The sequence below is a fragment of the Ixodes scapularis genome, unplaced genomic scaffold (genome assembly GCF_016920785.2).
Source record: "Ixodes scapularis isolate PalLabHiFi unplaced genomic scaffold, ASM1692078v2 PGA_scaffold1__304_contigs__length_218370807, whole genome shotgun sequence".
NCBI classification, from domain to species: Eukaryota; Metazoa; Arthropoda; class Arachnida; order Ixodida; family Ixodidae; genus Ixodes; species Ixodes scapularis.
Genome location: NW_024609846.1, coordinates 174,172,137 through 174,316,315, shown reverse-complemented (window position 1 = coordinate 174,316,315; position 144,179 = coordinate 174,172,137). Strand labels below are relative to the sequence as shown.

The window sequence follows — 144,179 nt, the reverse complement described above, 5'->3', positions numbered from 1 at the left end:
TAAACAGTACCGAAATAAATTGACAAAGAAGCTGCGATCTGCGCGGACAGAATACCACTCCTCTGCTTTAAGCGATAAAAACAATCGCCCATGACGTGTTATGGTCCAGACTAAACGAACTATTAAATCGTGGTTCTCCGCATGCTCCTATCTCGAAACTACGAGAGAATGGAAGGGAATTGTCTGGAGCCGAATTAGCTGACGCTTTTAATGATTTCTTCGCAAACCTGACTACAGGTGGTAACTCGTCGGCTGCTCTCGAATATGTGAGCATTCGAAATGACAAATCAATGTTTCTACAACCGGTGTCCGCGCCTGAGGTGATATCAGTAATCAAAAGTCTAAATAATAGCAGTAGTTGTGATATTGATGGTCTCCAGATACGGCCTGTAAGCATGTAGCTGATATAATCGCGCCTATCCTCACTGATATATTTAACACCTGTTTAGAGACAGCTGTCTTCCCATCAAATATGCAAAAAGCAAAAATTACAGTACTTTACAAAAAGGGAGATAAAAATGACCTGGGAAATTATAGGCCAATTTCCATCCTGCCAGTTTTATCAAAGGTATTTGAAAAAAACTTTTGCACTCGAGACTTTCGGGATTCATTGATAAGTATAACTTGTTGACGCCACACCAATTCGGCTTTTGTAAAAACAGATCAAGTGAACTAGCATTACTTGAACAAAAAGAATATATACTCACACAATTTGAAAACAAAGCCATCGTTCTTGGTGTATTTGTAGATTTTTCAAAGGCTTTTGACTTAGTAAATCATGACATTTTGCTTGAAAAGCTGAACTGCTACGGTATCCGAGTACGGGTTTTATGGCTTCTAAAATCTTATTTATCTAATCGAAAACAGGTTGTCCAGATTAACAATATGCGCTCAAAGGCGCAACCAGTACTTTGTGGTATGCCACAGGGCAGCATATTAGGGCTACTACTCTTCAACGTTTATCTTAACGATATTGTAAATATTAGCCCCACAGACAAATTTATAGTATATGCGGATGACACTAGCATATTTTTATTTGGCTGTGACATTCATGAACTTATTGATCGATGTAATAATACCATGAAAAGATTTGAGAACTGGTCGGCAGCTAATGCTATACAAGTAAATGAAAGAAAAACAAAGGCGGTTATATTCAGACCCAAAAACAAGCCCGTTCCTACACATCCAGAAATCTTCCTTAATTCACGTCGTATAGAAGAGGTAGGTAATTTCAGGTGTCTCGGTATCATATTTTCCGCCGACATGCTATGGGACGCTCATGTAAACTACTTGTTAACAAAAATAGCGCAGATTACTGGCATAATTGGACGCATTCGATACCTCTTTCCCGCACACGTTAAATTACTTCTTTATAATTCACTGTTTTACTCACACTTAAACTATTGTCAACTAGTGTGGGGGACAACTACATCTTCAAACCTACAGTGTATTCATTTATAACAAAAGAAATATGTTCGCCCCATCTATAACGCCCCTTATGGAACACCAAGTTCAATTTTCTTTCGTTGTTCTCGCGTTATCAGGGCACACAACCTATACAGATATCGTTTGAGTGCTCGCCATAAATTAGAAACACAAAGAAATATAACTAATATACGCAATCTTTCTCAACTGCAAATAAAAACCCCTAGTTTCTGTACAAGACACAAAGAGAGTTGGGTAGTCCCTACAACTCGACTAAACTCCGGAAAAGAATGTCTCCGTTATCTTTTACCATCCCTTTTAAACAACAATCACCACGTTCACTTTGATCTGTACACTTGCAGATATATAGTAAACTTCGCGGAATGTACGAAGCAAAAAAACACACATATGTATGTCTGTGTGTATGTGTGTATATATATGTGCGTCTATGGTTATGTGTATGTACGTGTGTATAATGTGTGTGTGTTTGTATGCATGTGCATGTGTATGTGCATATATATATATGTGTGTTTATATATGGTGTATGTATGCATGTATATATATGTATATCGGGTGTTTCTGCGAAGACTTTCAAAAATCCTAAAAATTAAAGCGTCAAAAAAAGAAAAAACTTTCTTCGGGAACAAACTACCAGCCACGGCGGACGTCAGGAATTGCCAAAAACAGTAATTAGCCAAATAATTAATTAAAATTTGTTAATTAACTTTTTAATTAGGGGAAATAGACATATGATTCTAATTAGAAAGTTGCTGAACGTTATCGAAAACCACTAAATCAGTCATTTTCAAAAAGACTTTCGGCGCGTGAGAAGCGTAGTATTGTACTAAAGTTACCACTCGTGGAGCAGGTACAAGGCTGGGGCGAGATAAGAGACGGAAAAATCGCGCGGGCGCCTTATCGCAACCGCTAGCTTTGTACCTGCTCAAAGAGCGGTAACTTTAGTGCACTACTACGCTTCTCACGCGCTCAAAGTCTTTCTGAAAACGACTGATTTAGTGGTTTTCAATAACGCTCAGCAACTTTCTAATTGAAACTATATGTCTATTTCCCCTAATTAAAAAGTTAATTAACAAATTTTAATTAATTAGCTGGCTAATTAGTATGTTTTTGGCAATCCCTGACGTCCGCCGTGGCTTGTAGTTTGTTCCCGAAGACAATTTCTTCTTCTTTCAAGCGCCCTAATTTTTAGGATTTCTGAAAGTCTTCGCAAAAACACCCGGTATATATATATATATATATATATATATATATATATATTGTGTTGAAGCATCTGAGAATATTTGGATAGTTTTCCCTTGTGTACAACTTCCCGATTTCTTTTATAGGCCAGTGTTATTCTTTTTTGATGTATTGCTGATAGTTGTCTGTTGTTCATTGTTATGATGAAAGTACCTTGTATTATTATATAATTTCTTGTGTTCTTTTAAATTTCTTTCTCGCCACTGTATGTACCTGAGGGGGGCTGAGGACCAGTCAAGCTGCTTGGACAGCTTTTTTCCTCAATGACCCACCATGCTTATACATGGTAAATAAAGCTATTATTATTATTATTATCGCGTCATTGGCCCCTCTGGCGTGTTCCTACATTTAGAACAAATTTCGGCACTCAGAGCTACCGCTACCAATTACCGTTATTGTTAAACTTGCTTTTTTTCTCGCGACGTTGAGAGATACTTTGTAAACAATCGTACCATACAAGAAATTTTGTAATATAAAATCATTATTTACTTTTCTGAAAGATCTAAATTTGTATATTTAGGTGTGTTTATATATTTTGTTGCGTGATTGTTAAATACTGTTTTTTTATTCATGTCAGTACCGCTGCAGCCTTGTATTAGGGCGCTGGGACCCGTCAAGCTGCAAACCTGCAGTTTTCTTTCAGTGCCCTTGTCACGAATGTATTTTTTTTTTTGGCAGAAAATAAACTGATTTTATTTGCTCCGCCGAGGAAAGCCCTACCCGGGCCAGGCCCTCATCATGAGTCTCAAGACCTGCATTCAGTCCAAACCCAGCTGCGCCGCAAATACCCTTCTCGGATTTGCATGGGAACTTCCTTAGTTATCCAAACCTGACGGCACGACATCCCACTGAGGGGCAGACCTGCATTCAGCAGAATTCCTACCCGGCGTTCGACAGAAGGCTAACACGACCTATCTCGATCTCAAGGCAGCTGCTGAAGAGCAACTGGCAGCAAGGTACCCTCGGCACCTTCACATATACACAGACGAATCTATGAACAGGGTTCGGAAAAGCAGCGCGGCAGCCTTTCACATCCCTGCCTTACAAAGGGACTCGAGTGCCCGCACTACCCACATGGTCATACTCGACAGCCCAACTTATGGCGATAAAGGGAAACCCTGACTGGGACGCAGTCCTTGCCTCCACAGCCAATCGTTGTCATGACGGACTCCCGTGAACGCATTCGGCGTATACACAAGCCTGGCTCATGCCCCACTACATACGAGGTGGGACGGGCAGCCCGCCATCTCGAACATAGCCTCACGTGCTCACGACCTCACTCCTACGCTCGGTGGACCTTTTGATCCCAAACGCTATCAGCAATTTTTGAATAACCGGAGACAAGGGACGAAAAATGGGACAAAACACGGAAGGTTTTGTGTCTTGTCCCCCTTTTCGTACGTCGTCTCCGGTTTTTCAAAAACGTGTAACATAACAAGCTCGGCTGTCTACTCACTCTGTCTTCAAGCTATCAGCAAACCGCCTGGGCCTTCTTCTCTGATTTCATTCTCTGGGGCGGCTCAAAGCGATCACCTTGCCTGACTCTTCAGGGGTTAAGAATGTCCGACGCGACGCTGCTCCTTTGACTCGGGACAGGGAGCGCATACACCGGGAGGCTCCTCCACCGGTTTGAACATAGGGACACTCCTCTCTGCCAATGGTGTTCGGCCACCGAGGACGATGCCCATATAGTTTGGGGGCGCCCTCTAAACAATCGCGTTTCTTTCCGCCCTGTCCTTAGAGCACATCAGACCAACGGCAGCATAGGACGTGGTTTGCCCTGAAGGTCCCAGGCATAGAAGACGGATAATACAGTCCCTCCTACTGCGTTTCCTATAAGAGACTGGCCTCGCCAAGCACCTATGACGTCCCATCCTGTTCTTGCGCTAAGTCCCATCAGTCCACCCCTGGCTCGCCGTCACGCTGATTGAAACATGAACGCTACTGGCTTCTTTTGCCCCCTGAGTTACCCTAAACCTTATTGTTTTTCCCCTCCTTTCGCCCAGGTCGGACGAACGCTTGCACCTTCGGCAAAGCTAACACTGCCCTCCCCACCTCACGACCCCCCCCCCCCCCCCCCCCCACCGCCTCCCCCGTAGAAGTCAGTCACGCAATAGCGGTTGAAACCGCTATTGCGTGAAACCGACATTGCGTGAAACCGACATCGACACCTGCGAGAAAAGTTCGTCTTTTTTTGTTTTTTTGTTTTTTTTTCTCGCAAGCACGTTTAATTAAACGATGAGTTATTTTCGTTAACCCTTGTTCTCTCGCCAATCATTAGGGTTCAAAATGCCTAAGAATTCGGGATCTTATAAACAGGCTATTTTTTGCCGTAACAAGCTCAATAATTTACAGAAAAGGTCCTACAAATACGCGGTCCTAATCTTGCGGGCCCTGAGAAAATACACAAAACCCAACAAGAAGAAATAATGAAAATTACTTCAGCGCGAAACACATGTACGACGAAACCGTCCGATCCGACGTGCGGACTGCCGGAATGACCTTGAGGGGAGAGGGTTTTCGTAGCATCGGAGAGCGTTGAAAACACTCGCCTCCGACCGTCGTATTGCGCGGTCGGACGTCGGATCGGACGGTTTCGTCGTACATGTGTTTCGCGCTACCATGGAAGTATTGTGTTCGTTGAGAAAAAAGGCTAACTTCTTTTGACACAATTTCGTCTTATTAAACGACCAGTTTCTTTCGTTATCCAATTTTTCCTCGCCACTCATTCGTTACCTCTTTGTTGGGTCCAACGGGTGAAAAAATTTAGGCTATTTTAAACACGATAATTTTTTCCCGTAACAGGCTCAAACGTTTAGAGAGAAACTCCATCAATACGAGCTTATAGTCTCGCGGGCCCTATGGAAAAATACAGAACATCCAGCAACGAGAAATAATTAAAATAACTTCATTTATCATGTAAGTATTCTGTTAGAACTCTTCAAACAGCTTGACAAAGCAAGTGGGTGTGGATGCCGACTACAGACATCCGGGTTTGCTTGCGTGTGCAACGTTACATCAAGCAAGATAAGAACAATGCAGTTGCAATAAAACGTAAACAAGGACCTAAACAAAATTGAAGGTGAGGCCGACAGACGAAAACATTGGCTGCAGAAACCCCTATTGTTTATTTGTTTACGAATTCTAATAGCATTCGTCGTAAGACTTACCACGCCTCGAACATGCGGACCTTTGACGCCTGGGAGGACGTCTAAGCCAAGCTGCTTAGGAAGAGCAGCTTTAATTGCTGCACCCTTATCGCCTTTATTTGCGTATTTGTTACGCAGCTGCCAAAAATCGAAATCTGAAACAATGCTAAGAAAGACGCAAACTTCTTCGGAAGGCGCAAATTAATTTACGGCTGTTTGACCTGAGCCTTAATCCTTCTACGACTTTTATCGAACTTTTTAACGAAATTTTATACTTGTTTGGTGTTCCTGCAGTATGGGCTGCACGTTTTAGGGTCCGCCTAATTTATTTATGGTTGCGAAAGCAGATCATTGATGATAACGTAGGATGTTTCAGCATCAAATGTGGTATATAAAAACAACCATAAATCCAAATGTGTATAATTCAATATAAACAGCAAGAGCAGGACACACTCCAGTTTTTTTTTTTTTTTTTTCAGTGTCATAGGAAAACGAGAATACTTAGTGATTGAGTGAATAGAAGGAAGATGAGGGAAAGATGGAGACGTTTTCCATGGACCAGTTGTCCTCGCTGGCCACTCTGTATTGGAGTAGAGGAACAGGAATTTAAACAAGAAAAAGAAAAGGATGAAAAAAAAAAAAAACTGAAAGCATGTCGGCGACGACGAGTGCAGCGTCATGAGAATACAAGAGTTCGAATTTCACTTCTGGACACTCTTGGAGGGCTGGTGTTCAAAGCCGTCAATTGAGTCCAGAACCCCTTGGAGCCTTCGCAGCATTGGCATTAAAAAAAAATCAAGTTGCTGCGTCACAACCACTGACACATTGACACTTCTTACTCAGCAGCCAAGAACGGAAACACAAAGCAACTTACAAGCCTTTAGCGCAACCCCTATATTGTGGGAATTTCACCGACTTGCTTTTGATGAACACTAAAGTAAAAGCAATATTGCGAGCACCGGGAATCTAGGGCTCTTCGAGAAGCCGTACGTCACGTCCGAAGTTTGTCGCTTATGCACCCTGTCACGTATTTTCGCCTGGCTGCATTCACGAATCCGTTGCATAAAGCGAACAAAATGCCGCTACATGGGCAGCGCGCACAAGATTTTCACCATTGAAAGCTCATATCTTACACTCTTAAATCATTCAAGTTGTTGTACCGTACGTGTGTTGAAGATGGTGTGCCTCAATGTCTTTCCCTTTAGGCTGAATATATTGTTTGTTCTACCCGAGGCCTACATAAGCGTGTTCACGGGTAAAATCCAGGGAAATAAATGCGTCAAGAAAGTGAGGGAGGGGAGAATAGGAGTGCAACGCGGCGATGTCAAAATGCCGAGCATGGTTGGAATGATTAATGGATAGACGTATAAGTGGCTGCTCTTCTCTACACTTCACTCGTCGAACCCCAAAGGACTTAATTTTGATTTTTTCAAAGATGCATTGCGATGCTACTTCAGATTTCGCAGATTGCCCATTCTTGTCATTGATGTAGAAAAGTATGAAGTGTCTAGCGTTAAGTTCGACGTAACCCAAGTTACGTCCAAATCTCCGCCTTCCTTAGGTTCACGAGGGAGAGAGAGGAGGGCGGGGGGGGGGGGGGGGGGGGAGGAGGGTTAGGTATACGCGTTTCAGTGCTCCGTCCGGACGTAACGCTGGCCACAGCGAAAAAATATAAACCCAGAAAAAACTGTGAGTGCGCAGGCGAGCTGGTGGGAGTTAATCACGATGTAGAATAGCCGAGACTGGTAAAAGCTGGAAAACTTGGTCGAAGAAAAAAAAACGGAAAAAGGACCTCCTAAGACCTAAGGTGCGTTACGTTGCACTTTCACGAATCAAATCAAAAGATGAACGTAAAACTGAAGATAAAACTTGAATGAGGCGAACTTGTGACTAACATATAAAGGGTGACACCAGTCACAAGGCAAAGCAAATAGATGACTGATATAGATTTACGGAGAATAAATACGAACACTGCCAATATATTACAGGAATAAAAAAGCGCGATACATTTTAAAGCCGCCATTAAGCACGCTGCCATCAGAATCTCAGCGAGCTGGCTGTTTGGGAAACAAACTGGGGGGATCGGTGGCCGAGTGGTCTAGCGCACACCAGCTCGGAGCACGTGGAGCGAAAGCTCGCGCTGCAGAACCCAGGGATCCTGGGTTCGAGCCCCACCCCTGCCCGTTTCGATCTGGATGAGCATCGTACCGGCGTGCGGTCGTGTATCACTACTGCGTGATGCACGTTAAAGACCCCAGGCTAGCGGCTGTACCGCACTGGCTAAATTGCTCATCTACAGCTGGGAGACTCGTCGCCCCTGTGAGGCAGACCAAGTTCTAGGCTGTATAAACACACACACAACCCGATTTGTTTTGGGAAACAAACTTCTGCCACGATGTCATGTTCGTATTCAAGGTTACTTGTTTGTGCTGCCACTTCTTCCGCCGTGTTCCTTTGTTGCGTTTTCAGTCGTAACAGTGGGTTTGTAAGTGCACCTTAGCGATCATGCACGAAGATTTTTGACTTCCTTGTAGGGCCGAAGGCGGCATTGAATGGCGCAACAGTTCAGTCCGTTCCTACTCAGCGCGAGCTTACGATTAGCATTGCACACCACCAAGATTGTAGTTCTTCTTAGAATATACCCGTGGGCTTCTGAGGATCCTGAGTTCATCGCGGATAGCTTGCTTTTCGGACGCCAACCTGATTTATGAATATGTTTTGACCTTTCCTACATATGTTTGCTATAGACGAAGCAAAGCAGTAAAACAGTCACGGTATCTTACCCGACTGATCGGAACTGCTCTTGCGACTAAGCCAGTCGCACTCTTTGTGTTGCCGCGGTACGCCCTCTATGTCACAGGGGAGGCATGCAGCTGATAACAAGTGTTCCCATCATGCTCGAGCTGGTAGTTTCGGATTTGCCGTAAACCCCTGTAACAAAGCTGTGAGATAAAATTTCTACAAAACCAAAGAAGACATCTAAAAAAATTACCCCTCTCAATTCAAGCATACTTTCTTTACTAAAAACATTCGTAGCCCTAAAATTGAGAAAATGTACCGGAGTTACTTTTTAAAGAGAATGGTAGAACGCGTCATGCGTCGGTGGCGGAAACACGACTGCCCCGAAGCAGCGCGGTACCGCTGCTCTTACACACGCGGTACGTTCAAGAATGTTCTCAACCAAAGCACACGTGTGCAGATGAAAGTTGCTTCAAACTTTTCAGTACATTAATAAACGAAAATTGTTACAGCTTCAAACATTCAACCAAACGCTTAAAAATGCGGTATCTTCTCAGGAATATCGTGAGTGAAAACAAAATTTTTGACGACGAGGATGTCGTCAAGGACGGCGTCTAGGACGTACTCAAGGGCTACCTCAAGGACGAAGTCTAGGACGGCATCGAGAATGGCGTCTATATTGGCCTCTTGAACGACGTCACGAACGTCGTCCAGAACCACATCCAAGACGATCTGTAGGACGACCTCAATGACGACGTCAGGAACGACTTCCCAGGAGACGACAATATAGATGACGTCTAGGACAACATCTAGGGCAATATCTAGGACAATATCAAAGACAATTTTTAGGACGACGTCGAGGACGACTACAAGGACGTCAGGTCACGTCAGCTTAAGCTCCCGGCGCTTACGAGCTTACGCGATCGACACGTACGCGACCGCCGCTTACGCGAACGAAGCTCACGCGCCCGACGCTTAACAGCTTACACGACCGGCCGGCACTTCAGCCAAAGGCGCTTCAGCCGAGGGCGGTTGAGCTGCAGGCGCTTCAGCCACCGGAGCTTCCACGACATACCTATTCTTCAGCAACGAGCGCTTCAGCCACCATCGCTTCAGGCATGAGCACTTGAGGTGCAGGCGTTTTTTGACTTATTATTTAACCCAAAAAACAAGAGTGTTACCTTTACTTGTGATATTGCTTTAAATTGAACTAAAGTAATGTTTTCACTAGCTTTAAGACCCTTTGTGTTGTATTGACGGATCAAGTGCGATAGGACGATCATATTAATTATAATTTGCTTAAACTATTGCGTGTCGTTGGCTGTGTGTATCGACACGGCAATTTTATGCCAACAAGTGTCAAACTTTTAATCTATAACTGTTTAATATTTTCTCATATAAACTGCTGCCACCTAGTTTGGGGTATTAGTACAAGTACAAACTTACAAAAACTACTTTTTTTGCAGCAAAAAATCCTAGGAAACCTTTCCAATGTCCCATACGAACCACCAAGTGAACCCTTATTTAAAACTTTAAAATTGATGAATGTTAACAGTATATATATATATAAATATCGTTTTTGTTTGTGCTATTAATTTGATGTACAAATATATCTTAATCTGATTGATCTGGCTTCTCTTTCTCCAAAAGTGCCAACTTACCGTACTCGAAGTTCGGAAAATTGGAAGATACCTAATATTAGAACGACCTATGCTGAGCAAACGTTATCTATAGGCTTCCAAGCTTACCAAATGTTCTTATCTTCAAGAATATTGATCCTATTAAGTCATCAAGAAAAGATATTCGAGAATTTTTTCTAGTGTGTTTTTTTGTAGTAGTTTCCAGAGATTTGAGCTGTCTATTACTTGCTGCTTTCTGTGTATGTATCCTCGCAATGTATCTATGTATCATGTGTTACGTAGATACATCGTTACATAGAACTTTCAATGTATACATGTAACATCTATTAATACAAAAAAAACGTGAATATTGCTGCCTGAACACTTTTGAATAACATCGTGGCTTGTGTATTTTTTCTTGTTTCACTGCTGTTTTGTGCAAGAGGGGGGTTGGGGAGTCGACAAGCTGTATGATGTAGATTTTTTCCTCGGTCTCCCTCCATCATTTGTTTGATGGAAAAATAAAAATGATTATTATTACCTGATCTACAGCGTATAACAGATCTCAAATGGTGAAGCTTAACGGTCAAACAAGTGATCAAATTAAAATGAAGTTTGGTGTTCCACAATGATCGACACTGGGTCCTTTACTCTTTAACATATAGAATAATGACCTAGGTCACATGAAGCTCAAATCGAATTTATTTCAATACGCAGATGACACTGCATTACTATTAGCGCACGAACAGTACAATTTCGCTGCTCCTATATTTCAAAACAATACAGTACAATTAATGAGCTGGTTAACAAACAATTGTATTTTTATCAAACACAACAAAACTAAACTCATGTGTTTACGAAATCCTCATAAACACGTTTCGTTCGATGTTCTCTTATTCCTAAATAATCAACATTCTGACCAGTGTGACTCCCGAAAAATGGATACTGTTAAAAGAACACCCTACCTTGCTTTGCATTTCGACCAAAAAGTTTTATGAAGTAATCACATTGATGCTATCACACAAAAATTTCCGGTAGTTTCTGCATATCTATATAGACTTAAAAGCGGATGTAACGTCAATCTGAGACGTGCATTGTACCTATCATTGGGGGAATCTGTAATACCTTACGGAATCACTATGTGTGGAACATGTCCTAAATCAAAACAATAACATTTTATAGTCGCATAATTAGATGTGTTAACAATACAGTATTTGGGCCAAACCTCAACTGAATAAGACCAAGGAAAAAAAGAATGCAATCTGACTATTATCATTTGAAAATGTTTTTAAATTTATTGTTTTAACCTGCCATTATTTTTAATATAAATCTAAGAAATACCCAACGGGATAGAAACACTCTGGTACACAGAAGCCTATGCAATTCAAAAAAAAAAATATATATACATAAAAACTACAGGAAAAAAACAGAGAAACAACTAAGTTCCGGCATTATTAAATAGCATGCGTAAAGACATCCTAAGCCTGTCATCTAAGAGGCGGATGTATAAAAAAATAAGAGGTGTTTTCGTCGAACTGAAATGCTGAACAATGAGGTATTGCGTAAAAGCTTCAGTGTTTTCCATCGAGTTTCGCTTTACACGTGTGGATTCTTGCCATTATGTGTTTATATTCGCAATGCTTTTTTTTGTAGCGCTTGAATGATTGCTATTGTCGAATGGGGTGTTACTCAACAAGTGAATTTTTTAGTTGTGCATAAATTTTGTTGTTGAGTGTGTTATTCTGAATGTTTCTTTCATGTTTTACATAAATTTAGCCATCATTTGCGTCTACAGTATGAAAATGCCTGTTTTGCCATGTCCCGCATACAAGCGTACCTACGCCTAAGCGGGCAGGATTGTATGAGAGCTTTTTCTCTAATAAAATAAACTTAACTTAAGCGAAGCCTCGTGGTTCTCGAACCAGTGCCTCGCGGTACCCTCCAGCAGAAAGTAGGGGTTCTGCGTGTACTGCTCAGCAGTCCATTCATTGCGGCGTGCCGTGAGCTCATGGTGCTGGATCCAGTCCTCGGCGTCCTCGTTCATCTCGCCATGGAAGGGCGCAGGCCCACGACGAGTAACTGGCAGGTAGACGGAGGGCGCGGTCGAAGCCGGCGGCGACATCGTCTTGTTCTTCTTGGGCTTGGAAGGGCGTTTCCCGCACCTCCACCAGAAATGTCACGAATGACAGGAGCAGAAGCGGCAAAAATCCCGTTTCAAACTGGAAGTTTAATTGGGCGAACTTGTGCCAATGAAATGAAGAACGAGCTTCGAGACAGCAGAAAAGCGGGCGGCGATCTGGCGGCGTAACAGCAAGCCAGAGCAAGACTGGCTCGACAAGATCACGCGCAGCTCCTTATCTAGTGTGAGCCGGCATCTCGAAAATTCGGCCTAGTGGGTTCGAGCGTCGAGCATATGAGGTGAGAATGAACTGGCACTTCCGAGAACAAAATGTGAGACGAAATAACAAAAGTTACGTTCCGAGTAAGGATAAACACGAATCTTCTAAAAGTCCGTCCCCGCAGGTGGCACCTGTGAAGGCAGGTGTTTGGAGAGTGGCGTCTCCACGGACCCTGAGCTCCGCAGGGGGCGCTTGCACCTTAGGTGCTAGGTGCTTGGTGAGTAGTGTCACCACGGACCCCAGCCACGTGGGCCACTATACCCGCACGCAGGGGGCACCTACTTTAGTAGGTGCTGGGTGAGTGGCGTCACTACGAACCCCGAGCCATTTGGGTTCGCCCACCCACGTCTGGCTGTGCGTGGCGTACCCGTGTCCGGGGAAAAGGGGACCCTGGTAGTTGAGTTAAGCCTGGGGTATGTCTGGACGCTTCGGGGCCCCCCGGGCGAGGCAATATACCGCTTCGACCCCTGCTTCTCGTAGACGGGTATCCTGGCTTGGCCCGACCAGGATGATTCAGTCGGTCGCCTCTCTACCCTCTTCTTCCTTCTTTCACTTTTCCTCCCCTCTCTTTCTCTTTTCTTCTACCCTCTCTTCCTTCATTTTTCAGCTTCTTAGGCGGCAAGGGCCATTCTTGAGTGGAAACAGGTCCTGTTCCTGCAGCCCCACTAGGGCATAGTGCCCAGGCAGCAATGATAGAGTAATTGTGTCAGCCAAGCCCATCTTGCTATGGCACATTATCTACCCCTTCGTTGGGCTCCGTGGTGGGTGGCGCACCCGGGCACTGAATCTTTCTCCTATTTATTTGGGTTCTCAAGCAAAAGAACATTTTGATCGGGCACCGAAAAGGGTCCGCACCGAAGCACTACGCATAGAAAAACCAACTTACACATTTTCAAAGTTCCCCAAGCTGCTTGTCATGCACTCTGAGGATGAAAAACCCCTTGGCAAGTTGTTCCCTTTCCTCATCTCAAAAGTTCTCGAAGGAGTTATTGGGAAGAACTACAATGCAAAACAGATGGCATCTGGTGATCTCTTAGTGAAGATACACAGTAAGCAACAAAGTGATTCACTATTAGCACTAAACTGCGTGACTGATTACAAAGTCACTGTCACACCTCATAGAACACTTAATACAATTTAAGGGGTGATCTCAGAAGACGACCTGCTCGAGAGTACAGAAACCGAAGTAGTTGAGGGCCTTTCTACACAGGGAGTAATTGCTGCTCGGCGTATTACCCTTCGCCGCGATGGTGTTGAACGCAGCACCAAACACATCATCCTAACATTTGAGTCAACCACACTTCCTGAAGTCGTGAAGGGAGGGTATCTCCAGTGCCACGTCCGCCCCTATGTGCCAAACCCTCAGCGGTGTTTTAAGTGCCAGCGGTTTGGCCATGGGTCACGGAACTGTCGAGGAAGTGACACTTGTGCCAAGTGTTCTAGCGAGGAGCACGTGGCTGATGTGTGCGAGAATGAGCCCCACTGTGCTAACTGTAGCGCTAAGCACCCAGCGTACTCCCGATCTTGCTCATTATATAAACAAGTAAAAGAAATCCTCACCTTTAAGGTTGCCAAAAATATTTCATACGCTGATGCAAAGAAGCGCTTCGCCTTTGTTTCCAAAGGCTCTTATCCCGAGGCCGTACGCAGGGGACCGGTAAGGCCAATGGTTTCGACTGGAACGCAGACGTCTGCGGACGATCTGCGCCTCCCGTTGTGGACTCCTTCGTCCTCGGGAACGTCGCCAGTGGCACCGCTTCCGAATCGTAAGGTGGATGCTGCCTCCTCAGCATCCACTTCAGGGCAGGGGCTGATCCCCCTGCTCCACCTGCCACTTCGACCCCCCAGCGCCGAGGGCTACCCCCTCGCACCTCTGCTCCCCAGAGGAAGCCTAGGGAGCCGCCGAAGCAGTCGACCTCCAAGGGTCAGCTGCCGGTGTCAACAGACGAGCCCATGGACGAAAGTGGGCCCAGGGCCGAGGAGGATGCTCCCCTCTCAGGATCAGAGTCCTCTATTTCTGTCGCCAGTGAGCCCACTCGGAGGCAGAAAGACCCTCCTCAAAAACAGAGCACGCCACGTGTAAAGATAGATTTCAAACCTTAAAATCTCCCTTTTAAATCGCTTTTCGTATATATACATTTTTCCTCTCTAGATGCCAAAGTATAGTATCATGCAGTAGAATTGTCGCGGCCTTTTTTCTAATACTGATGACATAAATTTTTTTCTCGATGAGCTTCGACCTGTGGCCATATGTCTGCAGGAGACTCATCTTAGGGACACGCATGCCAAAGTTTCACGCCGCCATCAAGTTTTCAGAAAGGACCGTGCATCATCAAGCAACTCGTCTGGTGGAGTGGCTGTTGTTGCCCAGAGCGGTCTAGCCTGTGCTCGAGTTCCTCTCACGACCTCGCTGGAGGTAGTGGCAGTCCGTGTTCTTCTTGACCACTTTATTACACTGGTTTCAATCTACCTACCACCAAATATTTCATTGCATCTACAGGGCCTTCAAGGACTCGTTTGCCAGTTTCCCCAATTTTTTTTAATTTAAGGAGTTTTTAATGCTCACCACCCCATGTGGTGCAGTGCCCGTCAAGACTCCCGTGGTGGGGTCATTGAACGATTTTTGTTATCATCTGGCCTTTGCCTTTTAAATGGAAGTGATCTAACTGTTTTAGTGCATCTCATAATACTTTCACCTCCATAGATTCGTCCCTTTCATCATCATCCTTACTTGCATGCTTTTTATGGAAGGTTTTAGACAATCCCTTTGGAAGTGACCATTTTCCTGTGATTTTAGAGAGTATGGCATCGCTCCCTTCTCTTCGAACCAGCATCCCCAGGTGGAAGTTGGATGAGGCGGACTGGGCTTTTTTTTTGCGTTGGAACCGGTACTTGACTCTGCCGAATTTTTATCTTTGTCGCTTGAGAATGCAACGTTGTACATTACTGACCGAATCATAAATGCAGCATCTATTTCTACTCCACAAACATCGGAAAATCTTCCGAAGCGGTGCAAGCCTTGGTGGACCAAGGAGTGTACTGCCACACGTAGGTCTCAGAACAGTTTGTGTCGATACCCAAATACTAGGAACAAGATCGATAAAAAAAAAAGTAAAGCAAAGGCTCGGTGGACAAGGAGGCAAGCCAAGAGGAGTTGGTGGATGAAGTACGTTTCCAAAGTAAACAGTTTTGTTACTTCAAAAGAGGTTTGGGGCCGGGTGAGAAAAATGCTGGGCAATTATCTTTCTTTCAGGATACCTGTTTTACCCTCAGCTGTGCCAACATTAAAGGGCCAGGCAAATTGTCTTGCAAATTATTTTCAAGAAGTTTCTAGTTCATCCAGTTACACTGCCATATTTCAGAAATTCAGGGCTGTAGCGGAAAAGCAGCCAATTGGTATGTCTGGATCAGATGCTCTAGAATATAATCAGCCTTACACACTGTGTTAAATTGAGGTGGCCCTTTCAACAAAAAAGGAATCTGCACCTGGACCTGACAGAATTAAATATGAAATGTTGCGGCACTTGTCCCATGAATCCCTAGGACATACGTTGACTTTTTTAAACCATTTGTGGGCAGCTTCTGTTTTTCCTTAGTGCTGAAAACGTGCGCATATAATTCCCTTGCTGAAACCTGTGTGAGGTAACTCACCTCTCGTATCGGTTTGGCCGACACGAGGGAAGAGGAAGAAGTGAATAAAGGGCTTTTTGCGTGCCTGACTCCATGTTGAAAGCTTGCCCTTTTCCCACATCGAACATGGTGTCAGAAGTGGGATCGGAATACTACCTGTTTTAACCCGTCAGGTCGCGAAGCAACCGGCTCCTCTTCAGACGCCGAAGCGACCGCTAAAGCAGCTGCTACGTGCAATATCTCGGGTCAAGCTCAAGGTACGAAATCGGACACCAGGTACGCCATGGCATCGTTCCAGATAGATCCGCCTGAGCATTTTTCCTTCGCCACTCCTAATGAAAGGCCCTCATGGAAGAAACGTTTTCTTCGGTACCGCACAGCCTCTGGATTGCAAGATGCAGCCGAAGAAAGACAAGTTGACACGCTCGTCTATTTGATGGGCACTCAAGCAGAAGATATCTTCAACACTTTCAAGCTAAGTACAGAAAACGCCAAGAAGTTCGATGTCGTGCTAGCCCACTACGAAGCCTACTTTTTTCCAAAACACAACATAATCTATGAAAGAGCACGATTCAACACCCGAACTCAAGGGGAGAGTGAATCAGTGGAGGAATTTTCAACGGTCCTGCACACGTTAGCCGACACGTGCAACTTCGGCGAACTCAGAGAACTAATCAGAGACCGCTTGGTAGTAGGCCTGCAGGACAAGAAAGTTTCAGAAAAACTACAGTTGGACTCTTCGTTAGACTTGATAAAGGCGCTCATGATCGCCCGTCAACGTGAAACAGTCCGAATACAACAGAAAGAGCTACGTCCCACAGAAAGCCCAGAGTCAGTACACCAGGTTCGCACTAGCAGATCATTTACAGTGCCACAAAAGGCTGCGGGCGTTTGGGATAGGACTTTGTCAAAACGTCACCAGCATGACGCCAAAAATCCAGAACGATCCTGCACCTGGTGCGGACACGCAACACACTCTCGGGCAAGTTGTCCAGCAAAATACGCGGTGTGCAGAGGTTGTGGAAAAAGAGGACACTTTATGACAGTTTGTCGGTCGACGTCTTCTCTCAGAAATGTCACCAAGCAAGAAGAAGGATTTTTCTCAAAAGGACATTTGATGACGGCCTCAGGTCCAGCTACCCAAACAAGAAACGACGGTCAAGAGCCAGGATTCCTCGGCACAACGTCAAACACCCAAACTTCAAAGTGGGAACTAATGATACTGGTTGAGAACCACCCAGTACTTTTCAAGGTAGACACCGGGGCAGACGAAACAGTAGTCCCCGAAGGCCTTTTGTAGGAGTCTCTTCAAAGACCCTACACTAAACCCGCCGAGGCGCGAGCTTCAGGGGCCCGACGGAAGACGACTTCACGTCTTGGGCGTCGTAAACCTGAACCTTTCATTCAAAAACTACATGAACGAAGAGGAAGTTTACGTCCTCCGAGGCCTCAAAACACCGCTTCTTGGAAGGCCAGCTATAGAAAAGCTCAAGGTTCTCCCAGAGATTTGCCAGGTGCGGAGCCTCTGCCCCGAGGAGGACTTTCCCTGTCTTTTTGAAGGGCTCGGCACTATGAAAGGAGACTACGAGATAAAGCTAGCACCTGATGCAACGGCCTTTGCCTTGACATCGCCTCGCAGGGTGCCCCTGCCTCTTTTTAACAAGACAAAGATGGAGCTGGAGAGGATGCAATAACTCGGAGTAATTTCACCAGTGACAGAACCAGTGGCGTGGTGTGCACCGATGGTAGTGGTTCCTAAGCCCTCAAGAGCCATACGTATCTGCGTTGACTTTACGCAACTGAACAAGTACGTCCAGAGGGAATGGCATCCGATTCCATCTGTAGAACACACATTGGGAATGCTCCAGAAAGCAACCGTTTTCTCGAAGATTGACGCCAACTCAGGGTTTTGGCAAATACCTTTAAGCGAGGACAGTAAAACCCCGACGACCTTTATAACACCTTTTGGCAGGTTCTGTTTTAACAGGCTGCCGTTTGGAATTTCTTCGGCTCCAGAACATTTTCAAACGAGGATGGCCGATGTTCTTTTAGGACTAGAAGGAGTTGCATGCCATATGGACGACGTCCTAATCTGGGGGTCCACACAAGATCAACACGATGGTCGTCTAAGAACAGTACTGGAGCGTCTCACTCAAGCTGGGATCACGCTAAACAAATAGAAATGTCTCTTCAGCGTTACGAAGATTTCCTTTTTAGGACACCTGATCGAGAACAATCTGGTTCGTCCGGATCCAGCAAAGCTGTGTGCTATTCTGCAGATGCCAAGTCCCACATCAAAAAAGGAGTTACGCCGCATCATGGGAATGGCTACGTATCTTGCACGTTTTGTCCCCAATGGTGCACAGGTCTTGGAACCACTGTCATCGATGTTAAGCACAAAACATGAATTTGTGTGGAACCAACCCCAACAGCTTGCATTTGACCAGTGGAAAGCTATGCTTTCTTCATACCCAGTTTTGGGTATCTACGATCCCATGAAAGAAACCGTTGTAAGTGCAGACGCATCAGCATACGGACCAGGTGCTGTCTTGCGCCAGAAGGAGGGACAACGGTTCAAGGTAATTGCCTACGCGTCAAGGCTTATGACAGAGACCGAACGTCGATATGCACAAATAGAAAAAGAAGGCTTATCACTCGTGTGGGCCAGTGAAAAGTTTCGAGACTACCTCGTAAGAAGAGTCTTCACTCTCGAAACTGATCACAAGCCTCTCATCTCACTTTTTGGGTCCAAAGCACTCGATGACTTGACACCAAGGTTACAAAGAATGCGCATGCGACTCATGCGTTTCACGTATGCCATCGTCTATGTCCCCGGCAAGGATCTAACGGCAGCCGACGCTCTGTCAAGGTCTCCTATTTCACAATCGGAGCCTTTCGACCTCGAAAATGAGATCGATGGCTACATCAAACACGTCGTCTCCTCTATGCCGCTGACATCATACAGTGTTCAGCAGGTCGCCAGTGAACAACAGAAAGACGGAGTATGCGCGCGGCTTCGTCAACTCATTCTAACAAGGTGGCCAAGAAGAAGAGATCTCGAGCAGGAGCTCAAACCCTATTGGGAAGATAAAGACAACATCTCACTCGTTGACGACGTAATAGTTCGTACCTCTAGAGTGATAATCCCTGAGAAAATGCGCGACACCGTCCTTCGCCAACTTCATGAAGGTCATTTCGGGATAGACAAATGCAAAGGACGAGCAAGAGATTCTGTTTGGTGGCCTGGAATTGACTCTGATATTGAGCGGCTCATCAAAAACTGTCACGTATGCCTCAAACAGGGTGTCAACCGCAAAATGCCTCTTCTGCAAACAGAATTCCCACAGCGTCCATGGGAAAGAATAGCGATGGATTTGTTCTTCTGGGACGGAGCCTGGTGGCTAATCATAACTGACTATTTTTCACGGTACCCAGAACTGGTCCGCCTTGGTGGTCTCTCATCGGGAACTGTGATCACCCATTGCAAGTCTATTTTTGCAAGGCATGGGATACCGGACGTGGTGGTGTCCGACAACGGACCCCAGTTCGCTAATCGCGAATTTGATGAATTCGCAAAGGATTATGGTTTTCGTCACATCACTTCCAGTCCAAGGTACCCTCAAAGCAATGGAATGGCAGAAGCCGCGGTCAAAATAATAAAGTCGTCTCTGAAGAAAACAGAAGACCCGTACAAGACCCTACTCACTTATAGAACGAGTCCATTGAAAAATGGATACAGTCGGGCGGAACGTCTGATGGGCAGGAGGTTACGAACAAATCTACCAGTCTCGTCTAGCCGCCTCGTTCCCTGCCTTCCAGATCTCAACAACGTAAAAAAATTTGAAATGTCTCAGCGACGAAAACAAAAAGAAGACTTCGACCGCCGGCATGGCGTCCGAGACTTAGTCGACTTGGACGAGGGAACTGACGTGTGGGTAGTCGACCTGCAACGACAAGGAGTCGTCCAAAACAGTGCAAATGAACCCAGATCATACTGGATCGACACTGACGCCGGAGACTCTATCCGCAGAAACAGAACACATCTGATTCCCTTACCCAGTCAGGCTTCTGGATCAGAGCTACAGGTACCCGAGAATGTGCAAGAAGACGGTGCTGATTCACCAGAGGCTGGGCCTCATTGCGCCGATGGCGGCCACGCTCACACAAAAAGTGGAAGATGTGTTCGAGCACCAAAGAGGTATCAAGAACAATGAACGAGGGAGGTGTGACTTAGAGGGAGAAAGGTGTGAGTGTTTGTTGTGAGACTTAGGAGGGGAGATGTGTGATTGGTTGTTGGTGTGAGACTTAGTAGGGGAGATGTGTGAGGTAATTCCCCTCTCGTATCGGTTTGGCCGACACGAGGGAAGAGGAAGAAGTGAATAAAGGGCTTTTTGCGTGCCTGACTCCATGTTGAAAGCTTGCCCTTTTTCCACATCGAACAAAACCCGGTAGATTCTTCACTGCCTACAAGTTATCGTCCCATTGCGCTGACCAGTTGTCTCGGGAAAACGTACGAGAGGCTGATAAATAGGCGACTAGTGCACTTTTTGGAGACAGAAAAAATTTTAGATACGAATCATTGTGGATTTAGAATGGTTCGCTCATCCTAAGATCATATTGTTCGCCTGGAAACTTCCATACGTGAAGCTTTTGTACATCGACAGCACTGTGTTGGTATTCTTCGACCTAGAGAAGGCTTACGACACTACTTGGCGTTATGGGATTCTCAAGGACTTGCACATATATGGCATCCGTGGCCGAATGTTGCGTTGCGTACAAGATTTTCTTACTAACGGAACTTTTCAGGCTAGGTTTGGCTCCACACTCTCTGATGTTTTTCTTCAAGAATATGGGGTACCCCAAAGGGGTGTATCGAGCGTTACTCTGTTTCCAGTGAAGATAAACAGCCTGGCTGCAGCGATACCACCATCTGTCTCCTATTCGTTATATGTAGACGATGTGCAGATTTCCTTTTCTTCCTGCAACCTCTCGAGTTGCGAGCGCCAACTGCAGGTCTCTAAAAATAAAACGAGTAAATGGGTCGATAAAAATGGGTTTAGATTTTCTCCTGAAAAGAGAGTATGCGTGCCCTTTTCACTGTGCAGTGGCCTCTCACTCAAGCCCAGTTTACAACGCAATAATATATCTGTACCTGTAAAGCAAGAGCACAAATTTTTAGGAGTTGTTTTTGACAAGAAACTTACGTTTTGGCCCATATAGAAAAACCAATATCCTCAAAGTACGTTCCCGCATGTCTTGGGGGTCTGACAGGCGATGTCTCATCCGATTATACAATGCCCTGGTTCGTTTCCGTCTGGACTAGGGTAGAATTGTGTGTGGATCAGCACGGGAATTTGTTTTAAAAATGCTAGATCCTATCCATCATCTTGACCTTCGACTTGCTACAGGAGCTTTTCGGACTTCGCCTATAATGAGCTTGTATGCAGATGCTTATCAAATTTCTTTAGGAAAAAAGAGACAATATCTTACCTTTTGTTATGAATACAAAGTTAAATCTGACCCTGGACATCCCGCCTTTAGCTGTGTACAGACTTCTTCTCTTTTACGACGTTTTGAAAACAGGCCAAGCATTGCGCGACCATTAAGCTTTCGGCTTCAAAGTATTTCAACCTCCCTGCAGCTTACAATCCCTGAGAACAGCATGATTACAAGGGTCGAGAGCATTCCTCCCTGGAGTGTAGTAAAAGTTTCATGCGACTGGTCTCTGGACAAATTTCATAAGAAATCAGTCGAACCTCTTGTGACTGAGCAGGAGTTTTTAGCATTGCTGGAGAAATATCAAGATTACCTACAATTTTATACCGATGGTGCCAAAACCTCATCCTACGTAGGTTCGGCAGTGTTTTCACCACAGTACAAGAAAGCAAGACGTATCGATAGCATTGAAAGTATTTTTACTGCTGAGCTTTAAGGTATAATGATGGCCCCTGAACATGTCTTAGAGAATCCTGTGATGAAAGCTATTTTGTTTGTTGACTCTCACAGTGCCCTGCTCTCAGTTTGCTCTCTTACCGACACCAAAAACTGGCTTCCACAACAAGTGCGACTATAGATGCACCGTGCTTTCCAACTTGGACTCAATATTAAACTCTGCTGGGTACCGAGCCATGTAGGAATTATCGGTAATGAAGGGGCAGATAAGCTAGCCGCCTCTATCAAGGATAACATTAACATATCCCTTAAATTGCCATATGAAGATTTTAAGCCAGCTTTCAGAAGAGCAATTAATAAGGTATGGCAGTCAGAATGGGAAAGGAAAATTAACAATAAACTACACGTTATCAAACCTTGTTTGGAGGTGTGGGAGAGTTCGCATCACAAGAATCGTTTCCATGAAGTGTTGATGTCCCGATTGAGGATTGGCCACTCGAGCTCGACATATCTGCATTTGCTTTGTGGTGAAGATGCTCCACAGTGTGAGCACTGCGGCAAAGTAGTGACTGTATTACACATCTTGTGGAATTGCAGGCACCTACATGAACAGCGACGGGCATGTTTTCCAGAACGTTTTAGATATCATCTCCCGTTTCTCCTTGCCTTCCTTCTCGGTGATCAACCTCTTGTTCCTTTTCGGCGCGTTTTAGAATTTCTTAAAGTAACCTGCTAAATACACCAGTTGTAACTTTTATTCATAAAATATATCACTCCCATTGTAGATATTTTAAAATGTTGTAGATTATGGTCAGTGTGTAATCTTAAAATTCATCGACATAGTAATTTTTTATACCCAGAACTCATATTTATGTGATGCACGGCTCATGTTCATAGTCTTATTAGATCATCAGCTACTATACCTTTGTTTCTTCATCTTTGTTTCTGCAATAGTTTATGCACTTGGCGCGTTTTGGCCCTGGTAGCTCTCGCGCCATAAAACTCAAATCAATCAATCAACAATAAAAGTCCCCCGCGCGCGGCAATATTACTTAAGGCGCATTCCCACCGGCGACGTGAGCAGTCGCGCGATGCGACTAGATCGCATCGCAAAAAAAAGTTAGATGGTCACACCGGCGTGCGCGATGAGCGAGTCCAACGCCTTCGTTGGCGAGTCGTTTCTCAAAAACTCTCGCTCCGAACGCCGTTGATTGGCTCAGCCGCTCCGCGACTAGATCGCATCGCAAAAAAGTCGGGTCGAGTAGCGACTGCTCAAATCGCGTCGCTTTTTGCCCGCGATGGTCGCTTTTGCGATGAGAGTTATGGCGCGACTAGATCGCATCGCCGGTGAAAACGCGCCTTTAGTGTTTAGGTCTTTTACTGCGCCTTTCTGGCTAATATATTTTAACCGGTGAAAAGCATAAAACAGTTTGCCTGCTGCGGCAGAGTGAAGTTTTTTTTTTATATATAATTCTCGCTGCTGCAGATTAAGATTGGGAAATTGCGTGTCAATGGTACCATTTTTAACTAATATTTATTGTAATTTTAATAACTAGAGAACAAACTGCCGCACGCGTATTATACCTGCCCACTTTGTGCAAGTTCAACAGGCGAATGTCTTAAATTTGGCTGTCTTGAACACTCAGAAATCCTTACGAATAATGTGACGAGGTTAATCGTTACACCAATGTACTACTTCTTGTTTTAGAATTACTTCAAGGGGAATAGAAATATATTTCTCTCAAACAACTAGAAAACCTCAAACAATAAGAAAGAAAGCGGCAGAATAAAAAAATAAGCTAACATAATAATTGGGTTGTGTGTATGTTTAATTCAGACATGTACAAATTACAAAAACAAATGTAGTTAAGTTAATGAGTATCGACGCCAAAAGTAATTGGACTAGAGTAGAAATTACGCATTTGCAATAGTAATTGAGTAAACTACTAACTACTCTAAAAATGTGGCGAGTTACTTTCAAGTTACTTTCGAAGTTACCTTTTATATTTTTGAGCTAACAAAATGAACAACAGTTTTGATCCGTGAAAAACCTTGCGAGCCTAAAATAAATGCAGTCAATTTATGGCTTGCGTTTTTACCAAAATTGTTTATTCGCTCGCAGAGGCTATTGAGTTTCAAAGTTGTTATCGGAGAGGTTTCTCCTTTTCGCCCTAAGGATATCCACAGCCAAGCTAAAAAGACATTCCACCGACGCGCTGGTTGGAAAGGCAGCGTTGAAATTCATAAACAGGGTGTGCAGGGTCGGGTAAGCGGGTGTCGGCATCTGCGGTGTCCATGACGGAACATGTACGAGAGCAAGCGTCGTCGCTCGTGCAGTTACAGCTGATAGCGGTAAAGTGCTCCCATGAACGGATTATCCGTGTCTGCGTTTGTGCGCGGGGGAGCCAGGCTTTGTAAGGGAGTATGCGATGACGACGAGGCGACCATGGGAACAGGCGTCCAGCTGCGAGGTCATTCCAGTGGCGCTTCCCGAGGAACCTCCAAACCGCTTGAGGCAGGACTCACTATAGGCAGACAATATGAAAACGACAACCCTCAGAGTGTCCCCGTCTTTCACGGTTGCAGCTCGAGGCACGCCGCCTGCGTGCATTGCCGGATTAGGTCAATACCCGACCAAGGCTTCTTAAAGGCCGGCCCGCAAGCAGAGAGAAGGAACCCGATCCTCACTTTCCTTCTCGCCACTGTGAAAGGGAGAAATCGCCTCTCGTTTCCTCCTCGCCATTTTCCAATTTTTTAATTTTTTCTTTTTACCGGCTGCCTGTTTTTTTTGTTTTTTTTTTTCTATTTTTGACAAGTTTGGGGTGGAGGAAATGAAAGCTTCAAGGATTTGAAAAGATTATCCAGAAGCCAGCCGACACACCTGCGACAAGGAGCTGAACCAACCGAGTAGCTGTTTTGAGCGAGCTTGGCACTTGCTCTTCCCAACGAGTTGCATTGGCTCTTTTTTAGCATTGGTTTGGAGGACTCTTCTTGCTGTTGTGAGAGCACAAATACCTTGTTCTCCTCAAAGAAGTAGTCATTGAAGTATCAATTTTAATATAAATATCTGATTTGGCATCTTTCGTTGTTTAGGCGGATTCATGGCGACAACGGGAAGTACGAGCGGCGTTTTCTGTATATCAGGGATGGCGCTCCATAGACCAGTGGTTCTGAATCATTATGGTTCGTAAACCGGCACAGGTGACGGGGGATCCCATCCGTAGTGGGTCTAGCACTTTTCGGTTTAGAGCGTTCTGCTGTAGGGCATTTCGGTGCGGACTTTTTGGTGAACAGACATTTCAGTGTACGGACTTTTTGCTGCAAAGACTTTTCGGTGTGGGAGATTTCGGTGCGCGGATATTTTGGTGCACGGACATTTTGATGCATGGACATTCGACGCCATGGTTTCCTCGCCGGTATCTCTTTTCCAACGTACGCAGACGCGCTTCACATCGTGTTTCCGCGTTGAGTTGATAGATATAGTGTCCTCTACAAGGTTTTGGCTTTATTATTGGTCCTGCGTGTAGGAAAGGACCCAAACAGCAAGACGTTTGAAGTTGTTTGTGTATTCAGAACAATTTTGAATATCTTCAAATGCGCCTCCTCCGCGTAATCGCACAGCTCCGATTTTTAATAATAAATTGTGATGACCGCGCACAACAAAAAAAAAACAATGTAATTATCATTTGTAACTCATTAGGGAATAAAGTAGGCATGTGCGGGTACAAAAGAAGTGTAGTAAAATCAAATATCGATTTGAATCAAGTAAACAAGCCGAATTTAGTGAATGCTAAATCTATGTTATTTGGTATCAAATGTTTGCTCATTCTCGTATGAAAAAAAAAAGTGACCACAGATCATACACAGCGTATGATCTGTGGTCAACGTCGCCTTCCATGCCGTAATGATGTCGCCGGACGTAAAGAACTGCCTTATATAGGGCGATTTTGTTTTCAACGACTAGACATTTGTTCTTAAAAAAAGACGTCAGAGTTACGCAATTGCGGTTTGTGTCTTATCTGTAGTCATCAAAAACACCAAATCTTTCATTTTTAAAGAAATGTAGTGCACGTGAAGTGGTTCACGGCGTCCTAAAAAGCCTAATTTAGACGCGAATCGTGTTACCGCAATGTTTTCGGCCGCCGCACTCCTCGCTCCTTCTACAGTGGCGTTGTCACAGCGATGCGCATGCTTTGTCGCTTTGGCTTCATGGCGTTGGGCTGTGCCACGCGGAGATGGAGGCCCCATAAAATCAGAACTATATTTTCGCGCCCAAATTAGGAGGACGCCGTATCAGGACGCCGTATAATAGTGTGCGCGCGTTACATCTTTTTAAGATTGGACGGTTTGGTGGCTTGCGATTATGGCCAACAACACGATGCCGTTTTCTTTTCCGATTAAATGGTTAATTAGCGAATTTTAGGCAATCGGTCGGTTTTAGTTGCGTTCTTTCTTGAATCTAATCCTCGCCTGGCCGTATAGCTCACCTACACAAACCGCAATGGCGCTAATTTTCACTGGACAATTTGGTGGCTTTTGATTATGCCCAACAACTTTAAAAATCAACTATCCCGTTTTCTTTTATAATCAAAAAGTTAATTAACAAATGTTAGGTAATCAGTCGGTTTTTGTTGCGTTCTTTCTTGAACCAAATCTTCGCCTGGCCGTATAGCTGACATCCACAAAACGTTAATTTGCACGTTTTTTCTAATATCTAGTGGGTGAAAAATGATAAACAAAAAAACGACAAAAAAAAAACAACAACAGCATTGTATATAAAACACTGACATAAATAAAGCGTGAGGCACGCGTCTTGTATGCATCTCTTGTTTTATTTTTTTTCTGACCTATAAAAGCAAATCCCGGGACATTCGAAATTGAGTTTATGATGGGGCGGGCGCTTTATCACGGGGTATTTTGAAATGTTTCATAAGCCTTATTACTAGTCAGAAGGAAGCCACGCGAGCCGTATCACGTTGCGAACAGCTAATTCTGGTGTTTCTCAAGAAGCTCTCGAACTTTCCCATTGATATTTAGGTTCTTAATACATTTAAAAAAGTTTAATACTTAGTCCTAAACATTTAATTTATTAGGCACAATTAAAAATACTGCAACTCTCGCAAGACGTGTGCCCCAAACATAGAGTTGGTTTCATTGGCGTAAAGTATCTGCGCTCTAATTTCGCGTTACAAAGATTTGTAAGCGACTTTCATTTTTATGCTTGGTCTTTAAAGATTCGTGAAAAGCATCTGTGACCTTATCTGTCAAGCCGCGTACGCGGACAGCGCGGCCTCCTCGGCAAGTTGTTCCCTCATCGAAGACGACAATGAATAAAAGGTACAATCAAAATCTTAATGCCTGAAGAACGCGCAAGTTTAAAATAATTCTAAGTGTGCCAGTTGATTTTATTTCTACTATATTCAAATTTCAACACTCGTCGTAGGCAGCTTGGAAGGGAGCACTGCATGCACTCTTGGCACAGACCAGTGTCCAGTCAACGGTCCTACACACAAACACGCATCACCATCCGACCTGTTTGAAAAATAAATAATTTCCAGTATTTTTGGTAGAAAAGGCGAATTTTCTACTGAGCGTGATATTTTGTGGAGCCAAAAGTCCTGTAGCCGAGATCGGTAGTTCATAGCTTCAGGAAGACGAAGAACGACGGATGCATTATTTCCCGCGGAAGTACTGTTTTGACATTGAATTTCACATAAAATTATATTTGCACAAATTGGTGGCACGATACCGAACTTCCTTGATTACTTTTAGAGACAACATAACCAAGCATAATCTACAGATATTGCAGAATTTATTTTAATTGGCGTACAGCGCGGAAGACAAGAATGGACATAAAGAACACAATAGAGCTCTGCATTTCTACTGCATTTCTTTCTGTACGTGTGGACAGTTTGTCCGCATGACTATATTCAAAAATTGGCAAATCGTTTAAGCCTACCCCTTTTTATAGTTTTTTTTTCATAGATTAATTAGGAATTGTGGCGAATCCCGGCTGGGTTCGGGTAAAGATCTCGTACGTGTTCAAGGACACGTTTCGGCATGATTTCCCACTGTGTGACGACGTTGAGCTGGCCGCTGTTCCGCTTCTTTTCTAAGTAGGCGGGGAACGCCAGACGCCTAAATTAGCCAAGCAGCCCCAAAACTTGCGGTAGTACACCTTCCGAACTCCTGGCTTTTTTTTTTTAGATGATCGCTGGCCTTCGCCCACCATGACAGAGCCCCGAACAATTATGATGCAAGGGCTGCAGAGGCTATCTGGGCATTCCATATCTTAATCACCGGACAAATGGGAACAGAAGAGAATAAAAACTTCGTAATACCTGCTGTCTTTTAATAAATGGCATAATATGCTACTATTGCTAGTTGCACTATATTTACGCGAAGAAAATTGTGATTTTGAGGTTCAATCTCCGTGTTCCCGTTCTCTTTGTTGATACGGAAGACATTTGTCGGCTGTCCAGTTTTCAGTTACATTTGTTGACAGAAACTAAATGCACGTTTGGCAACGAAGATTTTTTTTTTTTTTCAAAAATTGAAGATACATGAAATATACCATAAACCGTTTCACTTTTCATGGAAGTTTGTTTTTACTCTTATTAGTAGCTTCAACGAGGCGGCCGTCACTCTAGAAAATACCTGTAGTACGAACCTATATATTATGCCCCAGAAATGATCAGACTGCGTCCCTCTGACTGCAATATATTTGACTTGTAATTACTGGTAATTATTACTTTGTACAAAAACCAAAAAAAAAAAACACAATAGGGATACAATTACTCTTCTGTGTGCCGTTGTTAGAACGACCAATTTTCAACTCTCTGTGTAGAGCTCAAAGTTCAGATAAAAATACCCATCTTTTTTCTTCTGCTATGAAGTTCAAGTTCCGTCCACTCGAGATAAATATGCGCTGTTGTAGCGTATGTGGGCGCATGCGGAAGTATCTGAATGTAAAAGAACTTGTTTTTGGGTCGTTGGTGTTGACTATCTGAGTGCGTTTTAGAGCTGCACAAAACAAGTAAAAAAAAAGAAGAAAAGCGAGCCAGCCCGAACCCTTCCGAGCTCATATACAGCCTGCCTAACTAATCCCTGATGTTTGGGATTGAAGCAGAGAACCTTGAAGGGTTACAGAGATTTTGTCGGGGGGCCGGTAAGCCCATTAGCACTCGTGCGAGAAGGCCGGAAAAAGCGAGGAGGGAAATTGAGGAGGAAAGGGGAGGAGGAAAAAAAGAAAAGAGGGGGAATCTTCTGCCACGCTGAAGAAAATTTTGAGCGCCCGCCTTTAAGCATCTCATTCTGCGTTCGTGCGCGCCGGTATTATGTTTTGGCTGCTCGTCGCCACCTTGGCCCAAGGACGCCTGTGATGCAGTTTCTATGGCTGCCGAGTATAAGTACGTGGGAACGGAATGTGAGGGGGGCCCTTGTTCCGGAAATGCCACTTTATCTGCCGGTGTCTCATTCATTTGTGCGCTCAAAATTTTGTGATGTGCAAAATTAGCACGATATTTCGAAAGTAGTTAGTAATTTGAGTAGAAGTTACCTGAAAAACGTAGTTCAATCAAACTACTAATTACCGAAATAAAGTTGTAATTGCAAGTTAACAAGTTACTCGTAAAAGTAGTTAAACTACAGTAGTGTGAGTAGCGTAGTTGAACTACGTCCAAGTCTCATGTTGGTCTGCCTCAAAGGGGCGACGAGTCTCCCAGCTTTAGATGAGCAATTTAGCCAGTGCGGCACAGCCGCTAGCCTGGGGTCTTTAGCGTGCATGACGCAGTAGTGATACAAGACCGCACGCCGGTACAATGCTCATCCAGATCGAAACGGGCAAAGGTGGGGCTCGAACCAGCTAACATATTCAAGCCGGAAACAGCATTTGTGTTGTCGTTGCCGGCGTCTCCCACTTGCGGAAGCCGCGCCTCTACACAGTGATGCGAGATGGGATGGTTATTTTGTATCTTAAAAATACAGTAAATTACCACACTCGAAATTTATGGAAATATAAAAATATCCGAGCATTACCATACTGAAAATGTCTCTCTGCTGTGATCGCCAGCCTCTTTTAAACATCAGCCTACTCCACTCTGCTCCACAGCCCCACCACCGGCTATTTAAAACAAATTTAAACTTTGTTTCATTATCCATTATCTGTATTTACACGGGCTTCGAAACAAATCGCAAATATATTTTGCCCAAGAACTCCCAACTTCTCTGTTGACTCGGTTGCGATAACGTTTAAAAGTGACAAGTTTTTCATTCTCTTGTGTTTACACAAATGTGTAATAAAGTGCAATGTTTTATACGATTTTTGGCTAGTAATTTTTTAATAGTGTATGGTTTACGGGGTTTCTTTTACGCCCTTGACGATCTATTTAAAAAAAAACCTTCATAAGGTTTTTGAATATTTTTTTAAAGAATAAGTTAAGCGCATTGTTTGCGTCTCTTTCTTGAAGGACATCGCTCTAGTCGGTGTAGTATACTTGACGTCTAAAATCACTCCGGCCAGCTATCTGGCGTATTGTTTTGCAATTTTAGTAATGTCTGTTCTTTATCGGTTTGTACAATAAGTTTCTTGGTGCAAAAGAAAATACCAAAGTGATCACTTATAGTTATAGCAGTAATCATAACACCAGATTTAGCTTGTAACGCATCAAAACTCGTAATGCACATATTAAGTAAAGTATTACATTCGGTTGTGATTCTAAAGGAAGATCACTGGTCTTAGAGCTATAATTCTTATTTACTGGACAAAGTTGATGAAACTATATGCGACTTTGTTCAGTTTTTTGTACTAATTTCAAATATCTTATTATGTTTTAATAACCAGACTATTTACTAAAACAATTAAAAAATATAATTCTTTAGGAACCAACAATAGGGAGAAAACTGTGTAACCAAATTATCGCAAACTTCTGAGCAATTGTGCTGCATACGTGACGCGTAGGCAACACAATTTGTCAAAGATCAAAGGTCACGGCTTCAGTGCCTTTCACGGAAACCCAAGGAACTACTCTAACATCGTTATAAATGTACTCCAAACATAGGACTATGTACTGCAAAACATAAGGAATCCAACGTAGGAAGTAATCGTCAGGCTTGATTATTGTTACTGATTCTAAAATACTTTAACATTAAGTGTTCATTATGTTGCTATCGCGGAAAAAAGGAAAAGAGATTACAAGTATTACCAGGCGCAAACTGCAAAATCATTTTCCTTTATCACCTGCTTTGCATTCTTACCTACATGTTGCAAAAACAAATAAAGTTATAATTTCTGCAAAAAACAGTTGCATTCTACCACCATTTTACTAGAAACTTTGATGCATATTGTGCCCGCATGAATATTATGAATGGATGTTACGGTTCTAATATTGATCTATGAAATTACGAACCTGGCAGAGCAGAAGAAAAAATTTATAGGTTTAGAAAATGCCACCTTCAAGCTCCCCCCCTCCCCCCGCGAAGGAGACATTCCTTTATGTGGAACTTATTGAATGACAAGCATTTGTCATCGTGCTGTAGCTGCATGCATGCTTTGTTTTATTGTGACGCCCATCTCAGACTGGGCAGGCCATAAGCTGGTTGGTGGCAAGTGTAATTTTTTAATTTAATTTCTGATGCACTGCAGACGATAGTTGGTCCAAGCAGGAGGGCTAAAAAGTACACAAGTACGAAACAAAATAAGAGATAAACACAGTTGACACTTTTCAAAATCATGTAGAAATACCCAGTGTTACATCACTAATACACTCAAAAGCAAATGCGATTTGTCACTGTACCACGACAGTGACTAGTTTAAAAAAAATGAAGAAGCAAGACGCACAGTCAAAAGCAAGAGCAGAGTAAACAGGCAGAAAATAAAAGGAACATCACAAAAACTCAAAAATATCCTTAGATTAGTGTTCAATTATGACATGAACATTTACAATGATACGCTCACCGTTGAGGGCAACCTAAAACGATGACATGGCTGAAAAACAAAATCCATAGAAGATTTTAAAGTTCGTTATCTAGCAATGAGGAGAAATTTGTAGATGAAATAAGATCACAAGGAAGATAGTTTCAATTATCGATTGTTAGGTTGAAGAGGAGTATTTAAGTAAACTGGTTTGTGCAAGGAAGGATATCAAAAATTGCTGATGATGGCGTCTAGTGCATCTTTAAGAAGTAGTTGTAGATAGGTTTTAAATCAAGAAATAACTTTTGGTTTTAAAAATAATGCAGAAAGCTTAGACAAGCTATTTTACACATCTATTGTTCTTTTACACGAGCAAGGCATTTTGGTGATCTTGGTACGCTCTACTTTAGTGATAAACATTTTATTAGGGATTGTTCCAATATTGAACAGTTGTGCACGTATCGAATCAAATCAACCCAATTACCACAAAGTGGGTTGGAAAAAGGGGGGGGGGGGGGCAACGGGGGTCCCACTTGGGCAGCCTACCTGGGCAGCCTCGTGGTACCCACAAGGGGCAACTTGGACAGCTCACATGAACTCCCCTCGTGGGGTCCCCGACTGGGTCTACTTGTGCAGTCCACAATGGCCCTCCTCAGGGGTCCGCAGACGGGTTAGGTGGGCAGTCCACATGGTCCCCTCTCGTGGGGCCCACAGTGGTCCTACATGGACAGCTCACTTAAGGGCACCTCTGGAACCTGATTTCGTTCGGCGTAAATAAATAAATTCCTTTCGATGGGGGTATTGCAGTGCATACCTAATTGAGCATGCGTCACTTTCCCCTTTGGGTATCTAAACTGTACGAAATAGAACAAAAACAACGGTGCACATTTTGATATAATATCCTTTAGGACAGGTAATCGGGATGCAAACCCATCTTAACCGTCTACAGACACGCAATTTTAGAACACATACGACATTCTGACTAGCGTGTTTTGAATTCACACTAAAATTCAATACACCTCATAAACAATTACTCCCCACGTAAAACGGCCGTTTCAACATGCATGCTGAGTAGCAAGTCATTTATAATGTTTAGCAAGCCTAAAATTTCCTCAATCTTAAAATTACAATCTCCGGTAATTTGGTGATAAATTAGGCCGATCTCCTACGTTAAATCTCCAGAACGTGCAGTAAATATTCGCGTTATAAGCGGAAATTGTCGTTTTGGGAGTTGTATAGGTAGTTCTAATTGGGCATACCCGCGCTTTTCCACCTTGGAGCCCACATCTATGCTAACCGTGAACCCCTATAGCCGACGTGTGACTGAAGGGGGCATTGTACGGGCGGCCTAAGTTGGGCATGTCCACGCTTTTGCAATGTGGATGCCCCATTATTGCTGTCTTCGGCCGTGCGAGGCCGAGTAATGGCCCACCGTGGCTTAACTTAGGCAGCCCAAGTTGGGCACGTCCACTTTTTGCCACCGTGGAGCACGCACCATTCCTAACGTGGCCCGCGCAAAGGCTAGGTGGGACTCACGGTGTCTTTACATGTGCAGCCCAAGTCGGCCATGCCCATGCTTTGTCAATGTTCACACCGTTGCTAACTCGGTCCCCGCAGAGCCAAGGTGGGGCCCACGGGAGTTTTACATGGGTAGCCCAAGTCGGGGCATGCCCATGATTTTCCATCGAGGAGCCCGCGCACCATTGTTAACATGGCTCACGCACAGCCGAGGTGGGACCCACAGGGCTTTTAGTTATCCAGCCGAAATCGGGCATGCCCGCGCGTTGTCATCGCGGAGCCCAAATTATTGCTAATTTGACCTCTGTACAGCTGAAATGAGACACACAGGGGTTGGACTTAGGCAGGCCAAGTCGTCCATCCTTTAGCTTCGCCACTGTGGAGCCAAAACCAACGCTAACGAGACCCAAGCAGAGGCTAGGTTGGGCGCACGGAAGTTTTACATTGGAAGCGCAAGTTTGGCATGCCCATGCTTTGCCACCTGGAGGCCACACCGTTGATAAGTTGGCGCCCGCTGAGCTTAGGTAGGACCCATGGGTTTTCTATATGGGTAGCCCAAGTAGGTCATGCCCACGATTTTCCAGCCTGAATCCCCTATGTTCGCAAACTTGGGCCCCTCAAAGACGAGGTGGAAACAGCGGGCCTTTTACAGAGGCAGCCCATCTCTGTCATGCCCACGCTGAAGATCTGCCGGATTCACGCTATCAGGAACGTATTTTCTTGTTCAATGGTATCTGGGCCTCATCTGAATTTCTAGCGGTTTGGCGATGGGCATGAGTGGTCCGCCCATTGAAGAGCGGCAAACTCGCAGGTACTTGCAGATTAACCGGCCCCTGTCCCTCGAGTAATACGTTTCCAAGCTCTTCGAGCGGCTGGTACACGCCCTCTTGAACTATGATTGGGCTCCGGTCTCGTCTCTCCTCTACAGTGGGGGCGTTCTTTGATATCTAGGCCGCGTTCGGCAATGTGGAACTGGCATGAGTCCAAGCCCAACTAACCTCCTGGGGTATCCCTGAAAGAGTTCAGGGCTTCCTCGAGGGTTTCTTTTCGAATCGTTCGATCGAAGTAAGACTGAGCTGCGCACTCAACAAATCAAGTCGCGTGAATCACGGTCTACCCCAGGGCAGCGTCCTGTCCCCTCTACTTTTAAACATCGCCAGTGCAGGTCTCGCAGCCGCTATTCACGACACAAGTATTCCAGTCGAAATCTCCCTGTACGCGCATAACTTGTGCATCTGGGTTCCTGGCTTGCGACATCCGAGCCTAAGGGTAATTATGCAATCTGTCATAGACAAAATCAAGGCTTTCCTCAAGGGCCAGGGTCTTTCGATTTCCGTCCTAAGTGTGCAGCCATTGTCTTCCCAGGAAAGAATCGCCAGTTGCGGGAAATTAAGCTCCAACTGGACTTTTAGCCCCTGCGCCTTGTATCAATGCAACGCTTTCTCAGCATTGCACTTGATAATCGCTGCAAGGGGCGTCACCAGGTAAAGGACGTCAAGGCTTCCACCATCTCTTCCCAGAACGCTGTGCGATGGGTTGGAGGACAGAACTGGGGCAACTCTCCCCGAGCCATGCTGACCCTTCACTCTTCATTGGTGGCGAATCGATTCCTGTGCATTTTACTTTACATGCACGTTCTTCCCAACCAGGCTGAAAGGCTCGAACGGCTTCATCGTGCAGGCCTACGAACCTCACTAGGCGTTCTCAGGAGCGCAAGGAACGAGAGGGTGTAGGAGGAGGCCTAGTCGCTGCCTTTGCATGTTCAAGCCTCCCGTCGCCTTGTGCTACAGATCTATTGTTTCTCGTATACGTGAATAATATAGTAAGCATCAAAAATTCCACTAAATTTTTTATGCACACAGATGATACTAGCATATTTTTTCTACATCCATAGAAGGCCCACCTACTTCTATAACAAACGTTTTCCCATGTAAATTATAAAAAGAAATGGATAAAGGTTAACTCTATTATTCTTAATGCCGCTAAAACTAATGCAGTTCTATTTCTATGACCAAGGTCATATGCTCAAATATCACGCGAATTGTATTTTGGGTCATGCACAATAGAATGTTTGTACCAATAAGATTCTCGGTGTTATGTTTTCTAGTCATGTCATAGAATAATCACGTAACACACATTCATAAAAAAACTTTGTAAAGTTGACGGGATTATGAATAAATACAGCATATACTCCCAGTAAACATCAAAAGATTCATTTACAATTCATTTTTTTAATTCCGTAATGTGCTATTCCCATTTAATATAGGGAACAACTGCTAAGTGCAAATTAGACAAATTGCGTCTTTTACAGAAAAAGGCTGTTGGAATAATTAAACATGTACCCCTTGATTATCACTCTTTCTCATTTTGAAAAACATAAAATCATTGATATATATAATATGTATTTCTCCAGATTGATTTTAAATTACCAGCAGTGTGTAAGAAAATTATTAACAATCTTAGACCTCGCTAAACCAGAAAAAAAAGCGAGTCCATTTACCCAACGCGTCATAGGCCTCTCTGGCGTGTTTCTACATTTAGAACGAATTTCGGCACTCAGAGATACCACTACCAATTACCGATATTGTGAAACTTGCTTTTTTTCTCGCGCTCTAAAATTGTGTAATAGGGTGTATTTATATTTTTTGTGTGTGATTGCTATATAATGTTTTTTTATTCGTGTCAGTACCGCTGCAGCCTTGTATTAGGGCGGTGAGACGCGTCAAGCTGCAAACATAGTTTTTTTTCAGTGCCCTCGTCCCGAATGCATTTCTGTGGCAGAAAATAAACTGATTTAATTTGATCCGCCTTGGAAAGCCCTACCCGGGCCAGGCCCTGATCATGAGTCTCAGGACCTTCATTCAGTCCAGATCCAGCGTCGCCGCAAATACCCTTCTCAGAGTTGCATGGGAACTTCCTTAGTTATCCAAACCTGACGGCACGACATCCCACTGGGAGGCAGGCCTGCATTCAGCAGAATTCCTACCCGGCGTTCGACAGAAGGCCAACACGCCCTCTCTGGTTCTCAAGGCAGCTGCTGAAGAACAACTGGCAGCAAAGTACCCTCGGCACCTTCACATATACACAGACGAATCTATGAACAGGGTTCAGAAAAGCAGCGCGGCAGCCTTTCACATCCCTGCCTTACAAAGGGACTGGAGTGCCCGCAACACCCACATGGTCGTCCTCGACCGTCGAACTTATGCCTATAAAGGAAAACCCTGACTGCGACGCAGTCCTTGCCTCCACAACCAGTCGTTGTCATGACGAACTCCCGCGGAAGCATTCGGTGTATACACAAGCCTGGTCCATTCCCCACTACATACGAGGTGAAAGGGACAGCCCGCCATCTCGAACATTGCCTCACGTGCTCACGACCTCGCTCCTACGCTCGGCGTGCCTTTTGATCCTAGACCCTATCAGCAATTTTTGAATAGCCGGAGACAAGGGACGAAAAAGGGGACAAAACACGAAACGTTTTGTGTCTTGTCCCCTTTTTGTCCGTCGTCTCCGGTTTTTCAGAAACGTGTAACATGAACCAGCTCGTTTGCCTACTCACTCTCTCTTCAAGCTATCAGCAAGCAGTCCGGGCCTTCTTCTCTGATTTCTTTCTCTGGGGCGGCTCAAAGCGGCCACCTTGCCTGACTCTGGGGTTAAAAATGTCCGACGCGACGCTGCTCCTTTGACTCGGGACAGGGAGCGCACACTCGGGGAGGCTCCTCCACCGGTTTGAACATAGGGACACTCCTCTCTGCCAGTGGTGTTCGGCCACCGAGGACGAGGCCCATGTAGTTTGAGGGCGCCCTCTAAACAATGGCGTTTCTTTCCGCCCTGCCCTTACAGCACATCAGACCAACGGCAGCATCGGACGTGGTTTACCCTGAAGGTCCCAGGCATACAACACGAATAATACAGTCCCTCCTACTGCGTACCTTCTAAGAGACTGGCCTCGTCAAGCACCTATGACGTCCCATCCTGTTCTTCCGATAAGTCCCATCAGTCGAGCCATGGCTCGCCGTCTCGCTGACTGGAACATGAATGCTACTGGCTTCTTTTGCCCCCTGAGTTAACCTAAACCTTATTGTTTTTCACCTCCCATCGCCCAGGTCTGACGAACGCTCGCACCTTCGGCAAAGCTAACACTGCCCTCCCCACCTCACGACCCTCCCACCCCCCCCTCCCTAGAAATCAGTAACGCAATAGCGGTCGAACCCCCTGTGTCACCGACATTGACGCCGGCGACGAAAGTCTTTTTTTTCTTTGTTTTTGTCCAAGCACGCTTTATTAAACGATTAGTTATTTTCGTTAACCTTTGTTTTCTCGCCAATCAGTAGTTGCCACCCTTCGTTTGTAGAGTCCAAAATGTCTAAGACTTCTGGATCTTCTAAACAGGCTAATGTTTGCCCTTAACAAGATCAATCATATAGAGGAAAATTCCTACAAACACGCGGTCGTAATCTCGCGGGCCCTGAGAAAACACACAACACCCACCAAAAAGAAATAATGAAAATTGCTGGAAGTATTGTGATCGTTGAGTAAAAAGGCTAACTTCTTTTGACACAATTTCGTCTTATTAAACGACCAGTTTCTTTCGTTATCCAATTTTTCCTCGCCACTCATTCGTTACCTCTTTGTTGGGTCCAACGGGTGAAAAAATTTAGGCTATTTTAAACACGATAATTTTTTCCCGTAACAGGCTCACACGTTTAGAGAGAAACTCCATCAATACGAGCTTATAGTCTCGCGGGCCCTATGGAAAAATGCAGAACATCCAGCAACGAGAAATAATTAAAATAACTTCATTTATCATGTAAGTATTCTGTTAGAACTCTTCAAACAGCTTGACAAAGCAAGTGGGTGTGGATGCCGACTACAGACATCCGGGTTTGCTTGCGTGTGCAACGTTACATCAAGCAAGATAAGAACAATGCAGTTGCAATAAAACGTAAACAAGGACCAAAACAAAACTGAAGGTGAGGCCGGCAGACGAAAACATTGGCTGCAGAAACCACTATTGTTTATTTGTTTACGAATTCTAATAGCATTCGTCGTAAGACTTACCACGCCTCGAACATGCGAACCTTTGACGCCTAGGAGGAAGTCAAAGCCAAGCTGCTTCGGAAGAGCAGCTTTAGTTGCTGCACCCTTATCGCCTTTATTTGCTTATTTGTTATGCAGCTGCCAAAAATCGAAATCTGAAACAATGCTAAGAAAGACGCAAACTTCTTCGGAAGGCGCAAATTCATTTACGGCTGTTTGACCTGAGCCTTAATCCTTCTACGACTTTTATCGAACTTCTTAACGAAATTTTATACTTGTTTGGTGTTCCTGCAGTATGGGCTGCACGTTTTAGGGTCCGCCTAATTTATTTATGGTTGCGAAAGCAGATCATTGATGATAACGTAGTATGGTATAGCCTCAAATCTAGTATATAACAACAACCATAAATCCAAATGTGAATTGTTCAAAATAAACAGCAAGAGCAGGAACCGCTCCAGAGTTTTTTTTTTTTTTTTTTTCAGTGTCATAGGAAAACGCCAATACTTAGTGATCGAGTGATTGAAAGGAAGATGATGGAAAAATGGAGACGTTTGCCTGGACCAGTTGTCCTCGCGGGCTACTCCCTATTGGAATAGAGGAACATGAATTTAAACAAGAAAAAAAAAAAAGGACGAAAAAAAAATTGAAAGCATGTCGGCGACGACGACTGCAGCATCATGAGAATACGAGAGTTCGAATTTCACCTATGGACACTTTTGGAGGAATGGTGTTCAAAGCCGTCAAGTGAGTCCAGAATTTCTGAGAAACCCATTATTGCCTTGGCAGCATTGGCATTCGAAAAAAAAAAAAAAACTAAGTTGCTGCGTCACAATCACTGACACATCGATACTTCTTACTTAGTAGCGAAGAACGAAAACACAAGGCAACTTACAAGCCTTTAGCGCAACCCCTATATTGTGGGATTTTCACCGACTTGCTTTTGATGAACACTAAAGTAAAAGCAATATTGCGAGCACCGGGAATCTAGGGCTCTTCGAGTAGCCGTACGTCACGTCGGAAGTTTGTCGTGTATGTGCCTGGCCACGTATTTTCGCATGGCTGCATTCACGAATCCGTTGGATAAAGCGAACAAAATGCCGCTACACGGGCAGCGCGCACAAGATTTTCGCATTGAAGGCTCAAAAGCTTACACTCCTAAATCATTCTAGTTGTTGTACTGTACGTGTGTTCAAGATGGTGTGCCTCAATGTCTTTCCCTTTAGGCTGATTATGATATTTGTTTTGCCCCAGGCCTGCATAAACATGGTCACAGGAAAACTACAGGGAAATAAATGCGCCTAGAAACTGGGGAGGGGAGAATAGGAGAGCAACGCGGGGATGTCAAAATGCCGAGCTCTGGTTCGAATGATTAATGGATAGACGTATAACTGGCTGCTCTTCTCTCCACTTCACTGGTCGAACGCCAACGGACATAATTTCTATGTTTTCAAAGATGCATTGCGACGCTACTTCAGATTTCGCACATGGCCCGGCCATTCTTGTCATTCACGTAAAATGGTATAAACCAAGACCTAAGGTGCTTTACGTTACACTGCCACGAATAAAATCGAAATGTGAATCGAAAACTAAAAATAAAGCTTTAATGGGTCGAACTTGTGCCTTACACCTAAAGGGTGACTCCGGTCGAAATTCAAAGCAAAATAAATGACTGACATTAATTTATGGAGGCAAAATCCGAGCACTGCCGAAATATTCCACTAATGCCTAATCCTAATAACTAAAGCCGCCATTAAACATGCTACCGTAGGCATTTTAGCGACCTGCCGAACTTGTGCCGACCTTCTGGTAACTGTAGCCCCAAGCCGAGTGTTAAAGATAGGAGTGAGGTTCTTGAACTAAAAGAACCACAGGGCGCTCGATGGGTACTTCCAGTAGTCTTAGTCGAAGCTCAAGCGCTCGCTGGCCGAGACGCCGGCAGTTCCATTGGAGAACCCTTATCATGCTATTGTACGGAGAGGCTGAAGTGTGATCTGGCCTGAGTCAGGATCGACTGGTGTTTCTTGTTTTCCTCTTGCTGTGTCGTGAGGGCCGCGTTGACCCTGTCCGGCTCAGCCTTCATGAAGTTGAACTTGTTGCGTAGTTCTTGAATTTCGGCCGTCGCGTTTGATGGCAGTTACGGCATTGTGCCTCGCTTCGCTTTGTTGATCCACAAGGAGCCGCTTAGGGAGATCGGGACTGTCTGACCTGACCTCGGCTTCGGCTTGTTTTTGCTTCAGCTGCTGCTGGTGCTGCCGCTGTTGAAGCAATTGCTGTTGTTTCTGGAGTTTGTGCTGCTCTCGGTAGCTATTAACTTCCTCTCCCATCGTTTTGGTGATCCCTTTCCACGTCGGACATTGGCGGTTCGTTCCAAGATGGCCCTTGTTCTTGCACCCTAGGGAAAAAGAAGTAGAGTCTGGGCACGCAGGTTCCTGCGTAGGGCCGGCGGTGCTGGGTTTTGAGCTTCGCAACGCGGGCACACGGAATCGTTGGGGCAGATGTCGCCTTTGTGGCCGGTGCGGTGGCAGTTGCCGCATGTAACCTCTTTTGGCTTGAAGGGGAACACTCGCATATACCCTTTCTTGTAAAGCACGTATCTCGGTAGTTTTTCACCGTCAAAGGTGAGGATTGAAGTGCTCGATTTCCCAAGCCGACGAGCCGCGACTACGTGGATCTTCTCGCACTCAATCTTGGTATTGAGCGTGTCGTCTTGAGGGTCCGCTTAAAGGGGGCAGAAATTGTAGATACCACCCTTGCTGTAAGTCGGGCCATAGGTTATGAACACCTTGACGGAAATTTTCTGTTCCTCTATGGTGACCACCGTAACCTTCTCAAGTGATTCGGCCAAGTTTTTCGAGTGCATGCGGACCGAGCTGGTGTTGGCCTTTTCGATGAGGTGCATGAAGAATGTAGCGGCTATTTGTGTGCCTTGAAGATGTATCTTCAGTTTTGGTAGGAGCGGCTTGCCTGACGCGAGTACAAAACCAGGCAGATTTTGTACTCGTAATTCGGGGTTTTGGCTCTTGAAGGTTCTTGAAGTTGAGCGGAATCTCGGCGGAGACACTTCCTTTTTCTCTTGTCTCATGGCTGTCTTCCATTCGTCTTCTTTCTATTCGGTAGGGTTCGCCAGAGCGCCACTTCCCGACTCTGCGTTCTTAAAGGGTGACGTTCTGCTTTTCGCAGCCGGCGCGGCGACGCTATAGCCCTTCGTTTCTCTGTTCTGTTTCGGGGAATCCGTCGCCATCTTGGCTTCGATTTCTTTTTCAATTGCCTTTTTCGCGGCCCGCTCTTTTTTTTTTTTTTTTGGGGGGGGGGGGGGGGCACGATATTATGCGAGTTTCCGAAGTTATTTCTCGGAATTTTAGTCAGATATTCCTTCGATATACTCCAGAGGATCGCTTCAAAGCTTTCTCATCAGCGCCTGGCTAGTTTAGAGTTGGTTGTGCGGACTCACCAAAAACAAAGTATTCTGGTACTTGAAGCGTCGGGGGCATGAGAATTGAAGTCATGCCCGCCAATTTACTCGTCTGAATCTCCGCGGCAGCGGCGGTGAGCCCGTCTTGACCGTCTTGACAACCGGCGTTCATGTCCATCTCTTCATATTGCCATGGGTTGGGCGAACAAACGCTGGAAGTGCCGCTCACCTCATTCAGGTTCTCCGGGGCTGGCTTCCCGACAATTCCCGTTAAGTTTAAAACTGGACCAGGTAGCCCTGAACGTTTCTTGGGCCGAGCATATCGGGAACGCCAAAAAGCACATCCGTTCTTGTCGGCTGCTTCTTCGATCTTGTTCTCGGTAGTTTCAGATTCGTCAAAAAACCCTGAAACAAAACTTTCGAGACAAAATATTTCCAAAACTAAAGAAAGCGTCTCAAACAATTACACCTTTTAATTCAGGTGCACTTCTTTCACTAGAAACATTACTAACCCCAAAATCGAGGAAATGCACGGGAATTACCCTTTGAGAGGATGGTAGAACGAGTCTTGCGCCGGCGGCGGAATCACGACTGCCCCGAAGCAGCGCGCTACCGCTGCTCTAACACACGCGGTATGTTCAGAAATGTTCTCGACCAGAGAACACGTGGGCAGCCGAAAGTTTGTTGGAACTGTCCGGAACATTAAGAAAAGAAAGTTGCTGCAGATTTGTTCATTCGACCAAACGCTATAAAATGGGGTAGTTTTTCAAGAACATAGTGAAGACAAAATCTTTTGACGTCGAGGATGACGTTTAGGACGGCGCATAGGATATCTTCAAGGACGACCTCAAGGACAAAATCTAGGACGAGGTTGACGACGGGTTCAAAATGGACGTCTCAAGGGGTGTCCAAACAGGACACTACAAAACGCACGATTCCGCCAAATCGTGAAAATTGAAGCGGGCTTGAAGCGGGCAAGTCCGCTTCAATTTTCACGATTTGTCGGAGCCGTGCGTTTTGTAGTGTCCTGTTTGGACACCCCTTTAGCGGACGTCACGAACGGCGTCTAGAAGCCGCTCTACGACCATCTCTAGGGCGACCTCAAGGACGACGTCAGGGATAACTTCCTAAAAGACGACGTCTAGGACAACATCTAGGACGATCTCTAGGACGATATTAAGGACAACCTTTAGGGCGACGTCGAGCACGACGTCAAAGACGTCAGGTCACGTCAGCTTCGGCCACAGGCGCTTATGAACTTTCGGGGCCAGCGCTTGCGTGACCGCCGCTTACGCGACTGACGCTTAACAGCTTACACGGCCGGCGCTTCAGCTAAGGGCGCTTGAGCCGCGCACGCTTCATCAACTGGCACTACAACCCCATAATCTTCAGTCATGAGCGCTTCAGCCACCATCGCTTCAGCCACGAGCACTTCAGTCACGGGCGTTTCGTGACTTATTTCGCGATCTACACTGTTAGCAAAAATAACACGCCCAGACGTGTAAACCGTTGTCCCTAGCGGTAGTGTCAAAACGTGTTCGTTTTACTCATAGCTATATGTGTTATTTCTCTACACACGACGTGCCGTGTAAACTTAACACGCTACACCGTGTCTGATGCGAAAAATAGGGACTCTAACCAAAAGTTTAATAAACATTTATCCGACGTTTCGGGACCAGTTCGGTCCCTTGTTCATGGGTGAGTGACGAAAAGAATAGAACACGTGTCGCCTAAGTGCACGTACGGATGTAGGGGGCTTTGCTCACGTCACGCAGTGCCGAGTCGTAGCTGCTGGGCAGGGAGCCCGAAGAACGATTCACGTTCCCCTTTGTGTGCTGGATAAACCAGGCCTCAACGAAGAGCCGCTTTCGCCAATTCTTCTCCAAGGCCAGCACGGTGCTTCCCTCGAAGTCGACAGTGTGGCCGGCTGCTTCTGCGTGCTCCGCGAGGGCGCTCACCTCCACATCCTTCTTCCGGGCATCATATTTGCGGCGCGCGTAAGCCTCTCTGCGAAGTTCTTACTTTCGCCAACGTATGAGGCCGGGTAACCCTTGCATGGTATGCGGTAGACCAAGCCTTGGGCCCTTTCTTGGGGGCCCGATCGTTCGGGAGGCGGAGGCGTTGACCGATTGTTGACACGGGCTTATGAGTCACCGCAATCCCGTAGCGACCGAGGACGCGGGAAAGGGTCTCGGTGGTGCGGCTAATGTAGGGGACACAGACGCGATCGGAAGGGGGACTGCTGCGCCCTAGGGGTGGATGCCTTGATTTCTCGAGTATCTGAACAATAAACCGTTTAGGGCAGCCGTTCTTGCGGAGATCCGATGTAACGACCTTGATTTCCTCTTGGAAACTCTTCTTTCTGGAGCAGGTGGCGAAGGCGCGCCTGAAGAGTGCAGAGGCCTCCGACGCTTTATGACATCGGGGGTGGTGGGAATCGAACCCCAGGTATCTGCCAGTATGAGTTGGCTTCCTGTAAACAGAGAAGCGTAGCCCACTGCCACTCCTGGTTACCAGTACATCCAGAAAGGGAAGGGAATCTTTGTCTTCACGTTCGACCGTGAATTGTAGTGACTCATCCACCGAGTTCAGGTGCTTTAGAAGGCGATCCACCTCGCTGGTTTTAACGACGCAGAAACAGTCGTCCACGTAACGCTTCATGTCTACTCCTAAGCAGGCAGAGGGCTGCCGAACGTTTACCTTCTACACCGTGTCTGCTTTCCGCGAAACACGGTTTGAGCGTGTTCCTTATGAAACATGGCGGCCAGCAGCCGAGAACAGGCGAGAGACGAGCCCAGCGAGCCACGCGCCATTCAGCCGAATCGAAAGCACACAAGACGGGTTTGTTCTCCTTCGATGTCTTATACACAGTAAACAGTCTCCAAGCGGCGGACGTAGCACGTGCAAAGGTACGTACGAGCGTGCGTCGTCCGTAGCTACGACGGACTCCGGAGCCGCTACACAGAAATATGAGTGCCGAACTCACATAGATAAATAACTCGAGCAAACTATTTGCGAGATATCTAGCAGCATATATATATATATATATATATATATATATATATATATATATATATATATATATATATATATATATATATATATATATATATATATATATTTATCAGTGTGTCGAACCGAAAAAAATACGGGTTCGGTTACGGTTCAGGTTCAGGTAAATTAATTTTGTTCCGGTTCAGTTCCGGTTCGATTAATTCGATCCGCGAACCGGTTCGCGAACCGGTTCGGGGCGCTGAACCGGTTCGCGAACCGGTTCGAAAATAATAAATGACAAATTGCAACATCAAAATAAATTACAAATAAAACATCTGAAATCAGCACATGCGAAACCGGATACATCGTAGTGTAAGGCTCAGGGATTTCTACCAGGAATGGTTTCTTTATGTGCACTCAAAGGTTACCTTACCGACGTTTACGCATTCGGACTTCATCTAATTGGGTCCGACGCATTAGCTGTAAAATCCGCGACCTCCTTACAAACCTACTTACAAGTAGAACTCCCTAACTATCCCGCCACCTCGGCGTGTAAGCAATTGAAGGAACAGTGGGGAGAAAATACAGCTTTCTTTATTTGAACTAGCCTTCGGTAACTCAAATTAGACCCTTAAAGAAGTTTTCATTAAACAAGATACGGAATATGAAAAACACTTCACCGAACGCAACGCCAGAAGGACGTAATAGTATAAATTATAAAATAAAAGAGTTCGCTGTCTCACAAATATGTTAGCTTCTAAGTGCCTATACGAAACCGGATGCATTATTATCAAACTCCTCAGCCTTTTCTTTTCTCATTCCGATGGAACCAAGCTTCAAGAACTCGCGTGTTCTAGAAACGTGTTATGAAATGAGCACACAGCAGCATTTAGGATTTACCAGATTGTAAGAAAACGAAATCCCGTGACGCGATTTTTTTTTTTTTTTTTACACAACCTTCCAATTCTTTTTCTTCCGTGCAAGCCGCGACCAGCGCTACACTGGTTCCTATGTCAAGATTCATGGATGCAGCGTTTGTCAAGATTCATGGATGCAGCGTTTATATTCCTAAGACTGAGTGGAGAAGAAAAATATGTAAGCGAGGTTGTGTGTCAGTTGACGGCACTTAAACAACAAATGGCATTGATAGCACATTCATTGTCAACAGCGCGTGGCCGAACCGTTTTGACATGAGCAGGTAACCGTTATTTTTTTTCCGGTTCAGTTCCGGTTCGGGTTCATCGCGATAACAATATAACGGTTCGGGTTCGGGTTCAGTTCCGGAAAAAATACCGGTTCGGTTCCGGTTTTCGGTTTGGTTCGGTTCCGGTTCGACACCCTGATATATATAACGAATCTAACGTTAATACGCTGCGAACGATCACTAGACAGCAACCCTACATACATCGAAGACAACACGAGTAACACGTATTAGACAGCACCGACATGTACACAAACACAACAAGCGACACTACGCCCGACACTTACTATTCGACATTCATTTCTCCCCACGGCGGAGATGAGCTTGACATGTGCGGGTGAGCTCTTTGGTACTGACCGTTACAGATTTATAGATGACCCAAAACACGGCGCAATAGACAGCCGTGCGTTAGAACTCTTTGCATTTAGAAAGTCTGGAGGCAAAATCTATAACGTTAGTCCGTTGCGACAAATAACGATGTATTAACAATAAATCTTAAACCGGTAATGAATCTTAAACCGGCAATAAATCTTAAACCGGTTTGTTATTTTCTTTCATGACCAGTGTTATGAGCACTCCGACTAGCTTGAATCAGATAGAAAACCAAATTATTGGCATTTTGTCATTACGTGTACAGTAATGAATGGAAATGATCCTTGCGCAAAACATTTTTTATATATTTTTGTGAAGTACATCCGCCCAACACTTCACTTCCGCTAGTTGCAGTACGGGAGCAGACGCCTTCACTTTTGGGGCGTTTTGATGCAGTTTGTTGTCGTATGTCGTGTCGGTGTCGAGTGGAGCGGCCGGGCTTGGGAGTTTTTGACCGGTGTTATTCGTGATCACTGGTGTGGCGCTGATGCGTCGTTTTTTCTACTGCCACCACCCCGAACATTGAAGATTCACGGGCCTGTAGCACTGCATTATGCTGAATCGCGAGCTCCTTCTCTGTTGACGTCGTTTTCCTGGTACCACTCGTGGATACTGGAAGCGTTTAAACAGTGTGCACCGCCTCCCCTACATCCCCGGTGACGTACTCGACCTGTTGAAACTTATTGCTTCCGTCATTTTGGAGTGCGCAAGGCAGTTATCTCGTTGCTCTGGTTTCGGTTATAAAAGCAAGGCAAAACGCTGGACATTTTCCACACTTTGACACCGGATAACTGGATGAACGAGGATTTACATTTAGTTCAGAGGTCACTCCCGCCGCTTCCTCACCGTTGAGCAGCAGGATCAGCTGGCGACAAGCCGCGGATGAAAGGCTTGACCATGAACAGCCCAAGTGCACTCGGTGCCGATGCGGGCGATGTGGGTTTCTCTCAACCGGGAGGCCAGCACCAACCGTGACCGTTCCAGCTCTTCGTCATGACAGGGTGTTGCGGAGAGCAGGGTAAAATACAACTACACGGACCACTGAAGCAAACGCACTGCTATCGTAAATCTTAACTTGTGATTGTGGCTTTGTAGATCATCTTATTCGTTTTGCTGGAGAGACGCATACGACGGTGATAACAAGATCGCTCGCATATTCCACATACGTCGCAAAAGCATTTACCCAGTCCCCTTGCGAAAAGCGCGAAACACGGAATCCGCACCGTCCTAAGCTCCCCTGTCTTTTATCTGCTATAGAGCAGTTTGTACCTGCTAGTAGGTATGCCTACGGAAACTGAAACTAGGGCAGTGCCAGAGAAAAATAGACAAAAGTTGGGAAAGCTTGCTCACTCTCTCCGATTTCTCAACTCTCAAGTGATATTACCATGATAAATGCACCAACGCCTCTTCCCAAAATAAAGAAAAAGCTCTACGTTCACTACGTAAAAAATTGTCTCAGTTCATGCATCTGTGGACAGGTGGTTGGCTTGAAATAGTAGGATGTCTCACGCAGTGAAGTTCAACACATATTCGAAAGCGTTGCCGCTGCACCCGTAATATTGCACGGCTCAAGGATACGTCATCAGCCGACGTGAACGTGACCCGCTGCTCAAGTGATCCGAAATCCAGGAAGGAGGCCAAACGTGGCCTCGCGGTGCCGACCCAGACTTCGTGCACCTGCGACACTTCTCGAGCGCGCTGTTTCTCGGAGTGCTCGCATTTGTGCCGGACATATCCGGTCGCAGTCCACGAGGTCTCTGTTTGGATGATGCTAGGCGAGACTTGAGGTTGCAATCCATCCGTCGGTGGCGGAGGGTCGGCAGAAAGGACCTACACAACTGGAATGCCACCGTATCGTTTTTTCAACAGTAAACAATAAGACATGTGTTCCAGGACACTTCAGGTTGTCCATGACTCTCGAAAATTCCAAACGACACTGCGTGGAATATCTTCAACGAGCTAACCTACAACGAAATTACGTATTGTCCTTTTATACAGCAGCGTGGTAAATTTTCATGTTTAAGGCAAACACTTACTGATAAAGAATACCAGTTTATTCCACCGTGAAGTCATGTGATCAATGTTGACAGGGGCATTCTTATTGGACAGGGACGTTGTGACGTTTTGATGGGATTTAGGGTGGCATCAAATTTATTTAGAGATCGAAGTCTTTTCGCATCCCTCGTCAGAAAGACAGGATGTCATGGAAGGCACCGTGGTCAGTCCTTGATGGAACGTTGTTTTGAGCCCATTGAAGACTCCTCACCTTCAAGCCTTCAAAGCAAAGTGCCAAGCCTACAGGAAAGTAATTTCGGGATCAATAACTTCCAGTTCAAACTTCAAGCTTCATCTCAGTTAGCGTCTCAAACAAACTTGAAAAACGTATTGCAGTATCAGTATTTCTGTATTTGTATTTCTGCCCTTCCTAAAATGTACACACTAAACATTTTCACGCCCTTATTGGTGTAAATGGCATGGGTCACAACTCATCCCCTTATTGGTGTACAAAAACGCCCTAGAAAAATGGTGTTATATCTCACACCCTCAAAAACCGGTGTAATCCCTTACACCCTACACATAAAGGAGTGATTCTGCTCTACACCTATTTATTAGGGTGTGATGGCAGCAGTACACCCTACCAAAAACGTGTACTGCAGCTAGAAGAGCCTGGTGGGTAAACCCCGAGACTAGTGACAAAAAAATTGGGAAAACACAATACTGTCTCAAAATGTCTTGAGACGTGTTGTGTTGTCCCGATTTTTTGTCCTAGTCTTGGGTTTTTTTCACCATGATCCTTCACCAGCTCGCCTGCGCAGTAACTCTCACTTCATTCAGCTACAAGAAGTTATACTAAATGTGTAACACAGCACTTCATCAAAAAGTATTTACGGAGAAATGATTGCTAACAAATTGAAACATGTGGAACACTTTATTTTTTGAATCCAAAAAAAACGTGCATGGACCTCATCTTCTTCTTTCGCGAATTCGCGAGAAACCCATGTCAAACCTCAAATGCTGGCATTTGTGACCTAGTGTTAAGTTTTTGTGACAAAGCTACAAAATTCTTAGAGGCTTAAAATAAATACAAAACTTGAAAGTATAAAACAGAGAGGACGAGGACGAGAACAGGACATCTTTCAAAGATGTCCTGTTCTCGTCTCTCTTTGAAAGATGAAAGATGTCCTGTTCTCGTCCTCGTCCTCTCTGTTTTATACTTTCAAGTTTTGTATCTATTAACCAACACGCTCGTTTTCAATTGTAGCTTAAAATAAATGCACTCAAACTTTAAATAAGGCTTTCCTTCGCCTAAACCTACTTTAAAGCTTTCTAGCTCTGCTGACGTAGGCAAAACTCGACAGGCTGGCAGAGACGGAACGACCGGGAGTTGATTGAGGCGTAAGCAGCAGTTCATGCATGTAAACAGTAAAATGGTCTATTGAGACGGAAGCAGGACTACTACCAGAAGCATGCTTGCAGAGTACTTACAAATAAAACACCGATCTCATGTAATCCGTGATAGTTGCATAATCCGGTTCGGGCACCACAGAAAAATTCGCAAACACAACGTCCAGGATGAAGGCGGTTGCTCACATTCAACGGAACTCTCGCCGTCGCCGATGAGCAGCTCTCTGTCGTGATAGATGCACAATCCGACTAGGGCAGCACAAAACTACGCAAACACAATGTCGAGGATAAAGGCGGTCGATCACAATCAACGGAAGTCTCACGAGCGCCGACGAGCAGTTAGTTCTTTGTCGAAACGCGTCCAACAAACACAGCACAATAATTCTATGGACTCCGACGAAATTCACAAATATTACCAAAAAATTAGTATGAACGTATTCCGGCCGTTCGAGACGAAAAACCACGGCTGCGACTGCAACGCACGAAAAACAGAAGAACACTGACTCGCTCACAGCCACACGAAGACACAAAAGAGGGTGTGGAGGCTTATCAGAAAACGAGGTCAAAGAGGGGTGGACAAAGCAGCTAATCTCCCTCTGCGGCTTTGTATAAGCCACCTGGGCTGCCCAAGGAGGGTCGCAAAATGGGACACGTCAGGACTTGCTTCACGCAGTGGCGTGCGTGCTCTGATGCCGACCGCGAAATCACGAAATAAATAACACAAAACAAATTCGAACGCATGAAACAAGAGATGCAATTTCACCCGTACGAAAAAAGAAAAAAAAAAGGAAAAAAAAGCGTCGGGAGGCTAGATATTTTGGTGTCAACTAAGGATCGCGTACTATAGCCGGGGTGTCATAAATTCGGCACTTTCGATTGTCTTGCGGAATTGTTTCGTTAGAACTACACACAAAAATAAAATCTCAGTGAAGGTGCTATAAGTAGTGCGAGGGCCAGTCAGGTGAGTTTGTAATACACGAAATGAGGGCGCCACGGCCCATAGTTTGTTCAGTGGTTCAGCGCAGGAGGTCTTTCTCTGGTTAAAAGTAAGCAGATTCCGTTTTGCTTCATCTTATTTTTCTTTTCTTTTTTAACGTCGGAATTTAGGCGGTTCAGAAATAGACATACCTCGCCGGCATAGGCCATTCATGCGGGAATCTTGACGCTAAACCAAAAACGGCATCGCCTACGGTATGTCAGGATGGCGTCGCCGCGACCCATCCTTTTTTTTCACAGATATTGGCGTGACCAAAATGCTAACGGCGCAATTTTTCATATTTGATCCTATATCGGCGCAATGCTGTGTGCTGTTTGGGTTGTATATTGACACGTCTTCGTTAATCTTTTGCGAGTGGAGATGTTTTGTTTTTAAATCGAAGTTGAACTGATGAAACTGACGCACACGCGACACGTAATTTTCGCCTCGTGTCGGACGGTGAGTTCGATCGGAGTTGCAAAAACTATACTCCATCATTTCCTAACCATACGCGACTTCGTGTAGCGATTAATTATACTGGATGTTTATACCGCCGTACATCAGCAACAGTTTCAGCAAAGAAATAAGCATTAACGGATATGAAATCATGGGTGTATTAGACTGGCATCACCATAACGCCCCTTTCACACCGTGTTAATACCGGGCGTACAATTCGCCCATACACCCTTTTTACACGATTTGAGACGCCATCGCAATAAGCGAGGTCGTAAAAAGGGTGTGGAAGGGATGAAAAACATCAGCACACCCTTTTTACACCCATCGATATTCAAATATCGGGTAAATGAAGTGTAAGAAGGGTGTTTTTCCTAACTTACACACTTTTTACACGATTATGGGTGTTATAATGTTTAGTGTGTATTCCTGTATTTGTACTTGCAAATACTTTGTGCCTCTATTCAAAATGTATTTCCGATACGTATCGTGATACATTTTACAGATATATATTAGGATCAGCATTTATGCTACTATTTGAATGTGTCCCATTATTTGTATTTCCAAATACATTTTTGAGGATTTCTGCCCAACCCTAAATCAGTTCAGCACCAAATATGATGACGTTCTCTCGACGCTAAAAACGGACGAAAACACAATGAGGCAGTAGAGAAAGAAATCAGAAGACCTGGAAACGAGGCTAGATTAAAATGCCCATGAGATGATCGAGCTCAGAAGTGCACTAAGCGAAGCGGAAACGCACTCTCGTCGAAAAAAAAAAATTGAGATTCACGACATAAAGCAGCAACGACAGGAAGATGTAATGAAGGTTGTTCAGGACCTTGCATCAAAGCTTGAGCTTCCGGTTCTCGCTCCCGAACAAATCGAGGCCGTGCACAGGCTGAAGGCCAATGAAAGAAAAGATCCCTCCGATCCTGGTTATGTTTACGGAGAGCGCGAGCAGGGACTTGTGGAAAGATGAAAGGACAACACTCAGAACTGAAGGAGTATTCATTAACGAGATCTTTAATAGAGATTTTCGGGGGCTGTTTTGGGACACAAAAGATGTGGCAAAAAAGTAGTTAAAATTTGTTTGGATGCGCAGCGGTAAGGTATATGTAAGGCGAAGATGAGGAGCTTCTATTCGAATTGAGAATGCAAGAGATTTGAACAAGAGTCGTTGAAGTTGAAAGCTTATTTCACTCATTCTTAGATTGGGATGTTTTTACCCAACATACAACAGTAGAGAACGAAAGTTATGCATGAACATTGCTATATATTAATATTAGAGGTCTGCAAATACACTGGAATCAGTTGAACGAATATTTGTTAGACAGGTTGAGCAGGCTGCATGTTCTAATATTAACTGAAGTAAACGTCGATGAAGATGCCTGTCAGGATCAAGTTAAATCATTTTAGTCCTCATTACTTGTGCCGCGCAAAACGAAGAAGTAGAGGTCTGTTGGTGTTTGTCCCGGACGACTGGGTGTCACAGCGCGCGGAGACCACATGTATTACTGCAGAAGTGGTAACAGTCTCAATATACCGGCAAAAGGAGTCGTTTACAGTGTGCACTCCGTACAGACCGCCCACCAATACCATAGTTCTTTTTTGCGACTAATTGAGTTCTTTCTTGAAAAAACAAATTAATAACCCTCTACTATTTTTAGTGGCTGACTTCAACATAGACGTTAAAAATCTGTTTATATGTGTGTCATCTCAGCCCAAGTAGCACAACACGCCGGGTTGGGGACGGGGCGGTATTGGCCTGCCAGGATAACGATACCGGCCAGTACCGGAAACGCCCCAAGGGGCGACATCGGCCGGGCCCAATGCCGGAATCCGGCCAGTACCGGGACCTTATTGGGAAACCGGGATGCCGGGAATACGGGATGTTCCCAGCGAGCTCCCGACACAGATCCCCGGCATGGAACCGGTGGTACGGTAGGAAACCATCAGTGTGCCAGCGTGATTCCGCGTCAGAGCCAGTCCAATTGCGGATTAGTCCCAGCGTAAAAACAGATCAGTGCCAGCGTAATTGCGGGTCAGTGCCTGCGAAATTGCGGATCAGCACCAGCGTATGCGTCATTCAGTGTACCCAGCATAGAACCAGCAGAATGCTAGCTGTGTCAGGCTTTAAAGCCCAGGAATGACGTCCTACTGCATTTTTGAACAGCCAACTTCTCAGTAGATCAAATTGACTTAAACGTGGAAATGCTAAATTTCTCAGTCCAAACCATTTTATTGGTTTTCATATCTTTTATAGGTGCTGACCGTTTTTAACATGTTTTTCGGACTTGAACTGAAAAGCCGGTTTAGTATTTGTGCAATTTTAAGAAACAATTATGTGTGAACAATTGACTTTCTCCATGTATACAGTATACTCATGGCAATTACTGTATACTCGTTGAGACGACATGTCCCATTCATCTGTCGCCCAGATGCATATTGTGGGTAGTACAAGAAGGGAACATACAAAATGTTTTTTACCGTGACATTCTTTATTGTGACTCGTGCATCCATAGCAGCTAGCTCCTCAGCCAGTGTCCCTCATCGTCAAAGGCGGTTGGAACCACCAGTGGAGTGTCCGTCTTTTTAACTCTATTGCCCTTGCCCGCCTCCCTGGCCGTCAGCCACTTCTGCACCGCGTCCACGCTGCACGAGTGCGACTTTGTATGGCACCTGTAAAGAGAATTGTCAGATCACACAGATTAGTTGAGGGATAGGGGAAGCCAATATCTCGCATATTAGCTACATACAAGGTGCTGTTCAAACACTGCAGTTTGCGAGCGTTTCCTTTGTGTAAATATGGGTCCCTCACCTAGCCTGCAATTCAAAGGTGACAGAAAGAGAGCACCACAGAGGTGGAGATTGTGGGTTTGGCTAACACGCTAAGGTGCAGATTCTACGGAGGCATATGGCTATTTCACGCAACATCCTATTAATCTGAAATGGGGGGCGAGACGGGGTGGGGTGCAGAGATGAGTGGCTAAAAAAAGAGCAAAACTTCCCCAACTGACACTCTACAGACAAAGGCCTCTAAATGGTCGTCATTAGATTTTCAACCTGGAAACTAACAGGATAACATAACAAGACCAACAAAAACCTTTTTTCACAGTTCCTTCAAAACGCTGCTTTTCAGTATGAAGGTTCCGAGAATGCTAACACAGGAGATATTCATAATAGAGAATGCAAGTCAAATTTAAAAAAAAACAAAAAAAAACGACAGGAACTGACGACTCCAATTTTGCATATTGCAAGACTTAACGGGAAACTGAAGCTGTTCTGTATTTGAGGAAGAACACCAAAATCATCTTGATATGGCCTCCAGGATCACGAATATCGAGTTTATTTTTTCAATCTGGTGCATGGAGGCTGCAGAAATTAATTTCTAAAGTACAGCTGAAGCCCCTCCTTCCCGGGGCGTGACGTCATGCTGGGAGTTTTCGGAAAATTGAATTTGTAAAAAGGTCAGAAGGACCTTTTTCTTGAATTTGAAAAAAGGTCAGAAATAGACGCCACAACTGGCGTCAGTGTGGAAAAATACAACTAGCAAGCTTGCAATTGCACGCGCCGCCCACACGAGCGACACGTGCTTGGCGCCCCAAAGATCCTAGTACGACGTCACGGCTGCTCTGAGGTTTTTCGTGTTTTCTCGCGTCTAGTTACACCTTCGGGGAAAACGAAAGCGATATTCAGATTCACAGGACAAAAATACGCCAGAAGTCACCTATAACTCGTTTTTTTGTCCAGAAGTGTTTCAGTTTCCCTTTAACTGTCAACATATTTCAAAGATTGTGCTTGTCTATTGAGCTCCAATAGAGATACCATCAATTTAATAGCTAGTAAAGAATATGCATTACCGATGACCACCTTACACATCATGGCGTCCTTGAACCTTGACTTTCCTTGGTAGCCCAGAAGGGCCGGAGAACTGCTCCTGGACTTGCTTTGAGAACAGGCGTCCAACCATCTCTCGCACCACCTTCTGCAGGTTCTTGCTGTCTCCTAGAGACACGAGCTGCCCCTCCTAGAAAGACAAAATGTGTTCTCAATATGTCAATAAAGTTATTTATATGCAGATACAATGGTATGAACATGTCTCAAGTAAGAGAATGTGAATGCCCAGGTAAATGCAGCAAGCCACACTATACATGCATCAAAATTTTACAATATTTACTAGAGAATAAAAAATATTAGAATATATGGCAACTCTACTTGTCTTAGACGAAACCAGAAAGATTAAAATATTTCCCTCCATACTCTGCTAAATCTCAATAGTCAGTCAAATTCGTTGCAACGTTCAAATTGTGCAAACGTTTTGATGGATCCTCTTTGCCCATCAGCATCCTCTCAGTAATTTTAATAATGTATGTGGTTCTCAAAACAGTGCATTCAAGACCCTGCGCATCTTGACTTTGTTAAAGCTTAGTCTAGCTGCCGGTTAGTCACCCTGCAAATTTATCACCTATTTTACGACTTTACGAAGACTGGAATTGAAAAAGGCATAAAAAGGCAGGAATTGACCAAAACCGTCATCATAGTTGCAAAAAATGGCAACAGCAGCACAGTATGAGTAGTTACCTTTCCATATTTTTGTTTAGTGCTGACTCAGTGGTGGCCCTGTAGGCCAATGAACCAACTTACTCAGCTCAAGCTCGCCTCATGTAATAATCGCTTGTGCGACTACCGTATGCTATGCCTGGAGACACAGCTACGCATGCACTCACACCCCCTGAATAAAGTAGCGGATGCAATGACAGTTACTCTTTCACCTTGGAAAATTTGATTTCCTCTCATAGGGTGACCTTCGGTTAGGACTGGTTAACATCTCATTTTGGAAATGCACTACTAATGTAAAGTAAAGATGGAATTAAGATTTATCTGGCAACCCCTTACAAATTTGTTTGGGCATACGCATATGGTGGGCACGCTAAAAAGCGATTTTAGACCAGGCTAAAAGTTATTTTCAAGCATGTACCTTTACTTCTGTAGCAGATGCCGAAAGCGCAAATGAATTTATCGCCCTAAATATTTAGATCTCTTGACTATAGCCTCAAGTGAGAACAGGAACAAAACCAAAAGAAGCCCATAATATACTACAGCATCTCGATCCTTCTGTCAAGCAAGCATTAAACACAAAAAGCACGCAGGCAGGTTTGTGCATGCTCCACACACATACTCACGGCGAGAGTTGTTGCAGGTGCGGAATTTAACTTCTAAGGATAAAACGGGCAGAAGTGTCGTAGCAAATCAGCATGATTTATGATTATTTGCAGGCCGACATATTGTAAGCACCCAAAGGCAAATGTGTTGGGCGATTTTACTTCCCCCGTTGTGAAATGTTTTACTTAAAAATATTTCAAGAAGCGGCAGTTGAAAAAGACTTAAAATGCCGTTCAGTGAGGATGCACATGAAGGCCTCTTGTCTACACGACCTTCGGGTGGAAAGAACTGTTCAAAAATGTAAAGATGCACAAATATTTAATTTTTGGTGGCCACCGTCCATCATTTCTCCCTTCAGTAGCCTCTATGAAACGCAGTTTAACAATTGCAAAAACTTTACACAGGCTACTAAAGCTGACTTGCAAAACGTGCAACTGGCGTTGCGTCACCTTGACACAATTCTATCGCAGGGTTCAGTTTAAGGGTACCCCTTACAATAAATAGCCTTCCTATGTGCATTGGCTGTGCATGCACTCTGCTGTTATAAATAACAGAAGGCCCGTAATGAAGGGACGGCAACTTACTCATTTTTAATTTGCCACTGACTGTGTTTAAAACATAGTTTGGGTGGGCATCCATTTGAAATATTACGGTAAAAGGCTTCAGTCCACATTCCAACCCCATTTGCATAAAACTTCAGATAACCCAAGTTAAACCACAAAGTACGAATCGCAGCCTTATACCCGTCAATATTGTGAAAAAGAGGAGACATAAATACCGGCAGTGTCCTGTTGGTGAAGTTCTTCAGCTGCGCTTCTGCAGCACTAAGCTGTTCCATGTTGCGGAGAGGCATCAGGAACAGCTCGGGTGGTTCAGGCCTGGCCAGTTCCTGGGGCGTCACCTGTTCCCCAGGCCTCGCCTGCTCTCCCTGGTGCTTGAAAGACATCACGTGCCCGAGCACCTGCCCAACAGACTTGCAGTTCCCTGTTCTGCTGCTGTAGGTGCCCATCCTGGATGTGCAGGTCTATCACGGCCTAAGCAGCTGAGCGTCGAAGGCTGCAAGATAACCAAGGCATAAGAAAGCATTATCCATTTTGCTGATCAACATTATGCACTGATGATGCGAAGAAACTTTTTCAGAAACTTGGGTTTCGGAAAGTTTCAGAAGAACGCTTGAACCTTCAGGTGTTTCGGATGGTTTGGGTAGCTTTGGAACGGTTGCCAGACACAGTGAGTGTTTCAAATTTTTGTAAAAATTTAAGAGACATTATAATTTGTATGCAATATTCATAAATGTAATAAAAAAAATGTGTTAATCAAATAAACTTTCTGAAAAGGAGACACGACCCCAATTTTCAGAACGTCACAGTTTTGGCTTGTCTGGTCAAAATGAATGCTCCCACAAAGTTTTATGATGTTTTTTGACAATCAAAGGAAATAAAAATACTGATTCGTCGGCGACGCACGCGAGACGCGCTGCGCTTGGCTGCGATAAGCATCAGTTTAAAAATCTGATATATAGGTCCGTGCCTATTAGGCCTAGCTTGGTGCCTGTACCCTTGTTGGAACTGCCATTTTCTGGGCTTTCAGGACGGCCTTTTTTTTAACTATCAACCGTCTAAGAATGGGAGAGAATCCCGTTAGGAACACTTGCCCTGGTATAGAAAACGAAATCGGCTGCAAGCGGCTGCTCTGTGGTCACATGATACCTCGCGCCTAGGCATATGACGCTTTAGAATGAATTGGCACTTCCAAGTAAAGCACAGGTCATCAATTGCACCCCTTGTTAAATAGCAGAAGTTCCCAAAGCAACTTTGTTTTCTATCGTTTCACTTGCAGCATACAGTGTGTAACAGATGATCCACCTTTCTTCGGTTCTGGTAGCAGACGACGCAGCGGCATCTTGTTTCCCGCAGCAAATGACACTCTAGGGCAGACAAACCCTCCCTCTTTACTCACGTTAGCAGGCGACGTGTCTGTTAAAGAAAGGTCAGCTCCCTCAGTACAAGCCTGCCGAGATCTCAATCTCACAAAACACCAAAATCGGGCCATTGGTACAACATTTCAAGGTACAAACAGAAGCTGCACAGCACGGCGCCGAAGCGAACTTGCTGCACCTAAAAACAACACTCTAAGCTGTCCGTCGAACCTCTCCAGAGTAGGACAGCACCACGGCCGTTCTTGGCAGCATGCAATGCTTTCCCACAGCATTACGAGAAAGTTTTGTGACCAGTAGCGTATTGAAGAACTCGGTCACTACTGTAATTGTGCATGTGTCACTACGAAGATTATGGAGCTAACTAAATTGAGCAACTGCCGCAAGCTAATCTGGTCAAGCATGCTAACAGAGGGCAGATCAAAAACGTGTGCCAGCACATTATCAGGACTTTAGATGAAAAGGAACAGTACAAAATAATACTTACTGTATTTCTGCAAACTTGATGCTCTGAACGAAGGCCAGTCAGAGTCTGGTGCTCGGCCCGGTCGCACACGAGACAAGATGTCCGCCCCAGGCATTTTGCTTGGCCACCCGCCGTTGTTTCATACTCAAGTCGAACCACAACAGAGGGACGGACGCCACCGTTATTTCGTCATTCTCTTCGATGAACTGGACTCCTCCTCACTAGAATAAAAGGCGTGGTCAGACATGATGTTCATTCAAGCAACTTCACACTGTCAGGTCTTCGCAACCTTTAGCATATATTATAATAACTCCATGGCTATATCCCCATGCACTGCCACATTGAAACACGACGGCGTCGCATTCCGGTATACGCCAAGTAATAAAAGTAGCAGTAAAAGAGAAAAACGGTGCTCATTTCGCGTAAAGGTCTGTTTACACCATGCTTTGTAGCTTTTTACTTGCAACGGTTTCGTGATACCGCGGTTTCGTGCAATTAGCTTATTTACATCCAGTTTTTCAAGCAATGGCAATGGCGTTACGACTATACTCCATTCATTTTTAAGCTGAGACTAGAAGCTCCGCCTTCAACGCAAGCTTTCTGCCCTTGCTAACACAAGTGCGATCACGCAGGCACGCGCAACTAAAGCACTGCAGAAGCCAGCGAGCTCGCACTGAAGGCGGAGATTCTAGTCTCAGCTTAGGGGCGAACGGAGTATACATTCCTTGCATATGACGACATGCTAGGTAAGGACGGGGCCCTGTGCCACGCCGGTGGTGGACTTCACAACGCGCGGTTGTGCTTACCAAGGCGTAGGATGCCGCTAACTGCCTGGACATACCGTAGAATACCGTGCATCCGCCCATTCCACATTAAGCGCCCATTACCAAATTTGTTAGATCTGAGAAAATATGCACAGTACATTTATATGTAAAATTGACGACCGGACAAGCACCTATCCCCCATTTTTTTGCGATTATTTCCAAAGTTTGAGTGCGCGCTTGCCCGGTATTTAACGGTACACCGTATTTTCATAGAAGGAACCTAGTTTTGTTTGATGTGAACTCGGAAAAACGAGTCGAGCTTACGATGATGACGGTTAACCAGTACGTGCGGAATTTTTCAGCATTGGTGCGATTGCGCTACGAGCAGAAAGTTTCGATATACCGCTAAGTTATAATAAAAAAAAAAAAAAAGTTGTATTGCGTGCCGCAAAATTTGACCAGCGGCTCTAGGAGTCGCCTGTAGAAAAATTGTTAAGACTTTGCGAAGTATGGCAAACAATGCAAATTTACCGTCATAATCTAAAACCTGATGCAATGATAAATAAAATAACGGACAAGCGTCTCGCGGACGGCACAACCCGATGCCCCGCCAGCAGCGTCTCGGCGAGCTAGCATGCCTCCACCAACACGGCGCGGTCGCCCCCGGAGACCGCCTTGATCACCGGACACCGCGCGGTGCCAGCCACCAGTGCTAAATCCCCCCCCCCGCCCCCCCCCCCCCCCCCCCCCCCCCCCCACACACACACACACTCACTCACGGATTAAGCGCGACGATGGGATGACGAGCGAGCGGGACGGTGAGACGACGCTCCTGACGCCCGACTCCTACTTCTATCTTCTCCCCCACTTTTCTCCCCTCACCCTACCCCAAGTCAGTGACAAATGCGCCTAGCGCGCGTACACGATTGACTCTATTTCCCCCCTTAATTTCCCTTCAACGCTTACAACACACGGAGGCCGCTGCCGAACGATCCCCGTCTCGCCGGGCTAGCGGCGCGACATTCGTCCATACTCGGCCGGGAGTCCCGAAGGTGCGCTCGAAGCGTGGAAACAGCGCGATGCAACGAAAGGCAAAGGGTATCTACACTACGAACGGGCAGAAGCCGATGCAAAAACGTGCGCGAACGTAAACAGAAAAGTGCCGCCGCTCGCCACTACGAAATAATACGCGGTCGCATCCCTTTCCTGCTGCTCGTACTTTCTCTTACTTGACGGCTACTCCGTCTTGCGGGACATCACGACGAAACGATCGTCGGGATACGGCGAACGGCCGTCAACACCGTCGAGTCAACCATCAGCAAGCGTTGTTGAGCGGAAGTTGGTTCACTAGGCCTACATACGACGAAACCGACGAAACCGACAAAACACGAACATCAAAATCAAAGCACAGGCGGTAACTTCGAGCGACTTCTGCCCCGCATAGATTTACATTCAGCGCTTTCACTCGCCACCACGGTCACATACAATTTTTCAACCCTGGAGCCACCGTACCTGAACCATGCCTCGAACCACGCCAACGTCCCGCTCGCCATTTGTGTTTGCTCACCTTGTCCGGCTTTGGATTGGATGCTGGATCGGCTTTCTAGCAAAGGCTATCAACAGCTGTCTCGATGCTGGATGAGGTCTGTTCTAGTCTAAACACGAAGTCGCAAATATATAATTGTGCTACTGTGCTACTCTATAAAAAAAAAAAAAAAAAAAAAAAAACGGCGGCACAAAGAAATACACGACGCTTCGACGAAGTGCCCTATGGGAACTAGTTGGCCACTCAGTTTCGGTTTCGATTGAGCAGCTTCCTTTCATGCTATCACGCCGTGACCGAATGCGCCGCTTGAGTTTTCGATGATCTGACTTTTCACGAACGTACAATACTTTCATTCTCGAACGATACAAAACGAAACGAGAAAAGAGTCAAAGTACAGGCTAGCTGGTGGAAGTTTTCGTTTTGTCAACCATTTCGTCGTTTACCCTGAGACCAGTCTGTTTTTTCTGTTACTTCTGCTCTTCAAAAAAAACCCCAGTCTCAGGGTAAACGACGAAATGGTTGACAAAACGAAAACTGGGGCGATTTCCTTGCACACAAATTACTGCACACAAATTACTATGGTGTCTTCCTCGTGTCATCATATATCGCCCACTCAAATTTTACGCTGATAGGAGATTAGGTTTTCGCAAACGCTGAGGTCGGCTAGCTACGACGGAAGCTCTAACAAGCGTCTCCTACTCTTCGCTAAGCCTTTTTGGACGAGCTTTTACTGACGCCCAAGATTTGTGTCTGAACGGTGTGTCTGAAATTATCTCGGCATACTCAGTCAGGAAGAAAGCAAACACATAAATATTACGGCCATTACCAACCGTCAAATGCGCTTTGAATAATTTCGTTCCTTTGGCACACCGCATAGAGGTTCGCGCCCGTCCGACGCACTTCCGGCGAACGGTGCGACATTCTTCACACAATTGCTCGACTTTTGCTTTCTTAAAACGGTTTGTGTGGGGGAATGTGCCTATATGATTGCAGAAAAAATTTATGTGCATACGCGATGTTGAATATTAGCGGAATGCAAGCGGGTGGGGACTTAGCTTCGTGCAGTGCTGCGGGTCAGTACAGATAAGAGATAAGATGTGTGTTCAAATTGAGCTTTTCAATGGCCCCCTCCAAGTTTTACCTCACGTACTCAGGCGTATTAAGAAAAACAGTAGTTGCAAAAAATATTATTTCGTCTATGGACGCATAAAACAAACAAACTTCCTGACCAGCTGTAAAGGTGCGAGCTCGATGTATGCAAACTTATTGGTCGTTACAGCTTGTTGACTCGTACACAAGCAAGATACCCGAGCTACGCAGCGTCGAGATTCCCAGCACTGGCTCGTTCACATATATCTCGAAACGCAAACAGAAAGGCTCGATAGAGTATAAAAATACAACAAGCATGTGTGAAGGCAAGCTATACGTCTCGGGCTTGTGCTATAGATTCGAGGTCTGGCCATTTAGGTTAGTTTAGAGACCAAAAATGATGCTCTCGAGACCAAAAAACGTGAGATCACGGCCGTTAATAGTTCACGCTGCCGATCGAAACCGAAACCATGCCACTCTCCTCCCTGGCCAACTAGTTCCCAAAGAGCAACGCGCGCCGTGTTGCACGCAGGGGTTTATGGAAGTAGTGACCCTTTCTGGTTGAATATAGGGTGCACGTGATGTTTCGATTACGATCATGCAGAATAATGTAAAAAACGAATGTGCCGCCCAAACTGTGTCTTCCTCGGACAGACCGCTCGGACCCGGAGTAGTTCTCCGCGCAGCCTTTTTCGGGGGAGTACGATCTGTAGTCACTCGCAACATTTAAGTTTCGTTATCAACGTTGCCGCGGGGAAATGAAGGAGTTTCGCTGTTTTTTTGTTTCGATTGCTGGGTGGGCTCTCTTGCTGAGCTTGCTTTCGCTCCTCTTGTCATGCACTCTAAAAAAAAAGGGTGTAGTACTTACACCCAGTGGGGTGTATGTGACTTGTCCCATATACGACACCCCCAAGGGTATATATGCGACACCCCAAAAAGGGGTGCATACATGCACCTCATTTTGAGGTGCACATGTGCACCTCAGCGGGTGCATAAGACACACCCGACCCCGGGGTGTACATATATTCCGTTTCTCACTTACTGGGAATACTGATACACCCCATTCTTAGGTGTACATATATTCCGTTTCTCACTTGCTGGGAATACTGATACACCCTAATCTTAGGTGTACGTGTATTCCGTTTCTCACTTACTGGGAATACCGGTACACCCCATTCTTAGGTGTACGTATATTCAGTTTCTCACTTACTGGGAATACTGATGCACCCCTCTTTTAAGTGCACATATATTCCGTTTATCACTTACTGGGAATACTCATACACCCCATTCTTAGGTGCACAAATATTCCCTTTCTCACTTACTGGGAATGCAGTTACACCCCATTCTTAGGTGTACTTATATACCCTTTTCCACACCGTTCTCACTTAATGGGAACCGATAAATCCCACTCTTAGGTGTACATGTGCGAAGTCAACAAAACTAACACTAGAACATTTTCCATTAAATTGACAGGAAATGTCTTTGCAGCTCTTTTGCAAGCTTTCAACCGTCAAACGACGGTGTTTTGCATCATTTTCATGTCCCATTTGTCAACCCGAAAACAATTAAGCTGCCAATCCCACATTCTACCGTCATTTCATTATGTCGCCTGGCATCATTTTGACGTCCTAACTGTCAACCTGAAATACAATTGAGAGCTTTTGTGTCACTCCTGCGAATATAATATTGTTAGGATCATGCAATATTTTATAAAATAAGCTACGAAAATTGGTATCTGTTCCTACATATTTATTGCTCATAAACACTGGGTGAAACATATACTACAAAAATACACATTGAATGCATGCACCAGAAACGTCGCTTGTTTCCTTTCTTCTTCTTTTTGCATGTCTTATCTTTTAGTCTTGTGCCTTGGGTGTTGACCACCAAAAAGAGCCATGGAGCATTCCTGAAAAGCAAAACCCAGTTGTATACCATGATTAGATACATATAGGACACTGTCAAGGCCCCCCACCTTACTTAATGAGCATTACCAAAAACCAGGAACTCAGCCAACTTCATAAATATTTTGCACACCATTGAAGAATAGTGGGGTGGAAAGTTTACCACTTTAGATACAGGTGCAAGGCTGGCAAACCGAAAACACAGATAAAAAGCATGTGTTTTCATTATACTTAAACAACTGATTTTGGCGGTTTTCAACAATGCCAGCCTGTTTCTTATTGCAACTGTGTTTATTTTTTACTAATAAAATGCACAATTAGCCCAAAAATGCCATAAGCAACCTTGTACTGTGGCGCCTAACCAGATAAACGAATGTCAACATCAGAGGTGTCCTAATGCAAGCTTCCTTTAACAAAATTTTGGACCATCTAAAACAGTGCTCTCAAACACATTTGAGTGTAGAGGCCGGATAGCCCACCCCCAAAACATCGAGGGCTTCTGTAAGGCATGGGGGTCAAGAAATTTGTTAAAGGAACCTTGCGCTCTCCACATTTTGTAACTTGCAATCTTGACAGTGACATTTTTAGCCGTGATTCATTTGTAGTGCTCCCCTTATCCCTTTCCTGATGCAATCACAAGAATTAAAGTGGTACTGCCGCCAACATACTGCCATTTTGTAAGAGGACAAGAGAACAAGTACACTGTTGTTGCCGTTGCTTATTTCACTCAGGATATATTCAAGCTCAACATGTCTCGAAAGAATGCCTTTTGCTTTTCTGAGAATTTCTGTTAGCACCAGTCTGAGCGAATACTTGTATTTTAATGGTGATATTTTCTGAGGGCGAGAATCCAGAGCTCATGAATTTATCTTTGGTGGTTCTTCTGACAAGCGAGAGTTCATGCAGTTGAAGTGCATCCTTGGGCAAAGAGCTCATGGTTGCAGCCTACCAGCGGAATTGTCGTGCAGGTGCTAAATACTAAAAAAAAGACGGGAAGGAAAAATAGAGACTAAACACCTGAAAAATAAAAACGAAACTACATTAACTATGTGGATATGTTATAAGAGCATAGCTACGTCTCCAGCGTAAATGAATAGACCGATCCCACCAAGTTTTCCACGCATGCGTGACGCCGCCATAACTGTAGTTCGTAAGAGGCAGACTCCAGTTCACGCGACAACTCATGCTGCCTCGTGGTCTGCTCGCGCAAACCTCCAGCATGGTTGTCGCCCGTGTAGAAAGACTACAGCTCCCACGATGCATATCGGCAGCGGTGGCGTACTCAAACTAGCTGGTGAGATCGGTCTATTAGCGACATATTATAATGCATGCCATTTGTAATGCTCGTTATGAGAACGGGAAGTTGCAGCTGGTTTCCTGTGGGCCGTGTTCAAGCAAGTCGCGAGCTGCGTCTTCAAGCACTGAGCAGATTAATTTTACCCAGTTATCTATTACCTGCCAGTGCATCATAATCTGTACAATGGTGAATATATTCCGAGTCACTACTTGCGCGCCGCATAGGCTAAGGCAATGCCCGAAGAGGGGAAAGGGCAAGCGCTAGGAAGGCGGATGAGGAGAGTAACCTCCTCTCCTATCTAACATTCGTAGTGCTTTCCCCCTCTCCCCCAGCCCTGCCCTCCCCTCCCATATGCCTTCCTAGTGCTCGCCTTTTCTCTCTTCGCATGGCCGTTGCATTCACCTGCACTACACACAACTAGTGACACGGAGTATAATTGAAGGACGGTACACTCACAGATGTCAAAGCACAATTGAAGAGTTCGCAACTTCGGTGCAATGCCACTGGTTGCACTTTTCTATCGCACTTCAGATGGGTTGATTTGCCCGAAGTACCTGGAAAATAATAAGAATGATAGAATAAATTAATGTGCCATAAACCAGGGCTGGGCAGACACACTCGAAAAAGTATTCGGGAATACTGAGATACATCTGCTTTAAGGCCAAAAATACAGATACTGAGATACATTGTCTTTTATGCAATGCTATATCCTCAAGACACTTCCGCGAAACTGGTGAAAAAGTATTCAGGAATACAGATACAATGTGTAGTTGTATCTGTATTGTAGAGGGTGTAGTTCGTGGGGAATATGTACGGTCAGTGGCGTTCCAACTTGTTTTCGAGTCAGGAAGGGGGGGGGGGGGGGGGGGGGGGGGGGGAGTGCTCTTAGTATCCCTTGAGCGCCGCCGGCCAGTCTTTAACCTGCCCTGTGGCGGCTGTTTTAGGGGGGTGGCACAGGGGGGGGGGGGGGGGGACAACACAGGACAGGAGGAGGCAAAAGCGGGGGTATGCACACCGAGGCGCTTGCACCGTCGGCGAAGCCGCCGTACCGGTGGCTTTCTTGCACGGCATTTGGAGTCTGCTCCTCACGTGATCGGATATCGGCAAATAGCGGCGCGGCGGCACGTGGAAACCAGACGCGCAGCTCTGGCTGGAGCCTATAATCTCAATGCTGCACTAGAGTACCAGTTCCTATATAGGCTCCCTGCGGGAGCCAGAGTTGCGCGTCTATTTTCTACGTGCCGCCGCGCCGCTATTTGCCGAGATCCGACCACGTACCGTGCAAGAAAGTAACGTTGCACCCGCCCCGCCGTACGCACCCCTGCTTTTGAGCGCGCCGCGCGCCTCGTCGGTTCGAGAGTCAATGGTTCCAGTACCCTCTCCCTCTTCGAAGTGGCCGAGCAGGGAGGGAATATGGTTTCGTTGTGTCGACCTCGGGGGCGGAAGATTACGCACGATGGGGACAAAGGCGAGTTTGGGGAAACAGTATCTAGGTCACAGCGCCTCAATGGTTGAACAGGATGTAGCTGACGTTTTGGGTGTGGAACGGGTGGGAGAGGCCTTGCGCGCGCGTTGTTTTCTCGACACTTAGCCTCGTGTCGAGGTGGCAGCACATATTCGCCAAGAGGTCCAAAAGTCGCGTGAGGAGCTCGATCAACATGCCGTGCAGGAAAGACGGCGCTACGAAGATGAACGCGCAGCTCTGACTCCCGTATTGAACCTATAAAAGAACTCTAACTGCCTTGTCTTGAAGCGCCACCTTAGTTCCATCATCCCCACTGAAAATCGCATTGCATAACCATACGTGCGAGCGAAGCCGGTAACAAGCGCGAGCATGTTGCTTTGCAATCGAACGTTTCACCGACAGATCGTTTTATAGATACGCGATGATTCATCGCCAGAATGCTTCATCGACAGCACAAACTACCTTTTTTCTGTAAGGAGCTGCCTCACACTGTTGCCACGAAGCGGATAGTACGTGTAGGATACACCCGCGACGAAATGTCCCTACAACGCTAAATCCGCGTAACGACTGTCGATGGAACGGTAGTGTCGACGAACGAGAGTCCATGAAACATCTGTCCACAAAAAGTGTTTTTTGGCGAAACGATAGAGACCCGTTGCTCTGAATGACGCCAGCTCTACACGCAAGAATAATGTCTCGAAGCTGCGATGTCGTGCTCGTTCGTACACTCAGAGAACCGGGCACCGCCACCGCGCACACATGCCACAAATATAAAAGCGAAGAAACTCTGACATAAACAGGAGAAAAAGGAAAGCACGTCCCCAGCTAGCAGGCCCCATGCCTCGCAAAACGCAGCATCCAACGAGTGCATGTAAACGGCAGACTTAGCTTTATCAGGCGGGCACATCTTGGTTTGTGACTGCAGTGCAGCTACGTGCCAAGCATCGCTTCGTGAACACGATCCGCTTTGTCCAACCACCTTCTAAAAAAACACGCAATTCAAAATAGCGCGAATGAACAAAGGCGATGTCACCCGCCAGCCGAAGCAAAAGTATGGCCGCCGAAGCACGCCGAGATGGAATGCAGGAGGTGAGGAGGTCAAGTCTCCTAGCAACACGAAGGCCAGATAACGCGCGAAACGCGATCGCTATCGTGATAGGTTGTCAGTCGGATGACGTGTAACCAGTGACTGCTAATCAGGACGCGCGCTCTACTCTATTACCGCGCGCATTTTGTTTGTTTTCTTGCGCTCTCCTGATAGCACTCCCTCTCCCCTTTTTGAAAAAGGAAAGGGGAGGGGAGGGGTGTAATGGTGCACCTGGCAACACCCTCGCCTCGCCCGCCGATTCCTTTGGGAGAGGAGGATTCACGTGATGGGAGTGCGATTACGCTCGCCGGGTGTCTCCGGTCGAAGGGGGGTGTAAGGGTGCGCGATACACCCACATACACCCTTTTTTTCTGAGAGTGTGACCGACTGGCCCGAGCATACTGCGGCGCTGACATCGTCTAATAAAACGCAGTAGCAGCGAAATCAGCGACAGCGACGAAGATACCAGCTTAGCTCCAGCTCGAGTGACGACGAGGCAGCCGTTCTCGGCGAAGTCTTTGCCGACTCATTCGCCTTGCCAGTGAAGAGGCCCAAGATATGGCGTTACGTCGCAGACGTTGTGCACACCTATTCGGATGAAGAGCTAGGTATGTCGTTTGCTAGAATACAATACGACAAATTCCCCTCAGATGGAACTCGCCTGCGGAGATGACGGTCGCTTTACGGCATGCGTGTTTGGTATTGCTTATAACAGCCCCTTTGCAAAACGTACAGCGCCACGACGGCAGGACATTTTATCAAAGCATGAAGTTCCGATCAGAACTTCATGCTTTCAGCAAAATAGCAATGGGAATCGAAGCTGTTAAAAAGCGAGGGCAGACGCTATGAAAGCGGTGGCAGCGCGTGCAACTGGGTGGATCGCTTACTGAGGCCGACCGCTGAACGACCGCTTGCGCGGAGCGCTCGGCATCTGCCTGGGCAAAGGGCTGGATCGCGCATCCCCGCTTGGTCGCTGCAGCTGCAGCACGAGAGTGAAGCCACCGATCGGCGATTTTGCATGTTGAAAAATCGCGTTTTTGGAGCGTTTCGGAGGCTGGCGGCAACATTTTGAAGACACGTTTTCTACTCGTTCGTAGTCAATCGTCGAAGAAGCTCTTTAAAACCCTGTGTAAGCCCTGAGACTTGCCGTTGAGAACATGTGGAAATTTTCACGGAGGCGCGGTGCCGCAGTAAAAATGCCCAACTCATCGAAAGCAAGTTTCGCCGCCACGATGCAACGCGCAGGTCACGAGTGACCCGCGCGTTGCATCATTGGACTTTTTCCATAATGCAACGTGCGGGACCCTTGTGACGTCACATGTGACGTCAATTGTGATGTCATTATAGGAAACGTCCCATAATGCAATGCGCGGGTCACGAATGAGACTGCACATTGCATTATACGACGTTTCCCATAACTCAACGCGTGGTTACGCCGACGGCGACGTTGGCGTCGCCGACCCGCGCGTTGCATCATGAGACGCTTCCCATAATGCAATGCGCGGGTCACAAATGAGACGGCGCGTTGCATTATGGAACGTTTCCCATAACGCAACGCGCGGTTACGCCGACGGCGATGTTGGCGTCGCCGTCGCCGACCGCGCGTTGCATCATGGGACGCTTCCCATAATGCAACGCGCACACGCCATCATTATGGGAAAGGCCCCATAATGCAATGCGCGGGTCACGAGTGAGACCCGCGCGTTGCATTATGGGACGTTTCCCATAATGCAACGCGCGGTTACGCCGACGGCGACTGCGACGGCGATGCCGCTCAAGCCGGAAACGGGCGTCTAAGAGCTGCTCTCTAAAAAATTAATAGACGTAAACCAAATTGAATTTTCATTCCACAGCCATGTTTGATCCCGTCTTTTTTAACAAAACTGAAATAAGCCTTTGTTAACTGGTTTAAGGATGACGCGGCGTTAATACTAGGCCAAGGATAATATTAGGTGTCACCTTTTAGCATATTGAAGACATGTCCAACCAAACGGTCATTTGTAACCATCATATAGTTTCTATATCAGCGAAAAAGCCATGTCGGTTACATATCAAAACTTGCATGGCTCGAATGGCCTGTGAAAGCAGCGAGAAAACGATGTCGGTCAGTCACCGAAAACTCCGTGGCTGAACTGGCCGGTGATTACAGAAAGAAAACGATGTCGGCCAGTCAGCGGAGACTCCACGGCTAGACTGGCCGCTGACTACAGCAAGAAAACGATGTCGGCCAGTCACCGGAAACTCTATGGCTAGAGTGGCCTGTGACTACAGCAAGAAAACGATATCGGCCAGTCACCGGAAACTCCATGGCTAGGCTGGCCGGTGACTACAGCAAGAAAACGATGTCGGCCAGTCACCGGAAACTCCATGGCTAGACTGGCCAGCGACTACAGCAAGAAAACGATATCGGCCAGTCACCGGAAACTCCACGGCTAGACTGGCCGGTGACAACAGCAAGAAAACGATGTCGGCCGGTATCGGGAACTTTCCGGCTGGCGCTGGCCAGTTTAGACAACGAGTCCCCGATATCGGCCGGGATCGGTTTCTTACCGGCGTCCCTGGCCGGGATCCGCCGTACAGCTCCCGGTACTGGCCGACGTAATCCCAGTATCGGCCGACATGGTGTGCTACCTGGGAGTACCTAGACATTTTAGCTGAGTTTTGGTTGGAAAATACTATAAACGACTACACAAGAAAAATGCCTAGGGCATAATATTTCGCGAGGTTGTATTGATCATATTAGAGTCAGAGTAGTCAGAGTAAGTGAATTGAGAGCACTAGGGAGTTTTCGTAGACCGCGTTTACCCCTCCGCTAAGCCCTCCGCAACCCGCTAATATACCCAGAACTCTACAGTCAAGCCCATGAGCGCGCAGGCGCATTAGCGGTTTCTTCGTTGCGGAGGACTTAGCGGAGGGGGAAACGCGGTCTACGAAAACTCCCCAATATCTGGTGTGATCGGAGGAAAAAGTTGCAGAGCATTACTTTGTAATCACAACACTACTGCAAGAGAAGATCTTTAAAAACTCCCGGACCGCAGATGATAATATAATTAATTTTGATAACAAAAATAGTGACAGATTAATACAAGATTACGATTGGAACCTGCTTCTTGAAAGTGATCATATTGCTACAAATACGCGACTAGTTGATAGGTTCGAAGAAAGTTGTTCTAACTAAAAGCAAAATATACTAAACAAAGAAAGGATAAAAAACATATGTATCGATAAATAGATAATGGAAGTCTGCTAATCAAAAGACAAGTTTTGGGCAAGATGTAAAAGAAACCCGGATAATGTGCATCTAGAAGATGAATTCCAAAACAAAAATGAGAAATAAAGTTACGGCTATGATACGATTAGCAAAAAATAAATATTAACTGAAGGAGTTCAAAGAGTGCAAGGCAAATTCTCAAGGAATATGGCAACTAACACGGTAGTTATCAGGTATAAAGCCTAAACAACCATGATAAATAAAAACAATGAGACTCATGTCCATATCGGGACTAGTGTAAATTCAGCATTTTTGCCTTTGATGACTGTGCAGGATCCAGACAAAAATACTTTCTAGTATGTCTTACTTGAAGCCAGGCGGACATGACCTAATAAAAGTGAGGGATTTTTTGAAACGTTTATAAATTGAGACGTGTTTTGCTTTCAATTTTCAACGGCACATTTGAAAGCGGAAATATTTCAGGCGCAATGAAATTGTCCATCATAAGGCCAGTACACAAAAAAGGATATGACAAAGAAGTAACAAATTATAGACCAATATTCATACTTCCAGCCATGACATACATCATGGAAATGTATTTATTTAGCAAAAGGGATGACCTCATTCTGCGACAAATGTTTTTTAATACTCTCAACATAATACAGGTTTTGAAAAAGAAAAAAAAACACAGCTTTGCTGATGGAAACGTTCCCGCATATAATTTATAAGGCTTTAGATGATAATAAAATCACTATCGCACTGTTTCTTGACCTATGCCGAGTCATTGATACCATAGATCATTCAGTCATGTTAGCAAAGCTGCGCAGAATGAGTTTTAGAGGGCCATTTTATACCGTTTTCAAAAGGCACTTGAATAACAGATTTCAAATAGTGAGGCTTAACGGTCAAACAAGTGATCAAATTAAAAGGAAGTTTGAAGTCTCATAAGGATCTACACTGGGTCCTTTACTCTTTAACATATATGATAATGACATAGGTAACCTGAAGCTCAAATCTAGTTTATTTCAATACGAAGATGACACGGCATTAATATTAGCGCACGAACAATACAATTTCACTGCTCCCATATTTCAAAACATTATAGTACAATTAATGAGCTGGTTAACAAACAATTGTATTTTTGTCAAACACAACAAAACTAAACTCATATGTTTACGAAACCCTCATAAACAAGTTCCGTTTGATGTTCCGATATTTCTTCCTGATCAACGTTGTGATCAGTGTGACTGCCGGAAAATGGATACTGTTAAAAGAATACCCTACCTTGCTTTGCATTTCGACCAAAACGTTTTATAAAGTAATCACATTGATGATATCACACAAAAAGTTCGCGTAGATTCCGCATATCTATATAGATTTAAAAGTGGATGTAACGTCAATCCGAGGCGTGAGTTGTACCTATCATTAGGTGAATCTGTAATACCTTACGGAATCGCTATGCGTGGAATGTGTCCAAAATACAAACAAGAACATTTTATAGTATAATAATTAGATGTGATAACAATATAGTATATGGGTAAAAACATGAACAATAAAACGAAGGAAAAGAAGAATGCAGTCGGATTATTATCATTTGAAAATGTTTTTAAATATGTCGTTTTAACCAGCCATCATTTTTCGAAAGAAATCAATGAAATATCCAACGGGATAGAAACACTCTGGTACACAGAAGCCTATGCAATTTCAAAAATATATGCAAACAACACAAAAAAAAAACAAAAAAAAAACAGAGAAACTATTAAGTTCCGGCATTATTAAATAGCTTGCGTAAAGACATCCTAAGTCTGTCATCTAAGAGGCGGATGTATAATAAAATAAGACTGGTGTTTTCGCCGAACTGAAATGCTAAACAATGAGGTATTGCGTAAGAGCTTAGTGTTTTCCATCGAGTTTCGCTATACACGTGTGGATTCTTGCCATTATGTGTTTAAATTCGCAATGCTTTTTTTTTTGTAGCGCTTGAATGATTGTTATTGTCGAGTGGGGTGTTACTCAACAAGTGAACTTTTAACTTGTGCATGAATTTTGTTGTTGGCTGTTATTTTGAATGTTTCCTTCATGTTTTACATACATTTAAACATCATTTGTGTCTACATTATGGAAATTTCTGTTTTTCCATGTCCCGCATACAAGCGTACCTACGCCTAAGCGGGCAGGATTGTATGGGAGCTTTTTCTGTAACAAAATAAACTTAACTTAAGCGAAGCCTCGTGGTTCTCGAACCAGTGCCTCGCGGTACCCTCCAACGGAAAGTAGAGGTTCTGCGTATACTGCTCAGCAGTCAATTCATTGTGGCGTGCCGTGAGCTCATAGTGCTGAATCCAGTCCACGACGTCCTCGTGCATCTCGCCATGGAAGGGCGAAGGCCCACGGGAAGTAATTGGCAGGTAGACGGAGGGCGCGTTCGAAGCCGGCGGCGACATCGTCTTGTTCTTCTTGGGCTTGGAATGGCGTTTCCCGCACCTCCACCAGAAATATCACGAATGACAGGAGCAGAAGCGGCGAAAATCCCGTTTCAAACTGGAAGTTTAATTGGGCGAACTTGTGCCAACGAAATGAAGAACGAGCGTCGAGACAGCAGAAAAGCGGGCGGCGATCCGGCGGCGTTACTGCAAGACATAGCAAGGCTGGCTGGGGTAGATCACGCGCAGACCCTTATCTAGTGTGAGCCGGCATCTCGAACATTCGGCCTAGTGGGTTCGAGCGTCGAGCATATGAGGTGAGAATGAGCTGGCACTTTCGAAAACAAGATGTGGGACGAAATGATAAAAATTACGTTCCGAGTAAGGATAAACACGAATCTTCCAGGAATCCGTGACCAAGCGTTGCTTGCTCGGCCCCGCGCGCGGAAATATTACTCAATGTTTAGGTCGTTTACTGCGCCTTTGTGGCTAATATATTTTAACCGATGAAAAGCATAAAACAGTTTGCCTGCTGCCGCAGAGAGAAGATATTTTTATAATTTTCGCTGCTGCAGCCTAAGATTGCTAACTTGCGTGTCAATGGCACCATTTCTATGGGATATTTATTCTAATTTTAATCACTAGAGAACAAAATGCCGCACGAATATTATACCTGTCCCCTTTGTGCAGGTCGGTTGATGCCACAAGTTAATCGGGCGAACTTCTTAAATTTGGCTGTCCAGAACACTCAGAATTCCTTACAAATAATGTGACGAAGTTTAATCGTTACACCAATGTACTACTTTTTATTTCAGGATTACTTTAATGCGGAATAGAAATATATTTCTCTCAAACAACTAGAAAAACTTTAACAAAAGGTAAAGAAGCGGCAGTATAAAAAAATAAGCTAACATAATAATTGGGTTGTCTCTATGTCTATACAGCCTAGAACTTGGTCTGCCACAAGGGGCGACGAGTCTCCCAGCTGTAGATGAGAACTTTATCCAGTGCAGTACAACCGCTAGCCTGGGGTCTTTGACGTGCATCACGCAATAGTGATACATGACCGCACGCCGGTACAATGCTCATCCAGATCGAAACGGGCAAAGATGGGGCTCGAACCAGCTAACATATCCAAGCCGGAAGCAGCATTTGTGTTGTCATTCCCTGCTTCTCCCACTTGCGGAAGCCGCGCCTTTACGCAGTGATGCGAGATGGGATGGTTATTTAGTATTTTCAGAATGCAGTAAATAACCACACTCGAAAATTATGGAAATATAAAAATATCCGAGCATTACCATACTGAAAAATGTCTCTGCTGTGATCGCCAGCCTCTTTTTAACATCAGCCTATCCTGCTCTGCTCCACAGCCCCACCATCGGCTATTTAAAGCAAAATTAAACTTTTTTCATGCCCCGTTATCTGTATTTACACAGGCTTCAAAACAAATCGCAGAAATATTTCGCCCGAGAACTCGCAACTTCTCTGTTGACTCGGTTGCAATAACGTTTAAAAGTGACAAGCTTTTTATTCTCTTGTGTTTACACAAATGTGTAATAAAGTGCAATGTTTTATACGACATTTAGCTAGTAATTCTTTAATAATCCAAGGTTTACGGGGTTTCTTTTATACCCTCAGCGATCTATTTAAAAAATAATCTTCATAAGGTTTTTGAATATTTTTTCAAACAAGTTAAGCGCATTGTTTGCGTCTGTTTCGCGAAGGACATCGCTCCAGTCAGTGTAGTATAGTTGACGTCTAAAATCACTCAGGCCATCTATCTGGCGTATTGTTTTATAACTTTAGTAATGTCTGTTCTTTATAGCTTTTTACAATATGTTTCTTTGTGTATAAGAAAATACCCAAGTGACCACCTATAGCAGTAATTATAACACCATATTTAGCTTGTAACGTATCAAAACTCGTAATGCGCATATTAAGTACAGTATTACAGTCGCTAGCGATCCTGAAGGAAGATGACTGGTCTTAGAGCTATAATTCTTATTTACTGGACAAAGTTGATGAAACTGTGCAACCTCGTTAAGTTTCTTGTACTCATTTCAAATATCTTATTATGTTTTATTAACCAGACTATTTACTAAAACAATTAAAAATATCACTCTTTAGAAACCAACAATAGGGAGAAAACTGTGTAACCAAATTATCGCAAATTGCTGAGCGATTGTGCCGCATATGTGAAGCGTGGGAAACACAATTCGTCAAAGATCAAAGGTCACGGCTTCAGTGCGTTTCATGGAAACTCAAGGAACTACTCTAACATCGTTATAAATTTACTTCAAACATAGGACTACGTACTGCAAAACATAAGGAATCCAACGTAGGAAGTAATTGTCAGGTTTGATTATTCTTACTGATCCTAAAATACTTCAAAAATAAGTGTTCATTATGTTGCTATCGCGGAAAAAAAGGAAAAGCAATTACAAGATTTACGAGGCACAAACTGCAAAATCATTTTCCTTTATCACCTGCTTTGCATTCTTAGCTACATGTTGCAAAAACAATTAAAGTTCTAACTTTCCTCTGCGTTAGGAATCCCTTTAAAATCCTGCAAAAGACAGTTGCATTCTACCACCATTTTAGTAGAAACTTTGATGCAAATTTTGGCCGCATGAATATTACAAATGGATGTTACGGTTCTAATATTGATCTATGAAATTACAAACCTGGCAGAGCAGGAGGAAAAATCTATAGATTTAGCAAATGCCATCTCGAAGCCCCCCACGCGACGGAGACATTTCTTTATTAGGAACTTATTCAATGACAAGCATTTGTCATCGTGCTGTAGCTGCATGCAGGCTTCGTTTTATTGTGATGCCCATCTCAGACTGGGCAGGCCATAAGCTGGTTGATGGCAAGTGAGATTTTGTTTATTGAATTTCTGATGCACTGCAGACGATGGCTGGTCCAAGCAGGAGACGAAAAAATACAGAAGTACAAAACAAAATAGGAGATAAACAGAGTTGACACGTTTGAAAATAATGTAGAAATGCCCAGTGTTACATCACTTTATAAACTGGAAAGCAAATGCGATTTGTCACTGTTCACAGCACGACAGTGACTAGTTTAAAAGAAAAAAAATGAAGAAGCAAGTTGCACAGTCAAAAGCAAGAGCAGAGTGAATAGGCTAAGAAATAAAAGGAACACCAGAATAACTCGAAAATATACTTAGATTAGTGTTCAATTATGACATGAACATTTACAATGATACGCTCACCGCTGAGGGCAACCTAAAACGATGACATGGCTGAAAAGAAAACAACCCCATAGAAGATTTTAAAGTTCGTTATCTAGCAATGAGGCGAAATTTGTAGATGAAATAAGGTCACAAGGAAGATAGTTCCAATTATCGAGTGTTAGGTTGAAGAGGAGTATTTAAATAAACTGGTTTGTGCAAGGAAGGATATCAAAAATTACTGATGATGGCGTCTAGTACGTCTTGTAACAAGGCGTTGTAGATAGGTTTTCAATCAAGAAATAACTTTTGGTTATAAAAATAATGCAGAAAGCTTAGACGAGCTATTTTACACATCTATGGTTCTTTTACCCTAGCAAGGCATTTTGGTGATCTTGGTATGCTCTACTTTAGTGATAAACATTTTATTAGGGATTGTTCCAATATTGAACAGTTGTGCACGTATCGAATCAAATCAAACCAATTACCACAAAGTGGGCTCGAAAAGGAGGGGGGGGGGGGGGGGCAACGCGGGTCTCACTTGGGCAGCCCACCTGGGCAGCCTCGTGGTACCCACAAGGGACAACTTGGACAACTCACATGAACTCTCCTCGTGGGATCCCCGACTGGGTCTACTTGCGCAGTCCACAAGGGCCATTCTCGTAGGGCCCACAGGCGGGCTAGGTGGATAGTCCACATTGTCCCCTCCCGTGGGGCCCACAGTGGTCCTTCGTGGATAGCTCACTTAAGGGCACCTCTGGAACCTGATTTCGTTCGGCGTAAATAAATAAATTCCTTGGGTGGGGGTATTGCAGTGCATACCTAGTTGAGCATGCCTCACTTTCCCCGTGTGCCTTCTGGAAATATTAACATTTTTTTAGGTAGATAAAAAGTCTTGAGCAACACCATACACCTTTGGGTATTTAAAGGGCCCATGAAACGATTTTTGGGTTGGGATAAATCATTTTAGATTGGGATTTTAGTAATAGAACATCGTTCAGTGGGCCAAATGAAAAAAGGTAGAAAGTCAAAAGCCTGACATTCAGTGCGAAAATTTGAAAACACAGCGGACTATTTCGTTCCTTCTCCCCTTCGTAACCGCTCTGCCTTTTCACTGGGATACATCCGAGGTCCCAAAAGCGTGTCATCGGGTCCAAACTGACGTCACACAAAACCGGACCTCATTTAGTCCCTTCACCCCTAAGCTGACATTGTGGTGGAAGCTACGCGTTTGCCGGACCAATCAGCCACCTCCGTTTCATCACCTGAACTTCATTCTCTGCAGCCACATTTGCCACGCTTACGTGGCAAAAGTGTGGCTAGCCCAAGGAGCACGTAGCTTCCACAGCACTGTCAGCTTAGGGGTGAACGGGCTAGGGAAAGAAACTTTTGTCTGAGTTTTGAGCGACGGGCTAATCTTCTAGGGGGAGAATGGATGTGTCCGGGGATTACACAAACCAGGTTCCGAGCGAGAGGGGCCTCCCGTCTTTTCGTCTTCTTGAACTGTTTGGTGGAATGCGCGATTTATGAGTTGAGGAGGAAAGCGAAACAGGAAAAAGTTGGAAAAGCGTTTCATGACCCCTTTAAACTGTACGAAATAGAACAAACGACAACGATGCACACTTTGATATAAATCCTTTAGGACAGGTAGTCGGGATGCAAACCCATCTTAACCGTCTACAGACACGCAATTTTAGAACAGATATGACATTCTGACGGGCGTGTTTTGGATTCACACTAAAATTCAATACACCGCATAAAAAATACTCCCCACGTAAAACGGCCGTTTCAACATGCATGCTGAGTAGCAAGTCATTTATAATGTTTAGCAAGCCTAAAATTTCTCACTCAAGCTTAAAATTACAATCTCCGGTAATTTGGTAATAAATTAGGCCGGTCTCCTACTTTAAATCTCCAGAACGTGCAGTAAATATTCGCATAGTTAGCTAGAATTTCCGTTTTGGGAGTTGCATAGGTACTCCTAATTGGGCATACCCGCGCTTTTCCACCTTGGAGCCCACATCTATGCTAACCGTGAACCCCTATAGCCGACGTGTGACTGAAGGGGGCATTGTACGGGCGGCCTAAGTTGGGCATGTCCACGCTTTGACACTGTGGAGGCCACATTATTGCTGTCTTCTGCCGTGCGAAGCCGAGTTGTGGCCCACCGTGGCTTAACTTAGGCAGCCCAAGTTGGGCACGTCCACTTTTTGCCACCGTGGAGCACGCACCATTCCTAACGTGGCCCGCGCAAAGGCTAGGTGGGACTCACGGTGGCTTTACATGTGCAGCCCAAGTCGGCCATGCCCATGCTTTGGCAAGGTTCACACCGTTGCTAACTCGGTCCCCGCAGAGCCAAGGTGGGGCCCACGGGAGTTTTACATGGGTAGCCCAAGTCGGGCAGGCCCATGCTTTTCCATCGAGGAGCCCGCACCATGGTTAACATGGCTCACGCACAGCCGAGGTAGGACCCACAGGGCTTTTAGTTATGCAGCCGAAATCGGGCATGCCCGTGCGTTGTCATCGCGGAGCCCAAATCATTGCTAATTTGGCCTCTGCACAGCCGAAGTGAGACCCACAGGAGTTTGACTTAGGCAGGCCAAGTCGTCCATTCTCCAGCTTCGCCACCGTGGAGCCCAAACCATTGCTAACGAGGCCCAAGCACAGGCTAAGTTGGGCGCACGGGAGTTTTACATGGGAAGCGCAAGTTTGGCATGCCCATGCTTTGCCACCTGGCGGCCACACCGTTGATAAGTTGGCGCCCGCAGAGCTTAGGTAGGAACCATGGGTTTTTTATATGGGTAGCACATGTAGGTCATGCCCACAGTTTTCCACCATGAAGCCCATATGTTCGTAAACTTGGGCCCCACAAAGACGAGGTGGAAACAACGGGTGTTTTACATAGGCAGCTCATCCCTGGCATGCCCACGCTGAAGATCTGCCTGATTCACGCTATCAGGAACGTATTTCCTTGTTCAATGGTATCTGGGCCTCATCTGAATTTCCAGCGGTTTGGCGATGGGCATGGGTGGTCCGCCCATTCAAGAGCGGCAAACTCGCAGGTACTAGCAGATTAATCGGCCCGTGTCCCTCGCATAATGCGTCGCCAAGCTCTTCGAGCGACTGGAACACGCCCGTTTGATCTCGTGGCTGGAAGATCACCCCCTCTTTCTGTTAACTATGACTGGGTTCCGGTCTCGTCTCTCCTCTCAAGACGGCATCCTGGATATTGTCAGTGCAGTGCAAAACGGAGCGCCTAAACGGGAGTCTACAGTGGCGGCGTTCTTTGACATGTAGGCCGCGTTCGACAATGGGGAACCGGCATCAGTCTAAGCCCAACTAACCTCCTGGGGTATCCCTGAGAGAGTTCAGGGCTTCCTCGAGGGTTTCTTCTCGGATCGTTCGATCGCAGTAAGACTGAGCAGCGCACTCGACAAATCAAGTAGTTTGAACCACGGTCTGCCCCATGGGCAGCGTCCTGTGTCCTCTACTTTTTTACATCGCCATTGCAGGTCTCGCAGCGACTATTCACGACACAAGTATTCCGGTCGAAATCTCCATGTACGCGCACAACTTGTGCATCTGGGTCTCTGGCCTCCGACACCCGACCTTAAGGGTAATTATGCAATCTGTCATAGACAAGATCAAGGCTTTCCTCAATGGCCAGGGTCTTTCGATTTCCGTCCTAAGTGTGCAGCCATTGTCTTCCCAGGAAAGAATCGCCAGTTTTGGGAAATTAAGCTCCAACTGGACTTCTAGCCCCGGCGCCTTCTATCAAAGCAACGCTTTCTCAGCATTGCACTTGATAATCGCTACAAGGAGCGTCACCAGGTAAAGGACGTCACGGCTTCCACCATCTCTTCCCAGAACGCTGTGCGATGTGTTGGTAGACAGAGCTGGGGCAACTCTCCCCGAGCCATGCTGACCCTTCACTCTTCATTGGTGGCGAACCGATTCCTGTGCATCTTACCTTCCATGGACCTTCTTCCCAGCCTCATTAGTCGTTCCCAGAAGCGCAAGGAACGAGAGGGTGTAGGAAGAGGCCTAACCGCTGCCTTTGCATCTTCAAACCTCCCAACGCCTTTTGCTACAGATCTATTGTTTCTCGTATACGTGAATAATATAGTAAGCATCGAATTTTCCGCTAAATTTTTATGTACACAGACGATACTAGCATATATTTTCTAGGTCCATAGAAGGTCTACTTCTATAACAAACGTTTTGACATGTAATTAAAAAAAAAGGATAAATATTAACTCTATAATTCTTAATGCCGCTAAAACTAATGCAGTCCTATTTCTATGACCGAGATCATATGTTCAAATACCACGCGAACTGTATTTTGGGTCATGCACAATAGAATGTTTGTACCATTAAGACTCTCGGTGTTATCTTTTCTAGTCATATGCCATAGAATAATCGCGTAACACACATTTATAAAAAAAAAACTTTGTAAAGTTGTGGGCATTATGAATAAATGCAGGCATATACTCCCGGTAAACATCAAAATATTAATTTACAATCCCATTTTTTTTTATTCCGTAATGTGCTATTTCCATTTAGTAATGGGAACAACTGCTAAGTGCAATTTAGACAAATTGCGTCTTTTACAGAAAAAGGCTGTTAGAATCATTAAACATGTACCTCTTGATTATCACTCTCTTTCTCATTTTGAAACACATAAAATCATTGATATATATAATATGTATTCCTCCAGATTGATTTTAAATTATATATAGTGTGTAAGAAAATTATTAACAATTTTAGACCTCGCTCAACCGGAAAAGGAACGTGTCTATTTACGCATCGCGTCATAGGCCCCTCTGGCGTGTTTGAACATTTAGAACGAAATTCGGCACTCAGAGATACTGCTACAAATTACCGCTCCTGTTAAACTTGCTTTTTTTTTTCTCGCGACGTTGATATATACTTTGTAAACAATCGTAACATACTGGAAATTTTATAATCTAAAATTATTATTTACGTTTCTGATAGCGCTAAGTTTGTGTAATCAAGTGTATTTATATATTTTTTGTGATTGTTTTATACTGTTTATTATTCATATCAGTACAGCTGCAGCCTTGTATTAGGGCGCTCGGACCCGTCAAGCTGCAAACACACATTTTTTTTTTTCAGTGCCCTTGTCACGAATGCATTTTTGTGGCAGAAAATAAACAGATTTTATTTGATCCCCCTAGGAAAGCCCTACCCGGGCAAGGCCCTGATCATGAGTCTCAGGACCTGCACTCGGTCCAAACCCAGCCGCGCCGCAAATATCCTTCTCGGAGTTGCATGGGAACTTCCTTAGTTATCCAAACCTGATGGCACGACATCCCACTGGGAGGCAGGCCTGCATTCAGCAGAATTCCTACCCGGCGTTCGACAGAAGGCCAGCGCGCTCTCTCTGGTCCTCAAGGCAGCTGCTGAAGAACAACTGACAGCAAGGTACCCTCTGCACCTTCACATATACACAGACGAATCCATGAACAGGGTTTGGAAAAGCAGCGCGGCAGCCTTTCACAACCCTGCCTTACAAATGAACTGGAGTGCCCGCAGTACCCGCATGGTCGTCCTCGACCGCCGAACTTATGGCGATAAAGGGAAACCCTGCCTGCGACGCAGTCCTTGCCTCCACAACTAATCGTTTTAATCACGGACTCCCGCGGAAGCAATCGGCGTATACACAAGCCTGGTGCATTACATACGAGGTGAGACGGGCAGCCCGCCATCTCGAACGTAGCCTCACGTGCTCACGACCTCACTCGTACGCTCGGTGCGCCTTTTGATCCCAGACGCTATCAGCAATTTTTGAATAACCGGAGACAAGGGACGACAAATGGGACAAAACACGGAACGCTTTGTGTCTTGTCCCCTTTTCGTACGTCGCCTCCGGTTTTTCAAAAACGTGTAACATAACCAGCTCGCTTGCCTACTCACTCTGTCTTCAATCTATCAGCAAACCGTCCGGGCCTTCTCTGATTTCTTTCTCTGGGCGGCTCAAAGCGGCCACCTTGTCTGACTCTGGGATTAAAAATGTCCAACGCGACGCTGGTCCTTTGACTCGGGACAGGGAGCGCATACACAGGGAGGCTCCTCCACCAATTTGAACAGAGGGACACTCCTCTCTGCCAGTGGTGTTCTGCCACCGAGGACGATGCCCATATAGTTTGGGGGCGCCCTCTAAACAATCGCGTTTCTTTCCGCCCTGTCATTAGAGCACATCAGACCAACGGAAGCATCGGACGTGGTTTACCCTGAAGCTCCCAGGCATAGAAGATGAATTATAAAGTCCCTCCTACTGTGTTTTCTCTAAGAGACTGGCCTCGCCAAGCACCTATGACGTCCCATCCTGTGCTTGCGCTAAGTCCCATCACTCGAGCCATGGCTCGCCATCTCGCTGACTGAAACATGAATGCTACTGGTTTCTTTTGCCCCCTGAGGTAACCTAAACCTTATTGTTTTTCCTTTCCCCTCGCCCAGGTCGGACGAACGCTTGCACCTTCGGCAAAGCTAACACTGACCCCCCCCCCCCCCCCCCCCGTACAAGTTAGTCAGGCGATAGTGGTTGACCCGGTGTTTCGGCGATATCGACGCCTGCGACGATATCTTTTTTTTCTTTGTTTTTGTGCAAGCACGCTTTATTAAACGATGTGTTATTTTAGTTAACCCTTGTTTTCTCGCCAATCATTAGTTGCCACCCTTCGTTTCGAGAGTCCAAAATTTCTAAGAATTCGGGATCTTCTAAACAGGCTAATATTTGCCCGTAACAAGCTGAATCATTTAAAGGAAAATTTCCTACAAATATGCGGTCGTAATCTCGCGGGCCCTGGGAAAACACACAACATTCACGAAGGAGAAATAATGAAAATTACTTTATTTATCATGGAAATATTGTGTTCGTTGAGTAAAAAGGCGAACTTCTTTTGACACAATTTCGTCTTCTTAAAAGACCAGTTTCTTTCGTTATCCAATTTTTCCTCGCCACTCATTCGTTACCTCTTTGTTGGGTCCAACGGGTGAAAAAATTTAGGCTATTTTAAACACGATAATTTTTTCCCGTAACAGGCTCAAACGTTTAGAGAGAAACTCCATCAATACGAGCTTATAGTCTCGCGGGCCCTATGGAAAAATACAGAACATCCAGCAACGAGAAATAATTAAAATAACTTCATTTATCATGTAAGTATTCTGTTAGAACTCTTCAAACAGCTTGACAAAGCAAGTGGGTGTAGATGCCGACTACAGACATCCGGGTTTGCTTGCGTGTGCAACGTTACATCAAGCAAGATAAGAACAATGCAGTTGCAATAAAACGTAAACAAGGACCAAAACAAAACTGAAGGTGAGGCCGGCAGACGAAAACATTGGCTGCAGAAACCACTATCGTTTATTTGTTTACGAGTTTTAATAGCATTCGTCGTAAGACTTACCACGCCTCGAACATGCGAACCTTTGACGCCTAGGAGGAAGTCAAAGCCAAGCTGCTTTGGAAGAGCAGTTTTAATTGCTGCACCCTTATCGCCTTTATTTGCTTATTTGTTACGCAGCTGTCAAAGATCGAAATCTGAAACAATGCTAAGAAAGACGCAAACTTCTTCGGAACGCGCAAATTCATTTACGGCTGTTTGACCTGAGCCTTAATCCTTCTGCGACTTTTATCGAACTTCTTAACGAAATTTTATACTTGTTTGATGTTCCTGCAGTATGGGCTGCACGTTCTAGGGTCCGCCTAATTTATTTATGGTTGCGAAAGCAGATCATTGATGATAACGTAGGATGGTATAGCCTCAAATCTAGTATATAACAACAACCATAAATCCAAATGTGAATTGTTCAAAATAAACTGCAAGAGCAGGGCACACTCCAGAGTTCTTTGTTTTTTTTGTGTGTGTCTTTTTTTTTCAGTGTCGTAGGAAAACGAAAATACTTAGCGATTCAGTGATGAAAGGAATATGATGGAAAGATGGAGACGTTTGCCTGGACCAGTTGTCCTCGCGGGCTACTCCGTATTGGAGTAGAAGAACAGGAATTTAAACGATAAAAAGAAAAGAATGAAAAAAAAAAACTGGAAGCATGTCGGCGACGACGAGTGCAGCATCATGAGAATACGAGAGTTCGAATTTCACGTCTAGACACTCTTGGAGGGCTGGTGTTCAAAGCCGTCAAGTGAGTCCAGAATTTCTGAGAAATCCCTTGAAGCCTTGGCAGCATTGGCATTCGGGAAAAAAACAACTATGTTGCTGCGTCACAATCACTGACACATCGATACTTCTTACTTAGTAGCCAAGAACGGAAACACAAAGCAACTTACAAGCCTTTAGCGGAACCCCTATATTGTGGGATTTTCACCGACTTGCTTTTGATGAACACTAAAGTAAAAGCAATATTGCGAGCACCGGTAATCTAGGGCTCTTCGAGAAGCCGTACGTCACGTCGGAAGTTTGTCGTGTATGTGCCTGGCCACGTATTTTCGCCTGGCTGCATTCACGAATCCGTTGCATAAAGCGAACAAAATGTCGCTACATGGGCAGCGCGCACAAGATTTTCACATTGAAGGCTCAAAAGCTTACACTCTTAAATCATTCTAGTTGTCGTACTATACGTGTGTTCAAGATGGTGTGCCTCAATGTCTTTCCCTTTAGGCTGATTATGATATTTGTTTTGCCCCAGGCCTACATAAACGTGTTCACAGGAAAACTGCAGGGAAATAAATGCGTCTAGAAACTGGGGAGGGGAGAATAGGAGAGCAACGCGGGGATGTCAAAATGCCGAGCTCTGGTTGGAATGATTAAAGGATAGACGTATAAGTGACTGCTCTTCTCTACACTTCACTCGTCGAACGCCAAAGGACTTAATTTCTATGTTTTCAAAGATGCATTGCGATGCTATTTTAGATTTCACACATGGCCCATTCTTGTCATTGTCGTAAAAATGTATAAACCAAGACCTAAGGTGCTTTATGTTACACTGTCACGAATGAAATCAAAATGTGAATAGAAAACTCAAAATAAAACTATAATGGGTCGAACTTGTGCCTAACACCTAAAGGGTGACTCCGGTCAAACGTCAAAGCGAAATCAATGACTGACATTAATTTACGGAGACAAAATCCGAGCACTGCCGAAATATTCATCTATTGGAAAGCCGCGATCCACTCAAGAGGCGCCATTAAACATGCTACCGTCCGCATCTCAGCGAGTTACCTATTTGGGAAGCAAACTTGTGCCACGATGTCACGTTCGTACTCAAAGAGGTTTCTTGTTTGTGCTGCCACTTCTTCCGCCGTGTTGCTTTGCTGCGTTTTCAGTTGAAAGAGTGGGTTTAGTAGTGCACCTCAGCCATCCCGCTCGAAGATTGTTGACTTTCTTGTAGTGCCGAAGGCGGCATTCAATGGCGCCATAGTTCAGTCCGTTCCTACTCAGCGCGAGCTTACGATTAGCTTCCGCAACGCTTCTGCAACGTGCATTGTACACCACCAACATTGTAGTTCTGCTCAGAAGATACGTGGGGACTGGTTAGGTTAGTTCATCGTGGTTGTATATCTTCAATGGGAAAATGGAGCCCATTTTTGCCCGTTTTCGGTTTCTGGTGCCCATAGAGCCCCATGTATTCGAAAACTCTGCCAGCTGCCATTTTCCCATTGAACTTTTCAGAAAATCCCTTATAACTCTTGAATAAGGTATCGGATCGGGCTGAAACTTTGGCATCTGTGTGTGACTGTCTTGCGCTACCTTTGGGCGGAGAATGAGCGTTTGGCGATGCCTAGTTTATGTTTGCGGAGAAAAAAACCCTGTAAATTTTGCTTTTGTGACACTCTGTATATCAGCATTTTTGTTTAAGAGAAAATTTAGGAAAGTAAGTAGCATTTACTTTAGAGACTGCATAGAATAGTTGTTATGGCAAAGAGGCACAGCCTAACGTGCTGCCGAACAAGTTGGATAGGAGGTTTCCTTAGTTTAGGAAGTTTGGCCAAAATATGCACGTTTTTTTTCCCTCTATTTTAACGCGGACCATAAGTTTATACTTATACATATCTAAAACAGAACACATGAAGGTCAAACACGACGAAGTCTCATATCGACGTGTTTGTCCTTGTTTCTCCTGTCTCAAGGTTGTCTTAAAGCATGACTCTCAACTCCTCAAACACAAAGTTGGGGCCGAAGTTTACGGAGTGCAGGGATTGGACTATCACGACGATGACTTCGCACTTTTGTCGAAAGCGTCCAATCGCCGCTCTTCGCAAGCTTTAGGCTCCAACTTTCTGTTTGACGAGTTTAGGGCCCCTGGAGAATGCCAGGCCCTTTTTGGGTTTGGAGGTTTTAAGAAACACGTGTGTATAATCGAGTCTACAGGAATGAACATACTTCTCCAGTCTTCTTTTATAAAAAAGGTTTATCGACTTGTAATAAAATTGCTCATTTTTTGTTCATAAATGAAAGACGTACCGAATTGCATTAAATTACAAGGTTTGTGGCCGCGGACAATCGCGATGCGAAAAACAGAAGTTGTTTCTTCTCCTTCTACTGCGCGTTCCACTTGGTCCGAGCGCAGCCAAGGCTACGAAAGCAGCCAATGAAGCGGCTCCAAAAGGGCCTCGTCACGTGGCTCGTTCTCTTTGTGTTTGCTTTCACCGACTAAAGCAATCACCGTCAATGAATACGCCATGATTTGAGCTTTTTTCGTCAGCATGATTGGCTTCACAAGGTGACGCCACATTTTGGGCGCTGCTCGATCGGCCGCTGACCCACCTATTCCTCTAGAAAAGGTTCTCTGTTGCAGGGTTGCTTCAGAAATAAAAGCGGACGTTTCCTTTCAGTCTCTCCTTCGAAAGATACGATGGCAATGTGCAATACTTCACTAGGGCCGTCCTTCAATACGCCCCTGGTCACGAAATTTTTCCGAATTGCTATGGGATAGCTTGGTACGCGACCACGCGCGGTGCTAGTGTCAAGAAGGAAGCCAGGAGCCGACAATCTACAGCCCAGACCCCTAGAAGTGCATGCTATAGCCTGCACTTCTGGGGGTCTGGCAACCCCGTAATTGTGTCGGAATTTCAAACCCACCCTGAACGCTGCACTGTAAAATAAAGGACGGATCGGTGCCCGAGTTGTCTAGCGCACACCAGCTCGGACCTCGTGGAGCGAAAGCTGGCGCTGCAGAACCCAGGGATCCTGGGCTCAATCACCACCCCTGCCCGTTTCTATCTGGATGAGCATCGTACCGGCGTGCGGTCGTGTACCACCACTGTGTGATGCACGCTAAAGACCCCAGGCTAGCGGTTGTACTGCGCTGGACAAATCTCTCATCTACAGCTCGGAGACTCGTCGCCCCTGGAGGCAGATCAAGTTCTAGGCTGTACAGACATACACACAACCCATTTTATTTTGTAAATTGAAGGTGGCTTGTTGCGTAAAAAAGGTGCTAAAAATGACACACGCAACTACCATCCAGTATCAAAGCTTTCACTTTTTTAGAGGGCACTGGAAATAATTAGTTTAAATCAGTTTAGTCACTGAGCAGCAACAGGACCTCCAAACTAAATACTAATTTAGTTTCCGTAGAGGTCTCGGCGCAAAAAGAACTAATCCTGACTTCGCTTGAAGAAGGATAATTAGTTCTTTGAATCTTCGTGGATTTGAGTTAAGCATTCGATCGGGTAAGTCACACAGTGCTGGTTCAAAAACTTCAATGCTATGGTTTCCGTGGGGAGGCTGCATCCTCCCCAAGGAAACACTTTACGAAATTATAAACGATAGCACCGTTCACGCGACTACCCTTCTCGTAAAAGGAGACGACATGACGTTAGGTCAAGGTAAATAAGGTTGTTCACTGGCATCAATATTTTAGGTGGTGTGGGCTAAGTCCGAGCTTACAAGGGCACTTTTGCCGCGTGCATTCCACGTCAGCAAGGTCCCCGTTCTTAGCAGCCCCTGGGTGTGAGCTCTCCGAGCACGTGGCGTGAACATGCTGCGGAAGGGCTAGAATGACAGTTCAATAGACAAGCGAAAAGGATACTCAATTGTGGCGTCCGGGGCTCGCCTTCCCATTAACGTCATCGTGTGGCAAAGGCGTCCGAACTTTCTCTTTTCAATTAAATGTTCTTGACGTCTCGTTTTTTTTTTTTTTGGTTGTGATTTAATTTTTTTATGGTGGTTCTCGATTTCTTTTTTCTGCATAAAACGGATCGAGACCGAAGCATGAATCGACAGGGAAGCAGGAGACTGAATTACCCAATTTATTGAACGGGTAACATGGAGCAACGTTTTCAACTTCACCTCCTTCTCTCGTTGGTAAGCGTAACACTGAGTAAATAAACGCTATACGGCGCTACGAGGTAATGGGACCAATCAAGCAGCATAAAAAAAGGAAGTCGTTAGGCCTTTTTTGTGTATTATTCGTTGAGGGATGTTAGGAGACGGTGCGAAACAAGACGAACACCATGGCGGTGCGATTTGGGCGCTCTTTGATTAATCCCATCAGCTCGTAGCGACAGCTGCATCTCGATTTAAGGTGGAAATAAGTATGTGTACTGATAAACCTGCTTGTTCGGTCCTTCGTAGATAATTTTTTAAACTTGCTTCTTCGTGAGCGATCACGAGGCTTCACCATTTTTATATACTGAGCCAGTAGTTTCGAAATAAATAGTCTCGTTAAAATGACACGCCTACTGCGCAAACAAAAGGAACGAAATTCCGCCACTGTTACAACAGTTAAAACTTCTATACTTCTACCACGCGTCGGGTAGCAGAGCATGTCATATGCCGCACAGAAGCGAAGGTCGGCGTAGTCATAGTGATAACAGCTTTACAATCTAACAATCGTTAACCTACTTCAACGCCGTAGGTCTTTTATAAGCATGGATAAAGTAGTACCAGTAAAGTTTGAATTAAAAGGCATTCCAGGCTTTAATTTAAGCGGAAGCAATGTCTCCGTTCTCCGTTCAGATATTCATTTCAGTTTGTTTTCTTTTCAATAGATTCCCATCCAACAAAGTAAGTACACACAATTTAGCCACTCACTTCACAAATATGTTATCATTTGTAAGAGTCACGCAAGTAGTCTTGACCCTGCCTATTTTTTGCAAAGTAATATGATGTGATTTTTTTAAAGTAATCTATTAGCTTGGCTCAGGGACTACCTGATCGAACCAAAGCAATGTGTGGTACTAAAAGGTAAAAAATCCGAATGTGTAGGTATCACTTCCGGTGTCCCCCAGGGTTCCGTCTTAAATCCTGTGCTTTCTTTGGAATATATTAAAGATATAAGTAATATATTCGAATAGTCTTATATAAATATAAGACTATTCGCAAATGACTGCATTGTTTATAGGGTATTTAAGCATGTGAACGATATCAATACCTTACAGACCGATATGAACAATTTCTTTAATGCTTCAGATGGTGGATGAATCTAAACGTTAAGAAGTGTGTGCACATAAGATTGACTAGATGTCCCATTTTATCTATGTAGTAAATCAAGAAATAATTAAAACCGAATCAACTGTAAAGTACTTGGTGTTACGCTGTCTACTGATTTAACGTAGAAATCGCATGTAGATGCGATAGCCCTAAAAGCAGTAACTATTTTTAATTTTATAAGACGACATTTCCGACAGGGATCAAGAAAAATTATAGAGACGTTGTATTTTATTTTTTTTTCGCCCATGTATGGAACACGCGACAATTGTCTGGGACAATAATTGAATAGATAAACTTGAAAAAAGTTCAGAACCAGTGTGCTACACTTGTTTTGAATAATTATCAACTTGGAGCAAGCGTCACCAGTATGAAGGCAACCCTAAATTGGGTATCAATTAGCGAACGAAGACGATCTTTTTCGTTAAAATGTCTTGATAATGTATGTCAAAATTGCCTCCTAATCAGTAAGGACACATTTCTGCATGATCCTTTTTAAGTATCGGGAAGAGCAGACAACCCAAGAACTATCCGACCATACCCTTGTGTACTGATATTTTCGCCTTTTCATTAAACAAAACAAAAAAAAAACAATCAGGGAACGTAACAAATTGCTGAAGGATGTATTTTTGTCTAATTTTAAGAATGTTGTGTAATGATTTTTTTTTAATTTTTCAGTCTTGAGTTTCGCATGATATTGTTTTTAGCTTTTATCCATGTTAAGCGACAAAAAAAAAACGTGTTTAATAGTTTTGAGAAGAAACGTAACGTACATAACGTTCCCCGCCATGTTTGCCAAAACGGCGATGCAGGTTGCCATGTAAATAATAAGATCAAAAACCTTTAAAAACAAATTGCGTTTTTCGTTTGCGTTGCCCGCTTTTGTTTTATCAATTCCAACCCATTTTTGCTCAAGAGTGTTTTCCTAGAAGTGCAATCTCATGAGTTGCTTCTGTGCAGACGCACTCGTAGATTACAAGTGTTGATTCATTTGTTTCCAACTGCTGACGGTGAAACCATTTACAGACACCTCCAAAACACGCATGTAAAAAAAAAAAAAGAAAAAAGAAAAGGCTTTACTGTGTAGTATGAACTACTCTAAAAGCTTCTAAATAGGAATTTATACAGGCCTACGATTTAGCAAAACCCAAATTACAAGTCTCTAATGATCGAGAATACTTATTTGCGGCTCCCGATATGGCTTTTTGGCTTAGTCAAGCAGCTGCGAGCGACAGCTTGCTGCAATATTTCGGTGAAGTCGTGATCGGTATGTGGAACATACCGATCACGACCTCACCGGAAAACAATACCGTAATAAAAAAGATACACGTTGCGGTTCTCATGTGCAATTTTGCGATTATTCAATTGAATGTGCCTTCCAAGGCAATTTACACACCCAATGAAGTGCAGAAGCGATAAGAAGTCTACTTTCTTCGAGTTAGATGTCACACATTGCCAAGAAAAGAAACTCTGTTCAGTTGCGTTGCTACGTTTGTTCAGCGAAACTGCTTCATTAATACATTGATATGAATTTGTGAATATATTTGCACATGGCAATGTTTTAGCATTTTATATATTCGAGATATTACTATAATTTTAACGCAGTTGCATCTTCACAAGCGCCGTAAAACACTGCCACAAACAAAAACAGAATGAAAAGGGAGAAATGTTCTTCTATCCTGAACTTCAGCTTTTACTACTTTCAACAAAAAAGGAGAGCAATGATATTCATCCGGGGAGGGTTAGTCGATTACCTTTTGAGTCGATTGAATTTTTTTTTTTTCGAAACGAGGGTCTTACTGGGATAAGGATAAACCCCTGGCGTTGACGTCTGCCGTTAATAAAAGGAACCTTCTGGTGAAGCGTCGGATTATGATAAACAGGTTTTAAATCACGCTGTCGGAGAAGAGAAAAAAAAATGTCTGAAACCCTTGTGCAGTCCCTGCTTATACACTCCGCAAACTTGACTTTCGTACTTGGTTTTTTGTTTTGTTTTTTTGTGGCAGCCGAAGATATGATACAAAAACAATTCAACTTTCCAAGACCTAAGTTTGTTTCGTTTTCTTTTTTGTGAAGCTTCGGTTGTCAATTTTAGGGTTAATGGGGATTTGTTTCAAGTCCTAACCAAATTTGCATACCTTTATGATTTGTTTCTAAGATCAAAGGTTCCGCGCATTTAACTCGCTTACAACTCTTGGGCAATGAAGTTTAATTGCACAGTCTTAGAAAAAAGTTAGCAAAAAGTTAGTAACTGCAGCAGTTACTACCTTGATTAGCGTTACTACCTTTTGACTAGCTACATTTGCTACATCAAACGCGCGGTAAATAGTAAAAAGTTAGGAACTGCGGCAGTATACCTTTTCCTGATCGTTACTATATTTTTACTATATATTTACTCTCTCAAACGCGCTACAGCTCATAACTGCTCCTGCTATACGGGGAAGCGAGAACATGACAGATGGGTACCTATAGGGGCGTTGTTTTACAGACTGCAGAAAATAATTGCTATGTGTACCGTTCCTTCTTAGCATGAGAGACCATCCTTGGTATGTTTAGCAAAAATCTTCGACAACAATTTTGGTGCGAAAGCAGCATCACGTTTGTAACGTCGTTCACGAACGAGGTGATCATTAACCAACCGACTTTTTTAAAATGATCAGCATGAAAGACGCATGAGGGGCCATTGAGTGCAGCGATTGAGTTAGCGTATTGTCGCGTGTGTGGTGTGTGTGTTTCATCTATGCTGTTTTACCGTAAATGTCGTAAATAATTACTGTATGTACCGTTACTTCTTACTAAAAGTTAGCGTGTCGTCGCATCTGTGTTGTATGTGTATGTCCTCTATGTTTTAAATCATTATCAGTGTTAAATGTATAATACGTATCCAAATGTGCATGCAGGCAGCGTGGAAATAAAATCAATTTCCGCGCTAATAATATTCTCGCCAATTTTGAATTGGACCTCGACTAGTGCCACCTGGGTTCGGGGGTTTGAGAACGACTTGTGAAATACATAGGTTCTATTTTTGAGGCTAATAAACGTTACTAGCTTGGCCTTTATTATTTACGGTTACGAGGTATCTTGTAGCATAGTTGACAAGCAGCTATAGCTCTTACCTAGTAAATTCTACTAGTTCTTAAAAGAGCACAAACCTTCTTTCTTTTATTTTTAGGTTGCGGCCACCTTTTTGATGTTCAAGATGTGATCTACGAATTCCTCGTGACGAACTGCTCTCACAATGAAAGGGTGTTAACTTTTGATATCGAAGGAGACAACAAAACCCGAGGTGCCACTGGGAAAGCCGAAACGCTTGCAAAGTATGTTGCGCTATGTTCTTGGCCCGAATAAAAACACAGCTAAGCTACAGTCGCTAGAAATTGAAAGCACCTGCTTACCAAGAGAATTATCTAACCAAAAGTCGCTGTTTAGCACTACTGACTTTCCAAGTTTCCCGATATGTGATCTTGGGCTGCCCTCGCAATGATTGCCTCCATCGTGTCGTTTGCTTATTTTCACACTGTTCAAAGCAAAGGGCAGAATCCACAGATTTCTTGCGTTAATTATTCACATCTACCAGTAGACATGTCATTTAACTATAGAGAAGTGGAGTGAAAGAGGTCACTGCTAGAGACGTCGTTTGTCTCCAAACAAACCAAGGCAAAAGAAAAGACGTGGAAACACCGACCAAAAATAATAACTGCATACTGTTGTTAAAACAAGGTTTGCTCCTTTTTTTACTGTTCTTCAGTTAATTGGTTTATTTAATATAATTGTATAAAATTCTAAATAAACTTTAGGATTGAATTTTAAAAACACTGCACCAATCATAACGTACTTATGAGCGAATAATTAGTGTTTACTTCTAATTAAATCCCACCTTTATAATGAGGCCCTATCTTTTGGTCACCTCGTAGCGTGTCAACATATTTGTTTATATATAGTGATATGTATTTATTTTTATTTTAAGTATCAATATTGTGTTGGTGCACTCGGATGGATGTTCAACGTCTATTCCAGGGAATCAGAATTGTTGCTCTTGCTAAACGATAAATGGGAGCTAGTTCTGAGCATGCGCTGCAAACCAACGTAATAATATTGTGTTGTGTGTATGTTTACACAGCCGGAACTTAGTCATCCCCAATGGACATCTGGTAAAGTTCAAGCTTGGGCGAGTTGGTACGGCATACTTGAGAATTAAAAAAGCGCGAAGGACGAGGGACCAGATGAAGAAAGGCACAGACACAGCCCTGTGTCTGTGTCGTTCTTCAGCTGGTCCCACGACCTTTGCGCAAAAGCCGGTGGAACATTGGGTGAACATTGCCTGCGGTGGAATAGGATTCTATCAGAAGTTTTTTTTTATGGTAAATATAAAGTTTGCGCAAAATTTTGGTGCAAATCAGCGTCGTTGTCGGGGAAGCGTTGATGCTTGCAGCACTAGGAATGTTACACGCCCGTACCTGATCGCGTGCAGGCAGGAGAAAAGAACCAATTTCGAACGCTGCTCTTCCGTAGAGCTTGTCAACTCGCAGATCTAATAATGTTGGTGAAAACAAAGTCCAACAATATAACGTCCGGGGAATACCCCCTATGCAAGAGAACAAAAATCGAAAGAAAGAGAGAGAGAAGGAGAGAGAGAGAAACAAATAGAAAGAGAGAGAGAGAGAAAAATAGAGGGAGAACAAGTAAGCATACTTCAGCTACGTAACGGTTACTCCCAGAAGGCCTCGCTCGCACCGTCTGCTTCCGGAATGACGGCTCGCCCGATCGGCACGATCAGAGAACTTCGTCAAATAAATACAATAATCCGATCGCCATCCATCTGTATGAATCATATATTTGCATACTGTAGGAAGGCTGGAAGCCTCGCTCGGACATTATTTTTCAAACTTAACATTTCAATTCACATGCTCCGCGGCGATAAGGGCCGAAGTAAACACAACGCGCAATGCACTTTTTACAGGTACCGTCTTTTTTTTTGAAGCACCGCCTGCGTCACGCTGCATAGTTTAGTCAGGTGTTCAGACATATTATCAATTACTTATGAGGGCTCTCATTTAGACACTTCGCAGAAGACAACTGGGAATTCGACTACCGTGATTGGCCGGCGCCATGGCCCAGAAAGGCGTCAGCCATTCACGGCCGCCGAATTCCTGGCCGACTCGTTCGCCGAGTGTCAGATTAGAGCCCCTGGCTTGGAAACTTCGACGGTTCCCGCCCTATGCTCCGTTTTCATTTAAAGGGGAACTGGATCGGTTCTGTATTGGACCAAAAACTCCTTAATCATCTTCGTTTGGCGTCCAGGATCACAAATATCAAAATTATTCTTCAAAGTGGTGCACGGAGGATGCAGAAAGTAATTTTCGAGAGAATCGTCCAAGCCCCTTCTTCCGGGGCGTGACATCATAGAAGGTGTTTCCGGAACCTCCGCTCCTCGCGCGCATCTTCAGCGTCTATGAAAGCTATGCACGCGCACTCTCACTATTTTCAAAAAAAGGTCGGAAAGAGACGTCACGACTGGTGTCAGTGCGAGGGCATATACCTGGCAAGCTGGCAATTGCACGCGCTGCCCACACGAACGACACACGCTTGGCACACCAAAGATCCTTGTATGGCTTCACGACTGTTGGAGGTTTTTTGTGTTTTCTTGCGTTTAGTTACATCTTCTGGGAAAACAAACGGAATATTCAAATCCACGGGATCGAATACTTTAAAATACAACTCTACCTCGTTTTCTTTTTATATATATTTTTTATGTTTTTTTTTAAAGTCCGATTGCAGCCGTTATTACAATCCTATGAATTGAATGAAGCGGCGCCAAAAGTGCCTCGTAATTTTGTGCGTTAGCTATGACTGGCGGAAACGAATCGAGTAGTTTGAATCCGCCTTTATAATCCGCTTCTTTTCTGGGTGTGATTGGTCTAGCCGGTCATAGCGAACCCCCGAAAACAGTGAGCTAATGACGACGCACTGTTAGCGTTCATTGGTTGGCTCCTTCGGAACGTGGTTTTGGTAAGGGCGGACTTAAAGGAAAACGTAGTGTAGTTAATTGATTCGCCACAAGAGGGGCTGAGGTGAATACGAGCAACAAAAAGGGAAAAGAAATTACGAGACGTCATTTATTAAACGTATTTTATAATTTTGTAAGCTGATAAAGCACCGTTCACGTGGCGCTTGAATTCGTACGAAAAAGTATGACCCCTAGGTCCGAAGGATTTCTAGGTTTATTTTTTTTTTTATTTCTTCACTATTAGTATTATAGCACGATTTCGTGCAATTTTTTTTTTGTGCTCATCTCTCTTTTGTGTGTGCTTGAGTTTCGTCTGATATGTGGGCTCTTTCTTCCTTCCGTATATTGTGTTTATCGTATTTTTGTTTAGTATCCTTGCGCAATAACTGCAATGTTGTTGCTGAATACTATGAAATGTATTGGTTAATTTGCTAATAACATTATTGTCTTATAATTATGATTTTGGTCTGGCACTCAAAGTATTTGCCATGTTAGCGCTATTATAATAAAGAACAAAACCTTTTTGCTCATTTTTAAGATTGCTGTGATTGCGCAGCGAGGACCAAACTTCTCTCGCATGATGGGAAACCATGGTTATGCTATCGAATGTATTGCACTGTAATATGATCTTAATGTTTCTCAATGCAGACACCCCCCTGTGGAGTTCGACACCGGCCCGGTGACGTACGGTACTGCTAGAGTACAATCGTTAGAGTTGTCTGCAGTGTATGTACAAACTTTTCACAACAATCAGTCCGACGTGGAAGGTAAGGCTCACATATCGGAGAAAATAGAACAGGAAGACGAGTTTATGTGGACCGTCACCAGTGGAGCAGAATTATCCGTCAAGGCCAAATTCAAAATAGAAGTTCCACTAGTATATAGTTTCAGCTCAGAATTTTCAACAACACTGAAGAAAAGTTCTGGATCCACCACGGTCGAAACACGCACTACGCAACAATTGATTAAACAAGATGTGAGAATACCCCCTGGAGCCACCATTCAAGCCAAGTGGTACGTCAACAAAGCGCAAGTGTTGAGTAAAATTTAACATTTTTTTATAAACCACCTGTTTAAATGTTACAGTGCGAACACGCTCTTGAATAACTGCACCGTGTATTGAATCATCTCTCTACGAAGTTATACTGAACGAAACTGTGTTTGCCTCCCGCAAAACGCAGAATCGAAAATATTTAAATAATTACTTTCGTTTCGAAAATATTCACTTCTTTTATTAAAAAATACAGGCTGCCGGTCGTTAAAAAAAACACACGCTTTTGTTAAAGACTGTATTTTAATAATTCAACGTTAAAGAATATCAGTCATCCGCTTTGAGTTCCTGTAACAAACTACTGTTTTGCTCATGTTAAGCCGATTGAAAAGCACGGCAAAAGAATATAAACACGAAACTTATGTCGCCACACCCACGCCTCCTTCTAAAGAATAATATCCGCTTGCTATTGTCACCGAATGTGAATAGACACACTCGTGAATGCCGCGTCTAAAGCCAGCAACAGTGGGCGCCATTTTTTGAAGGCTGTCTACTATGAACGCGTCAACGGTAGCTTGCGGCTCTAAGCTTGGCTTCCACAGATGCTCCATTCGAAACAAGTGGAATATAATTTCAGGTCCGAGCTTGCCCTAAGCCTCGACGGAACCACCAAAAGTTCAAAAGGCGACTGAAAAAAAAAAAAACATCGTTTAGACACTAACAGAGTAAAAGAAGACTTCCAGACACGTTTGCTAGCGTGTTCGAAAGTGAAGTCAGGCGTAAGAGTCCTGTAATTGAACTTGTCTCGGGAAGGGTCAACTAAAAGCCATCGTTCGTCTCTCATACGTTGCTGCTCACGTCACCCAAGAGTGTTTCTTAACCGCTTTAAAATAAATCCTACAACCGGAGTCACTACACGTATGCATCATACAAAGACGGTCTGCAGAGAGGTGCGAACGCGAGTCAGCGCGAGATCCGTGCTTCGAAGGCCGCTCGGCGATGAGTTCATGGAGAAACTTGGCACATGGCATTTGAACCACGGATATTGCGGTCACCCGTGTTTGCAGACTGTCTTTTGTGTGAGGTGTGAGTAGTGTGACAGCGACTTACACTAGTAAGAAACGTAATTTTGATTGTTGTTTTGCTCATTAGGTGCTCAATAAGGCAATATCACTGTTGAAGCTCCACGAGCCATTTCTAGAACAACCAGAATCATAGACAAACCAGTAAAGGGGTTTACGCTCCTTATGGTTAAAAGTTTAGGATCAAGTAAATTTGAACGTCCAGGCGCCTTCATCGCGCTTCTTAAACTGTTGTGCCTATCAATATGGGGTCACACCATAACAGTATTTTCTTATTTTTATTGTTTTAGGAGGTGCCATGGGTGGCAAACATTACCATAAAGGGATACGTCGCAGCGCTGTTTGAATCAACCACTGGGCTAGGATGGAAGTACTTCAATGTGAACGACATTAAACATGAACAATTGATACACGAAGGAGATTCCGTCATATTCCAGGCAAAGGGGCTGTTTAAAGCAAACGTTGCTCAGAGCTACCACCTTTCCACCACCGAGACTGAATTAACGCCTCACACTGCGAGCTTGGCTAAATATATTTTCGAGAAATAAAGTTCGTAGACCACGACCGAGTGACACAAACAGCCTCTTGAAGAAATAAAGATCCGAAGAAAGCAGTTCCAAACATTACTCTCTTGCGGCTGAAGAATTGAAACGTCCTCCAATTAAGATATGAGTACACCTTCGGCCATCCTTTTCTGAGTTATATCTTACGGCACGACATCATTTTCTTCATCTACTATATGGTATACACAGGGTGACTTTCTAAGAGTCACACTAATTTAAAAACAAAACCCGTCAAAGCTACGTTTCTGCGATTTCTGCTGGCGAGTTATACGGCGAGGGCGACATAGTATCTGGAGCTAATCATAACTATCTGTGGGCTAATTAAGCACTTTGTGTTAATTAGACTTGTATTAGTCATAATAGACATCAGGTTCCAATTAAAAACTTACTGAGCGTTATCCAAAACCACTAGATCAATATTTTTTTTTAGAAATACTTGAATTTCGCAGAAAGAGTAGTAGTGCGCTAGACACTTGCGAAGTATAGTAAACGGGCTGTTTTTCCGCAGGTCATCCAGCAAGAGTTTCTCGCTTTGCAGGAGACGTGTAGCAATTCCACAGAGTTCTACACTGAGGCTCTAACTCATCGCCTTTTGTAGGCTCTGCTTCATATTCCAGTTCCTGCTGTAAAGCTGCGCAACTTGGACCTCTGGCAAGAATTTTGCAGCGAAAATTTATGGTATTTTATTCGCAGTGAAACATATAACCCAAAAAAAAAAATACACTAAAAGCTCTACTTTTGGTAGATTTGGGAGGTGTTTTACTGGCAGCTGCACATATACTTGATAAGACAGATGTGTTTGCGATGCATGTACCTCATGAAATAAATCAGGCTCTTCCATCTGGACACCACATTAAATATTTCGGGGTACCTAGTCATATGGGCATTACAGGCAACTATAAGGCTGATAAATGGACTGCATTGTCTACGATCTCGAAGTAGCATCTTTAGCCTTGCCCCACCAGTTACTTAGACCTCTGTTAAAAACAGCATTTCATACAGCATTGCAGTTGGAATGAGACGCTTAAGCTAAGAACAAGCTTCTGTTGATCTTGGCTACTTTCGGAATCTGGGAGAGTTAATCTCTCAGGGAACGAACGTTATCTTGAGGTTATTGTGTGTCCCTTGAGAATTGGTCATACCCGTCTGACACATTCGCACCTGCTTTGTTGGAAGGGTGTAGAACAAGGTAAGCAGTGTGGAGAAGCGTGAACTCCTATGCACATCTTATTGCATTGTCGTGTTTATCACCAAATACTTTGCTCGTGTTTCCCTAAACTTTTTAGGTGTCATCTTCCTATCCACCCCTTGTTTTTACTTGGAAATCACCCTCTAATACCATTTACCCGCGTTCCGAACTTTTTAAAATGGCTTGCTGTTTATATCTGTTATAACTGGTATAACATTTTAAAATTAAATGGCTGTTTATACCACTTTTAACATAGCATTGACTTGTACCCCCTTCAGACGGCGTTCTAAAGGTCCTTTTCACTAAGCTCCTTTATGAAATTGACCAATCTGCTCGCGATGTTGAGTGCGCACGTGCCCTACGGCGTGCGCTGGTTCGCCGATTTCATAAAGGAGCTTGCTCTAAAGGCCTTTAAAATGCCCGTTTGACAGGGGTATTAGCTTCAGTTGCTTTTCTTCTCATTTAATATTTTTAGCCTGACAAATGCAATTTGGCGTATTATGGTCTTCGTTTCTGTACGCCATAAAAATCTCAAAAAGCAATCAATCAAAATACCCAGTTTTCAACAAAATAAACTATAAATGTCGTCGCTCTAAAAATATATATTCAACGGTTAAATATATTGCACAATTTACAAAATAAAGGACCAAATTATAAAACAGATATTTTTAAAAGCGAACAATTTTTGAACTTTGTTTATGGCCAGTATTGAAATTATTGAAAAATCCGCAGTTTTCTAAACGAAAGCCAAAAGGTATGTCTAAAACTGCATACTTTACGCCTATGTGTAGCGTGTAACTAACACAACAAACGAGCAAAGTTTGAATTAAGTATTCTTTTCTGAAAGCGAGACAAATATGTTTCAACATGTTTATATAAGGAAATTGATGGCAGATGGCGGAGCTATCGGTCCAGCTCCGGGGGGATGTTCTTGTTCGTCGTCCACTTCTACTTCTCTGCGCGTGCACTAACACCGGCAAGATTAGACTGAGTACTTTATAAAACGTGTCTAGTTTGGGTAGCTCGAAAGCACGCCGGATATTTAAGATTCAAGTTATGAAGTTTATAATATTAAACGAATTAAAATATTGAAACTACGTATGTTTCATTTTACACACGAAAGAATAAACAGATAGGTTTCATTCTTAATGTTTCGTTTGTTCTCTTTCAATATTGTTTGTTGCTACATAAAAGATGTCTTGTCCAGTGCTCCGTCCTCTTCGTTTATTATTCCGTGCGTAAAATTCAACATTTTAACAAACTCAGTTTTCATTTGAAGGAGTGAATTCTTCGTAGTTTATTTACTCTAGTATACTATCGCTTCCTTGCCATATGAGAATGTTCTCGTAGTTGTGATGGTGTCGGCTTGGGGAGTTGCGTGCCGTTGATCGACGTCGCTGATCGCTCTTTCTGGTGACGTGAATCGCGTAGCGTGCGTGTGACCTCACTTCGTGAGTGACGTTGCCATCTTCGTGCGCGCTGTTTCAGTGGTCGCTACCAGTGTTGCGGAATGGGCACCCCCATTCCATTCCAATTCCATTCCGGGGAATTAGAGTTTTTGATAATTCAATTCCTTTCAATTCCTAGGAATGGAGACACTGGGTCCATTCCCACTCCAGGAATGGCTGAATCGTTCCATTCCATTCCTTTAATTCTTAAACGTAAAAATCGGCGCTTGTCAGCTACATTTTGTTGCCGGCATAAGCGAAATAAAGCTGACATTATCAAATGGAGAGACAATCGCAAAAAAAAAGCTAAAGTCCTCGAAAAAGCACTTATTTTTACTAACCGGACCGCTGGTGGCAGAACGTGTTTATTTACAATGTACTGCAAACATCGAAAAAGCTCCTTGATATGTCAATGCTTGTTTAAGACATCGGTCCCGCGACCTTGTGGCTCGCTACAAACAGCAAAACCTAAATTCACTCATTTCCTTTTCTTTTTTCAAATTTTTTGCATTTGACTTTTAAGACATACGCGGCCAGCGTGTTTGTTTGATGAGACCATAAAAAATATCCAGTTCGTGCGTGGCGCAGGAATAAGCTATATTACTGTATTCTTCAAATACAGCAACACGGCTAGTACACTGCTGGAAGCGACTCCGTGCACAGCGGCAGAACACATCCTCTGACAAAATGCAACCTCTGCGGCGCAGCACGAGGGACCGTATAGACCATGTCATGAAACCTGTTTTAAAACGCATAAGTTCACGCTTGCTTTACAAATCTCGATATCTCTTATCATATTCAATTCAATTTTTAGCTGGTTCGCCTGCCCCTTTCCACCCTTCGCATACTCATTCTCGTGTTTCCTCTTCAGATGGCGAATAAAGTTCGATGATATACGCCGACTGCACCGTGTATAGTTTCGTTGCACAACTTTCAGCGTGCAGCTTGTTTATTTTCTTCGCGACTAATGTAGAAAATTGTCTTCTACGATGCCATGACTCGATCTGTATTTATCTTGTCTTCTCGTCCGAATTGTAATGTTCCTCTTTGCGCTGATCGAGTGGCGGGTTCAGGCACCAGACGTTACCAACCGATTCATTCTTCTACCTCGGTGTCGGTTGTTCGCGTAGTGGCGACGGATCGGGCAGTCAGCGTTAACAAAGCTCTTCACATCAAGATACAATTAACGGGGTAGTACCGCACCGTTCGAATTGACATTCCCCGTGTTTCCTCATCAACACCGTCCAACTGACTTCTCACCGCCTCAAATAGGGTCCAGGACAAGGAGCAAGAATGCAGACCGGACAGCCGAGACGCGCGGAAGCCAAAACCTCAGTGGCAGCTAGCACCCAGCTCTCCTCAGTTGCCCTCACAGCAACGGTCGCGCCTCGTCTGGCGCGGGACGGTCTTTCTGCAAGTCTAGTAAGTTCGGTCACGCCAAGAGCGGCGGCGATAGTCTACTTCACCTTACGATGGACCTCAACAGACAGCACGAGAGCCATCAAAACCAATCCAGTGCTTTCTGAGTGTCGCGTGACCCTGCAATCCCGGTCACGGTGCTGGATTGCCTAGGCCCTAGGGTGACTCGTAGCGTCCGCAGTGGTCCATCGCAAGGTGAAACGAAGTATGCAGAGACTAAAGTCAAAGGAAATGAGCGGGAATCCGCTAGCTTGCTTGTAACCCCAACCCACTAAAACATATAACACAGAAAGCAAGCATCGGAACAAAGACCAAGTAATAGGCGGACATACACTACAAATGCAGTACAAAAAAACAAAAAAAAAACAAGCCTCAGAGCAAAGCGCAAGATGAGAAGAGGGAAGTGAATCTCGCTTTGTTTTAATGCCGAAGCAAACCCACATTTCGCACTTCAAAGGAGTGCGCACGAATGAACGTGGAAGGCAGCAGGGTTGGCTGCCTGCTAAACAACGCGCCTCAAACTATAAGAAAACAATAACTGATCATCTTTCGACGGCGCCCGAGTCAACGAGTTATCAGAGCTCTGCGAGTTATGAGTCGCTTCCGCTCTCAGATCTCAGTCTCTGCGCGCGCGTGCATTCTACAAACCATCACAACAACAACCAAAAAAGCATTACAAGAAGTACGATGAGGAGTTGTGCATGGCGGTTTCTTTCTTTGCCACTCCCTTTTCTTTTGCTAGGTGCTTGGTTTCTTGTTTCGCTCTCGTGTAACGCCATCGAAGCCCGACGCCTGCGCGTCCGTGAAAGGCGCCACGTTACCCCCTTTTCCCCCTTTGCTCTTTGCTTTTACGCTTGTTTTTTGTATTGCATTTTTTTGGCGTATAAGTCTGTTAGGGCTCCTCGCGGGCTAGCAGTTTCCCGCTGATTTTATTTCTGAGCAACTGACTCACTGACTGGCTCGGTTTAGCTGACCGTAAACACACACACACACAAAAAAAAAAGAAGAACCGTGCTTCAATTTCATTCCCATTCCATTCCGGGCAAAAGGCACCTAATTCCATTCCCATTCCATTCCCCTCAACGTTGCCGCCATTCCATTCCCATTCCATTCCGTGGTCGTGAAAATGCGGAATGATTCCGGAATGATTCCATCTCCGGAGTGGCAACTCCGCAACACTGGTCGCTAGAAGTTTATACGTACGTTTCTTTCTCTCTTTGTGAAGATCGGTAATCATTTTTATAAAATATAAAATTATTTACTTTATGAATTATTTGTTACCGAAAAAAACTTATTTTTTATATATATAGAAGTCGGACAACACTGTCCATAAATTGAACTATAATGTTTAAGTTTCACTAGAGCGACAAACAGAAACAAACAACAGCGACAATCCTCAAAGCAGAGTCTTTTTGCGATTTGACAGTCTTTGAAGAATAAAGGAGGCTATGCTCAAACACGAGCGTATCTTAGGAAAACTGGGATCCGTTTGTTTTTTCCCGCCAAAAGACGAATCTCCAAGTCGGTCTTTAGAGTAAAACGGAGCATAGCAAGGAGGAACCTTCATCGAATGGAGCGGACACTTTAAATTTAGTTGTTTAACCGTGTTTTCTTTTATGGGAAAACACCGCTTACATTTTTTTCAATATTCAAATGAACGTGTCAGGGTCACTTCCAGTCGCTAGTACCTGTGAAAAAGATATACTTTTGTGTATTCGCATTGTGTTAGGTAGCCACCTCAGTAAGGTTTCCGCTGCCTTATAACCGCCTGTAACTTTGAATGTACCGGAAAAAAACACGATTCTCAGTTTATTGATTTTGTCCAGATTTAAAGTGACGCAAACGCACAGATACAAGGATTCGTACAACGTATTTGATGTTACGCAAGGCTGCAATCGCGGGTCGCAGGTTCGCGTCAATTCTCAACAAAATCACAGCTGCGGAGCAAACAATGGCCCGAGGCTTAATAAATACTGTGGTTGCACAGACTGACTTCTATTGGCGCCTCGAGTCTTGTGTTGTCGGTGTCAAACGCTGAACGCACGCAGTACAACCATGATCGCCCAAACACTGCTGTATGGCTTCCTTCTCTTTACTGCAGTTTTGGTAAGTCGTATTAATTACTTCTAAAGCAATTCATATTACTAATTTCGGAAAATCAATTAAGTTTAAGAGGTTAATATATAATTAACACCCAAAGCGTGCTACAATTTTTGTTTTTGGTACAAGGATTATTTGCGGTTGAAGGCAGTGGAATGTCAAGGGTAGTAGTATATCAATATTGTAAATCTTTTTTCAAGATTCTAGGGTGTTTTCATACTTCAGGTATTACGAGCTTTTTAGAGCATATGTTTTTAATTATCGAAAAAGTAAATAAAAATATTTAGCACTCAAAAACTCCGATATTAGCAATTTCAATCCGAATAGCATTATTAGGGAAATCAGAGCTCTATTCCACTTGTAAAATTAAAGAATATCACTCCACTAATTTGCAATAATTTTATTTAAGTGATAAACAAAGATGTCCCGCTGCTTTCCACTAAGATCCAAGAACGCGACAAATTTCCCACCATGTTGCCCATAAAGGCACCATAAAGGAAATTTGCGAGGTTTATGGATCAAACGCCGTGAGTTAAAGATTGATGCAGTATCGGGTTTGAATGTGTAATGGAAGGCTAGAAAGCAACAATAATGCAGTACGGAGTCACGGCCCCTCAATACAGCGGAAGAAACGAGATTGAGCGGCCGTGGCGTTTCTGGTTACGGACAATTTGGTGAAGGAAGTGAACGAAAACATTCTGGAGAACTGAGCTCTTACACTTTTTATATCAGATCATATGTCCTTCAAGTTTCAAAATAAATACCTAAAAAAAAACATTACAAACCACTTGACTATAATAAATAATGTTACAATGAATGATAAAATGTTGGCTCAGGATTTAGACTGCATAAATCTAAGAGACGCCTATTCAAACTCTTGTGCCACAATGTGAAATATTCCGTAACACCGAAGAGAATTTCATCGTGAAATGTCCCAGCGTACGCACAATTTATTAAAAATAACGCATTCCACATACATTTTGTGAGTTTCTTTTTATATATTTATTCAATCAGATATTTATGTGACAATATTCCGGCTTCTGATCGGTGTTCGGGGCAAAATGGGAACACTGTTTTACAGACTGTACAAGTGGCGATTTGGGCCTGGGGGATCGGCGGCCGAATGGGCTAGGACGCATCAGTTCGGAGCACGTGGAGCGAAATCTCTCGCTGCAGGTGCATGCAGGGTGGAAGGTCAAAGGGCCGGGGGTGAAAGCGAGAGTAGCGTTGGAGTTGCCGAGTTGTGTGAGAACTAGATTTTGACCGTACCATGGCGAGGCGAGCTTGAGCGATCATGGGAATGCCTAGGATGAGAGAGCGTTCATGATCAGGTGTTTTAGGGGCACCATGGTGTGACTAACTTGGGCAGTGTTGCCTGTTCGCCAGATGAAACTAACCAAAATTCGTAAATTGATTATTGCAATTATTAGATCCCTATAAATCACGAAACTTGGTTATATACTATGTAGCTTAGGAGCATTTCATTTCAGGAATGATCTATTCTTTGATTTTCGTGTTTTAAACCCTTTAAAGACCCCAGGCAAGCGATCGTACTGCACTGACAAAATTTCTCATCTACAGTTAATATAACAGACGCCCATTGAGGCTTACTAAGTGTCGGCTGTACAGACACACAGACAACGTTATTATTTTGATTTGGGCCAGTGGGTTCATAGCTAAGTAAAACAGCGTCGAAATACCACAATCAGCATGGCAAGAAAAAACAAGATAAGGTGCACTCTCAACTGAAGTTTATTTTAAAAGAAAAGTAAATAGGGCTACCCAAAAACACTAAGTCAAAAACGTATTGCGGGAAGCCCGTATTTTTGAATTTTGTAATCATTTTAGATAAAGCGCGAGACACATGAACGGCGGAATTGTCCGATCCGACAGTCCGAACGCCGCTCCGAATTGCCGCACGCGACAGTTTAAGACCCACGCTTCCGACCTTGCATGCGACACGACGATCCGTTCGGCTCCACCCAGGAGATCGAAGCGCTCCAGCGGAGGTCCGCGTTCCTATACAGATTGTCCCAGATTGAAGGTTCAGCTCGCACGAGTGAAATTAGAAGCTCGTTCTCGTTTGCGCGTTCATTCTTTGCGGAGAACATCTTTCTCGAATGGGTCAGCGGCATTCACGCGTCCCGCTTCCCGTCGCCCAGGTCAGTCCCGTTTTCTTGTTTGTCCCCCAGACCCAGTACGTCATCATGACGTTCACGCTAGCTGCGCTGCCATTGGCTAGATGCTTCCGATAGTCCGTCCGCCGTGCGAAACTATCTGGAACGTTGGACGCACGCCGGATTGCCGATCCGACGCCTGAAGTGACCAAATTTTTCGGATCAGGCAGTCGTATTGCCGGATCGGACGTCGGATCCGATAGACTTTTTGCGCATGTGTCTCGCGCTTACGGCTAAAGACGTGTCAATTATGCACGTTTCTCTTTTAGTTTTAATCTCAAACGCCTCGCGAATTCCCCGCGACATTTCCCTTTATAGCGTGCCCAACTCTTGGGGTCCCTGAAGGCAAGGTTGCATGAGCATCTGCTAGACTGAACAACAAGGTGTCCTGACTTTATTGATCGTGTGGAAGCTGCACGCTCAAAGACACGATTGTTAACGCCGGGCATGTTTTAGAGCAAATAAAACTGGGTTTATTACTACCAAAAAAGAGCGGCTGTGGAGGCAGCCTAGAAAGCGATTAGCCAAGTCGGAGTCACATTTCAAAACTGTTTTAATTCTCGAGCAGAAAGAGAGAGAGAAAAGAGAAGAAAAGAAACGAACAAACCAACAGACAGACAGAGCGCGCGCAGCACAGCGCGCGCTCTTGGCGCGTGCCGTTCGGCAGCGGTGCAGGTGTAAGGGGCCGCTGCCACAGATGCCAGCAAAGAAGGAACCAACAAAAGAGGGAAGAATTTAGATCGTACAACTAAACGTAACATTTTCCCCTCCCTTCTTTCTTTTTTTTTTTTAAGAGTGTAGGAACAAGACGATGACAAAAACATTATGCACGGATTTAAAACAGCAAAAATCAAGAGCATGATAAGCACAGTTTAAATGAAGCACACAAATAGTTCACTCTACGTCGAAAACACAAAAGGAAATAGTTCACTCATTTCATAGAGTACCATGGTCTCCATACCGCACTGGTGGTCGACGGTTCCGCCCCGAGCCCCTTAGAAGCACCTGCCTAGGGCACTGAGCAGTTGAAGTTCCCATTCCTGGAGGCGTGTCCGGGGCAGGTCTGCACTCAGGCGTCCGCGATCGAGGCAGCTGCTGCATGGCCGAACTTGACTCTTGAGGTTGCCAAGTATGATGCCTGTGGTACGCGTCACCTGGAGTAGCAGTGTGGCTCGCGGGTTGGCCACCTTGAGCGGCAGCCGGTGTCCCCTGCTGATCACTTCCTAGACTAGGATCGGAAACAGCTGCGAGTTTAGAGGCATTCCACACTCTACCATCTCCCAGCCGGAATGTCCACCGACCGACCCGCTTCATGATGCGTAGTGGCGGCCCGAAGGCCGACTCCCCCTTGGCTACCTTTCCTGGTTTCTTCACTCTAACCCAGTCGCCTACCCTGAATCTGGGGCTCTTCGCCGCTCGACGCCGGTCGGTGTACTCCTTCGTGTACTGCTGCTTCTGCTGCACTCGATGTCGCAGCCGTTGCAGCTCCTCGATGGGATTTTGCAAGAACTGCGCCGACGACAGTCCGAGGATGTTAAGGCGGGTGCGAGGCTTCCGTCCATGCAGCAGGAGAGCAGGAGAAAGTCCAGTCGTGGCATGGGGCGTGCTGCGATATATCATCAGGTAGTCTACAAGGGATGACCGGATGCTGCTCCGCTCAAGGGTGGCGCACTGGAGAAAACCCTTCAGGGTACGGTTGAAACGTTCAACCTGCCCGTTGGACTGGGGGTAGTAGACAGAAACCAGCTGGTGCTTTATACCTCGCACTTTAAGGAACGTCTCAAATTCGCCTGAGACGAACTGTGGCCCATTGTCGCTCACCACGCTGTCAGGGTACCCCTCTCTGGCAAAGATGGCGCGCAGAAAGTCCGTGATCCTCTTCGTGGTGACGTTTGGGCAGAACTGTACCTCGGGCCACTTGGAAAAGTAGTCCACCAGCGTGATGGCGTAGCGACACGCAGGCTCCGATCGCTCAAAAGGGCCCACGACATCGATGCCCACCTTTGACCAAGGTCGCTCTGGCAAGGGCACTGGCTGGAGAGGGGTCGGTGACGTCTTGGCACTTTTGTCTGAGGTGTTACAGATTTTGCTGGCGCAGACTGCACTACGCACTTCTGCGTTCATGCGGGGCCACCAATAGAGCTCACAAAGGCGTGCTTGCGTCTTGACAATACCGTTGTGGCGCCTCGTGTGCTCTGGCGACAAGAGCGCATCGCATAGTCGTGGGGATGACGAATTGCTCTCCGCGCAGCAGGAGACCGTCGTTCACGGAGAGCGCATCCTTCAGGTCGTAGAAGATGGCCGCATCAGCGGAGAGAGCGCTCACTGGAGGCCACTTAGAGGTCACATATCCCATGACAGTGGTGAGCAGAGCGTCATTCGCTGTCTCCTCTTGCAGCTGTTGCTTCGTGATGCACTCTTCGTCTAAAGCGACAAAGGAGAAGATCTCGTCGTCGAACTCCATCCCCTCTTCTTCCTGTGACATCGGCAAGCGGGACAGGGCATCTGCTACCTGGTTTTCGGCACCTCGCTGGAACTCCACCGTGAAGTTGTACTTCAGTAGGCGATGTGACCAACGGGTGATCCGTAGCGGGCGACGTCCTGCTCTTCCGGTGGACAGCAAAGACACGAGTGCTTGATGGTCCGTGCGAAGGGTAAAGTGGCGGCCCCATAAGTACATGTGCCATTTTTCGCACGCCCACAAACACGCAAGCGCTTCTTTTTCCCCGACCGAGTATCGCCGCTCTGTCGAAGTGAGCGTCCTTGAGTCGAATGCGACAGGGAAGACGCCGTCACCATGACGCTGCTGCAGCACAGCCCCAATGCCGTATGCCGACGCGTCTGTGGCCACGATGGTGGGCAACGTGGGGTCGAACATTCTTAGTGTGCTGGCAGATGACAGCAGCCTCTTGACTTGGTTGAAGCTTTTGTCCGCCTCGCTTTCCCAGACGAACGGAGTGTCTTTTCGCAGGAACCTTCGTAGAGGTTCGACCTCAGACGCTAACCGAGGCACGAAGCGAGAGTAATACTCCACCATCCCCAGAAAAGAACGGAGTTGGGTGATCTCCGTGGGAATAGGGGCAGCGTTGAGTGCATCCACCTTCGTTTGTAGCGGAGCACTCCCTTGAGCGCTGACTTTATGACCCAAAAACGAAAATTCTGGCACATCGAATAGGCACTTGTTGTTGAGTTTCAGTCCAGCATCCGAGATACGCCGCAGCACCTCACGCAGACGGTGTGTGTGCTCCTCCTTGGTCCTGCCAAATACAACAACGTCGTCAGGGTAGACCAACACACCTTCGCAGTCGTGAAGCATTTCCGACATCATCCGCTGGAAAGCTGCTGGCGCCGATGCCAGTCCGAAACATACTCTCTTGAACCGGAAGAGACCTTCGTGTGTAATAAATGCGGTTAGGTCCCGGCTATCTTTATGTAGCGGCACTTGGTGGTAAGCAGCCGCTAAGTTAAGCTTGGAAAAATGTTTGGCACCATGTAAAGCATGCAGAAGTTCTTCTATGTGCGGAAGAGGAAAGCTATCAATAACGACAGCTTTGTTGGCTTCCCGCAGGTCCACGCACATTCGAATTGAGCCGTCTTTCTTCTGCACCACCACAATTGGTGATACCCATTCGGAGGAATTAATCCGCTCGATGACCACAGCCGCTTCCAAGCGTCTGATTTCTTCTGATACTGACTGACGCGCTGCTAGAGGAAAACGTTTCATTCGATGACGGACGGGAATGACAGAAGGTCGAATGTTTACCTTGTGGACAACGTTCTTGACACGGCCAAGACCCGGACTGAAGAGGTGCTCGAAGTTGCTCATGGAAGGCGGCAGGTTTGGCTTTGCTGGTTCAGGCACCACTGAAGCTGCAGCCTGTGGTGGAGACGATGCTGAGGCCAGCTGATTTTGCACCCTTACCGACCACTCATTTCTCAATGCACTTGACGCTTCGTCCTGTGGGGCCGGTGTCAACCTCTCGTCCTCCTCTCTCGGCGGGTCGCCAGAACCCTCTGTGTCAGTATAGAAGCACGACCGAGTGGCGCCACTTATCTGGATGTCGAGGGCTACAACAGCGTCCATGCCGAGTAAAGAGGTACCACGGTCAGCAATGTAAAAAAGTACTGTTGCCGCACGCTCCCTGAACATTACCGGTGCCTCGAATGCTCCCAGAATGGTGATGGGTTGCTGAGAAAAGTTCAGGAGCTTCACAGGTGGTGGTACAACTGTCGCCTTGCTCGCGAAATACCGGACGAACATGGCACTATCCACGAGGGAGACGGCTGATCCCGTGTCAAGAAGAAACTGCAGCGTCGAGTCAAATACCTGGATGTTTAAGTACAGCTGCTTTGAGAAGGTCCGGAAATGTGGGACACCTCCCACTGCTCGTCGTCGTCATCGTAGTAGTCGTCGACGATCTGCTCAACTTGATCACGCGGGCGGCGCAGCAGGGATCGGCGAACACTTCTACAAGCGCGTGAAAAATGTCCCCGACGACTGCAGTTGTCGCAGTGCTGACCTCTCGCTGGGCAGACGTCATAGCCTCTGCAGTGTTCCTGACCGTAACCGCAGTTGGGACATGTTCTTCCGTAGCCGTAGTTCCGCCTTGGAGATGGTTGCCGCCGCGGTGATTCGAAACGCACCGAACGCCGAAACGCCGATCGTCCAGGGCTCTGTTGACGACTGCCACGGTCGAAACCACCAGAGCCGCTACGGCCGCAGGTAAAGCAGCTCTGCTGGCTAGGCGAGCGCGAAGCGCGTGCGTTCACTGACCGGGCTGAAGCAGCTGAAGAACGCCCCGTCGGAGATCGCACAGGTGACTCACGGCGCGAGAGCCACGGCTCGTGCAAAGATGACATCATCGGCTGAGGTTGACTCGTTGCGCGCCCTGTGACGTGGCAGGTCACGTGCTCCTCCAACGCCGTCGACGGCGCAGCTGGCGCAGTTGCCGATGCCCATTCTCGAACTTCCCGGCGTGAGCGTTCCAAATTAAGGACAGTCTGTAAGGCCACGCTGAACGGCAGCGCGGCGTCAAGTACCAGGCGTTCTTGAATCTCTGCGGAAGCAGCACCCACCATGGACTGTCGGCGGATGACGGCCTCGGTGTCGGCACCGAAGCTCGCCGGCACGGCCAATGCTCGGAGTGCTGAGAGAAAGTCGCGCAGAGATTCTCCTTCTTGCTCTTTTCTCATGTGAAACCGGAGTTGTTGCAGGGTCTCGTTGACCGGCTGCGAAAATTCAGCCTCGAGGACCGTGAGGGTCTCTCTATACACGTCGCGAGACACTTGCCGGGCTTGCTGACCGTCTCCCGCCGGTGACGTTGCTGGCGCCGGTCCAACGGGAGCTGGTGGAGAGTCATAGATGCGCTGGCCTTCGACCCCCAGGCAGTTGAGCAGCTCTGCTTGGCGTCGTTCGGCGGAATATTCCTGAGCGCCAGTAGCCAATATGTATCGCTCGAACATTCGTAGCCACGATTTCCACGGTATCGGTGGCGTACCGGCCTTGTCCAGGAAGTTTGGTGGTGGCCGGTCACAGTCAGCCATGCTTGCGGCTAAGATGTCGGCTCAGGAATCAAGGAGGACGTTCGAAATGGAACGCACGGCCATTGACAACCAGCAACCGAGGTTCTCTGGTGAGCCCGGAATTCGTCGGAAGCAGGAGTCGTCGCGACGCCAGGCACCCCCGCCGACGTGAGCTTATGCCGAACGACGCACATTTCCTCTGGGAGTGAGAGTGCCCAGGTTCATCCCATCCTCGTCGCCAAAACTGTGGAGGCAGCCTAGAAAGCGACCAGCCAAGTCGGAGTCACATTGCAAAGCTGTTTTAATTCTCGAGCAGAAAGAGAGAGAGAAAAGAGAAGAAAAGAAACGAACAAACCAGCAGACAGACAGAGCGCGCGCTCTTGGCGCGTGCTGTTCGGCAGCGGTGCAGGTGTAAGGGGCCGCTGCCACAGATGCCAGCAAAGAAGGAACAAACAAAAGAGGGAAGAATTTAGATCGTACAACTAAACATAACAGCGGCCTAGGCCGGCATGTCTAAAGCCCCTCTACCCTGGGAAAATTGGCGCCATTCATTATTGTGGAAATGCTCGAGACACGCGCTGCGCGTCACTTCTGGGGAGAACATGGCACCTGAAAGGCTAGCACAGTGCTGCGCTGTGCAGCCATGATTTTCCCCAAGGGCTGCACGCTGGAAGTGCGTCGAGCATCGACGCACCTTGTGCTACCTTTAGAACATGAAGGGGTTTTAAACATGGCTTCAGCTCCCGCGGCACGAGCAAGAGTGTTTGTGAGGGCGATTCTTCCTCTCCCTGGGGTCGCGCTGAGCGCGCGCCCCCGCACACTCCGGGCATGTGGCGCCATCTCGTGGAGGATACACGTGGACCACACACTCATTCACGCACCTACCCGCCCTCTCTTGTCTCTATTGTCTTGGTCCTTGTGCGTTTTTGGCGTCGTTTTCTTGTGCAAGTAAACGTAACGAAGTGAAATTAAATTGTGTATAACTACAACGCACTATGTATAAATGGCAAGATGGGAAGGAAATACAACAGACGAAGTTTAAAAAAAGCATGATATATCCTTCTCGAAACAGATAGCATAACAAACTGATGAAGAAAATTGTAAATAGCTTATTAGGGGAACGACAATAGATGCGACACGTCCGCTGATATGAATGCCTTGGCGTGAAATAACGCAACAAATAGTGAATAGCATGAAGATAGGATAAGTATAAAGAAATAATGAAGCAAAACTAACCTTTTGCAATACTCACTGTTTGTGAGTGCAGTGACCAAGGTAAGAGTTTTTTTTATTGATTATAATTAACGGTATTTTCTTTCGTTCTCTAATGGTACGAGAAATCAACGAATACTTAGAATATGTTTGTTTTTGTTTTGTTTTTAGCATTATCCTGGTTTTCTCACGTTTGCTGCGTGTGCGTCTATTGGTATTATATTGCATGCAGTTTTGAAATTGAAGTTGAGTGGTTGCCATTGACTAATTCATACAGTAGGCTGAGGGAACTGATATTTCTGGCAATTTCGAGCAGATCAAAGGCAAAACTTATATTCATGATGTGCCAACGTATATGTCCGTGCATTATTAGTCGCACAAACATTTAATTCCCATCGTGTCTTTATAAACTATTTAGCATGTAGAATATAAATTATAATGTTCAATTAACGATACAATACGCATTCTTTTGTTTGAATTTCAGGCTACGAAAACCAAAGGTGAGTCCAGGCTTTATTTTTTTATTTTTTTGCAAGTTGCCTCAGTTTGATCAAATTCATGCCGCGAATAAACAACTGTCACTTTTTTTCCTTTTTTTTTTTTGCGTGTGAAGAGTGGAAGGACCATACGTATCGATGTAACTGCGACTATTTCGCAGCTCAGAAAAAATATAATGACACTTTTACACTACCTCGATTATAATGAAAATATCACGCTAGTTCCTGAAAACCTAAGAAACGCGGGGCGTGACATATTATGTTTACGCTTTTTGATTCGTGATTACCCACCACCATTCTTATCGTCAAATGCCGCATTCACCGAAAAGCGATAAGAATAGAGCCAAAACTCATCACATCCTGCGTTCCTTAACCTATCGGTGACAATAGCTTGATCAGCACGAATGACGTGGAATGACCATGTAAATCACATTTTGATAAAGTTGTCACGGGTCGTTGGCATATTATGCCGTCATCGCTCCATTCTACCAGCAAGTGTTAAATTAATCATCTACAACTCTTTATTTCTCTCGCATGTGCACTACTGTCATCTTGTCTGGGGAAATACTACCAATGTAAATTTAAATAAGATACTTGTGCTCCAGAAAAAGATAGCACGGATTATAAGTAATGTTTCATATGATCACCCTAGCAGATCTCTTTTCGAAAGTTTGAATATATTGAATGTGTATAGTTTATATAATTACCGTTTATGCCTAAGGTACAAGTCCGAAGTCATGAACAATATATGTCATCTTGTCAACCTAGCGTCTCTTACGAGGAGATACCCAATATATTCAACTCGCAACACAGACAACTGGAAAGTGCCAAATTGTAGAACTACTTACGGTGAGCGGATGTTATCGAATATATTACCCAACCTACTTAATTATCTGAATACTCAAAATATGGAACCCCTAACATCAACACCGAAAAAAATCCAATCCTTTTTTAAGCGTGTAATTTGATGACTTCGATCGAGCAATGTTCTAGTGCCCTGACGTGTGTATAGTTATTATGTCTGTTCGCCATAAGCTCACAATTTATCATAACTTATATAACAGTGCTTAATCATGCTCTCGATATCTCTGAATATGTATGTTTTTGATGCGATAATCATGACTTTTTATTGAACTGTTAGAGTTAAACTTGCTACATTCTGCATGTCATTGAGATGATTCGGTAAACTGAGCTTGTATTTTTTTTTTCTTTTTACTTTCTGTTCTTTGTGAGCTGCCGCTGCTGCTGATTGTAGGGAGGGGGCCGAGGACTCGTCAAGCTGCATTTGCGCAGCTTTTTTCCTCTGTCTCCTTCCATCATGAATGTGATGGAGAAATAAACATTTATTTATTTATTTATTTATTTATTTATATCCTCCGGAGCGTCACATGTTCCTGGTCATGGTGAAGGCCTACACATGCCGGCTGGAAGTTCGCAGCACTCTGCTGCTGTCCTCAAAGAGAAACTTCCAAGTTTTTTTCGCACCTTCTGAAATACCAAGCAAGATTTTTATCGATGAACGGTATTTTTTTTCCTATCGAGAGAAACTATGAATTTCAGTTTAAAGATTCGGATACAGACGGTGCTACCTCATGTCACCCAACACTGCTAAATAAGGAACGTATTGTTTAATGGGCCTGCATACCATTTATACTTTGTTTTAGTAATGGTATATACAACTTAGAGAGCAGTCAAAACGTACGTGACACAAGTGCACAGAAGAACAAAAATCGCAGAATCAGGACACGTTCACTGCACTTGATTAACCTAGCGGGGTTTAACATCCGTAGAGAACAAAGACGAATGCAGTGACGCTGCGTTTGACCTAACTTTTTGTTACGTAGTGTTGGCTGAACTCTGACTTATGATGAAAGGAAGCACAGTATATGAAAGCATCGATCAACCCTGCGAAAATAAAAACAAAATAGTACAAAAACCTAAAGAACAAAACCAACCCCTAAAAGCTTAGTTTATGAAGAAAGTACAGCCACGCACAGCCCCTCTAATCTGTGTGAATGAGCGTGTGTTCCCAGTGCCTTACAGCGAAATAAATGCAGGGTGAGGCGACAACACAGTGTCTTGATATATCTTCGAAACAAATGAGTTTGCGGCGTTAGCTTACCAGAACTCCGGAGAAAGAATCACTAAGCAAGCTCCGTGAACATAAAAATACGCGCTGTGTCTTTCTTAATTTTTCCGTGGCTATGATATCTGGTATCCTGACACTAGAGTATACGTAATTCTAATTTTCCAGCTCGAGGCAACGTTAACAAAATGAACTTAGTTGAAAGATAACGAAAACTATGCCAAATCTGAAACATGACATCTCATTATCTAACGAAACTATAGGAAGTTAGCTACAAAAGTGGATCCCTTATTATTCTTTTTTCCAATTTATCGCCTCAACTCTCTCGCTTGATGGTTGGTCTTAGTGTCTGAAAAGTGTAGCCGTGTCTCTTGATCCTGTCCCCTTTTTGTTTCTCTTGTATCACCAGAAATTTGCGACGGGCGTTTCTAGTTCACCCATTTGTCCCCTCACTGGCGTATTCACCTTTAACGTTTGCGCAGTATGCAAATTAAAGCCAAAGCCTGACTCTGTGCCGCATGCAAAGTGCAGTAACTTCAGAAATGGATGTTGAAAATACAGGGAATGTGCAGGCGAGCTGTTGATAGTTAGTCATGATGTTTAAAACCCGAGGGCTTTACGGGTATAAAAAAAATCGGAAACTTAAAAGTCGAAGAAGAAGGGCACCGGAGAAGACTTTTCGAATGCAGCTAAATCGTTTATTCGCTCTCCCGAACATATCGCTCTCCCGAACATACACTTCGTTCACAATGCAACGATTGGACTTTTAAAACATATAAATCAGCCACCAAATGACCTCGTACAAATGTCCACAGTCATTCTTGATGCAATCATCACCAACTTCCCTTTGTTCGAAACGCTGATATTCACCTTTAAACAACAATAAGCATTAAAATCCCTCCTTCCCATTGCACAAAACAAAACAAACAAAACAAAAATATTAAACGGAACTATCACCTACAAAAGAAAAACGTTGTTTCCTTTTTTTTTGCTGGTCACATTTTTTCTGTACATTTGGCCACAGTTTCCAATATAGACATCTGCGCCGCTTCAGGGAACTTTTTTTAAAAATGAGTCGTTTTTGAGAACATCGGTCTCACAGATTTTTCAGCTGTTTTTACAGATAAGTTTGCGCTTTGAAATTGGGGCACCCGCTTTTCGCCAGGGATCTTTTTGAGAACAACTCAGTCACCAACTTAGGGAGGAATATAAGGTTAACGCCCTCCAGAACGTGCTAATACTCTACAGAGAATAGTTCAAAAGGAGTCGCTCTTAAAATAAACGGTTTAAAATTGCAGACCAACCGTCCGCAGTTTCACACCAATTACGCGTTTTATTATTTGTCTGTGTTCGTCCTTCATCTTTTTTATTCTTTCTGTGTATTCTATTATCTCTTTAAATTTGTTCGCAAGCGACCCATAAGAAAACCTTTCGAGATCAACTGAGTTCACAACTGCTGGAGAAATATGAAATCACTCAATTTCTCAATTTCTAACTGAGAACTAAAGAAAGGAAATCAACTGTTTTTCTGTACCTGCACCACCTGACGTATATGTTTAATCCAAATAAAAAAATTAGGGCCCAAATTGGCCAAACTTTTAGTTCTTAAAGCCAATCAAAAAGAGAAACATGCTTTAGAGCTGAATTTCGGCAATGGAACGAACTTGGAAAAATCTTGCAGGCATTTATGAGCATTTTTTTTTTCTTTGGTATTAAGGTATTAATTGTTGTTCCGCTTGGTCTTGACTGTCGTCTTTTGTTTACTTGACGACGAGGAAGTTGTCTTGTTCTTGCTTAGCATTTTTGTACTAGAATATATACCAGATTGAATTTGTAAAATTTTTTTAAATCTTTTTATCTTTAATGTTTTTTAACTAATTATGTATATATGCTGATCTTTGTACTGTCACGTATGTTTTCATTTTATTTATTGATTGTCTTCTTATTTCATTTTAGTAGGAAGTAGAGATAGTTTTATTTCGTCGTTGTTTTTAATTTTTTTAATGGTTATTTTCATCACAGCCAGAGATTTTTTTGAGATGTACATGCCCTGGTATTTACATATTTACATGTTTACATTTTCCCCGAAGGAGAAGGATCACACTTCTTGAGCTTGCAACAGACGCTAAATATTTAATTGCTTATATCAGTGTTACTTTTCTGTTTGTACGTAGTTGGTTGTTGGTGAATATCAAATTACTGTTCTTTTCTTACAATTTGGACTGTCGGAAGTACTAAAAAGCGGTACTTTTTTTGGAAAACCCGTCTCAAAGCGATCTTGGTTCAGCCGCTCTAAAGCATTCGCTCATTTCTACTCTGGCCTGCTGTGACTCGTCCGGTTACCTTTTGAGCTTTACCGACTTCCCCATTGGTGGAGGGGATACATTATTTCGGTTCCTTTACTGCAATCTAGAAATATGGCGAAAACCTTGGAATTTAGCCCCCTGCGGAATGGTATATATGTCAAGTATGATACTTTACTCCTTTAAAAACCTTTCCACGGAGGTGTTTTTTTTCTGTTGGCTTAGAGGTAGTAAATATTAAGTATCCATATTATTATATGATTATATTATTAATTTTAACAGATCTGAACAATAAATGACCAAGTACGTTAAGCTCCATTAAGAGGTTTATAAACCGAAATGTTTTCCTATACGTTAAAATAGCTTTGTCATCAACAGTAAAAAAAAAAGATTAATAAATGAGAATATTTTTGAAACATCTATTTACTGCACGGAATCATATAAATAGAAAATGATGTCTTCTTTTTGCTAATGTATTGTGCCATAATTCCGGAAATTATTCTTAACGTCTGGCTCAATGAGGACGAACGAACCTGATTTGAAAATGTAAACCACAGGAACCCAAGCAAATAGCTCTGACGGTAAAACAATTACGAATTGATTCTCCTTGGTTGCTCCAGTTGAATGTAAAACCCTGCACTTTGTCGCATTTATAAATTTCGGGAGTATAAGTGTATCTGCTTGTCTAGAATTTTCAGAACGCACCTCCGAAATGTCTTAATTATTTTTTATTTGCATACAAAATAACAGTTTTGAAATCATAAATTTACGTTAATATAGGGGTAAATTTACTCAAAATATAAAATTAGATGTAGTTTTTTTTTTTTTTTTTTTTGTCTGCGAATACATTTTACACTTCGATTAAATCGGACACTATGTGTGGTGCCAGTACTTTAAACATTTATTTGACTGGAAAACCTTCAGTCTATACGCTATAATCTTGGCACTTTTAAGTAGCAATTGAGGAAATATTGTATATTAGAGGTGTAGTATGGCAGACAAATGTTTAAAAGTTGAACGTTAAGTTGGTATTATCGTCTTTTCGTATTAAATGCATGGGATTTCATGGGAGGACTGCCATAACCCGCCGCTCACGCCCCAAACAACTTTTGTATATTTTAAATAAGATTTTGAAAATAAAGCTATGAATTAATGAATGAATGAAGAGGTGGCGCAATCATGCGATAGTGCATGCTTGCACCACCGCATGCAAGCTTGCGCTATTGCTATCGGATGTTCCAGGGGGGCAATCCTGATATTTGATCCCAGCTGACGCTACTTGTTCCTTGCTGTCCCGATCTCCGATCGGGGAAATGGCAGCGATGAAGGTGCTAGATCTAAAGAAGGAGCTTAACGCATAGGGTCATTCTACCACCCGCAACAAGAGTGAGCTCATGGAACGATTACAAGCCGTTAAGAGGCTCCGAGTCATTAGGCGACAGATGTTGAATTCGATATTTCTTGCGTTGCGCTCTTGCGGCCAACGTGGTGTTGAATGAAGACGAGGAGTTCTCTGCGAGCCACGCGATGGGCATGACGGTTTACGAGGATTGTACGGAAGAGATCATCTTCTGTGATGATGGAGTCTTCTCCATGGAAACCGCATCTTCGTCCCTGCTGCTTTAGAACCACGAACTTCTGTTAGAACAAACACCGTCTGGTGAATCACAAAATAAGAATAGACCGGACCACCCGACCATCAGACTTTTTTTAAAAAACACCCCTCTCCTTACTGATTAAGGTAGCGCTCGTCAACATGGACCCGATAGAGGAGAGCGCTGGCTGTAGCTGGCTTAACTGTAGCTCAAAAAAGTGTTCACAAAGATCCCTAGAATGCAGGATTCAAGAGCTGGAAAAGCAAATGAGGAATCTTACAGAGCTGCTGCACCAAGTGGACGTACACCGAAAAATATATTGCTTGGTTGGTCAAGATGATAGAGGGTCATGTAAAGAAGAGCCGAGCGATGTTCGAAGGTCGGAAAGTACTGCTATGTTTCATGACCCGTTTTCAAGGCCAGGAGACACGATTCAACAGACAACTAGATGCACAGTTGGGGAACTCGCACGTGCCGCCACCAAAACGTTCCCAAAACATACCGGAGGCTTCTCCTGGTGTGGCGTAGGAACAGCCCACATCCCTTGAGGCAACACTTGTGGGCAACCTGGAGATTCGAAGCGTTTGGCCCATGTTGCCCCTCCGACAAGCGTCAGTGGTCATCTTCACCGCGAGGGGGCCAAGGGCAACTGGCCGCGGGAGCGGCGCTCCGCCGTTGATAAAGGGGCCGTCGCAGCGTATGCGCAGGGGCATTTGGGATCGCGGCGTGGGCGATAGCGGCCATTAAATGTTTACGTGTTGTATGAACCGGTTGATGTGTCATTTCTCGAGACGGGTAGCAGCAAGGAAAATCCCACACACTCTAGGACAATGGTGTGACGAATGCACATGCACAACATGTCAAAGAGCCAGAAACGGGGCGAATAGTTCAAACCAAGCGGTTTGGTTCCGAAGAACCCATTCACATGAGACCCAATAGAACGACAGCCGATTGTGCCATCAAAAATATATTCCACTTCCCTCCGAAGAGTGCCGCAGGAAGTGCTAATCGTAGAGGACACCAATGTGGCTAGCTTTGCCAAAGCCTTCAGCGAACAAATGGAGGACCACCAGAACTTTGAAATGCTGCTGAACAGAGGAACCACGACCCAGCTCGCTCATAATAAGATCACAAAATATGAAGGAGAAGAACGAAGAGCCCCTCGCATAAACACCCATGATCACACACAGGTATAACATACGTATCCTTGTTTCTCCGTCCTCCCAGCTCCCACAAAGAAAAGGTACTTGCAAGCACCACGCATGCGGAGTGCAGCGCACTTGCCTTTCTAGACTGCGCGGTGTTTCGAGTGCACGTGCTATGTGGGCATTGAGCGGGTGCAAAAAACACAGCCTGCTTGTTATAGACAAGTGTAATTAGGGTGTACACATTCCACGTTGGTATAACAAATCTGCTGCGAGGAAATCGTTGTGTAGGTTCATCAAAAGAAGTGGGTCAAGCGTAAAGCAGCACTGACGATCTGCTCCGTCCCAGAGATCAGGTGCAAGCGCAAGGTGATACAGGCAAGTGTGAAGCTGCTAACTGCTAGGTTGAAGAATTGATGTAAGATTCAAGCTAAATACGTTGATCTCAGCAGAGACCTAGCTGCCAACGACATTACGGCGAAGGATGAACTGCATTACTGACACGCGGGGACCCGCCTATGTAGCCCCCACTCAGCACAGTTGGGGATCCTTTTTTTAGGAGGACGAATAGAAAGATGGGATGCAAGAGCGGGTATGCAGTTGAGAAAAGAGCAGGAAATTCAAGATACACAGCGACAATGGAAGACCCCACACGATCAACTGAGGGCCTGGCACGGCCAAGACAACCGCGACTATCCACAATGCCAACGCCGCCCCCCAAGATGGTAACAACACAACGTCTCGACAAGAGCTGGGCTTGCTCCGGTCCCACCGGATTTGGGGACCGGGGAGACTGACGGCGGTTCCTTCCAGTCTACGGCAAGGGCTTACATTACGGCCCAGAAACCAAGATCCCCGATGCAAGGCATGGGACCCGCAGACTGTTTTCATGTGCAAGAATACAGGATGCAGCCAGCCCTGGTTCAGCTTGTCGGCAGAGAGTGGCTGTCGGCTCTTCCGGTGTTCCCGCACGCCGGACTGATGAATCGTGTGAAGATGGTGGGCCCACAGAGCATTTCACGACTGACAACAGAAGGCGCAAGCCCAGGGTCTCCCTCAGGGTTTCCCACACTGACATTGGCGCAGGCACCTTCAATGCAGCATGCAACTCAAATATGCCTTCCGATACTACCGTCAACCTGCCTGCACAATAAGGTTGTGGAGAGTGCAACAAATGTTGAGGGACCAGGAGCAATGGCGGCAACCGCAGGCTCAGCACAATCCCAGGCCAATATAGACGGAGATGCGGCGAACTTGAGCCATAGAATGAGTAGGAGACACAGACGAAAGCGGCGCAAAGGCGAAGTACAGGTGACTCTTAGGGCGGAATTCCAGAACCTTCAAAAACGTAGAGGGAACAAAATGGCAGGTACGATATGAGGGAGGCAGAGAACAAAACACTGTTCGGCGTTGCCGAAATGCACCTACGAGATTTCAAAGCAGCGCCAGTGAACCAGGAATGCTGCTGGGAGGGGTGCAATCGTGAAGTGGGTGAACGGCGAGGAGGGGGCGTGGAGTGATGCGGCGACAGACTCCACCAACTGTCGTCATCCCATATAGCTGACCGGGGAACAAGTAGAGAACCCTGTTGCGGGGTGTGTGCTCTATCTCTCGTTGGGAAATGAGCGGGGTAAAGAAAACGAAAGCATCCTGGAATGTTTTGCAAAGGATGTCAACATAGTGGGGAAAGGCTGAGATGTACTCATCATAGGCGACTTTAATGGTCACATCCCTGAGCTATATAGGTGGGAAGATGGAAATGGCAGGCAACTACGGACGCTAGTGGCGGATCCGCAGCTAGTGGTAGTGAATCTCCGCAAAACGTGTGACGGGCAATACACCTGGTGTGCAAGAGGCAGTGGAACTTGTATATACCCTTTTACTGTTTACTAACATAAACACTGCAACCAGTTGTAATTGATTTTCAGCAGAAATGCTTGAAAAATTACGAGAGTGAGTAGCAAAGGTGGTGGATCTCTTTGAAAAAGTGTTAAACAAAGGGGCGATACATGTTACACACCTTACGTGACTGCGCTTAAGTTTTAGCGGCATTCGAAAGTGTGCCCTAGCGCCAGGAGAAGAAAAACGCGCTGGTGGGACGCAAAAGTCTGACCAGCCATCAAAGTCAGACAGGCCACTAATAAAGAAAATTACTAGTATTCAAGACGCAGCCCATGAGCAGACAACCACAACGAAGTGGAAACTGTAACAAAAACGGACACAATACTCAGACATCTGATCGAGGAGAAAATGCAAACGACGGACTTGAGAAGAACCAAGAACGTTCGCTCCAGCGGAAAGGATGCAGTGAGGAAGTTTTGGAACCAAATTAGTATGCTGGAGGTCCGAGGGCAAACTCCATTCATCCTGTATCAGTGCACAGGGTTCGAAGTGGGCGATGTGGGCTCTCACCTAATGGCACACCTAAAGAAGCTAGGTACTCTTACCTGCACACACGATCAATGCCGATCTAGAATGGGTTGCGGAGTCCCGGAAAATTGGCAATGTAAGCGTGGTTCGCGCACTGGCTAATCTACAAAAAAAAGACATTTCCGAGGGACGGGAGGCTATCCCGGCCACAGACCTCAAGGGTTCGAGAAAGAATGTCGAAGACAACACAACCATTGCAGCATCTATCCTGAATGACATCCTCTGCTCGAAAGTACCTATACCAGAAAGCTGAAGAATCTGCCGAGGGTTTTTTGTTTTGTTTCTTTCTGCGAAAGAGAGCGACAGGTACCTACTCAGCAATCGGCGTCTTACTGTCACAAGCATTGTACACAGAGCATTTGCGTATATTCTCAAGAAGCGGATGGCATCGTGGGCGGAACGAGCGATTTGTCCTGTCCCCTTCTTCTCTTCTTAGTGCGCTCTGTCCTGTCTCCTTCTTCTCTTCTTAGTCATTGGCGCTTGTTAAAGCACAGACTAGAGAGCGGTCACCTTACCGAACTGCAGACGTACTTTCAGCGGGAAGGCCGACTTGTGGATAAACTGTTCGCCATCACACAGTGTATTGAGGCTGCCCGAAAGAAGCCCGACTGCTGCAGTGCTGCTTTCTGGATGTCGCCAAAGCATATGATAGTGTGTCACACTCAAGGCTCTTACATTGGTTGGAGCAGCTAGGGCTACCACAGCAGGGTGTTCCTCTCATCCGATCTGTCTACTCGGTCAACACGGTGAGGGCAGACCTTGCAGGGGTGGAGTCAGAAAGGTAACAGTGAGAAAGGGCCTCCGACAGGCATGCCTACTCTCATCACTTCTACACATGCTGTACGTATCTCGGATGGAAGAGAGGCAGTCGAGAGTGGGCTTCTCACTGAACCATCTAGAGAATGGCGAGGAGGTGAAATGGGTACTGCCAGGTCTCACTTACGCCGACGATATCGGGCTCATGACTAAGACGTTAGAGGATATGCAGCAGCTACTGGACGTGTGTACTGAACAGGCAACAGTGCTACACCTAAGTTCTTGTCCAAAGAAATCAGCAATGGTAGAGTTCGCAGAACCTGAAGCGACAATATGCTATTTCCTAAATTTGGAAGCGAGGTTGTGACTATTCCGAACTCTTATAAATACTTATGGATTGCCCTTAGAGCATGCTCGGGAATACCTCCAAGAGCGCCACGCACACCTACGCCAGTCAGCCCTCCGAGGAGCCAATATACTCCGCAATCGCAGTCTGCGTAGCTGCATCCGGCTCCTCGTGACACGGGCGGTGTTTAACAAACTGATGGCACCAAGGCTGACTTCTGCCAATGCAGTTATTTGCATCTCTTGCGGAGTTCGATAGATCCTGGATTTTAGACAATGAGAGGTAGGGCGAGAGCCACCGGGCTGCCATGACAATGTGACCAACGAGGCCGACCAGGGGAACCTGGGAGAGTCGAGTTTTGAGGCGAGAGAGGCGGCCAGTAACATAGGCAACGAGGCACAACCACGGCGCATGAATCGCTGCAGATGGGCCAAAAGGTTTTTCATCTGCACACACATAGCGGGAGCGCAGACACGATGGCAGAGGCGGTTGTATCAACTTGAGAAAAACTTCGGTCTCTTTGCGGGGCACGTGGAGGCACTCACGGGAAGGAAGTGGGAGGCAGAAGTGCGGAGGAGAGTGCGCGAAAAAGAAGCCTTCCTGCAGGTAGACGCGGCCTAGGTGAAGTCGACTATGACGCTATACAGGGAGGACAAATCAAACATCTCGACCGACACGTCGTGGCATAGTCTATGAGAACAGCTTGAGTAGTCTGCTGTTCGAGGCTCCAGCGAGGTATCTGCGAACGCTGGACTATCGAAAGCACTGTGATCCCAAGATTGAATCTACACAGTGGCGTGCTTGCGGGGAAGTAGTCGAAACAGTGAAACACCTCGTGATAATGATAATGATAATACTTATATGAAATTCAGAGAGATCCCGGTGGTTGCAGAGAAACCGAAGATCCATACCAGAGGCCTGCACACAAAATAAAAAAGGGTATAAAAAATGAAAGCCGTTTACAACTCCCTGTAACGCCGAATGAGAGCGCAGCTCTTGAGGAGGAGGGAAGGGTACTGAGGATCACGTGTTCTCGGGGGGGGGGGGGGGTGCGGTTACGTGACCTGGGGTTGTGGTCACGACCTGGTGATGTGGTCACGTGACCTCAGTGGGGGGTCACGCGACCCCCCAGAGAAATTTTAGAGCGCAGCTCTTAGGCGCCCGTCTCCGGCTGAAGGGGCGGCGCCGTCGGCGTAACCGCGTGTTGCACGCAACACAAGTTGCGTGCAAGCCGCGTTGCATGCAACCCGCCGGCGTCGGCGTAACTACGCGTTGCATGCAGCCCAGGTTGCATTTAGACCAGGTTGCATGCAACCCTGCGACGCCCCCGAGGTCACGTGACTCCCCTGAGGTCACGTGACGCCCGTCCCCGAGGTCACGTGACTAGTGGTGCAAAAACTATCGATACTCTCGATAGTTTTTCGAAAACTATCGATAGTGTCGCAGAACTATCGATAGTTTTTCGATAGCCGACTATCGATAGTACTATCTATCGACTATCAATAGTACTATCGATAGTTTTTCGATAGTCGACTATCGATAGTACTATCTATCGACTATCAATAGTACTATTGATAGTTTTTCGATAGTCGACTATCGATAGTACTATCAATAGTTTTTCGATAGTCGACTATCGATAGTACTATCGATAGTGTTTCGATAGTCGACTATCGATAGTTTTTCGATAGTCGACTATCGTTAGTTTTTCGATAGCCGACTATCGATAGTTCTGCGACATTATCGATAGTTTTATTATTATCGGTAGTCCGATTTCTGGCGACTTTCGATACTATCGATAGTGCTGTCGATAGTTTTGCATTACTAGAGCGAACAGAGTTGCCGCACCGAAGCTCGCTTTCCTTCTCTCGTCTCTTTGCCGAAACTCTCGTCTATTCGGCATCACTGAAAGCTGAATCAAAGTTGGGATGGTAGGTGCTTGGGCTAGTTGGGTATCTCATTTGAAAAAAATAAAGCGAGAAACAGAGAAGAGGGAGCGACGCAAACTACTAGTGTCGCAAAACAATTGATAGTAAACCGCCGACAGTACTATCGATAGGTTTACGATAGTCGACTATCGATAGTACTATCGATAGTTTTTTGATAGTAAACCGTCGACAGTACTACCGATAGGTTTACGATAGTCGACTATCGATAGTTTTTCGATAGTCGAACTATCGATAGTACTATCGATAGTTTTTTTACTATCGATAGTCAGATTTCTGGCGACTATCGACGATATTATCCATAGTACTATCGATAGTGTTGCACCACTACACCTGACCCCCAATGTCACGTGACCTCCCCCCCCGCCTGCCGAGGCCACGTGAACCCCCCGAGGTCACGTGACCCCCGATGACGTCATCAGTGACGTCACTGATGACGTCACCGGCATCCGCATCGTCATCGTCATCATCACTGATGACGTCATCAGTGGCGTCACTGATGACGTCGCCGGCATCCGCATCGTCATCATCGCTGATGGCGTCATCAGTGACGTCACAGACATCATCGTCATCGTCGCGTGACCCCCAGGTCACGTGCCCCTTCTTCGACGTCACGTGAACCCCCCACCAAGGTAAGAGGCCCCCTCCCCCCCAGGTCACTTGACCCACCCCCCAGTACCCTTCTCAAGAGCTGCGCTCTAATTCGGCATTACAGGGAGCTGTAAACGGCTTTCATTTTTTCCGCTAGATTTAGCGGGGAAACTTTTCCGCTAGATTTAATGGGAAAATTTTTCCGCAGCGGGGAAATATTTTCGCTAGATTGAGCGGGAAATATTTTCCGCTAGATTTAGCGGGGAAATTTACCCATAATGCACCGCGCCGTTACGCCGGCGGTGACGCCGCTTAAGCCGGAAACGGGCGCCTAAGAGCTGCGCTCTAAAAGTGGAAGCCGTTTACATCTCCCTGTAATGCCGAATTGGAGCGCAGCTCTTGAGGAGGAGTAGGGAAGGTTACTAAGGAGTTATGTGACCTCTGGGGGGATCACGTGACCTCGGTGGGGGGACATGTGACATTGGGGTGGGCCACGTGACCTGGAGGTCACGTGACCCCCCCAGGTAACGGACCCCCAGAGATATTTTTTCGCTAGATTTAGTGGAGAAATTTTTCCACTAGATTTAGTGGGAACATTTTTCCGCTAAATCTAGCAGGGAAATTTTTCCGCTAGGTTTAGTGGGGAAACTTTTCCGCTACATTTAGCGGGAAACTTTTCCTCTAGATTTAGTGGTGTAATTGTTCCGCTAAATTTAGCGGGGAAATTTTTTCGCTAGATTTAGTGTTGTAATTGTTCCGCTAAATCTAGCGGGGAAATTTTTCCGCTAGGTTTAGCGGCGTAATTTTTTTGCTAGATTTAGCGGGGAAACTTTTCCGCTAGATTTAGTTGTGTAATTGTGCCGCTAAATCTAGCGGGAAAAATTTTCCGCTAAATTTAGCGGGGAAATTTTTCCGCTAGATTTAGTGGTGTTATTGTTTCGCTAGATTTAGCGGGTAAATTTTTCCGCTAGATCTAGCGGTGAAATTTTTCCGCTAGATTCAGCGGGGAAATTTTCCCGCTAGATTTAGCGGGGGAATTTTTCCGCAAGATTTAGCGGGGAAATTTACCCATAATGCACCGCTCAAGCCGGAAACGGCCGTCTAAGACGGCTCTAAAAGTAGGAAGGGTGATTATGGGCTGATTAATATACAAGAAGCATTGTGCTCCAGCACAGGCCTGTTCTCAGAGCAATTTCTTTTTCTGCGGGTACTCTGCGATGTCTGTGAGTATCCTGCGAGGCCCTCACGCCACCTCCGATGGAACATCGCCAACCCCATGCCGGGAGGACGCTAGCACAGGCACTGTGGTTCCCGTTAACGTCAGACACGGGCAATGCGTCCAGAAGTGGAGCAGGTGGAATGTGTGGGAGGAATTCCAACATGGCCTGTTCAGCCGCATCACCAACAGCTTGGTCGGACACTGACTCGTGTATGCAGTGTCCACCGAGGACGAAGGCAGGACTTGAGCACTGTTGGCACAAGATAACTAACTTCAAAAAGTGGTGGATTGTTTAATTCATTTTTTATAAGGGCACGATTATTTGAGCTCGCCTGTTACGAAAGGAACAGCCAAAGGATCAGCAGCAGCATCACCTTTAAGACGCCCGTTTCCGCGTTTCGTGGCTTAGCCGTCGCCGTCGGCGTCGGCGTAAACACCCCGCTAAATTTAGCGGAAAACTGAGTTGATGCTCAGGTCGAGTGACGTCAATTTTCCGGCTAAATCTAGCGGAGAAACTTAATTTGTCATGGGTGACGCGACACGAAGTGATGTGACGTCATTTTCCCCGCTACATTTTGAGGTAGAATGACGTCACATGACTTCATGTCACGTCATCCATGAACAAATTCAGCGAGAGGGGGAGCGGAGGAGGGAAGAAGGAGGAGGAGGGGGAGGACGAGAAAGAAAGTCGAGGAGGAGGAAGAGAAGAGGAGGAGGGGAGGGTACGGAGGAGGAGGAGGGACATAGGCTCCACTCCGTAGCTTCCCCTCATCCTCAAGAGCTACTCTCCACTGTCGCATTAGAGATTTGTAAACGTCTCATTTTTTAACATGAACTTTTACCAAACTCGCAAAATTATCTCTCTCTCTTTTTCTTAATCTTTCTCTCAATTCGATAATGGCACCGTATATTAAGATACATTCTTGAGGTATGTAAATCGAAACACCTCGGCCTCCTCTTTATTACGATTTTCTAAACTAAGTGTAAAAAATATTGAATATGGAATACGTAGTGCTGGATCCTTGAGAGTGCCCCGTCCTAGAACAAACTACGGGCTTCAAATGGTACAATATACGCTACTAACAGAACGAAACTTTTTAGAAGACCAAAATGCTTGCCTTGGCGCGCTTAATACAAAAACAATACGCAAAATATTCCCCTAATACATTTATTGTTTTCTCTTGCATTGCAGTGATTATTTCTTTCGTCCTTTCATTTAGTATTTTTTTTTTCTGTCGGCCGATCGGCCAGTAGGGGGTTAGGGGCTTTGTCAGTCTGCACTACTGCAGGTTTTTCCCCGTCTCCGTCACCCATATGTCAGATCGCAATAAATATACGAATTCAATTTAATTGAAGTTGCTTCTCTCCTCTACAGAGGACACCCCGAAGGTCTTCAATCTCGACACTGCAGTGAACAAGTTCGTTAAAGTTTTTGAAGAAGTCTACCAAGTCATCGTGATCTGGACTGACACGACGTCGGAGCGTGAAGAATTGAAACAATGGGTCGCCACTAAAAAGTATGTAAACCTTATACTAAACTTTTAAACAAATGAACGGATACTGCGACATTTTTATGTTACGCGTATGTTTCTTTGGAAGCCTTTCATCGCGGTGTTATCAATGAAGTGCTTCAGCAGGCGGTGTCCTCCTTTACTTGGTTTTTCTTTAGGTCCAGACACAGCCGACAATACGAGCTCATGGACCAATCAGACAGCGACAAAAGCGCATAATCACGGTGTTCGTCATGTATCAGTACGTGTTCTAACATCGCCGAACCAATCCTAACTAAAAATAGGCCTAGTAACTTGTACTTTTGATGCTACCCGATTTGTCCCGTTACGTCGCAGCCTCGGCCGCATCTTGATTTATGCTGAAAAGAATCGGTCGGAAAAGGGGGGGGGGGACCATGAAATGCAGAAGGCAGAACTTAAAGGGGCGATGCAACGACTTTTTGTACTTGTGCAAATACCGCTTAGAACGGATTCCTGCCCCAATGAAAAACCCAGTATAACGTTTCACTACTGGTATTGTTTCTGGAAACCCAAAAACAAATTGCAGACGAAGGAATAATTTTTTGGAAAACATGAAATCCAGATAGAGTCCAGATAGATTTTCAGTTCAATAATCCAGAGAGCGAAAAAGTATGATGGGTTTTCGGTAGGGCGACGTTAATGACCTGTAAAACACCCGTTCAGTTTTCACCACACGCAATCGAAGTCGCAAAAAAAAATTAAAGAAAAAACTTTCAGCCTTTTCACTCCGGCGAAGAAGGAAGAGCATCGCAGCTATAGCTTCTGTTCTCGGTGGTGTGGATTTCCAGGCGAGCGATCTGCTCTTCTTTCGTAAGGGAATCTGAAGCGCTCGACGCAGTGGAACTTTAGGTGATAGCGGCTTCGCGGCAGTTGCGGAACTATTCGCGCTGCTTCGCAAGTCGCCGCTCGTTCCACTGCCGCTCTTCTTCCGAAGAAAGGTTGCCGCCATCTATGAGCGACGACGGCAACCACTTGTCTGGTTGCCGCCGTCGCTCATAGGTGGCGGTAGCTGTCCAGAGTTCGCTGTCATCTTTTGTAATCCGGCGGACATGATCCTGGGGAAACTAGCCCCTAACAGCTCCGCTATAAAAACGAGCACCGTTCACCCCCTCAACTCGCAGCCAGAACAAGCGGCCACGTAATTCGGAGCCGATAACATGCCGCCAATGTTGCTCATAGCCACGGGGTTGGCAAAGCACGGGACACGTGCTGAGATGCGAACGTTGCTATGATTCGGTTATTCGAGCGATGAGACACGGGCTACTACACCCGAATGCTTCTCGAGTTATCGATTAACACGAGGCCAAATCGAGCGTCCACGCAATGATCGGGTCCAATCTATGGGCCTTAATGAAATATCGCCACTGGAAGGTACTGCGACCGCCCAGCTACGTCATCCAGTTTTCCGCAGGAGAGTTCGAATGAAAAAGTTCGCTTTTCTCCTTGAAATTACACCGCAACAAAGTTTCTTGGCCAGTGGCGTTGCGTGCAAGTATCCTTGAGTACCACCAGTGCCAGTAAGCTCGTGCAAAGTGAAAAACATTCGATGTGAATATCGTTGCATAGCCCCTTTAAAAACTGAGATGTTCAGCCCAGAACACGTACTGTCACGATCACTGTGAGTAAATGCCGCGCCGCATCGCCCGCGAAACTATGCGCTTAAAGTCCCTTGATATTACTTTTACAAGTGACGACAACCAACGCAAATGACAAAGCACTTTCCTCTGGAACAAAATGATGTCATTCAGTTCAAACTTCTGCTGTGCGCTGCCATTCGCTTCCTAAAACCTGCACCGTCACGCAGTCGGCGCTTCAAAGAATGTCGCTACTTGTAGGGAGCTCTTATATAGGGACTTTGAGTACTCTAAAGTTTCTATATAAGAGCTTCCTACAAAGAGCGACATTGTTTGAAGCGCGGACTGCGTGACGGTGCAGGTTTTAGGAAGCGAATGCCGGCGCACAGCAGAGGTATAACCTGAATGGCCCCATTTTGTACCAGCGAAATGTGCTTTGTCATTTGTATTGGTTGTCGTTACTTGTAAAAGAAGTATCTAGGGACTTTACTCTCTTTGAGATCAGGTTCAACCGCAGCCGGTGCAGCATCCCATTAGCCAATCAACCAGCACCAAACATGCACCGTCACGGCGTTCGCCACACCCCGCGTCTCTAAAGCTGCCGGTGACTCTAGCAGACGATCCGGAAGTGCAGAGTAGTGCAACGTTCGTTGAAGGCCACGATTCATCCGCAAAGAGTCTATCTACACGAAGCATTCGAAACGAGGGCACCGGTACTACCTTGGGTCACACGAAGCGGCGTTCACACTCAGATTGGTCGCCATGGTACCGCTATACACAGAGAAAGATATTAAACATTTTCCGATAAAAAATGACAGACCTTTACAATCTCCTGTAACGCCTAATTATAGCGCAGCTCCTGAGGAGGATGAGGGGAAGGAACGGAAAGGAGGGTACGCCCCTCTTCCTTATCCGTACTGTCCTCTCCTGCTCCTATCCCATTTAGCGGGAAATTTTCGCTAAATTTGGCGGAAAAATTTTTTCCTCAACTTAGCGGAAACATTTTTTCGATAAGCTTAGCGGTGAATTTTTTTGCCGCTGAATTTAGGTACACTTCTTCGCTAAACTTAGCGGGTAATTTCTTCCGCTATCGGGGAAAATTTTGGCTAAATTTAGCGGGGACATTTTACTGCGAAATCTAGCAGGGAAATACCTCCGCTAAATTTAGAAGGGAAATTTTTCAGTTGAATTTAGCGAGAAAATGTTTCCGCTAAATTTAGCGGGGAGTTTTCCCGCTAAGTTTAGCGGGGAAATTTTCCCGCTGAATTTAGCGAAGATATTTTTCCGCTAAATTTAGTGGGGAAATTTACCCATGACCGCGCGGTGACATCACGAGGGACCCTCGTGACGTCACACGTGACGTGGTTATGGGAAACTTCCCATAATGCACCGCGTGGTTACACCGATGTCGACGCCGACAGCGACGCCGCTCAAGCCGGAAACTGGCGCCTAAGAGCTGCGCTCTAAAAAATAAATTAAGGCTCGCCGAGAGCTTTTGTCTTGCCCACGCCTGTATTGCCAGCAATGGTACAAAATTTGCTCAGTCACTGATCAACGGTTTATTAATTGCTTCGTTTGTTTTAAAATGTATACTTGGATCGATTCGATGGTGTCTTTTATTTCGCAGATTTTATCTAAAAGTCGACATGGACCATATGCAACTGGGGAAGCCAATACCAAGAAACACTATCCGCACTCTTCTGTACGCCAATCTCTATGAAAACAAAGCGAAAAAAAACCAAACGTACACCGTCACGCACACTACCATTCGCAAAGAAAAAACATCTACCACAGTGAAACAAGGATTCAGCGTTGGCCTTGAGGTGTCGGGAGGTGTCGGATTTAAAGATAAATTCGGACTGAGTGCCACAGTCGGCACTAAGTACGAGAAAGAAACCGCCTCGACTGACGCTCAGACGAAACTCAAGACCTTTGAAATCGCCACGGGAGTCAACGTTTTTCCTAACAAGACCGTCGAAGTACTGTGGTACGCCAACACCGCCACAACAGTGAGTGATTTATTTATATTTCTAGCCGGGCTGCCCCTACCACCCTTATGAAGTAGGTGAGGGTAGAAATGGATGTTTATGAGTAACAAACCATATGCACTATTTGCATTACAAGTCGTGTTTATTTTTATCATAGTAGGTTGTTTTGTATTGCTCCGAATCTACGTTTGTCCGATCAAATATTTCTATGCCACCATCAATAGTGTTTCTTCATCATTGTTTCCTCAACATATTTCTCTTTTATATTGTGATCAAATTGAAATGATTTTGTATTAACATTCCCTACACGAAAAGCTACGTAACAGTTCTGGCTATCATTATAAAAAAAAAAATAGATTGCGAATTCTTTATACAGGAGGAAAGAAGTGTTGATTATAATATTATCTAGGGAAAAATCTAAATAAGTTTTTTATTTGAAAAATAACCTTTGAAGGTTGGTATGTTCCCAGTTTCATATTACTGAAACACAAACAAAGGTATCGACGTAATCATAAACGGTATTGCTAGGACATCCAATCTTTTTATCTAAATTTTAAAGACTCTACAGAAGGGATGAGTGAAAAATTGAAAAACGCAGCATCGATTTTTTACGTACGTCAATTACACGGACGGTAGTACTTGCACATCATTGAAACACCGCATTCAGGCAGACAAAACCCACAAAAAACAGGTTTTGAGATAGATTTTTTAAGGGTGCCACAAATGTCTCACCTAAGATTTATGACTACGAATGCTTTTCTTTTCCTTTTCAGGATATTCCCTGGACCTGTAATGTGACCATTAGTGGATACTTTGCTATGAAGATCGACCGAGCGCTGCAAGGCACCAACATTCTGATCTTGCCAGCGACTTACCTCGCCCTTGCGAACAAGGAACTGCAAGTAGTGGGCGCCAGGCACGTGCGTTTTCAAATGTCTGGTGTATTCACAAAAGTCAACGTGCCGGAGTCTGACATCTACTCAAACGACGTGACAGACACTCTGAAGGGCAAAATAATGGAAACTCTTTGAAGGTCTCGATTATTTGGGTAAACTTAATAAGCAGGTGGGCGCTTTTGACGCAATAAAATGCCTCTTAAACCTCCGCAACGGTAAGACTGGTGATGGCTGTGCTCAGGTTCTCGGTACGTATTCGCTCTCTAGGCGTGCGTGAGGCATTTCCTTTTTATTGCATTTAAAGCCTAATGTATCGTGAAGATCTTAGTGCAGTATACAATACCCATCTTAGAAGACATCGCTCGCAATAATAAAGCAAACAAAATTAGTAAAAATTTTGATATTGTCGAAAACATGCTTCTAAGCGATAATGTATTTCGGCTTGTCATACAACCTTACTATTAAAACGTGGCGCGTAAAATGAAAAATCACCCTTGTTCGTCCCCACGACCATACCGCCCTCTATTCAAGAACGATAATTCGAGCTGTTTGTTCCTCGGACAGTTCGTTGATCTCAGTAGAGTTAATCCCTATATTAAGCTATATTTAGAAAGAGGCTTTGGTAAAACAATTACTTGGTTCCGCGATTTACAATTTGCGACCACCGGCGCATGTTCAGTGAAGTCTCCGTCCGCGAAAATCGTGACGACGGATTCAGAGCGACGAGGCCTCCTCTACCTCTCCGTCCCTCCCGGCTTCTGGTTTCGCCAGGGCACGTCGAAGCGGCGAAATCAGTCGTTCGTTGTAGCGATTGAACGGTGAGTTTGTTTTCATTACTTCGGTCATTTGTAGAGCAGCAGGGGAGGTCATTAGCATTTCAGAAGGTGATAAAGCTGCAGGACTTCCCTGTTCGGTGGGCGCTCGTTGACTGACGCGGGCAAAAAAGCCGTTCACACCTTTGCCACCGAGTTGCACGGAGAAAGACAGGACCGGTGTTTAAGCCGCTTGCGACATCTTAGGACGAGCTCCTCACCACCGCATCCGGTCCTAAGATCTCGCAAGAGGCATAGAAACCGGTCTTGTCTCTCTCGGTCGTCCTCGGTCGCAAGTGTGTGAACGGCGCTGTTTTCACACGACAGAGTTTTTCTCCGGAGAGAGCTGCATTCGTCACCACGTTTGGAGGTTGCCTGTGTGACCTCGCGGATGCATGCTAATCCCCATGTTGTATTTTGTGTGCGTTGCTTTCACAGTCAGCATGCGTATTCGTTCCGTCATGTGCTTGTGTTTGTAGCACCCAATGCTCTTTCTTCGAGTGCTCCGGAAATTTATGACCCAGCGGGAACATTCCACCAAGCCACCCGCGAACTGGCAGGCGACCACGGGCCCTTCTGTAAACAGCCCTAGCTGCGCTTCGGAGGGGCGGCTTCTGGTCACTCGACACCGCGTTCTCTCTTTCCCCTTCTCCCGCGTTTGAATTCCCCGCAACGTTTGATGCTGAAGTGAAGTATTTTTCCAGAGTTGAAAAGGGTCGAAAGTTTCGTGTCTCTCTCTCTCTCTGGAACAGCGACTGGCTGATTCCGAAACACCGTGTGCAATGAAGTTAGCCGGCAGGTAGTATTATCTAAACACCTCCCACTCCACCGAGAGCTGGTGAGAATGTTCCGATCGTCCGGCGCTCCGGCGACAAAGGAAGATGGTGTGCGAAAATGAGTCCCACAATTTACAGGATGCGCAGCAACTTCAGCTGTCGGACGACGCCATCTCCAGCTGTTTTAATGGTCGGGGAAAAAACCCCAGTAAATGTTGATGGTGATTCTTTTCTTACTGAGGCGCCGCGGACCCCCGATGGCTTCGTTGATGATGGTTTGTAAGTAACTTTATGTACAAGGAACAGAAAAAATCTAACAGGTTTTACGAGTCAAAAAGGGAACTTTCTCGGCTCGAGCTCTCGACAGAAATGCTGTTGCTGGGGCAACTTAATCCTTAAATAGCCCGGCATTCGCGCAACTCTTTCATTAAGGAAAAAAAAACGCATTGAGAACAAAGCTCTACGCTGACGTCATTTTCCTCTAACGCTATTCGTTAACTCTGACATCATTTTGTCTTTGCTCGTCTCATTTGTTGATTCTAACGTCAGGTCTCAAGTTAGGCGTCCTTGTCCTTGTCGCGTTTTAACAAGACGTCACGGCACATTGACAGCATGATACACCAGGATGTTTCATGACGCACGACACGTGACACGGCGTCGTCACGGGAGGGCTGATAGTTTCACGTAACGCAAACTCACTTGACCACGTACGTCATGTTATTTGACACCGTGATGTGGCATCGTAGCTTGACGTCAAGTGGTCACGTCAGGTGACATGACGTGATACCGTGACGTCACGCGACTTCAATTGACAGCAATACATGGCATCGTGACGTGGTAACCTGATGTCAGGTGACACCATTACCTGACAACTTGACGGCCCGTCACGAGACATGAGGTGGCACAATTATGTGATTTCGTCACGTCACGTAATAACAGGATGTCACGTGGCACATACCTTCGCACGGCTCCGGACTGTCACAGAGTCACGAGACGTTGTGACGCCATTTATTCACTGAACCTTCCCAATGCGCCCGTTCATTGAAATCATTATTTGCCTACAATAAAAGGGGTGTGAAGAGACCCGATCAATGCTATGCAGTTAGAACGCCTTTGGAAAAAGCAAAAGAGACAATGTTTTTCTTTTCTGTTTGTTTGTTTTATGCCTTACCTGAAAAAGGCGTCATATATGACAAAACAGTGAAGTGAGTTTGGCACGCTGCGGCAACGTTTATAAATGCATGGCCTGGTAGGCGGCCTTCACAACCCAGGATGCGCGAATTAGTCATCTCAAAAAGCGCGGCAACCATGCTCCATAATGTAGGAGTTTTCAGCACTTCTAAGTGCTGAAAACTCCTACATGTTCGCACCTTGGAAACGTAAAAATGGCACCGAGCGGGGATCACACGACCTTTCTTCGGTAGAACATGGCGTGCGAGATTTTTGGTGGCGCGCAAAGTTCTCCTCTGCCCATTACATTTGTGGGGAGCTACCTGCTTGCCCAGGAGGTTCACATAAAAAATTTAAAGAATTTTTCAGTCTCGGGTAATTTTACAGTAAAGTCACAGCGATAACTGCGACATGTTATGGCAAAGTTGTTGGACATCGGCGTCGCGTTTACACACACAGTCTGGCAGCGGGGCGCGTGAACAAAAGTGTTTGGAACAAAGCAGACATCGGTTTTGTTTCGTACGCTTTTGTTTTGTTCCATTTTGTTCCGAACGCTTTTATTTTGTTTTGTTTTTGTTCTGGAGCACGTGAAAGCGCGTCTCCAGGCACGAGCTCTTGACATTGTGACAGTGCTACGACGGCATTTTGTTATAGGCTTTTTTTTTGTTCCAGATAGCGCGTGCTTAGTTCACTACAAAAGTTACAGGTGGACACTTAAGCTTCGCCTTTAAGAGTGACACGCCTTAGGTAACCATATAAACCCCCGCTCGTTCCCAAGCCGTACGAGCGTCAGTGCGTGGCCTAGCCGGTCGCGTGTCTGGCTACCAGCCGTAGGGTCGTGGGTTAGAATCCCGCCTCCGCGCAAAAAAACTTCACCTTTATTTCTTTAAGGAAAATTAATTACTTTTTAAAGTGAAATAATTTGAAACATGTGGCGACCTTTCATTCGCATTACATATTTGAATTAGTTTCATTTCACGCGTGAGGTCACGTTTCACGTGAGTGTTGTTTGAAGTTCCCCCGCAAGCTCATAAGGCTGTGACGTCGTGACACTATCGACCAATCAGGATTTTCCCGTCCTGCGACGCCGGCTTTTCTGGGGAAACGAGCTCCTAAACTCTATCGCGTTAAAAACGCTACGTTGGGAGTGCGTCTGTACATACGGTGAAAACAATGGGCGCGTTAAGTTAGTGAGCTCCAGACTCCGGACATCTGCGCTGGAGCGCGCGGGTTCGGAGCGTAGCTTAACTATGGTGCCTGGAACGCGTCTCCGACTGGTGTGTTTAGCGCCCTATCCCGCCCATACATCAAAAGTGGTCCCAAGGTGGCAACAAATGACGCGAGTGTCATGCTGTTGCCTGTCGCGATCCTGGCGGTTGGCCGTAGAAATGCTGGCGAAAAGCTCGAGCGAACGCGAGTGTCGCTGTCGTCACGGCGTCGCTTTAGGCGTCCCAGCTTCCGGCTGCGCTAGCTTCCGTGAACTGTCACAGTGAAAAGCGACCTGCAACAGAACAGGCGTCTGCCACATACACCACAGCTGTTGGGACACCGCCAGGGTAACGACCGGCGACAGCATGACACTTTTATGACGTCATCAGGCGGAAATCGAGGGACCACTTTTTTGGCCGCGGTAAACACACCAGTCGGAGACGCGTTCCAGGCACCATAGCTTAACGGCGCACTTTGGTACCGAGGCGACATCTGACGCCTATTTTTTTAAACGTTTCCGGTTCCGGTTTTCCGGCGCGCGCTTTAACATGGCCCCCGTCTCGTCAAAACGTCGAAAGTGTTTGTTCGACGACGACTTCGATGAAATAAGTGCGCGGAGACGGGAGCAACAGCAAGAGCTTGTATTTGTGCTGCACGCTGTTGGTGCGGCGATTAAAGGTACGCCGAACGCCTTCTGAATTACCAAGAGCCTTAAAGAATGACGGCTGAATGGCCGAATTTATTGGCTCGCCCGATCCTGAAATTGCGGTAAGGTACACGAGCTTTGACAAGCATTTGAAGGATGTATGCATACCTCTCTACATCAGCACCATGCTTTTTTATTTTCCGCGATAACGGAAAGATTGCACGAGCTGCCAAGCGATCGCCGTCGAAGTATCCACGCATCCAAGCAGGCGCGGCTTGCGCGTCCGAGGGAGTCCCTAAAGGCTTCGGCGGAAGCACGAACGACGCCGAGAGCTCCGAGCACCGCTTGCGGTGCTCGGAGCTCTCGGCGTCGTTCGTGCTACCATGCATGGTAGCGCAGAACGAGCAGCTCCTACCCGCGACCGGCCTAGCTCGGTGCCGTTCCTGGCTAGGCCGGAGCCTTTCGGCCGCGTGTTTCGGTTGGTGCGGTCGCGGTCGGCGAGGTTTGGCGAGGCGAGCGCGGTGGCATCCTCGGAGCGTTCGGAAGCGAACTCGCTAGCCAGGGATTGCGCACACCCGACGCCTCTGGTCCAGAGTGGCCCGGCGGCCCGGCCCGGAGCCCAAAACGCTTGGGTTTTGATGTTTCTTCCGTCTCTTGCGAGATCACCCAGACCACCGCTGACCACCGTGTGAAACCACCGCGAGACTGGCCGCGAGAGCGGAAACGCCGTCATCTCACCGGAAACCGACCTGTTCGAGCTCTCGCGCACCATCTCCGACGACGGAGCTCGCGGAGCGCGCTCCGCCACCGTGCACCGAAAGTGTGACGATGTCGAGTGCACTCTGACCGCTGGAGCGCGCTCGAGCGCGTTAACTTAACGCGCCCAATGAGGCCTCATTCCCTCAACCGGCTTCTCGCCCCGTCCCGGCGCAAGCGCCGTCGGCGTCGGCCGAAATGCGGGGACGGTGGAGTGTTCGAGCCAGCAGCAACGGAACTGCCGGCTGTGGGACGCCTTTTTCGGAGGTTGATACGGGGCAGAGCAAGAAGGCAGAGTAGTACTTTGACGTCTGTGACGTCATGTCCGGTTTTCGTGATATCTTCACGCCTTTACCCTTTACTTCACGCACTCTGGCGCACTCCTCCGGAGTATGCTCCCAGCTCGTTCGTCCGAAGTCAACCCAACTGTCATAGTTGGAAAAGACGGCCCGTGCTAGTCATTTGCAAAGCCAGCAAAGCGACGTAGATGGAAACAAATCGCCGCGGCGTTTTTCGCGGCCTCGGAGATGCGGGAGCGAGCCGGCGTTAAAAAAAGATGCGTTTCAACTACAAGTGTCAGCAAGAGCCACGTAAATACCTGCGCACACTTGGAGCGGACGCGCGCGTTTGATCGAAGTGCTTCGGGGCCGATCTTTTACGATGACCACTCGATACTGACGCGACACTCGGCAAAGAAAGGTGGGACCGGCATTGCGTAGCTCCCACGAACTGTTACAGCTGGACCCTTCGTGTCAGAATAAAAATGGCATACTAATAACAAAGTGTACATACCGTGTTGCGAAGGTAATCCATACGGCGTTTATTTGAGCTCCATATCACACAAAACAAGGAGATAGAATCGATGAGAGTCCCTTTTCGACGACAGCGTTCGTCACCGCTGCCTCGGAAAAGAAGAGATGTCAAGGGGAAGAGATTATTGACCTCTTAATCTAAAATTGAGGTCAGCGATCAAACTATAACACGGGAAGGGTCCACAAGGGGCGCGCGGGCGGGTATTCCATCCAGCAAGCCAGCCGGTCGTGGGCACATGGTCTTGAGCAAGGACCGTCGGAGCAACGCTGTGCCGAGTCGGAGTTCCTGCTAGGCCCAAATTCTGCCGAGCTCGCTCGGTCGGTGTCATGGTTGCCGTTGTCGCTTTTCCCGGGGAGTTTGTGAATCTAGCGTTCGTGTTCGTCGTGGCCCGTTTCGAGTACTTCCTCCTTTTTCTTACTGCTTAAAATCGGGACCCGCTAGAAGAGCACGAATTAAATTAACTATATATGATACATTAATTTGTTCTCCTTTAAATTACTGCAACCTGATATGGAGCACCATAACAAAAAGTAATCTAAATAAGTTGCACCTATTACAAAAGAAGGCAGCACATGCAATTTCAAGAACTCCATTTCTTCATCCCACTAAATCTCTATTTAAATCCCTAAATGTAAAAACCGTCGGGTAAATGCATGCTTACAAACTTCTGTGAACGTATTACAGGGCTCTTCAGCGCAATAATGCTCATTTTATTAAACTAGCCAACCTAAAGCACCGCATCATCCTACGCAACTTAAGACAAAATGAGCCCTGCATGATTCGCCCAACGCGTACAAATTACCTAAATCAGACGCTTCATTTCAGACTGTCCACCATGTTAAATAGTTTGTATAGAAAGGGTCGACATTTAGAATCCCTATCACATACACTTTTAAAAGAGAAGGAGTCCAAAGGGAGTCGCTGCTTACATGACTCTCTTCGCTGCCTCCATGACTCCCTTTGATGCGTCACAACTCTCTTAGAGAGTCAATGATTCTTTTGACTCTGTTTTGACTCTTCCCCTTCTCAACGGGAGTCACAGGTCAGCAGCGTTTCCCCTACCGAAAAAAACAGCATGAATGCTGCTTCGCGGCGCCCAGCAGGCAACCCAAGCCCCGCCGTTTCCCACATGCACCTCTAGAATGGGAGTCCCATATTATTTAGTTCAAAGCTTTGTCGACAACATTTTTTTCAATAATAATTGTGCAAAAAAAAAAGAAAAATTAAAAAGGAAAGGAAAAAAAAGTATGCACAAAGTTTCGTCGACATTCATTTTTCTCAATAATAATTGTAAAAAAAACAACAAAAATGAAAGCCGTTTACAATTCCCTGTAACGCCGGTTGGAGCGCAGCTCTTGAGGAGGAGGATGGAAGCATACTGAGGAACAGGTGACTCCTTAAGGTCACATGACCTCATGGGAGGTCGGGTGACGTCAAGGGGGTCACTTGACTTCGGGGGAGGTGGTCACGTGACTTCAGAGGGTCACGTGACCTCAGGGGGTTCACGTGACTCCAGGGTGGTCACGTGACCTTAGTGGGTCACGTGACCTCAAGCGGTCACGTGACCTTGACGATGACGATTTGATGACGTCATCAGTGACGTCACTGATGACGTCATCAGTGATGATGAAGATGACGATGCGGATGCCAATGACGTCATCAGTGATGATGACGACGATGCGAATGACGATGACGTCATCAGGTTGCATGCAACCTGGATTGCATGCAACAGGCTGCATACAACTCGTTGTATGCCAGTTGCATGCAACTTCCGAAGGAACCCGAGGTCCTCCCGAGGTCCTCTTGAAGGAACCCGAGGTCCTCCCGAGGTCCTACCGAAGAAACCCGAGGTCCTCCCGAAGGAACCCGAGGTCATCCCGAAGGAACCCGAGGTCCTTCGGGATGACCTCGGGTTCCTTCGGGAGGACCTCGGGTCCCTTCGGAAAATTTTACCCATAATGCACCGCGCGCTTACGCCGACGGCGACGGCGACGGCGACGGCGACGCCGACGCCGCTCAAGCCGGAAACGGGCGCCTAAGAGCTGCGCTCTAAAAAAACATGTATGTTTATTTTCTGCATCGAACCTGGGCTCGCTCCGTATGAAGCGGGCATCTTTCCACATAGCTACACCTTCGAGTACTCGTTTTGAGAATTCGTTTGATACGAGACCCAACAAGTTTCGCTTCGTGCGTATTATTCTAAACTGAATCCTGCGTCTGCATTTTACATATTTCTAGAACTGTCGTGGGGTGCGCCAATGGGAGTGAGTGGAGGTGCAGCAGCTTATTCAAGACTATACTCCGTTTCATACATAGCGTGCAACGCAGTCAAAGCTAGCGCACCGGTTTGCACCGCCGACCATGTCTACGTTCACCCCATAACATAGTTCGTCCCGTGTAAAAACATTTTTAAAAGTCTAATAATGTGCCTCCTTGGAGCTAGTAACTGATAGGGGCGTTATGATTTCAACGGAGCACGCATTTTTTTCAATAAAAAGGAATAGATAATGTAAACTTCTTCAAATTGTTTTCGTTTTCGTCCGTGTGGCAGCTGCTGCGGGCTTTCGGGTTCTGTGGCACTGGCTGGTTTTGAGAAGATGGCGTCTTACGCAGCAAGCTCAAGTACCTCTCCTGATCGAATATTTTCTAAGATTCGTTGTGCGAAGACCTTGAAAGAGTGCAAGCAGGTGGTCGCCAACGTATTACGCGAGTACAAGAACGCGTTTCGCGGAGAAGTCGGGCATGAAGTCCTGGAGACGGTCAGTAACGACACCGGAGTGTGCGCCCCATCTGTCGCGAAGTACAAGGCGCAGTGTCTATCTGGCAAGGAGGCGTCCCCGAACCTTCGAGCACGGGGACTGTCAAGCATGCCGAACTCACACACAACGCCATTCGCCTGAAGGTGCATCGCAAGTACCCCGAGAGGGGGATTCCTACCCTTGACAGCCATTTCAAAATAAACTGTACAGGCCACAACTATTGCCGATTAACATCCTATTATAAATTTTGGCACAAGGCTGCTATCA

General features: G+C 45.4%; 2 protein-coding genes across 2 annotated transcripts; both read left to right on the top strand.

Moving 5' to 3' along the window:
• Nucleotides 1-89,195: 89,195 nt before the first annotated feature.
• LOC120836091 lies at nucleotides 89,196-98,987 on the top strand. Its single transcript, XM_040221463.1, has 6 exons — nucleotides 89,196-89,234; nucleotides 89,921-89,936; nucleotides 93,532-93,676; nucleotides 97,015-97,401; nucleotide 98,082; nucleotides 98,730-98,987. Exons 1-6 carry the CDS (start codon nucleotides 89,196-89,198, stop codon nucleotides 98,985-98,987), a joined length of 846 nt encoding a protein of 281 aa, XP_040077397.1.
• A 6,126-nt stretch (nucleotides 98,988-105,113) lies between these two features.
• On the top strand, nucleotides 105,114-135,106 carry LOC115311187. Its single transcript, XM_040221471.1, has 5 exons — nucleotides 105,114-105,164; nucleotides 114,555-114,570; nucleotides 130,357-130,498; nucleotides 133,715-134,096; nucleotides 134,849-135,106. The coding sequence occupies exons 1-5, from the start codon at nucleotides 105,114-105,116 to the stop codon at nucleotides 135,104-135,106; spliced, it is 849 nt and encodes a 282-aa protein (XP_040077405.1).
• The last annotated feature ends 9,073 nt before the right edge of the window (nucleotides 135,107-144,179 follow it).

What these genes read in the sequence shown, in the direction of transcription:
- LOC120836091 (XM_040221463.1), top strand. Translation starts at nt 89,196, where the DNA reads ATGGAGCAACGTTTTCAACTTCACCTCCTTCTCTCGTTG. An exon ending in AAAGCCGAAACGCTTGCAAA is followed by an intron (nt 93,677 to 97,014) that starts GTATGTTGCGCT and finishes TTCTCAATGCAG; the next exon opens with ACACCCCCCTGTGGAGTTCG.
- LOC115311187 (XM_040221471.1), top strand. Translation starts at nt 105,114, where the DNA reads ATGATCGCCCAAACACTGCTGTATGGCTTCCTTCTCTTTACTGCAGTT. An exon ending in CAATGGGTCGCCACTAAAAA is followed by an intron (nt 130,499 to 133,714) that starts GTATGTAAACCT and finishes TTTATTTCGCAG; the next exon opens with ATTTTATCTAAAAGTCGACA. An exon ending in ACGCCAACACCGCCACAACA is followed by an intron (nt 134,097 to 134,848) that starts GTGAGTGATTTA and finishes TTTCCTTTTCAG; the next exon opens with GATATTCCCTGGACCTGTAA.